Source organism: Octopus bimaculoides, chromosome 3, assembly GCF_046866305.1.
Source record: "Octopus bimaculoides isolate indiv1 chromosome 3, ASM4686630v1, whole genome shotgun sequence".
Lineage (NCBI taxonomy): Eukaryota > Metazoa > Mollusca > Cephalopoda > Octopoda > Octopodidae > Octopus > Octopus bimaculoides.
Genome location: NC_142930.1, coordinates 84,509,076 through 84,653,254, shown reverse-complemented (window position 1 = coordinate 84,653,254; position 144,179 = coordinate 84,509,076). Strand labels below are relative to the sequence as shown.

The 144,179-nt window shown below is 34.9% G+C and overlaps 1 protein-coding gene across 1 annotated transcript; it reads left to right on the top strand.

The window, feature by feature from the left end:
• Positions 1-67,533: 67,533 nt before the first annotated feature.
• Positions 67,534-120,179, top strand: LOC106873000 (diacylglycerol lipase-beta). The gene is made up of 12 exons (XM_014920201.3): positions 67,534-67,721; positions 71,170-71,417; positions 81,475-81,658; positions 82,206-82,296; positions 85,896-86,281; positions 88,788-88,926; positions 92,199-92,282; positions 101,499-101,654; positions 102,214-102,341; positions 103,924-104,065; positions 107,650-107,873; positions 118,532-120,179. Exons 1-12 carry the CDS (start codon positions 67,627-67,629, stop codon positions 118,692-118,694), a joined length of 2,040 nt encoding a protein of 679 aa, XP_014775687.1. The 5' UTR covers positions 67,534-67,626; the 3' UTR covers positions 118,695-120,179.
• The last annotated feature ends 24,000 nt before the right edge of the window (positions 120,180-144,179 follow it).

The following is a 144,179-nucleotide window of genomic DNA, read 5'->3' as shown; positions in this document are numbered from 1 at the left end:
CCTCTTATTACAGGTAACTTAGCAGAGAGAAAATCACTTACAGCAACAAATTGACTCTTACTGCATAGGAAGTCAAAGAACCATTCTCTGAGTTTTCTTGTGAAACCAAGACCCCTTAACTTATAATAGATGATTCCATGATCAATCTTGTCAAACGCCTTAGCAAAATCAAGGTATATGCAGTCAGTATCCTTTCCTCTCGAGATTATTGAGAATAGTGTTATGGTGCTGTAATAGTAGTGACAGGCAACTTCATCCAGTCCAAAAACCATGCTGTGTGTCATCTTAGAGGTTGTTTTCCTGAAGATGTGTAATTATTCTTTTTTGGACAATGCATTCTATAACTTTAGATGAGTAAGATGTGAGAGAAACAGGTCCATAGTTTTTAGCCTCAGCCCTGCTACCTCCATTGCGTATAAATCTTACTATTGTATCTTTCAGTAGATCTGGAAATAAGCCTGCATCAAGTGCCTTTTGAAATTAAATCTGTAATGGTTTTGCGAGATTGTTTTGCACGTTTTTAACAGTATGGCTGGGAGACCATCTGGTCCAGATGCTGAATTTAAATCTAAGTCATTAATAGCTGTAAGTATATCATCTTCCATAATATCATTAATGTCTCTGCAGTTGGGTTCTGGGAATCAAAGAATTCATTTGGCTTATTTTATTAAGTACAGGTTGAGAAAATGCACTGTTATGCTGTTAACTCAAGAGTACGCATATTTGTGATCAATCATTGGTGTATGACCCAGCTGATTTTTGTTTAGCAAAGTGATGAAAAACTTAGGATTAGATTTTATATTTTCCACTGCTCAGTGTTCCTTTAGCGAAATTTCTTTTGTTCTTTTTTTTTTTGTTCTTTATCTCATCTGTTAAGAGAGTTTGGTGTTTTAGCTATTTTATTAGTTTAGGTCTGTTATGCATTAGTATCCATCTATATCGTGGAATCAAATTCTTGTAGAAATAGGTGTGTTTATATGGGATATGCTTTTGACAGATCCTGATTATGTGATGTTGAATGTGAATGCCATAAGCAAGTTGCTGGCTGAGTTATGGAGGTTAGGTTGCCTTACTTGAAGTAATGTGCATAGTCACTTATCTCATTATAGTACACATTATGATTAAACAATTAAAGAATTGGATAACAATAAGGACAACTCAGAAATATGCAATTTGATTGATATGAGTTGTTTTGTTGGACTCCAGTGGTTAAAGAAAAGTTTGGTATGAGAGTTATTATCTGAAGGTGGTTTTCTTTCCTTGTTACTGGAATAATACAATGCTTCTCAAACTATCTGATATGGTGTATCGGCAGTTTTTTTTTTTTTTTCCAATGTGCCAGGGACCAGTAATATTTCTTAGTAATATTAATTTATACTGGAAACGATATACATAATGAATATAATAAAAGTTGACAATTTTTTTTTATCTTATATTTATTTTGTAAACAAATAATACAATATTGCATAAGCATTTTATAATGTTTCTTTCTTTTCTGGAAACTGAGTACTGCAGCTGATGGCTTGCAGACTGGCTGGCACCAGTCCACAGACCACCACTTAGAGTAGCACTGGATTAATGGACATGCTATTGTGAGTATTCATACCTCAGAGTGAATACTTGGGTAAAGAGAAAGATTAAGGAGAAATTGTAAAACAATAATAGGATATGAGAACACTCTGTGTGAGGGAGATATATAAAACACCATCCGGTTAGATCAGCTTCATACACATTAGTTACTGAAATAATTACCACAATGGTGACTAAGTGCATATGATGGTGGGAGGAGTTTAAAAAATGTTTGTTGAATGTTTTGTAGAATAGAAGGCAAAAGTAATGATTGTGACACTGGTAATTATGTTAATGATTACGAGGGAATAAGAGAGAAGGGAAAATGTATAAAAAGCGGATGTACAATCTTAGAGAGAAAATGCTATAATCAAATTAATAAAAAGTTTCATGAGTGTATTCTGTTGAAAAACATGATGGAAATGGTTTGTTTGTTTTTCAGTTTATTTATTTATTCATACACTCTGAGCTCAAATTCCACCAAGACTAACTTCGCCTTTCATTTTTCAGGTTTGATAAAATAAATCATGTACTGGAAATGATGTAACCCACTTCCCCCTCCCCTCAAAAACTGGTGGCCCTGTGCCCAAATTTGAAATCATCATCATCATCAGCAGCAGCAGCAGCAGTAGTAGTAGTAGTAGTAGTACTACTACTACTACTACTACTACTACTATTACTACTACTACTACTACTACTACTACTACTACTACTACTACTACTACTACTACTACTACTACTATAAAGGCAGTAAGCTGGCAGAATCATTAGCACCCCAGGTTAAATGCTTAGTGGTATTTCACAGTATTACGTTCTAAGTTCAAATTCCGTTGAGGTTGACTTTGTCTTTCATCCTTTCAGGGTTGATAAATTAAGTACCAGTGAAAACCTGGAGTCGATACAGTTGACTTACCCCACCCACAAAATTAGTAGAAAGGGTTATTATTATTATTATTATTATTATTATTATTATTATTATTATTATTATTATTATCATTATTACTATGTTGTTTTTTTTTCTTCTTTCTTCAAATTTTCTTCCATTTCTCGCCGAGTGTTTTCCGTACACCTAGGGCAGAGAAACTCATTGTATGAATTCGCAGTTTACACACGCAAATTCACAGGTAAAACATGTATATAAGAATAAAAAATTTTTAAAAAATTTCTTTTAATTCATGAATGGATGTTGTTTTCACAGCAATAATGCTCTTCTCAGTACATGAATCGTTCCAGTTAGCACGATTTTTTGCACTTCCTGTAGAGATGGTAAGCCTGGTATCATTTTCAAATAGGTTTCAGTACCTTTTTTTATCATTCCTAGAGATCCTACAATCACTGGTATGGTAGTCGCCTTGAGGTGCCACATTTTTTCAATTTCTATTAGCAAGTCTTTATATTTACTGATCTTGTCAAATTCTTTCATCGCTATATTATGATCAGAGGGAATACTCATGTCAATTAATTAATAAACACGTCTTCTTTGTCTGATCTTTTATAATAATATCCGGTTTATTAGCTTTTATAGTTTTGTCGGTATGTACGGGGAAGTCCCAGAGAATTGACACATTTTCTCCCTCAGTTACAGCTTCAGGATGGTGTTTATACCATTTGTCAGCGGTCTTGATTTTATAATGCCGACATATTGTCCAGTGTAAATACTGGCCGACTCTGTCATGTCTTGCTTTATATTCTACAGGTGCTAAGACTCTATACCCTGAGATTAGGTGGTCTATAGTTTCAATCGCATTGTTACAAAATCGGCATTTTGGGTCAGCTCCATTTTTTATCACATTGGCTTGGTAGTTCTGGGTTAATAAGCTTTGGTCTTGAGCAGCCAATATGAAACCTTCACACTCTGCTTTTAGCCCTGAACTTCGTAACCACTGATGCGTGCGTTTCTGGTCGATTATTATCATCATTATTATTTTGTTTGAAAATAGAGGAAATTGCAGCATAACAAAGTTGAAAAATTTGAAGATCATTTTTTCCTCTGAGAAAAATATTTACAGAGTAAAAGGAAATGATGAGATCAGATGCTTATGGCGAGTAGTAGAATATGTCTGGCAGGCAAGGAATGCTGAGATAATAATCATTCTTGGCACAATTAATAATAGAGATATTACTTATTTCTTATTTTTTCAATAAAAACGAAAATGAAAAACAATTTTCCCATTTTGATAGAATGCTAGTCTATTGCTGGTTAAACTTCCCAGGTAGTTTCATACCGATTTCTCAGTTCAATAAACTGAAACAACATGAGATAAATGTTTCATCCAAGAAAACAACACAATTCATTCCTTAGAAAATGAGACCACCACTCATTCTATGATATAAATTTACTGGTTTAAAATAATCTGAAAATTAAAACCATCAAAATTTTATGTTACTTTATGTTCCAAATACCAGTATAATAATGACAAAATTATTTTCCTAAATTTATTCATTTGAGCCTTAAAAGATCACCTCAAAAGTAAGGCTCATCTTAAACACTGAGTATAAAATCTGAACTGTAATATGCTCTGGTTCAGAATGTCACCAATATGTTATAATCTACACATAGTCTGACTAAAAGGGAAAATGTGCAGTGTACTTCATCAACATACATTAGAACATGCTTCACTTAAAAATACTTGGCAATGTCACAAAGACATTGTACTCTGCCTCACGTACTTCTCAGTCACTACATACTAATGCAGTGGTTCCCAAAGTGGGCAATGTTGCCCCCCTGGAGGCAGCGGAAAGTTCCAAGGGGTGTTGAAGAAAAGTGGGACAATAATGGGGGTGTGATTCATGTAAAAAGTGGGGCAGTAATGGGGTAGTAATTCATGTAAAAACAACAAGATAGGTTAAGTTTTATTTGTGAAATACAGTTGTTTTGAATTTGCTTCAGAAAGAGGTCTATGTTTATGATAGTTAGTTGGGGTGGGGGTGCTAGAAATGTGATCTGAGTGTCAAGGGAGCGGCACCCGAAAATATTTGGGAACCACTGATCTAATGTAGCCAGTCAGTTTATACATCAGCATATATACAGTATGTCATGTTTTCAGGAATTTCAATTTATGTTTCTCAAGTACTAGTGTGTACTTAGAACTCCATGAGGAAGACTGCACTTAAATATGAGAGAACACATACACAGACCACCAAATGGCACACAAGCTTGGTATTAATATTACTCAATAGGTTATTAATAAACAACACAGTAAAACCAAGTGGTTTATGTTACATAAAAGTGAGCTCAAAAGCTTAGCAATTACACTAGCTTAGCAGCTGAATTTAAAAAAACACCATACCAGTCAAGGAATATGTTCATAATTCTTTTATAATGAGTACAAACGAACTGATATGCAGTCACTTTTATGAAGACATTGACAAATTGTCTATAAAGATAGGCATCAATATGTTCAAGAAAATAGAACTAGTAAGATAGGGCATTCACACAATAGTTGTTGACTTTGAACATTTTTAGCCTTGTTTTCCTTGAGGTATCTAATTCTTTTTGATGTAAAAAAGGAGACTTTTAATATATTCTTCAAACTTGGGATACTAATAACAATATTTCTACCTAATTTTGGAACATGGCCAACATTTTGAATGGAGGAGTCAAGTCAGTTACATCAACCCCAATACTTAACTGGTACTTTATTCTATTGACCCCGAAAGGATGAAAAGCAAAGTTGACATCAGCAGGATTTGAACACAGAATGGTGCATTAGATTTTTCAAAACTTGCTGATGCACTGACCTCCTCATCACTGCTAACTTTAGAAGGTGTATACCGATTGCATTAGTGCAACACAATGTTGAAAAATGTTCCTTATTTTACAACTACTTGTAGAGGCTTCATCTTAAATATTTGTGTAATGATTGCCAATACCAACTATTTTCATACCTATTACATACTTGGAATATTAGGAGCCCTTGACACTTAACTAAATCCCTTAATTTCTTCCTGAATGATTTGATTTTTATTCAACTGTTGTCAATCCACTGTTGGATGAAAGCCTCAGCATGACATTGCTCACTTATCTATACTGGTTGTAGGTCTACTAGTCCATGCTGGCCAATTGCAGGTTGAATCATACAATCCTGTGGTCAAATGATTAGCTCTGGCCATCAGCACTCAAGCATGTAAGCATGTGTGTATGTGTGTGTGTGCATGCATGCATACATAAATCATAACGTTTTCATCTTGGTTCATTTCTAAATAGGCAAGTAAATTGTCATGTATATATCTACTCTCAATCATTGTAAGAAAGAGAAATATTGATTTCTTTTCTTGAGACCTAAAATCAATTTTAGTAGAAGAAAGGAATTATCATCGTCACTGTCATCGTTATCATCATCTTCATCACAACCACCATCATTATTTTATGTTCATTTTATCATTCTGGCATGGATTGGATAGGTTTCACAGTATCTCAACACTTGTTCCTATCCTACATCATTTAGCACACAGCAACAGAGAAAAACAAACCAGTGAGAGAGCTTTTATGCAGTCACTTGACTTGCTAGAAACAGAAGTCAAATTTTCCTCAATGCTAGATAAGCAAAACACAGTACCAGTCATACATTGGTTGGAAAGTAGTGGGTGGGTTAAACACAAGCATCAACACACATATACACTGGCAACTTTTTTCCATCTTGTAAGGGTAAAAATAGCCAATCCTTCTCTGCTGTTCTTACAGCTTTACTGCATTAGAGATTTAATTTCTTGTCTGCAATATAAACATATATCATCATCATCATCATCATCATCATCATCATGTACATATACCCCCATATATATACATGTAAGTATGCTTATATATATATAATACACACACACACACATACATATAAGTATACTTGTATGTCCATTCCTCAATTTCAGCCATCTTATCCCACTTCTTCTATAAAATTCCTCCCCTCCTCTATTCTTTCTAGTCCTTCGTCTCTTCTTTTCTTTCCTTTCCTTCACCTTAGTCCTTCCCATTCAAATCATCACTTCTCTTCCCTTTTCCTCTTTATCTCTCTTTCACTTGCTTCTTTTCTCTGCCTTCCCTCCACCTCCCCATGCCTGTACCATTCCTTCAGTGTTCTGCTTTGTTATAACCAGAAATGGCTCCAACTGAAAGTAGCATTAATTTTTTTAGGTCATTCAACTTTTCTCAACTGATCAATAGATCAATTGATAAGAACCTATTAGTATGAACCTATAATGATCATTAGAAACAGCTGTAAGCCAAATTTACTTTAATAAAGGAAAAATATGTAATGACCATTATTCATACCTTGTGTTGAGAGAGCGAGAGAGATAATATATCCATGAAAGTACTATTCAAACTCTCTAGTATAATCGAAGTTACAGCTAACCACATTGATTGGTAAGGAGTAACCTGAGACTATTTGAGGTAAACAATCCCAATGTATTTCATCTGATGGGTATATTGCTTCATTGGATTATAAACATTTTACTGAGTGTATATCCAAAACAATTCAAATATATAAAGAGAATAATACATCTACACAATTTTTATGACAGTCAATTATAGAGCATATTTAATTTAAATCTGTAGGGAAGAGGGTATACACCATCCTGTGTATCCCAATTCCGTACATTAAATTCTTCAAGGAAGAAAACGGAATGCGGACTCTGAACTAAAACAGCATAACAAATATTTATTACAGTAGAATTCTGCTCACACTAGGAGGGAATTCGGTAGCATGTCACCTTTGGTTAGATGAGACGCCGTCAATGAAGTTGCGTGGTTAAAGTCATTTCCTCCTCTCTGGTTAACTATGTGAATTCCTTGTAGAGTTGACGGAGAGCTGCTGTTGAGACGTCTAGCTTCCACAAAGTTCAGCAAGCAAAAGAGGCAGAGAGACGTGGGAACGCTTGGATGTTGGATGACCACGCATGTGCATGAGGAACTTCATGCATTCCTTACAGAAGACTAGTCCCTGCGCATGCATGGATAAACTCTCCAAAATGGCGACTTTATTCAAGGTTCAATTCAAACTATAATAGTGGCAACACCTTGAAAAAAGCTGCGTAGACTTTTAACCAGATGAACAAACTTGATGCAAATGTAAATCACATTATGAGATATCCATGCAGCAGAAATAGGTCGGGATGGAGATTTAAATTAAATATGCTGTATAATTGAGTGTAATAAAAACTGTGTAGATGTATTATTCTCCTTATCTATCTGAATTGTCATTTATATATGCATATAAAAAGTTGAAAACGCACTGGGATTCATTTAGATTTTTTATTTTTTTATTTTTGAAAATTTAACTGCCTTCACAGATTTCTCTGATTTTCAAAAATTCAAGATAGAAAGACATTGAGCTTTGCCACAATTGTTTTGTTTTTATTGAGAGGACATGGCTCAAATTAATATCTGTTTTAGATACGTTTTATTGGTCAAAGATGATCACATGATTAGGTTTAGAAATTTCTCTTTTTTCTCTGTTACATCCGTCCTTTAATATCATGTAACAATCTATTATCATAAAAGCAAAATTCTGTCTGTCTGAGACCCCTGTATCTCAGTCTACATTTGCTCTACATAGACATATTATACCTTTTTGGAATCAGAATGCTCCCAGGATTAAAATCTGCCATTCATTTGGTTCTTGAACGTCCAGCATTGGGATCTGATTTAAAATCATTTGGGTTGCTACTTCTAGCTGGTAAAGCTTGGCTGATTTGTGCTATCTTGGTTGGCATTTGTCAGACAATGTCAGAGATCAAGGGGGGAGATAAATGACATTTGCTTTGTTAGTTTTACATCGAAATAAGAAATTTGGGATAAATTGGCCAGCAGTTTGAATTCAAACTGGTACTGGAACAGTAGAATAATTGCATTACAGAATTAATTCTCATCCATCCTTTGCCTCCGATCAAACATCACCATGGCATATAGTCATTATAGACGTATTATAGTCATGCTATTTAGCTCTCTTTAGTTTTGGGTAGGCCCAATCAGCCCTCTGCTGGAGTTAGCTTAAAAGTCCACATGGAGTGTGGTTTTTAAGCTAGTATACATATAAAAGACTTCCAATGTGATTAAGACAAGCCCAGTATCAAATACTGATAGGTTTGTTTGAAGTACCCAGGATCTGGACAGTTTGCTTCTCCTTGGGGGTCAAAGGTTTTGGGCTACCACAGCAAGGCTCTCAGTGACTGGTGTGTTAAGGTTGTCAGTATCAAGACTAAAGTGCACCTTTCTATCCTTTATCAGTTGGTGTTGGTTAGCCCCAGGTCAGGTCCTACTTCCCTTCTATCCTATATCAGTTGATGTTGTTTAGACCCAAAGTATTCCTGCCATGACAATCTGTCCTTTTTTAGACATCTAGAATTACATCATCCAATGTGCCTTTTTAAATTGGCTGCTCTTTCTAATAGTTCGTGAGACTACATAGAAGCTCCCTCGTTTGCATCAAGCTTTGGCAGGTTGTATATCATCCCCATTTTATTATTTGATACCCTTTTACTATTCTTAAAATAATGAAAGATAAAGTAATCTCTGCATGTATTTGATATCATTACATGGAGGAATCTCCAAGTCCGATTCATTTCCAGTTTCACTAATACTTCAATTTCCCATATTAATCTATATCCAAGATAAAAGTTTACATCTTCTTGTCTGCCTTAATTCTGTTTTTAGTTTGAAATTCCTGACTGCATAGTAACAGATAAATTGAACTAAGGAGAAATTGCCCTACTTTTAAGGTCACATCTTGCTTCTGATATTTGAATTAATGACGAATGTAATATTTGAATTAATGATGAATGTAACAAACATAAATCTGTATGGATACACATTCTTTTATTCTTTTACTTGTTCTAGTCATTTGACTGCGGACATGCTGGAGCACCACCTTTAGTCGAGCAAACCGACCCCAGGACTTACTCTTTGTAAGCCTGGGGATGTAAGCACACCAGCATCAGTTGTCAAGCGATGTTGGGGGGAGGGGAACAAACACACGCACACATATATATATATATGTGTGTGTGTGTTTCTTTCAGTTTCCGTCTACTAAATCCACTCGAGGCTTTGGTCGGCCCGAGGCTATAGTAGGAGACACCTGCCCAAGGTGCCACACAGTGGGACTGAACCTGGAACCATGTGGTTGGTAAGTAAGCTACTTTATTCCATAAATATTTGCCATAAAGGCATTACAAAGAGGGGACGAACAAGGACAGACAAACATAAAAGGGGTGAAGTAGCTGTATCGATTAAATATTTAAATATACAATAATAATTTGGTTATATTTACAATGTTCGATTAAAGCATTGATCATTACAGATGCAATTTGTAATGGCTTTCCTGAAGGATAGGCATCCGACCACCAGGGTAGACCTCTTGCCTTTTCTTTCCCTTGTTTTTGGCTTCCGCTTACCTGGTGCCAAACACCACACAGCCACTCATACACATTTTTTTAAATCCACACATACACACGTTTTAAATCTGCTGAGTCTATGTTATATAGGCCATAAATAGACGAGTTATATAATTTTTTTTCAAGCTCAGGTAGATGTTTAATGGTCTGAAATAACTCCGATAATCAAAAGGCCACACACCAATTATAGCTAGGTACTACTAAAGCAGCGCGGACCCGAACGCGCAGTCGCGCGTCCGCGCTGGCTAGTCTTGAGTGGTCGATCCTAACCCTAACCCTATCCCTAACCCTAACCCTGTCCCTAACCCTAACCCTAACCCTATCCTGCGTGTGCAAATGAATACGTGTTTAGGGTTAGGGTTAGGGTTAGGATCGACCACTCACGACTAGCTAGCGCGGACGCGCGACTGCGCGATCGGGTCCGCGCTGCTTTAGTAGTACCTTATAGCTAGTTGCTACTTAGTCATAATAGCTTAGACAATTTACACAGAAATAGGACTTCAGTGGATTATTTTTCAACATTCAAATTTTACTCGTCTCTCCTCTGTGATGTGTATAGGTTTAGTCATGTGTGTGTTTGCGTATGCGTGTACTTGCTCTATTAACATTTAGCCATTGAAAACCGAACAAACAAAAGTACCCCCTACCAGCCTCGTGTTATCTTCCTCACGTGTTTACTGCTTTTATCGACAGCTAAACCAAGAGCTAACTTGTCATTTAAACTTCAGGATTAAATAGCTTACAAACGGCTGTTGTCTGTAACATTGGATGTTGTGCTTGGTTTAATTTCTTTCCTTTTTTTTATTTGTTATTTCTATGACACATTTATCTAAAGGATGAATATGCACACAAACTACTTCAGTTTCATTGTCGCGCTTAATTTTCATAATTCCCAGTAGATAGTTGTCCGAAAATTAAATTGATAACAAAGCTACCAATTTAATAAAAAAAAAAACATCTATGTATGTTTGTGTGTATTGGGTCGCGAGAAACAAAATAGGTTGCAACAAAAAAGTTTGAAAAACGCTATCTTAGACGACTTACGCACACACATACAATGTACACATCTGTTTATTCATGCATACATACATATATATATTTAGTCTCATGCTACATGCTATAAGTTAAGTGAGACTATATATATATATGTACATGTGTATGTAAGCATGTATAAACACTTTTTTGTTGGCACTTCGTCGGTTACGACGATGAGGGTTCCAGTTGATCCGATCAACGGAACAGTCTGCTCGTGAAATTAAAGTGCAAGTGGCTGAGCACTCCACAGACACGTGTACCCTTAACGTAGTTCCCGGAGGAGATTCAGCGTGACACAGTGTGACAAGGCTGGCCCTTTGAAATACAGGTACAACAGAAATAGGAAAATAGAGTGAGAGAAAGTTGTGGTGAAAGAGTACAGCAGGGTTCGCCACCATCCCCTGCCGGAGCCTCGTGGAGCTTTAGGTGTTTTCGCTCAATAAACACTCACAACGCCCGGTCTGGGAATCGAAACCGCGAGTCCGCTGCCCATTGCGCCTCCACATGTATAAACAGATGCGTGTATATATGTGTGTGTGTGTGTGTGTGTGTGTGTGCGTGCGTGAGTCGTCTCGGACAGCATTTTTCAGACTTTTTTGTCGCGACCCAACGAAGGGTCGAGACCCACAGTTTGAAAAACGCTGGACTCTTAGACCATAAGTCAAGGAAAGATATACTTGTATATCTGTCAGTGGAGTGAGTATATTATCCCCAAAATATAGTATTAAATCTCCATCACGGCTGATGGTTTGCGTAAAGAATACAATGGAGTGTTTGGTAACAATCCGATTATATAATACCTCCAACAATAGAGAGCAGTCGCCATATTCCCTTTCATATCGGCTAACTCTGATGAGCGTAAAGTTATATAATCGGATTATTACCTAACACTCCAATGTATTTCTTACGCGAAACCGATTGGTAAGATCAGCCGTGATGGATATTTAATAGTATACTTTTACGTGTGTGTGTGTGTATGTGCGTGTGCATACACAAATGTATATATATGCGTGGCTGTGTGGTAAGAAGATTTTCATTGTGATTGCTACATATTTCAATGTTTCTTTCACACACACACACACATACATATATATATATATATATATATACATACATACATACATACATATAGGCGCAGGCATAGCTATGTGGTAAGTTTGCTTCCCAATCACATGGTTCCACATTTAGTCCCACTGAGTGGATTTGGTAGGCAGAAACTGAAAGAAGTCCGTCGTGTATGTATGTATGTATGTATATATATATCATCATCATCATCATGTGCTGCTTCCTAGGGCTAAATAGCAGTAGTATTATTCCCTTCATGGGACTGTCACATTAAGTTGACAGTATACAACTACTTTATCGTATCACTACTGCATAAATCTCTGAGAGATTTAGAAATGTATTATTTATATATATATATATATATGCCAGTACCGCCTGACTGGCCTTCGTGCCAGTGGCACGTAAAAGCACCCACTACACTCTCGGAGTGGTTGGTGTTAGGAAGGGCATCCAGCTGTAGAAACTCTGCCTGATCAGATTGGAGCCTGGTGCAGCCATCTGGTTCACCAGTCCTCAGTCAAATCGTCCAACCCATGCTAGCATGGAAAGCGGACGCTAAACGATGATGATGATGATATATATACATATATATATAGTAGAGTAATAAAAAAGTTCTTGGTACAGTATAATATATTTTAAAACATGAGTAGAGATGGCTTTTGGGAGGGGTAATTTTTATTTTAACGATAATGTTTACAGTCACTCCAATGAACTTTGCGCCTTTCAATAGCTGTTTTCAAACTGAAATTCCATGGTTTAGGAGGTTGCATATATAGCAGATGGAACCATGTTGTTTGTAAAAACATTTATGTATCTTGGAATTTGCACGAACCTTCTCCAAAACCACTATGTATTTTACGGAATGTTAAACTTAATGAAAAAGATCTTTTGTTATATAAACAACATTCTAAACCACAGAATTTCAGTTTGGAAACAGCTATTGAAAGGCTCAAAGCTCATTGGAGTGATCGTAAACATTATCATTAAAATAAAAATTATCCCCCACCAAAAGCCATCTCTACTCATTTTTTCATGTGTGTGTGTGTGTGGAAACATACACATAGGTGTCAACAGCTTGGCATCCGGTGTTAGTTTATTTACGTCCCTGTGCCTTAGCGGTTTGGCAAAAAGAGTTCAATAGAATAAGTACCAAGCTTTAAAAAATAAGTACTGGGGTCGATTTCTTTGGCTGAACTCCTCAAAGCAGTGTCCCAGCATAGCCACAATCTGATGACTGAAACAAGTAAAAGATAAAAGATATATATACACATACATATTCATGCATACATGCACAATTCATGTAATAAATAAGTAAATTAATGATAGATATGAAATAAACAATCAAAAGCCAACAAGGCTGAAAGAGATATATGTAGAAAGTGGGTGTCAGATAAATTTAATTCAATATAATTTATGCACGTTTATCTATCTATCTGTCTGTCTGTGTGTCTGCTTGTCTGTCTGTCTGCCTGCCTGTCTGTCTGTCTGTTTGTGTGTGTGTGCGATTGTGCACACATGCATCAAGCACATACATATATGTTACTTAATATGTTTTATAGTTAATTCCTAACATTTAAAGCAGGGAGTATTATAATTAAAAATAGCTAAAGATAATTATGTGGAGAAGGAAAAACTATTAGTCTGTAACTAAAATTATTTTTATTACTTCAGCACGTACTGATATATTTTGGCTTATGACTAAACTAATGAATAAATTTATCAGTGAAATATAGACTTTGATGCAATTGCCAAGATAGGGATTGAAGAATCATGAAATAATTGTACAAACTGTACACTGGTTGCATAAAAAAGCCTAACTTGTTTAGAGAATTAAGTTATTTATATAAGTTTACTTATCTATTAGTCTGAGAAAGAATGATCACCACCTATTGACTCTTTAGATGCTCCAAAACTAAGAGACGAAGATGGAACTGCTTGAAACGTTGCACAGAGAAAGAAGGACTTTTAGTTGTCTAAGATAATTCAAACTCAACAAAGACAATGTCTGAAATTTCATACACTGCCATCGGCAAGTAGTCATCATCATCAACATCGTTTTAATGTCCACTTTTGCATCTTTGTATGGACTGGACAAAGTTTATTGAGGCCAATTTTCTTCAGCTGTATGTGCTTTCTGTCACCAACCTTCAACTGTTTGCAAGTAAAGCAATACTTACACATGGCCAGACATGTTTTTGCTGAATATTGGAAATGAATGACACTGTATGACAACAACACTCATTTACAACTATCATACAATATCAAGACAAGTACATACACACACACGCACACACACACACACACACACACACGCGCGCGCATGCACAATAGGCTTCTCTTAGTTTCTGTCTACCACATTTATTCACAAGGCTTTGGTCAGTCCTTTATGCAAATTATTGAAAAAGCTGTGCACTAGCTTACAAGACAGCAAACTTGAAGGTTGCTCCTTACTGTGGAATCAATTATCAATAGATATTTTCAAGCTAAAGACAACTAGTCATAAGCAATCAAATTGATAGGATCATTAAAACATCAGATAGAATGCTTCAAAGTATTTGTTCCAACTCTGCACTCTAAGTTCAAACATCCAATAGATTGCAGATTCTTGTGCATGTTACCTGTTACCTGCCTCTGCGAAGCCATTTTGCATATAATGTGAGGTGAGATGAAACTTATTTCAACACCCACAGAACTAAACAGTTCAGAAACATTTTCCTACCAGTACTATTACATGAGTTTATTGCAACATTTAAGTAAGGAGAATAGAATTTAATCTTTTAGCTTTCAGATTACTCTATCTGTAACATATTTCTAAATGTTTCTGAGAATAAAGGAATCTCAAATTCAGATTCAGCATGAAAAATTACATCAATATACCAAATTTGAAAAGTATCACTTAATTTCTAAATTTCCGAATTTGTGACAACAACCGCAAAGATCTGAAAGATGAATTATAGGGATACAAACTCTATTTAGAAGAGGTGGTACAAAAGTGCTACTAGTATTTGATGGGAGTGCTAATATTTGTCAGTCTGAAAACCACTGAATTAGATCATTGAAATATAAGTATCTTAGTTATGAATATACTGTGAAATTTGAACCGTCAACAATCTATTTAGCAGACCAACATCCTAATGAACCAGACAGTTGCAGTTATTTATACAGTAATGAGGTATGTTCAGTAAAGTGAAAGAAGGAAATGTGAGTTAGTTGGGGGAAAAACATTAGGTAAGCAAAGTGAAGTTGATAAAATGGGTGGATAAATGGTGTGATCTGATGAAGTTGATGACTAATAAGAAGCATTAGTTGATGTCTGCGAAAGATATGACTGTAGTAATATGACTATGAAATGATCATGAATGACTTGAATAAAAATTGTCTCATAGATTTTTATTATGTCCAGAGCATTATTAATTGATGAGACTTAGGATCAAAGTCATTTCAGCTATAACTATTCAGTTTTCTGCCAGATATAGTGCATTATTCAATACATCCTTTCTTTTTTAAGACAGTGGAGTGTAATTTAAGAGATATTTGGTTGCTATTTCTAGCAGATCAAGTGAACATAGAGATGTTCCCTTGTTGGATATTGCTGTGGTTTAAACTTAGGTCAGCCCTAATCAAGCAAATTTATTATCAAAGACATTTCAGCCATGACCATACTATCTGTAACCATGAATCCATAATAGAATGTATTTTTTTCTAAGACAGTAGGATGTATGAGTGAAATTTGCCTACTATTTCTAGTAGTTTGAGAAATGCATAGAGATTCTTTTGTTGGCTCATCATGTTATATTTGGTGGCAGTGAAGAGAGAGAGGATCAGTTTTTAGAAAATATAAAGGAGCACTCCGCTGGTTACAATGACGAGCATCCCGGCTGATACAATCAACGGAACAGCTTACTCGTGAAATTAACATGCAAGTAGCTGAGCACTCCACAGACAAGTGTACCCTTAATGTAGTTCTCAGGGAGATTCAGCATGACACAGAGTGTGACAAGGCTGGCCCTTTGAAATAGAGTTACTACTCATTTTTGCTAGCTGAGTGGACTGGAGCAACATGAAATAAAGTAACTTGCTCAAAGACACAACGCATCACTGGGAATTGACCTCATGACCATACGATCATGAGCCGAATGCCCTAACCACTAAGCCACATGCCTTCACAGAGAAGAAGATATAAAATATGGTTGATTTGATCCATAGAAAATATTATTAACCTTTCAGCTAGACTGCAGATCAGATGGAAAAAATTATCCGTAGCTCAGCTAGTTTATATCAGTATGATTACAAATTCTCCTGATAGGACATCAAGCTGGATCTACTGATGAACCCCCAGCTCAGGAGTTTTGAGGAGTATGGAGTTACCCCTCAATTACCACTACTCCCAGTTCCACTCTGGCCCTGGATTTTAGTATTGTCAAGCCCCCTACCCCCAATTATGGGTCAAATAGAGTAAAATGGGTTTCTGACTCAGACTTGGAAGAGGAGGGATGATCCTTAGACATGTCACACAGACTCACTAGTGTGTGGACATGTGCTGATGTCATGGAAACCAATCCCTCTGCTTAATAGTTAAGCAACCTTATCCTGTGTCTCAAGGAAAAGGTAGGGAGTGCAGAAAACAAGCAGAATAAAACTGACTGCATAGTAAGAAGTTTTCTTCCTAGCCCTGGGCTAACCAAAAGCCTTGTAAGTGGAATTAGTAGACAGAAAATGAAGGAAAAGGAGCCTGTCATGTACATATATATATGTATGTGTATATATATATATATATCATGTGAGAGAGTTAGGGGTTGAGGATTCAACCCACTAAGGGATAGTATCTATCCAATATACTGCTGGGAGGGTACCCAATTATTGCTACACTAGTGTTATACCAAGTGCAATAAATGGGAATTGATATATATATATATATATATATATATGACCTCATGAGTATGTATGCATATTATAATAATATATTGCTATGTGGAGGAAAAAGGACAAGCTTATTGTTGAAGCATTTCAAAATCCATCAGGACGACATTAGAGAGATGGAGAAGGAGAGAGATAGAGAAAGCAAGAGAGAGAGGGACGGAGGAACATAAAGCTATCTAGACAGTGAATTATGAACCAGCAAGCTGGAAGATATAGTTCTCTAGGTAGTGAATTAAAGAAAAAGAGAAAACGGTATATTTTTTTTTCAGAGATGACCACACTAGTCTGCAAAAGATATCTTAAGCATGTATGCGTCTTATAATAATACATTGCTATGTTAGAAAAAAAGAAAGAATTAATCTAGCAGAGAAAAAGGGCAAGCTTACTGTTGAAAAGTTTCAAAGGATACTACTAGAAGTCTCATGCTAGATCTCTACACAGTTGGTAACCATTGGGTGATGGCCATTCCAGTATAGAACTTGTGAGTGACTGTGCTGTCTATGTCTGCCAGTGGTGACAAAGCAAGTCTACTGAGACACAGTGTTACTTTCCCCAACATGGGGGAGGAGTGAGAAAAGGTGCCCCAAACATTGCTTACTCGCCTTAAACTTGGCAGCGCACTGCAGCTGTCTGGTTATTCAGTAACACAGTCAAAACATGAAGAAATCTAAGAATATTAACCTTGGTTCTTGGAATGTGTGCACTCTCCAAGACAGTCACTCAGTATCAGAACAAAAAACAGTACTGGTTGCTCTTGAACTAAAGAAATACAACATTGTAGGATCATCACAGTTAGAAGAAAGTAATGGTGAATACATATTTTTCTGGTGTGGAAGAAATGAGAATGAACCACACCACTCTAGTATTGGTTTTGCCATCAAGACAGTAATATCTAGATAGATCCCTTCTTTCTCTACCCAAAGGTATTTCTGGTTGCATCATGACACTAACATTGGAACTTGATCACAACACTTGTACTAAGCTTATCAGTTACTATGCCCCAACCATGGCCATCACTGACCAGGAAAAGGATGAATTTTACAACCAACTCCATGATGTCATCTCCAGTTGTCACCATAGGGACAAACTTTTCCTTATGGGTGACTTTAATGCTCGCGTTGGTACTATCAGGCATGGGAGGGTGTACTTGGTTGCTATGGTGTAGGTTGAATGAACTCCAGCAATCTGCGTGTGCTCTCCATCTACTGGGAATTCAGTCCAAGCATCACAAATACCTTTTACAACAGCAAAATTGTTGCAAGACGACCTAGATGCATCCTAGATCTAAGGATAGGCATCTCATAGACTATGTTATCACTAAGAAACAAGATATTAGGGACTTTAACATTACATGTTCCTTTCATAACACCTGCTATCTCTCTGACCATTCTCTTCTCTGAAGTAAGGCTACATTCCATCTGAAACACACAAGACTACAAAAGTCATCAGTGCTTAAGCACATTGATGTTCTACCTTTGAAAACTTCTGAAAAGCAGGCTGAGCTCTCTATCAAGTTGGGCACTGCACTCAACACTGTCGATATCAATGATGGCATAGAATCATCTTGGAAGGCTCTGCGTGATGCAACGCACTCTGCGTGATGCAACACACTCTGCATCTGTAGAGGTTCTTGGACTTCCTGTTCACGAACATCAAGATTGGTTCAGCGATAACAACACAGATGTCCAACAGTTGATAGATAAAATAAACAGCCCTCACAAAACATGGATAAATGATAAGAGCTCATCCAGAAAAGAGAATGCCTATAAGAAATGCAGAGGCCAGGTCCAACGTGCTCCGAGACAGATGAAGGAGGCTTGGTTGTCTTCCAAGGCTACTGAACTCCAAGAAGCTGCAGACAGAAAGGATTCTAAAGCCTTTTATGATGGCCTCAAGAAAGTGTATCATCCTCAAAAGCACAGTGTTACTCCTATTTTTTCATCCAATAGAGAGACCCTGTTAACTGACAAATCTGACATCCTGAAATGAGGGAAAGATCACTTCGAAGCTGTGTTGAACTCCACCTCAGACACTAATGATGATGTCATAATATCAGCACTCTGAAATACCGGAACTGTTTCTGGAGTCAACCTTCCTGGAACAGATCTCTTCTGGTAAAGCACTTGGTAGGGATGCTGTCCCTCCTGAAATCTACAAGCATGGTGGATAGAAGCTTTTTAAGAAAATGCATGACTTCTTCATAAATATTTGGATGGTAGGCCATGTACCACAGGACTTCAAGGATACCTCAATTCAACATCTTTATAAGAATAAAGGAAACAGAAGTGTCTGTGATAATCATTGTGGGATATTACTGGTAAAATTCTTGCTTGACTCATTCTTGACAGGATCATCTAGCACATTGTAAATGATATCTATCCAGAATCACAGTGCGGATTTTGCTCTGGTCGTGGCACTATCAACATGATCTTTTCCCTTCAATGGGTCATGGAGAAGGTACATGAGAAAAATCAAGAGTTGTTCATGGTATTCTTTGACCTTACTAAGGCTTTCGACACTGTTAACCAGCAAACACTATGGAAAGTTCTGAAAAAGCTTGATATACCTGACAAGATATTGAATGTTATCATCTCCTTTCATGAGGGAATGAAGGCTGCTGTTGTGTCTGATGGGGAATCTTCAGCTTCCTTTGACATTACAAATGCCACAAAGCAAGGTTGTATTATGGCATCTGTTTTGTTTACACTCTTCTTTTCAGTGATGCTGAGGTTTCTTTTGGTGACATACAAAGTGGTATCAAATTCCAGTTTCAAACAAGTGGTGGACTATTCAATCATCAATGTTTCAAAACCAGAACACTGCTACACACCAGTATCATTCATGATCTACTTTTTGCAGATGATGCTGCACTAATAGTGATCTCCTTAAAAGAGGCTTAGGAACTTCAAGACCAGTTTTCAGCTGCATGTAAAGCCTTTAGCTTGACCATCTGTAACCTCTCAGAAATGGAGATAGCTCAGAACACCTTTGATTGTTGTGTCAAAATGGTAATAGAAGCTTTGTTGCAAGCAGCATTAACAGGCTTTGGGGTGCAAGGCAAAGGAGAAAAGTGGCTGTAAATATACCACTTGTGCTGATCTTTAATCTTCATACTTGCAGCATCTGTGGCCTTCTTTGCAAATCATTGGTGGGACTTAAATGTCACATTTGACATGACATAAGCATTATGACTGACAAAGAAAGAGTACATTGTCAGAGCCTCATACATTGAAACCGATGGGAAAGTCCATCATATATATATATATCGTCTCCTTCATTGGACACTAAGCTCGGCTTGTGAAAACCTGTTGGGGCAACAAACACAGACACACAAACACACACACACACACACACACATATATACATATATACGATGGGCTTCTTTCAGTTTCCGCCTACCAAATCCACTCACACGGCTTTGGTTGGCCTGAAGCTCTAGTAGAAGACACTTGACCAAGGTGCCATGCAGTGGGACTGAAGCCAGAACCATGTGGTTGGTAAGCAAGCTACTTACCACACAGCCACTCCTACCCCTATAAATTCTAAATTCTAAATACATAAACAACATTATAATGTGCTAATAAATAAATGAATCTGAACAGCACACTTTGAATATATATACATTCCTGGTAACTATTAAGAACATTCTGTCTGGAATCAGTATTGGAAAATGTTTTGCATAAGAAGTCAATGTAATGATATTTTTAAGTGCATAATTTAAACACATGATTTTTATGTTTGTACTTGAACTAATCACCTGTCATGGCTCATATTATCTTTACTTTATCACAAGATGATTTTGTTATTCATGAGATTACTGTCAATCCTAAAAATAAACTTGTATGTGTATATATCTATAAATATATAAATATACACACACGCACACTGAATCAGAACTCAATCTATATGAGTGTGTGTGTGCGTGTGCAAAGTTCAAGCATGGCTGTGTGATTAAGAAACTTACTTCTCAACCATATGGTCTTGGGTTCAATCCCACAGCACAACACCATGGGCATGTGTCTTCTACAATAACTCTGTGCTGACCAAAATCTTGTGAATGGATTCAGTAGAGTCAGCTGAAAGAACCTCATCGCGTGTGTGTGTGGATGTGTGTGTGTGTGTGTGTGTGTGTGTGTGCAAGTGTGTGTGCAAGTGTGTGACCTCAGATTGCTGAGCTTCACAGAGGAGATAACAAAAGACCAAAAGAATGGGGCAATTTGTTGTACTTGAGAAGAGCTGTCCATCCCTGCAAAAAAGTGAGGGCCTAAAAGCATACCACTTATGTCTGTGCCCCCACTCACAATCTGTATCATGTCAAGGCTCCCCCACATCTCATCTTCTTGACATCCATCCCTCCTTTACCTTTCTAACTACAGTACTACTTCCTCTGTTGCTGGGATTATATAAGAGCAAAACTGCACATATTTCATCCCTATTTTGTATTTATGCTACCAGTTATCTCCCTCCTTTGAACCACTTCCTTTGTCAACCATTCTGTATCCTCAACATAACCACTCTATTTTCAACTAAACACTCTCTCATATCTGCTACTGATGATACCCACTCCCTTTGATTATCACTCACTATATTCTCAGCATGGTACTTCAGACCTCTATCTCTTTTCACTGCATTATCTTCTCCATGGTAATACTTGACATCATCTTCCTATTTCTCATCTATCAACAGTTCTGTTATAATGTTGCTCTCCAATTTCCTGCCACAGCTTCATGTACTGCCACCTCTTATCTTCACCTGCCTAGCCCACTCCTGTTTTCCTTTACCTTCCTTCTCAAGCTAGGATTCACCATTAACCTCACCTCCATCTATGTTCATCATCACTGCATTCACCTCTGTCCTCATCGCTAGCCATCTGCCACTCTCCTTTCATACTCTCATGAATCTACAAATCTAACCATTCTCAGTTGTTTGTCCTTATTCTCACTTCATCCACCTTCTTTGCACTTGTAGGTATGCCCTGAAAGTTCATCTCCACCATCCTCTCTCTCTTTCCAGTTGAGATAGCCATATGTCTGCTCTATAGAAAGACACCTGTTATCCATCTCTTATATTTTAGTTTCTCAACATCTGTCTAAAAGCTACCTCCCTCAGAATTGCACCTCCATTGTTGAGGTGTATTGTTTTGTGAGATACTTAATGACCTCATTTGTGTTGGTGACATGAAAAAGCCTCCAGTGCACTCTATAATGTATTTGACATTAGGAAAGGTATTATCCAACCCATGCCAGCCTATAACATGGATGTTAAACGACGACGATGATGATGATGATATAAATAATTGTCACACAACTTATGTATGTGTGTGTGTGTGTGTGTGTGTGTGTATAAACCAAATGACAGAGATGGAAAATGGAATACACAGGAAACTTTATTGCTCACAATGATCATTTTGACACATCCTGCATTGGTGGGAAGCTGTACAACTAGTTGTGGTGCATCCGTCAGTGCAGAAGCGTCTTGTCAGATGACATAATAAGAGGCATCTCGTTAAATGAATTCTATTTTGCTCGGATTTAATACAGTATGTTATTAGTGACCGTGGGTTTAAGCTGTTGGGCAGGAATGGTGAGGGATGGATTCCATTCCAAAGTTATTGATACAGACAGGGAGTAATTAAGAAAAATAAGAAGAATAAGGAGAATAAGAAGAAAAATAAGAAGAATAAGAAGAAGAATAAGGAGAATAAGAAGAAAAATAAGAAGAATAAGGAGAATAAAGTATACAATAAAGTAAGATATATGGTGTGTCAGTACCCAGATATATTTTTCCTTTCTATCATTTGATTTATACATAACATACACTGAGGAATTCCTAAGGTAGATCCAGTGACAATTGTGCAATTACTGTGGATAACTCAGGTAGCCATAGGCAGTGAACATATTGTTATATTTCAGGATTTTTTTTTTTTCTTTTGCCAAATAAACACATGTGCTATATATTCGTCCTTTGCTTGTTTATTACTGTTTTTATTTTAACTCGTGATCTCTTCAGCAACACTTTCTGTCTCTGTGAGTGCTCCTGCTCCGCTTAGTCCATTAGAATGGACTAAGATTTCTGGACAATGGACAGGAGTTAAAATAAGAACAGTAATAAATGAGTGAAGAACGAATATATAGTGCATGTATTTATTTTGAAAAAAAAAAAAAATGACCATCCCAAAATATAACAATATCTGTTTCAACACACGGTTTCACATCAGGAATCTTGCAACACAAATTCATAAACATATATATACATATATAAAATTAATATAAACAGCCATGTGCAATGTGATACCATAAAGGAAAAATTCAATCATCACTAAGTGTGACTTAGGGTTCCACATTGCTAGAAATAAGAGTTAAAATACTCTTAATGCTGTGAGAGGAGTACAGAAAGTATACACACATGCTAACTGAGGCAAGAAACTACTTCATGACTGACTCGAGGATCCCCAGACTGGATCTAGTTTTGCCTATGACTGTAGACATCATCAGCGAGGACTGCTTGAATGATGCGTGATTGACTAATTCCCTCTGCCAGCATCTATGTATTTACCATAAAAATTTATGAATGATTTAGTGAAATGCTAATGCATATACTAAAAATTAATATAAACAGCCAGGCACAATGTGATACCATAAAGGAAAAATTCAGTCATCACTAAGTGTGACTAAGGGTGCCAGAGCACCTACATTGCTAGAAATATGAGTTAAAATACTCTTAATACTGTATGCATATAGCTAATCACTATACATTTAGATACTATTTATATTAGATATAACTAATTAACACACTTGAAATATTTGATTATTAAAATTGTTGATTCAATCTACTGTAGTCACCTTATCAACACACAGGTAATTAACTTTAGAGCCATTGTTATTGCTTACTATAAGAATAATTCATAGCATCTAATAAGTATCAATGTCAGTAAGTATTAGCTTCAGTCTGATCATTGACATCAGCCACAACACCAGTTTGACTGGTGAGGTTTCTATCTTTTGTCACTAAAATCCTCTCTATGGTCATCATCATCATTGTTGTCATCCTTGTTGTCATCAGCAGCACCAGCACCAGTAGCATTCTCTATTCCACAGTTATATTGATATTATTGCCTTCCTATTCCATTTGCTTTTCTTCCTCTCCTACTGCTGATAATTATTGCTATGAATGGATGAATTAACAACTTATTTTTTCATCTCACTGCATGGATAGATAGTTTGCCTTATATATTTGACAGCCGCTTTTTCTTCTATTCCTCTCATTCAAAACCTGCTTAGAAAAAGCTTTAACAAATATATAAATTGTCCTTCACCACCACCACTAACACACCATTTTTTTTGTTCCAATTTTTGTGATAATATTTTGCCATATTTACTTCACATTTTGCTTTCCTTGATCGTTTTTGTTATGGCAAAAATCTAGTCAGCTTCAGTGTAAAAGATCAATATCTTAAATTCAGCCATTCAAATGCTTTATTTTAATGTTTTTTATAGCCTCTAGCATAAATTGAGTCTAGAATATAATGTCCCAACTAGATAAGCCATAGACAAAAAATGTAATGTATCTGGCCTAAATTTTCGTAATCTCTCAACAAGATTGCACATCTGTTATTTATTGCTAAAAACAATAGTACAATGATAATTTATTAATAAACCTAAAGAAAAATCTAGACTGCATAATTGCATGAGCAACACAATGGTTTTATGATAAAACAGTAAATGCTGATAGTATAAATTAACAAGATAATCTTATGACCATATTAGATAAAATCAAATCTAGATAGAGGACAAGGGTATATCACATTAATTCTATGAAAGAACAGCAAACATAGACTGTACAATCAATCCCCTAAACAACGGTGTCTAAACAATATAACACAGATGTTTCATTATTGAATGCCAAGTTTAGACAGTGTAAATAGAAAAGCTTGGTAACATATTGTATAACTGACAAAGTATCATACAGTGTTTCTGTTTTAGAACCATGAGTTTAGACTGCATAATTGACAAGGAAACAGTAGGCTATTGAGACACTATTAAGTCTGTAGTTTATAATTCTGAATTTTTAGATTTTGTGAAGATAAACTTCATCATTTGTTTCTCTGTAACCTATAAAATTTGTATTGATTTTATAGGTTATAGAGGATTAGGTAAGGAGTAAGTGAAGTATATGGCATCTTCACAATTTAAACACTTGTGAATCCATTTCTTATTTATTTTGTATTCTGTACTATTCCCTGACAAAGGCACCAACCACTTTTGCTGAAGTTCAGTACTTGATCTGCTTAATCATGGAAAACAGATCTAAAAGGAAATCTGTGGAATTTGGTGGTTTATTCTGGAATAAGTTAAATCAAATATAATCAGCTTAAAACCTAGCTATATAACACAGACATTGTTATGTGGTTAATAATTCACACCCATGTGGTTCTGTATTCAGTCTCACAGAGTGGTATCTTAGGCAAGTATCTTTTAAAACAGACCCAGCTGGGCCAATGCCTTATGAGAAAAATTTGATAACTAAAAGCTGCATGGAACATCAGGAATATATATATAAATACGTGTGTGTGTGTGTAAGAACTGAAAGGAAATGGGAAAAGGAGATTTTATATATCATCATCATCATCATCATTTAACATCCATTTTCCATGCTGGCATGACTTGGGCGGTTTTGACTGGAGTTGGTAATGCCAGGGGCTGCACCAGGCTCCATTGTCTTTTCTGACAGGGTTTCTATGGCTGGATGCCCTTCCTAATGCCAACCACTCCATAGAGTGTATTGGGTGCTTTTTATATGGCACTAACACCAGTGCTTTTACTGTGGCATCAGCACGAATGCTTCTTATGTGGCACCAGCCACCAGTATCAATTCTGCTATGACAGATGGGTTTTCTTGAGTACAGCAATGCACCACATATCTTGATCCTTAGTCACCTCCTTCCCAAGGCTCAGTGTCTTGAGATCAGTCTTCAATACTTTGTCCCATGTCTTCTTGGGTCATCCCTCTTCCATAAGTTCCATCCACTTTCAGTGATCAGCACTTCTGTATTCAACTGTCTACATCATATGTATCACATGATCAAACTAGTGCAGTCTTCTCTCTTGCACACTGCATCTAATTTCTCTTATTCTCAACATTTCCCTTAAAACACTAGCGCTCTGTTGCACATGTACACTGACATTGCACATCCAGCAGATCATAGTAGCTTCATTCCTCTCTAACCTTCATATGTTTTCTGCAATCAAGGCCCATGTCTCGCTACCATGTAGCATTGCTGTTTGTATACAATCTTCCTTTCACTTGTGAGAGACCTTTGATTGCCAACAGAGGTAAAAGCTCTGTGAATTGCCTCATATATTTTTATTCTAGCAATTACACTTTCCATGCATCCTCCCCACAGCTAATTAGGTCCCCTAGCTAGCAGAAATTATCCATTACTTCTAAAGAGCCTCCAGGGCATATATATATTTAATTCGTCCTTAGTCGAAAGACACCTGTTGTTAATGTCCTTTATTTGCATTTGTATTTGTGTACCATTTCTTCATTTTTTTCCGTTCTTGTTTTCATATACATTCGCTGCTTTCTTCCAAGGAATCTAGTGCTCTTAGCTTAGTTTTTCTTTGGGGCTGGCCAGATTGGAGCAATCTCGAGTATAACCAGCCGAAATTGCAAAGATAATCTGGAACTCAACTGAAGAAAGAAAACTCCAAATGACCTGTCCTTGTTTTTTTGTATCGTCTGTCTGGATGTTTTATTGTCCCTTTTTTGTATTATCTAACTGTCTGAATGTTTTGCATTCTCCCATTTTTGGTAGTCCTAACCACTAAGCCATGCACCTACACATATAAATGAATATAGGAATATATGTTAATGATTTTTATCAGGTAGTCAGCATGCTATAAAATATTTATAGGTAATTTATAAATGTATTTTATATATGTATATTTATACATGTATTATACAGTCTGTCAGACGTAGGCCATGATGAATACCACAAGGTATTGAAAATACGTATTCGCCTTTATATATTTAATTCTTTATATTGAACACTCAATATTTCATATATTCAATAAGACATTCAATACTACATTTCATTGTACCATCCATTTTTATATTATATATTATATATTCCATATTCTATATCCTACATTAATTTTACAAGAATATAAGTAAAACATAAAAAACAGACAGAGTTGGAACTCTTTTAAATAAAATAATATATTCCTCTATACACGATCATACAAAACCTTTTTTTTGTATTTATTTTTACTCACATATATATATATATATATACATATGTATATAATTATTAATTTAATGTATGCATAAATATATTTATATGTCTGTATACATTTGAATATATACATATATATTCAAATATATAAGATTTGATTGGTAGAGGATAGCCACATGATTGGCCTTAGAAATTTTTGCACCCACTGTCACCAGTCAGGAATGTTTCTGTGTCCCTGAGCTCAGATTGATTGTCATTACATATGCTAGTTACCAGTTGCTGGGAGCCTGACAAGTGCTACTATTCCAGGTCAGAGTAAACCTGGGAACAATATTGACTAGGATGTAGTTCCACACTACTCGAAACTCTGGAACTTGCAAATCAGAGCCCCACTACCGATGCAATTTAAAGTCAGATGCATATATATATATATATATATATATATATATATATATATATATATATATATATATATATGTATATGCATCTTATATATATATATAGTTATATATATATAGTTATATATATAGTTATATATATATATAGTTATATATGCACACACACACACACACGCACACACATGCATGCATATATACATTCATATACATACTGCTGCTGGTGAAATCAATGCTAGAACATATAAGGCTACAAGTGCTTTTGGAAAATTTTCTCATTATTTTTAAGATGAACATGGTGTTAGTTTGAAAACTAAAATAAGTGTATACAAATCTTGTATTTTGAGCATACTTTTGTATAGGGCAGAAACACTCCCTACTACAAACATATAAAGAAACTCAAAACTTTTCACATGTGATGTCTGCACACTATGTACAAAATAAAATGACAAGATAAGATATCAAATGTCAAAATCTTAGAAAAATGTGATATCTTCAGCATCAAAAGCATCCTGCTAAGAATTCAGTGATTAGAATTCAGTTCAAATGAAAATGATCACATTTTGAAAATTCTTTTGTATGGCCAACAAATAGAAGCATATCATGGTAAAGGAAGACCTATTCTTAAGGATAAGGATAAGTTGAAGCAATCACTAAAATCTCTACAGCTTAATTTGCCATTCTGGGAAAGTTATTGCCTATATCAATATGCATGATATAAAATGTGTCAAAAGAATTATATCCTTCAGTCAACAGACACATTTGTCCAACCCCAAATGTGTATATGTGTGTGTATATATATATATATATATATATATATATATATATATATATATATATATATATATATATATATATATATATATATATATATATATATATATATATATATATATATATATATATATATATATATATATATATATATATATATATACACACACACACACACACACATGCAAGCTGGCAGAATCGTTAGCATGCTGGGCGAAATGCTTAGCAGCTTTTTGTTAACATGTTTGAAGCTTTAACTGGTTTCACAGTTTACACTGATTTTCAAAAAGTCCAATCGAAAGACATGGCTTTGTCACAGCTGTCTTGCTTCTGACTAGTGTTTGCCCTGTTTTAATTAGTATATGTTTTGATCAAGAATTGATTGGTAGAGGATAGCCACATGACTGGTCTTAGAAATTTTTGCACCCACTGTCACTGGCCAGGAGTGTTTCTGTGTCCCTGTGCTCAGATTGATTTTCATTACATATGCTAGTTGCCAAGTGCTACTATTCCAGGTCAGAGTAAACCTGGGAACAATACTGACTAGGATGTGGTTCCACACTTCTTGAAACTCTGGAACTTACAAATCAGAGCTGGAGGGTATATCAGCTGAAACGTGTTAATAACAAACATGATGAGGACAAATATCCGTCTAATGTAAATAATGCAAATAACGTACATAATTCCTCATCTCTTAAATATAGAACTATATGGTTGGTTTTATTTGGTGTTGCTGATATGAAGGCAGACAGTGGAGTTGGTAGTGTCACTTCAAGCCTGTTGTTATGGAGTCAGGTTTCTAGGTGATTTAAGTATTACTACAGAAGTTAAGTTTTACAAGAAGTGTCAAGAGAATTGTAGGAGGATGTGAATATGATGTCATTTGCATACCAGGCTGTGTATATGTGTTGCAGAGGTGTGGGAAGAATGTGTAGGTACCGATTGAAAATCGTAGGTGAGAGGATGGATTTCTGTGGAAATTGCAGGTTCTGGAAGTACTGTCCCAGTACACTTCATAGGCTTGGCAACCTGACAGATAGTTTGCTAGTTTTGTGGGGGGGGGGGTTAATTTTTCCTTTTTTCTTAAGTATTTTTGATAGTAGAAAATGGGAATGAAAGTGTTGCTAATGTCAGTGGTAGTTATTACAATAGTTACAATACAATGTAGGAGGAATTTTGTTGAAATATTCATGTATATTTGGTGTTAGTTTAATGAATAATGTTTTTGTGATTTAAATCCATGTTGTGACATGATGTGGGGGATGTGTGGATTAGTTATTTCAAAAATTAGCCTTTCTAGAATGTTTGAAGATGTTATAGGTATGATGTTTATTAATCCTCTCACAACTGAAATCAGATATATCTGTTCAAAATTTTATTAATTTTAACTGCAGAAAGTGGTTTTATATACCAATCTATCATGTCATGTTTTTAAATTATTTTTTTGTTAAAATATGTCAAATTTACTGAGACAACATGTGTTGCAGAATATAGCATTTCTATCATTTGGTAGATATTTAACATCATTACTGACCAGTGTTAGTGACATATAAAGAGTACCTGAGTTGGTGAAATGTAAAAAGCACCTGTGCCAGTGACACGTAAGAGGCACTCAGTACACTCTGTGGAGTGGTTAGCATTAGGAAGCACATCCATTAGAAGAAACCAAGCTAAGACAAATTGGAGCCCAGTGCAGTTCTCCAGCTTACTAGCCCCAGTCAAACTCCCTTACCCATGCTAGTATGGAAAATGGATGTTAAATTATGATGACTGGAATAACCATGGAATTTAATTTTGCAGTTTAAGGGTTAAGATTTTTGTTGTGCTTTAGAATTGTTATAACTTTGTCTAGCTTCTGATTTTGGTAATTAACAATGTTGATATGAATAGGCGTAGGAGTGGCTGTGTGGTAAGTAACTTGCTTACCAACCACATGGTTCCAGGTTCAGTCCCACTGCGTGGCATCTTGGGCAAGTGTCTTCTACTATAGCCTCAGGCTGTCCAAAGCCTTGTGAGTGGATTTGGGAGACGGAAACTGAAAGAAGCCTGTTGTATATATGTATATATATATGTATATATATATATATATATATATATGTATGGTGTCTGTGTTTGTCTCCCCAACATCGCTTGACAACTGATGCTCGTGTTTACCTCCCCGTAACTTAGCGGTTCGGCAAAAGAAACTGATAGAATAAGTACTAGGCTTCCAAAGAATAAATCCTGGGGGCGATTTGCTCGACTAAAGGTGGTGCTCCAGCATGGCCACAGTCAAAAGACTGAAACAAGTAAAAGAGTAAAAAAGTTGTAGATATTGGTGGGTACCAAGACTGTTTCAGGTCCAAGGTTCTTTTATGATTCATGGTTTTATGCATATTTGTGATTTTGTTTGGTCTTGTTGCTCCTGAATTTTTAGAATTCCCTCTTGCTTTTGGGATGTTTAATGGAAGGAAGGAGTAAAGTTGAGATCTATATAGAAAGGGATTATTTTACATTTTGTATCTGTCTTTTTGGGTGAATTTTAAAGGCTAATTTTCGAAAACTGCCTGATAAGAGTATTTGATATTGCTGAGTTTGTTATTATGACATATAAGTGTGGCTGTTGATGATGATGCTACTTGTATGTAGTGTTTTATTGTTGGTTTTCTAGTTTGCCTTTGCGGTTGTCTCTGGTTTTTATGAGCCTAGCTATTTCTGATGTATCAGTTTCATGACCGTTACCAACATCGCCTTCCTGGCACTTGTGCCAGTGGCACATGAAAAGACATTCGAGCGAGTTCGTTGCCAGTACCGCTGGACTGGCTCCTATGCAGGTGGCACGTAAAATACACCATTTCGAGCGTGGCTGTTGCCAGTACCTCCTGACTGGCCTTTGTGCCGGTGACACGTAAAAGTACCCACTACACTCTCTGAGTGGTTGACGTTAGGAAGGGCATCCAGCTGTAGAAACTCTGCCAAATCAGATTGGAGCCTGGTGTAGCCATCTGGTTTTCACCAGTCCTCAGTCAAATCGTCCAACCCATGCTAGCATGGAAAGCGGACGTTAAATGATGATGATGATGATGGTGGTACTTTGAAGGATGTGTTATTTTTTTTTTTTGTTTTTGCTTTTTTAGAGACGCCTATAATTATTTTGTTGAATATATGTACTACAGTGCTTACATTGGTGATTGTGATGTTTGTAGATATTTTGAAAACCTTGATTGTTCTAGGAAATCGTTCCTATAATGCTTTTTTGAAGTTAATAAAAAGTGTTTTTGTTTTCTTCAATGATGTACGAGTGTGTTGTGGGGAAATTGTCTGCCAAGATAGCTAGGTATCTGAAGCAGAGGTGGGAGGATTGGACGTTTGGAGAAGAGATGCTGAGCGAATGAGTGCGCGTTCACTCACAGTAATACATCAACATAATTGATCTTGTTTCCTTTTAATAGACAACCAGCCAAACGTGTATTACTGAACAACGGTTTGTTTTGCACTCAAAACAAAGCGATAACGTGGTCTGATTTGCTCTGGTAGTAGTATTATGGCAAAAGGATCTAGGTCAAACAGAAATAATATAATTTATTGTATCTTTTTGTGAAACAGCGAATACATTTTTACACACTCATACATACACATCTGTGTGTGTGTGTATGCATGTGTGTACGTGCGGTGTATGTATATATAGATATATATATAATGTATATGTATATATATATATATATATATATATATATATACAATGTACACATATATGTGTGTGTGTGTATATATATATATAAAATATATAGTTTTAGGGAAAATAAATATATATATATATATATATATATATATATATATATATATATACACATCTATACGGGGCGTGCGCACATACACACACACACATAATCTTTTCTTGTTTCAGTCATTAGACTGCAGCATGACCGCAGTACTTTTAGTGGCAGAGTTTCGGATTAGGATGCCCACTTAAGTTGGATTTTCCCCGTTTTGACGAGGATTTTGCGGATTCTTTTTCGAAATAATGGGGAAAAGATTTTTATGAAATAAAAATTTTTGAAAATCTATGATTTTTTTTCAACCCACCTCTCATGCACGCCCCTCTGTGCCGATTTTGGTCAATTTTTTGCACTACGCACTTAAAAAACGATGAGAGAAGCCTTTTCTGTAAAAAAAAGAAAAAAAATTGAAACAGTCGAAAAGGTGTGTGATTTAAGGGAGATTTAGCTGTTGTTTCTAGCACATCTCACGATCACCTTGTACCTTCCTCGTTCGACCCAGGTTCAATTTCCAGCATGGGAGTTAGCATTATTGTTTTTATAGACACAGGCATGCTTGTGTGGTACTGCGCGGCATCTAGGGCAAGTGTCTTCTATAGTTTCGTGGGTGGACCAAAGACTTGAGTGGATTTGGTAGGCGGAAACTTAAAGAAGCTCGTCGTATATATATATGTTCTTGTCTGTGTTTGTCCCTCGCCCATGCTTGATAACCGATGTTGGTGTGTTTACGTCCTCGTAACTTAGCGGTTCGGCAAAAGAGACTGGTAGAATAAGTACTAGACTTACAAAGAATAAGTCCTGGGGTCGATTTGTTCGACTAAAGGCGGTGCTCCAGCATGGTCGCAGTCAAATGACTGAAACAAATAAAAGAAATAAAGTAAAAATGTTTTATATACACGCAGTCAGACGAGGAAGATGTCGGTTAGAATGGCTTTCAAAATAGTCTTCGGTCAAAGCTAGCCTGATATATTTTCCTTCATTTCCTTTTCTATTGAATATTTTTTTGTTTATTTACATCTTACTTTCTTTTGATTAAACAATAACTAAATAAAATCCACCCAAATAACATTGGTATGAAATAACAGGTTTGGCGCTATGACTCATAGGGAAGTAGAAGCAAAACGTTTTTGTAATGCAAAATCGTCGGTTGGGTGTTACTAACTGAGCTTTTATTTACTTCTACATTGAAACACGTCTCATAAATTCCGACGTCTCCTTTCACATATCTCTGAGATATTTAGCAGTCGCTTTTTCTACTATACATTTTCTTCTTTTCTACCTGTAGAATCACGTTTTTTTTTTCTTTTTCTTTAAAAAAAATTCCTCTGTTGTCTTCTGGTATAATGAACATTTAATATGAATGATCTCAGAAGACAAACGGACAAATAATTTTTCATTGATCACGAAAGGAAAAAACCCAAATGTAAAATTTGCCTTTGATCTAATACATCCTTTTCTACTAGAGGAACACGGCCTGAAATTTTGCGGGGAGGGGTCTAGTCGGCCCTAGTACTTCTTTTATCGATCCCGAAAGGCAATGTCGACCTCAATAGAATTTGAACTTGGAACGTAAAGACGAAGCTCGCCGCTTTTGATCTACTAAATTAACAAAGGGGGATGTTATAACTACATACTTACAAATCAATTAAATTAATCTCTTCCTGTAGGCTTATTAAAAATAAATAACTGCTTTTTACTTGCAGACATAAAAATCAAATTTAGAAAAAGAAAAAAAAGTGTAATTAATTGATAAAATTAATTACCCGTTATTTTTATATTTCATTATTGTCATTAGTAAAGTGTAGTTATAAATTTCAGAAATATTAAATTATTACGAAATGAATTAAGCACAGTTTTTTAGGGACCTTTTTTTTCTATTTCCATTCTATAACGAAATAGATATGTTCTTAGGTTTAATGTTAACAATTTTAAGTCTATATTATCATTCAAGCATTAACATATTTTAGAAATAGTAAAAATGAAATAGATATATTCCATATAAATTACACTTAATCTTTCTCGACATAATTGTATTCTATAAATAAAAGAAATTAATTTGAGTTGGAATATTTAATTGGGATGAAACAATATACAGTTTAAAAAATTGTTTTCTGCATAAATCAGAAATAGTGCCTATGTCAGAAATGAGAACAGTTTCGTTCACGTGTTTAATGCCTTTATCATTCGTTCATCATCACATCACATTCCCACTCTTCCTTTTTAACTCTGAAGCTTTATAACTACAGCCATATTGAATTGTGTTGTGGCAAGTGGAAACTGAAAAATACAGGAAATAAAAAAATAAAAAATTCTAAATTTTATTATTTTAGTGTGATTCTAATGTAAACCACTGGTAACTACAATAAATTCATACATATTAAATACTAGTATTGACATTCTTTGCAAAGACAACCGACTGAGATGGTGTTGGGGGTAGTGATGGACTAATAGCAACCTGCCAAGGCGGTTTTGTCTTCGTATGATGTTTATAATCGAAATCACTTACACACCCATGCATAAATACTAAGACTATGCATTTTGCATACCATATATTTAATTACCTACTCACATATTGATACAAATAATATTCAACATATGTACTATTATTTACAACTACATTGGTTCATTTTGTTTTAAAAAATCTAAAAATGAACTGTAATCGAATAATAACTGCCAAAAATAATGTTACTTAAGAACTGGGTGTAACAGACTTTCACATGTAAATGTCACAATAAAATATAGGCATTATGTAATTTAGTTGAAAAACGAATTTAAAAAAGAAAAACTATAACACATAAATTTTCAATTTATCTTCTGCTTTGCCTCGTTACACTTCAGAAAATGGCTAAGAACATTTGAAAGCAGTTGCTATGTTAAATGAGGTCCATTCGGCAACTATTTAATTTCCCTCCCAATTACGATTATTATACACACGCACAAGCACGATTTCTTATAAACCAGTGTTTCCCGAAGTAGGTTTTCCACGAACCTCAGGGTTTTTGCGAGATGACTTTTAAATAAAATTTGATACAAATTCACTTTATTAACGAATAGTATTCACCATTTTAAGTTACAATATATCTGTTAATCCCTTCATATATAATATATACATATATATATATATATATATATATATATATATATATATATATACGCACACATATATGTACGGTAACTGATGAAGTTTATATTCAACAAGTAAAATGCTCTGTCCCTGTAAATGCATGAAAGATTATTTTTATTTACTTCTTTCTCCCTTTTGTTAAATCAAATGTATTTATACAACCAGTTAGAGATTCAACAAGCAGGTTCCAAATAAAATATAAACACCGTTGTAACATGGTATGATACCTAAATAGATTATTATTTTACTACTTGATTCAGCAAGAAGAATTAGATGTTGATGCCTTTTTATTTTTTCACAAAAAGCCTAGTCGATGAAGTTGAATTAACCTCATTGGGAACCGAAATGGTGGTTTTAGTTATATGTGAGCATTGCTGTCTACAAACGAATTACATATTTTATCAAGTTTAGTTCAACACAATCATTACTAGATTACCCTATGGTAGACCTCACTTGTATGTTACCTTTAATTAATATTCATATTTCTCCTTTTGCTTATCTATAACAAAATGTTTAAATGATCTTCAGAAAAATTCTGAAGGTATTTTAGATGGAAGAATGGAAGCTATCTTAATCGATTCTTGCTTTGGTAGTCACACCATTTATTATAATTATATTCAGCAGTGTATTGCAGATGTAAGCTTATCCAGTCCAGTTTCAAATCCTAATGGATGCTATTAACGTTAAATAAAAATAAAATAAAAACGTTCTTAACAGTGTAAATTTCATCCCTATTTCTCAATAAAACTGATGACCTAAGTGCAAGAAATATACTTTTTAATAATACTGCGTTTTAACCTCCATTTATTCTCATTAGTACGCATTAAAAGAGATCACTATCTGAAGCTGTTGATTATTTTGTAACTTTCTTTTGTAAATTAAGTTATCATTACGTGATAAAATTCTAACTTAAACTTCTTTGGGCTTCTTTTAATTGTTGAAATTACACTTTAGTCGAACAGCCATAAAGAAATCTTATTTTTAAAGTTTTTTTTTTAATATCCGCCTGAATTTTTCAATTTATAACACGATATAAAGTAGACACAGTTGGTTATTTTTCATATTTACTTTCATATTGAACATAAATTTAATCCCTGTCTTTAATATAAACAACTATCTTATTGCGCCATAATATTTTCTCTTCACAAAACATTTTCTTTCTGCTGTTGATACAACGATATCATTTTATTAAACACACCCTCGATTTCAGTCTTCCACAATGGACTGGTGGACACTCACGCATCTATACATTAATCATGCATAAATGAATATAAAGAAGTATTCCTCTTAAAATACTCGCTAAAAAGATTTGTTTTCAGAAATCTCGCAGGATAGTCAACCTGATAGTTTGCAAAATCAATTTTCTTCTATTATGTTATTAATTCAATTGGGATTGGTATGAACATCCTAGTTTAACTGAATAACTTGTGCAATAATTAAAAATTTGTCTGGTCAATTTTCTGATTAGAGAATTAGACTATATAGAGTGTACGACACACACACATATATACGTATGTGTATACACACACTAATACGCAAGCTCCTATGTGTGTGAACATGTCTAAGTACATAAATATTGTCTTACTGGATTAGTATAGAATTAAAATATTAACACTACATGTTGCCTTTAAAAGTGAAACAGCGAGTCTTCAATAATAAGTTCAATAACTAAATATTGATGACTAAAATAGCTATATCTTTTCTCTTAATAATTATGGCGGACGAGGCTGTTCTCTTCTCGATTCATGCTAACAGTCAATTTTATTAAAAATAACTGACTTACGTGGCCATTTAATCTACAGAATTAAACTTCTAATAAATATCTCTACCGTAATTATGTCATTGTCTAACTAAAACTCAGCTAACGTTCATGAGAAAGTCATGATTTTCGCTATAACGTCACATTTATTGATTGTATATAAGTCGCCTGATGGCGAAAAATGTTTTATTGAATACCTTGAAACAAAAGAAAAAAAAACCCCAAAACTTGAATTTCCATTTGTACCTGACAATCTACACATAAAAAAATGGACAAAATATTAGTTTTGTAAATTTTCAGAACGATAAGGTTTTTGGTAGCCCACAATATACTCTATATACATGCACAATTATATTTATAATATATACACTCACTCATACTAACATTTTTATTCATCCGTTTATACATACATATGCACAAACGTATGCCCTCATGTATATGTATACACATACACATCTTTTATCTTTTGTTTCAGACATTAGACTGCAGCCATGCTGGAGCACCGCATCGAAGAATTTTAGTCGAACGAATCGACCTCAGTACTTTATATATATTTACGGCTCTGGTTCTGAAGAACTGCAGAAGTAATTCGAAAACTAAAATGAAATCGGTGCTACCAGCCTATTAGTGTGCGACCTCCCTGGGCCTGTTACATTATTATGCAAACTACTTTAGATATATTACACTGCAGATTGAAAAGAAAACTGCCATATAATTGATTAGACTCATAATTTTCATTATAACAAAAGAAAAACTGTACAATATGATTTATTAATAACATTCTTTATTATGATAAAACAAAACCGTGCAACATGAGTAATAGCATCACATCCTTTAATGGCATACTATTCGTATTAGCATTTAGAAATTCTACAAATACAGCATCTTTTTCTTTTTTCCTTTAGAACCTTCCAGCAAATGTGGTCAATGTGCAGAACCTGGCCCCTATTTAACATTCTCCTACATCTGTAGATCAGTGAATTTTGCTTCCTTGATTTGGAGTTATTGGTAAACCTACACAAGTGTGCCTAGAAAATTTCATTTAAAAATGTCTATTTTAAAAAAAGTTACGAAGAAATAAAATCGGGTGGCACACAGGGCATACCCATACATGTATGCTCCCCCACCGACTTCGTTTCCTTGTAACTTTAAGAAAAAAATAGATATTTTTAATGAAATTTTTCCATCATTCTCATTCTCCGTACCAACCTATCTTCGTGCACGATGGAAAACGATAGCCTGCCCCTCGCACCTCTTCACAGCTATATATCACAGCAGGGGTTTTCAAACTGTGGTCCGCAAGGACAAGACAGGGGGTCCGAGGACAGCAAATACTTTTTATGGGCAATTTGATTTTATATATGTTTTTTAATCGAAATCTTTTAATTGACAATAAACCTATTTTGTTAAATACTGTTAAATAAATGTAAAAATATGTTATTTTAAGCAAATATTTATGTATAAATTTCTTAAGCGTTTATAAGGGGGTCCCTAAGGTAAAGCCTGAAATATAAAGGTGTCCGCAAGTCAAAAAGTTTGAAAACCCCTGACTTACAGTATTGAAAAAAAAATTTACTATTGTGCTCAAGGGTATTTCCATTACAATTACAAAAAAATAGCGTTTTTTTTCGTGTCCGCCAAATTAGCAATAGTTCTAAAATTTTGCACAAACTCAGATCGCAATGTAATTTATTGTTCATCTCCGGTTAATGCAATTTCCTATCCGGATAGAACGTGAAGTGAGGCACTCTTTGCGGGGGCATCGAAGTCTAGGCATGTTATTTCCTCCCCCAGTCACGTTTCCTTCTGTTCTTGCACATCGACTTGCAAGACCACATCGATGGCAAGGGTCTGCTTCTTGTGACTCCGACCAGAAGAGATTGGTGAAGATGACATTTCCGTAGAAATCTCTCAACAGCATTGTACAGGGCAAACTCATTTCAGAGAAATATTCTCGGCTTGATCTTTAGAAGGATACTAATGTGGTATTCGTTGGTCACCTTGTCTTAAGGTCAGGTCAAATAGGATTTTCATTGATGACAACCTGAAATAGAAAATTCTGAAAATGGAAAAACAAGCAGTCTGATACATTGCGCATGCGTATATCTTGATGCACGAAAGAAAGTTTCTTGAAATTTTTTCTGAATTGTTAATTTAGAATTTTGTGAATTAGAAAAAAAAATTTCAAATGAGTTTACCCTGTACAAATTAACAATAGCATCCCAAACATGACCATCCAATCCTTTAAAATATTCTAAACCTTGACCATCTTGGATTTCTCTAAAAGTGTCCCAGCAGTGTTCATCTAGTTTTTTAACGCTTTCCATCCAACATTCCTAACGTGAGCAACCTATCTGTTTTAAAATTCCCAACTGTGACCATCCCATCTTTTTAAAAACGTTCTAGCTGTGACCATGGAGTCTTTTAAAAATGTATATTCCAGTTATGACTATCAACTTTTAAAAAAAATCTTCAATCCTAAGTTGTAGTGTCTGATATTTTACTTGGATTTTTCCAATGCGATAGACTTTGAGAAGGTACAAAATAATTGATGATTCCTTAAAAAAAAATTGCGTAGTCACTCTTGGAGCATGGCTTTTAAAATGTTTCTGATGGTTAAAAGTTAAAACGTTTTGAAAAACTGGACGATCGCAGTTGATGTTTTAAAAATATTGAATGAATATAGTAAAATGCCTTAAATCTAGATGGACACGGCTGAAAGGTTTTAAAAAATGGGTGGTTACTGGTGAAATGCTTTTATAAAAGGACACCCATTCGCCAGAAAATTCAAAGCATACATTAGCAAGGATCTATGAATTGCTATTTATAATATGTGACACTCCAAATTCTTTCCTGTTAACGCATACCTCTTTAAGTTAGTTTGGTCCATAAATTCCAAAGGAAAGGACAAAGCCAATAACAATAAAAGTAAATAAAATAGCAATACATATAGGTGCAGGCATGGCTGTGTGGTAAATAAGCTTGCTTTCCAATCACATGGCTCTGGGTTCAGTTCCACTGCGTGATATCTTGGGCAAGTCTCTTCTACTATAGCCTCAGACCGACCGAAGCCTTGTGAGTGGAAGCCCGTCTCTCTCTCTGTATATATATATATATATATATATATATATATGTTGTCCAACCCACTATCCGGCACCGTCCAATTCTCTAACGGTTTTTTTCAAATGAATCAAGTCATAACCTTATCCAACTATTGTTTTCATAATCGGTCATAATGTCTTACGTTTAAGATGATTCCCATGCATTCCCTGAAGAGAAGGTTACAATTTTAATATCAAAGATCCCTATGGATCACACAGGTTGTAATCCTTTGAAACATATGTAGGAATAAAGTATGCAATTATAACATGCGTTTTCTCCATTCCTTAAATTTATATATATATATATATATATATATATATATCTGACAATTATTCGGTTGCCATAAGCATTTTTGTTTGTCTTAATAATTGACGAGATGCAGGAGCAGATTTCCGCTACGACACCCGAAACTCGGAGTTTTATTATGGCAACCGAATAATTGTCACATATTACAGATAAATTCCTCTATTTACATAATATCGAGGTCTCATTCATTCTTTTGTTGTCATACTATTACTATATATATATATATATATATATATATATAAACAATATATGAGTATATGCACACATATGTACATGTATGTATATACGTTCATCCACATGTACATATAGATACATAACTGGGTACATGACGTGGCAAAACAACAAGGACAAAATGGTAAACAAGGTGCAACAAACAAGCAGGCCACATAGAAACATCCCCTTCATCAGCTGCCACCATTAAAACTCCGATTAAAAAGGGTTATTAAAAAGGTAGAGAAACTCAATACTAATATTAGAGTAAAATTTATTGTAAATTTCGAATTGATTGGGACTTCAAATTTCGCTTATCGGATATTCAACCGAGTTGTGTAGGTCAATAGAAAATTAGAAGTCCCAGTCAGTTCCGAGTTTATATAAGAATATAATGAAAATGAAAATATATATATATATATATATTCATTTTATCTAGTTTCAGCTCATGAGCTGTGGCCATGCTGGGGCACCGCCATTTGATGTTGCTACACAATTTTACTTCACGAATTTTACTTCAGGAATTGACATTTGGTGCATGAGAGAGTTTGATGCAGCTGCTTTCATCTGCACCTCCTGCCGTGAAGTTGGTTCATCTGGGACACCTGACAGGAAGAGGTCCAGCCTCATCTTGAAGGCACCTACATCCACCGCATGCAGGTCTCTCAGGTTCTTCGGGAAAATATTGAAGAGCTGTGGACCTCTGAAGCCCAGGCTATTGCAGTATCTTGTCTTACATCTTGATGGCAAATTTGGAGTCCTTGGCGCTATGCAATGGCGTCCAGTTCTTTTATTTGTGTAACTTTCGATGCCAAAATTTGGGACAATTCCTTCGAGGATCTTCCAGATGTATATTATGGCATATCTTTCGGATCTATTTCAAAACGGGGGCACCAGTATTTTCTTAACGAAACACTTTGAAACTTGGGACACTGGTAGAATGTGTCATATAAAACATCTTTTACTCTTAGTCTTCTTAACAAAAAAAAAAAAAGGAATTCGCAAGTTATTCCATGTTAAAATTGTCGTATTTCTGTAATTTCAACCAATCACTGACGTCTATTCAGCTCAATAGAGTTACTGCTGGGCGGTCATAAAAAATGTTATTCCCTGTGACATATTTCATCCGGTTTAATCGTAATTTATACGCATATATTGTTTATATAATAAATTACGCTGTGCGTATCTATGTGTGTAACAATTTTAGAGTTCGGATTCTAGAGTTAGGGTTAGTTTTAGGGTTAACAGTCTAGTTAGGGTTAGGGTTAGGGTTAGGGGATTAAATCCCAACATATACACCGTTACAGCGCTAACTGTTTTCAACTGAATAGACGTCAGTGATTAGTAGAAATTATCGAAATAAGACAATTTTTTTACATGAAATAAATTCGAATACAAACATTTTTTTCTATTCTATAACACAAAATAGATAAGTATACGAAGTTTGAAAGTCTTTCGGTACCAAAAACACTACATAAAACATAAATGAAAACTGGTGCCCCCGTTTTGAAATAGATCCTATCTTTCTCGTCTACGCTCTAAGGAATAGAGTCTTCATCTCTTGAGTCTTTCCCAATAGCTTATATGCTGCATAGAGGCTATCTTCTTCGTGTAGCTTCGTTGGATTGCCTCAAGTTCTGAGATTAATTTGACACTGGTTGGTGACCATATAATATATATATATATATATATATATATATATATATATATATATATATATATATATATATATATATATATATATATATATATTAGTAGTAGTAGTATTTTGCAAGCTTAAAACTCATAAGCGATCATTGTGCAATGGTTAAAGAAAATAGTCTAATACTGGAGCATACACGACCTCGACGGAAAAAAAAGCAGGTTTTTCCGTATGCGTGGGACTCGAACCTAGATGTCTTTGTTTTCGTGACAAGTGTGCTAACCATTTAAACCATCGCCGAAAAAGCACCTCCCTCCAGACACATATAAACTCACTCTAAGTATTTTCTCTCAACTCTGTGTGTGTGTTTGTGTTCATGCATATACGTATATTAAAAAGGGTTATTAAAAAGCTAGGGAAACTCAATACTAATATTAGAGTAAAATTTGTAAATTCACTGGGACTTCAAATTTCGCTTATCGCATATTCAACCGAGTTGTGTAGGTCAATAGAAAATTCGAAGTCCCAGTCAGTTCCGAGTTTATATAAGAATATATTGCAGTAAATAGCTACATATATTTTAAAGAATAGAAAAGTTTTTCAACGAAAGTCTGTAATTAAATTTGTCATAGTTACGACTAATTTTTCCCGGAAAAATGTACGTAATTGTAGTTCAAGTTTCTCGAATGTTCGTACCAATCCGTTTTATTTACGACATAAAAAAGATTGAATGTCACAAAAACATTCAGCTTATCATTGCTATTAAACTACATTATTTTTTAACAAGTTACCTATTTCATGAATATGTTTTTAAATTGAGGAATATGTATTTATCAGTGGCGTAGCTATTAGGGGAACAACAGGAGCGACAGCTCTCTACGAGCACATTTTTTTCAAAATTGGCGCCTTCTCAACAATTTTTTCTTAACTGTTTAATTACCTATATCAGTAGTTGTAAGTTTCATAGATAATGATATTGTTATTGAAACATGAAATTAATGAATGTAGAATAAATTACGTATATTGTAACTAATGAAACATCGCGTAATATGAAAGAAATGAGTTACAAACTTTGGTCAGGGCGCTTTCTTTGTGTTCGCGCCCACTAACTTTAGAACTTGGCTACGCCTCTGATACTTATACATAAATATGTTACATTAAATGTGTGTGTGTCTCAAATAATAAGCCTCTACGTATCGCTCGACTACCTAGAAGTTGCAGCTAAAGTGTCTCAAATAATATCTTGTCATTTCAGAAAAGGTAATCACGGGTTCTCTGCATATAGATTGTAAAAAAAAAAAAAAAAAAAAGTTATGACTCGATTGTTTTTGATCTACTCGATGAGAACTGACTGACCTAAGTTTGCGTGAGTGCCTTTTAAGATTATAGTTGCTCAATGACAAAGACTGAAAGTTAGTGAGGAAAAAGTAATAAAAGTAATGACGCAATTACATTCAAGTTTAGATATATATATATGTATATAAAGAATTAAATTTATATTCATTATGAAAGTAAATATGAAGAAAGAAATATGTCTATATTTTTATTCTATTTCATATATAGCTATATTATAAAGTGATAGTTTTCGCAAATTAAAAAAAAAAAGAAAGAAAGAAAAAGGAAGCTATTTAATAAGATTTCTTTGTAAGTTAGAAGAAGCATTGCAGAAATTTAGCATTTTAGAATTGTACACAAATAATAACTCCAGACAGTGCAGCAAATATTCTCAGCATCCATGGAAAAAAAACATTTGGCGCCCTCATTTAAATCATAGGAATGATATATCAATGCTAATTTTGCACCCCTTTACACCTGCGTCTGGGTAACTTTTACCCATCGGTTCTCTTGTTTCTGACTCTGAATACAGTCATAATTTTTTTTTGTTTTGTTGGGAGTGATTATAGGAGCACGGTTCTAATAATTAGCTGAAGCAAAAAATCTGGAAATAAAACCATTTCTTACACAAAACCATAAATTTACAAGGAAGAAGAAATAAAGATAACGCTGTTTCTTAAGCAAGGCATTTTACTTCATTGTGTTTTAGCTCACACATCTGAAAGTGGAGTAAGAATTGAAAAACTGGGTCGCAAATATTTGGTCATCCCATAATTAATGCGTTTTTTTTATACTTTTATTTTTCGAAATTAAGACCATAAAAGTTCTTTTTTAATCTAAAATATACTCTCCTTCATTTTCTACAATGCTCTTCCATCTATCTGGTAGATTTGCAAGGCCCCTCTTCCAAAATTCACTTGTCTGTGATGAAAAATACTCTTCCAGTACCGTTCTAACCTTGTCTACAAAGTTCATATCTTTTCCGTCCAAATGATTTTCAAGACTGCAGAATAAATGATAATCAGATGGGGCAATGTCTGGCGAATATGGTGGGCGGGGCATATTAGATAGATAGATAGATAAGTAATGAAACATGGCTGGGCAATTTCCTTATTTTTCTGTTTACTAAGAGAAAAACAAGATGTATTTTATTTATTTTTTGTTTCACTTTCCAAAGTGTAGGTGCATTGACACTTTCATTACAGATTTAATCACAACAATGACTAATGCTTGATATACAAATTAGTTTCACCTACAAATTAATTTCAGCTAAGTACAAGATATTGACTAATTTAAATACTATTTGCTATAAAGTTGTATTCATAAGCAGAACTGTGAAGAGTGCTTGTTCTCTGAAGTGCGTCTATGAAATATGCTAGAATAATCTATATTATTGTTCTGTATCAAGGAAGTAGAATAAAAAATAAAAAATAAATATAGGCACTTAAATAAGAAAATAGTAAAGACCAAAACATACTCCATGGCCAAGATACTTGTCAGCAACTAATTTCTGGAACAAAAAAAATCTATCAGGTCTTAAATGAAAGATTTAATAAAAAAATGTTGACCCTGATTGATGTTATGATAAAATAATAAAATAAAGTGAATATAAAGATGTATACGTATTTTAAAATTCTAAAGTGACCATACTACACTGAAATCACTGTAGTTTCACAAAATTATCTCAGATTAATGGATCAGGAAGCAATTCCAATTAAGGAATACCTTAAATGTTAACACATATTCAAGAGAAGTCTCAAAAGTAGATTTGAAATGGGCCTAATGCAAGGGAGGTAATTTCACGTTAACCTAAACTTTCCCTCTCGTATGTACACACCGAAACCATAACGCAATGCATGCAAACATATCACCATACATGCAGAAAGCCCAGGACCTATTTCTCAAGTAAAATCTCTTCGTTTAAGTCGTATTTGCTAAATATTTGAGCCCCAGTGCATACGAGCCAAAGAAGGGACTTCGCTCTGATCGTCAACTAGCTATATAAGCGGCCAAATCTTCTTAAAATGTTATTCTATAGTCTTAAAAAGATAACATTGGGAAATGTAATCTAACACATCTTTAAAGAGACCATTTGGTATCAGCTATAATGTCTTCAGTTATATATCTGCTCGATTTCGACTGACCTGGAACTGAGCAAATTCTAAATACGCTAAAATAATTTTAAGGCAGTTTGATTTACCTCCCTTTCTTTCGCTGTCACTTTTGAAAATCCCTTTTGATAGAGAATTTGTATGTTCTGAATTTTATGTCCAATTTATTGGAACAGTATCAATATATACCTTTGAATATATATTAATAAAACCACTTGATTAACCATTTGATATTTAAATAAAAATAGCTGAAAGAGAAAGGCCGAAAAGGAGAGCGAAAGAAGGAGAGAGAATAAAATGACATGAAAATCTAGACAACCTTAAATTCTGAACAAATGTTTGTTTTCAGCCGCCTCCTCAGTTCACGTTGAATTGAATGGAAGACAAAACTATTTTCTTTATGCACACTTTTCTCTGGAAGTGATTTTCAAGAGGAGATTGGTTGTAGAGGAAAAGATCTGACTAATTTTTCCAACCTTGTTCACTATCTCACCATTTTTTGTCATAGCAAATAATGATGGTAAGATCAATTTTTGCTGGTAGGACTCATGTAATATCTGTTTTTGATAGGTAGCATACTTAAACCACAGCCGAGTTAACACCACCACCTAGACCTTGAGTGTTTTAGCGGAGTCTGCTCAGCTGCAAGCATTCAGAGAATGTTCCTAGTCTGAAAGTAGAAGCATGTGGCTTGGTGGTTAGGGTGTTGGACTCATAATTGTAAGATTGTGGTTTCGATTCCTGACACATTGTGTTCTTGAGCAAAACACTTAATTTCACATTACTCCAGTTCACTCAGCTGGCAAAAATGAGTAATCCTATGGTGGACCAGCATCCCATCAAGGGGGTTAATATATACATCATGGACACTGGGAAACTGTCCCTATGAGTGTGTACAACTCAGGAAGGATCTCTTATCCCTAGTCTGAATAACTCAAATATGTGCAACCAATGTTCCCTGATTTTTTTGCTCTCCCCCCTAATCAGACTTGGAGTCCTTGTTAGTTTCACAGATGCTGCTTTTCCTTTCTGAATGAGACAAAAAACAAAACAAAGCAAAACAAAGACATCGTTCTTACAGGGTACATCTGCCTAAATAATTTATTCAAATTTTGGCACAAACTTAGCAATTGGGGAGTGGGTAATCAATTACATTGACCCCAGTACTTGAGTGGTACTTATAGACCCTGAAAAGATGAATGGCAAAGTTGATCTCACTGGTATTTGAACTCAGAATATAAAGAGATAGGAGTGCTGCTAAACATTTTCCCCATGTGCTAATGATTCTGTTAGCTTACTACCTTACCTTGTCACTACTACTACTACTACTTTCTACTATGGGAACAAGGCCTGAAATTTTGTGGATGGGTGACTAGTACATCAACCTCGGTAATCAACTGGTATTTACTTTATCAAACCTGAAAAGATGAAAGGCAAAATTGACCTCAACAACATTTGAACCCAGAATGTGAAAATTGATGAAATGCTGCTAAGCATTTTGTTCAGCATGCTATCAATTCTGCTAGCTCACTACTTTTTTAACAATGATAATAATAATCCTTTCTACAATAGACACAAGGTCTGAAATTTTGTGGGAGGAGAATAGTCAAATACATTGACCCCAGTGATGGATCAGTACTTAATCTATCAACCCTCGAAGGGATGAAGAACAAAATTGACCTTTGTAGAATTTGAACCAAAAAAAAAAAAAAAAAATCCTTTCTACTTAAAGGCACAAGGCCTGAAATTTTGGGGGAAGGGGCTAGTTGATTACATCAACCCCAGTGTTTCACTGGTACTTAATTTATCAACCCCAAAAGGATGAAAGGCAAAGTTGACCTCAGCAGAATTTGAACACAGGATGTAAAGACAGACTAAATACCACAAAGCATTTCACCCAGTGTGCTAATGATTTGACCAGCTTGATGCCTAATAATAATGATGATGATGACGATGACGACAATAATAATAATAAATGCCCTGATGCAGTGTTATGCAGTGGCTCTCATAGCTTTTGATCTTAACTAATTGAAAGTGTTATCATGTACATATTTTGTCTTGGTATAAAAGATGAGCTACAACAAATATTCTGCTCAATACCACAGATTTGCTTGTCAATTGTTTGACCTTAACCAGTTGAGCATGTCCCTTGGTGGCTGACAATATGTGCATCTCTGATTACGAGCAGAAGTAGTGGGGGAGCATCATAGCCATGTGATGAGAGGAATTCTGTGGAGTTTGAATAATTCACCTCTGGAAATATGGGAGTTTCATTCAACATCCTTAAACAAACCTTGTTCAGGGAGCTTTTGGGGAGGATGAGCTACTTGACCTGAAAAGCATTCTAACTGGGCTCCACCTGCAAGGTCATGTGCTGTTTATCTTGTGCTTGATATGTCATGTACATATGGTTGTGATGCATGTGCCTGGTGTACCCTTATTAGATGAGTAGTCATGATGGGTATATTGGGTTTCGTATATGTGTACCCCAGTTTCACTTTGATTGCATACTCTGCTCTCTCACTGAATAATAAAAATAATAATAATAATAATAATAATAATAATAATAATAATAATAATAATAATAATAATAATAATAACAATGACACTTTCTAAATTTGAGGTGAAAAGATAAGTTGACATCAATACTAGTGTTTGACTGGTATATTATTTTATTGATCTTGAAGGGATGAAAGGCAATGTTGACTTGAGTGGAATTTGAATTCAGAACATAAAGAGCTGCATGAAATATTGATAAGCATTTTACCCAATGTTTGCCTTAAGGTCTGCAAAAATCATTTAGGACAATACAAATGTAGACCAAGACACTTATATTTGATTACCCTATCGTTGCTTAACAATACTTTAAAATAAAATAAAAATAAATAAAACAAGATTTCTAAAAAAAATTTCTTACAACTAAAATCTCTGGCTAATCCACACCGTCTTTGATGATGAATAGAACTGATATATCAAATATGTAGAATGGTAGATGATCCCCAATTGTTAGTTTTGTAGTTATACTTTGTATTTGCAACATTTTTTTTTCCTGCAATCTACTATCTGTTCACTATTGGCAGACCACCAAACAACAGAGACTGTCTGGCACCAAGGCTGGCTTTTCTGAGATGGAAAGTATTTGACAAGTACTTTACAGTTCATTCAGTGAAAGCAGACTAATTGTCACTTCCTTTCCATTAACCTTTGCCCCATTTCATAGAGGAAGCCTCTATGTAATTACTTAAACTGCAAGAAATAGCAATTATATCTCACTCAAATCATAGCTCCACCACTTTAGAAAAAGCAAGGTTTTGTGTAATGTTTTGGTCTTTGGACATGGCCTGGGTCTTCATCAGTTACAACAATGAGTGTTCCAGTTGATACAATCAACTGAATAGCTTGCTGGTGAAATTAATGTGAAGTGGCTGAGCAATCCACAGTTACATGAATCCTTAATGTTGTTCTCAGGGAGATTCAGCATGATACAGAGTATGATGAGGCAGGCCCTTGAAATACAGGTACTACTAATTTTTGACAGCTGAGTGGACATTAAATAAAGTGTCTTCCCCAAAGACACAATGCACCACTGGGAATTGAACTCACAACCTTACCATCATGTACTGAATATTCTAACCACTAAGCCATATGCGTTCACTGCTTTGGACATGGAACTCAGGGTGACATGATCCTGGGTTTCCTGCACATACAAAAAAGAGAAGATGCTCCCTGCCAGAATGCCTTTGGTCATAAATCTGCTAGATCAGTGCTAACTTGAGGCTAAACAACAACAACATCAACATCTATCTCAAAGACAGAACACATTGGTGCAACACTGTAGCCAACCATAGTTCCTTTTTCTGTTGCACTTTCTATAACTGATTATTGTACTTCCAACTTTTTCTTCACATTTGAGAAAATAATCAGAAAATTCAAAATTTTAACAGTGCTCAAGTTATCTCTAAGATTACCTTCAAAAAGGAATCACTATCTATATTAGATATCTTACTAATATTTACCTGTTAAAGTCTGTGCATACTTACTTAAAAATCTTGACCTGATTTACAAGAATATCAACATCTTGATTCTTTCTTCTTTCATTGACATTTTTCTAATGAACACTTAGAAACTCTATCAAACTTTATTCACTGACACTTAACACAAGCTATGGGAAAATATGCATAGAATAGCCTTATACAATGAACTCTTCTCTGGTTGTAAGGGTATCTCAGACTTGGATTTGTAAGAAAGGATAAAAATTTCTTTTTTAATGGACTATGATCATTATTTTATATCCTTGGGATGATATTTACAATGTACACTATTTTGATACCCCTCTGGTTGGCAGACTACAGGAACTGTGTAATGTATTTCACTACATAAACATCATTATGTATAATAATTGCAAAAATCATTAAAATACTTATTCTGAGCCTATGTATAAGAATGTGTGTGACTATAGTTTTCATGCTTATATGTAACCTCCAGCCAGCTATTCAGCCAGAGGGCATTGAACTAAGTAAGAAGTTAGAATGTTTATTTAGGCCAAGGGTAATGTATTTTAAGAAAAAATAAATAAAGGTAAAAAGATATGACTTTTTATATGTATAATCTTTAATTTAATAGCATTCAATAGCTTAAATACCAAGCCCATCAGTGAAAATATAAAATGCATGTTTACAAACCACACCCTGGTATATCAAAAGCAAAGGAAACAGTTAAGCTACTCTTTCATAAAAATGTGGCTCTTGTGCATATCTTCTAAGTGTTTATGGCCAACTGAAATATTTATGCCAATTAGTCTTTGCTTTAATCATATAATATATCTTTTATTAGTTGATACAAGATCATCATCATCGTTTAAAGTCCGCTTTCCATGCTAGCATGTGTTGGACGATTTGACTGAGGACTGGTGATCCAGATAGCTACACCAGGCTCCAATCTGATTTGGCAGAGTTTCCACAGCTGGATGCCCTTCCTAATGCCAACCACTCCGAGAGTGTAGTGGGTGCTTTTACGTGCCACTGGCATGAAGGTCAGTCAGGCGGTACTGGCAACAGCCATGCTCGAAATGGTGTATTTTACATGCCACCTGCACAGGAGCCAGTCCAGCGACACTGGCAACGATCTCACTCAAATGACTTTTCACATGCCACCGGCATAAGTGCCAGGAACGTGAAGCTGTGGCACAAGTGCCAGGAAGGCGATGCTGGTAACGATCATGCTCGAACGGTGGTGCCATCACAATTTTGCTTTCGCTTGCCCCAACAGGTCTTTGCAAGCAGAGTTTAGTGTCCAATGGAGGAGACGTTGGCATGGGGGTCAGTCGTCGAATTTAGTTCGATTTCGATTTTACTTGCCTCAACAGGTCTTTGCAAGCGGAGTTTAGTGTCCAATGGAGGAAAGGTACGCATAAGTGGACTGACTACATCCCTGGCAGAGGACTTGGATTTTGGTCTCACTTGGCTTGCCGGGTCTTCTCACGCACAGCATATTTCCAAAGGTTTTGGTAATGACTTTTCTTTGCATTACAGGTGTAATTTAAGTTGATTAGGCTTATTTGATTTGGTTTCTTAGCCTGCTTTTAACTATGTGTAGTTAATAGTTGTACAGTTTTGAAAACAAATGCATATCAATTTGTTAATATGTTTATTTGTTTTTGCAAGAGAAATCTTGAATCTTAAATTCATTTCCTATTTAGGAAAGGTCTCTTGCAGTAGAATATTTTCTAGCACATTTCAACAATGCATTCATAGAGAAGATCACAGAGAGTATCAATAGTCATTTGTTGTTTTGTGATTCTGATTATGGGATGTATCAAAGCCAATGGAAAAGTCATCAAAGGACAGTGATATTGATTGCTGAAATATACACTTCATATGCTACATGTAATGAAAACATCAATAAAAATATTGGTTGAGAGATTCTGCATCACTAGAAACAGATACCTTGGGTTACATAGGTATGTGAAGGTGTGTGGCTTAATGGTTAGGGCATTCAGCTCATGATTGTAAGGTCGAGAGTTTAATTCCTGGTGACACATTGTGTCCTTGAGCAAGACACTTTATTTCATGTTGCTTTAGTCCACTCAGCTGGCAAAAATGAGTAGTACCTCTATTTCAAAGGGCCAGCCTTGTCACACTCTGTGTCACACTGAATCCCCCTGAGAACTACGTTAAGGGTACATGTGTCTGTGGAGTGCTCAGCCACTTGCATGTTAATTTCACAAGCAAGCTGTTCCGTTGATCATATCAGCTGGGACCATCATCGTCGTTACCAACAGAGTGCTCCTACATAGGTATAAACACTGACCCTATTGCTGAAAAAAGATTTTGAAAAATATGTGAAACCCTTAACATTGAAAAAAATTTTTTTACTTGTTCTTATCCATTTCAAAGGATGTCAATTATGAGTCTCTGACTTTAATAAAAGAATGAATATTATTCAAAAAATTTGCACATTATTAAAGACATTGGTTTGGGATAAAAAACCACAAGTTACTTTTGATTGCTAAACAGGCCTTGACTTTGATATTTTCAAAACTGGTACTTTTGAAAATTATGGACCCATAATAATAATAATAATAATAATAAAAGTACAGAAGTACAAAGGGTAAGGCCACTTTCTTTATACTGACTGTTGTGACTCTAGTCTTAATCTGTCTTTGTAGTTATACAAATGAAATATTTGCCTTGTTAGAACAAGTGGAGAAAAAAAAATGTTCTAGAATTTTCTAAGCTGAAATCAAATGATGAAAGAAAAAGCAAACAATGTTGTAATTTGTTGGCCATGGAAAACATAATATAATAATGTTCTTATTTTATAAAATACCCATGATAAATAACGATGAAATGAATCTCCAGATAAGTGAAATATTAATAAATAAATAAAAAATATATAAATAACCTGATTATGCCACTGACTCCTTGTAAAACATACTTCTAATAAACAAAGCTAAGCTGCAGCTAACAATAGTGGAATGTTTGAGAAAATCAGTCAAATAGTATACAATTCTCTCATTTCACATGTTAGATTTAACAATGCTGAATGCTTATGACTTTCATATTTATTGAAGGCAGGGGTAGGAGGTAGTTTTTTTAAAATTAAAATTTCAAAAGAAAAAACAATTTAATAGAGGTCATTCAAATAACTTGTTGAAAAATATGGCCCCTTCGATTAATGTTAGGTGTAGTAGGTTTAGTGCTGTAAATTTTATACAAAAGCTATTATCCTGATGATATACTGCCAATAGGAATTGAAAACAAGGGACATCACAGATATTTTGTATATACAAACAATAGTATAGATATCAAGAGAAGTTCATATGTAACAAATTGATGTACAGAATGTAAGCTTTGTCTATATTTGGGGGATTGTTTTAGAGTTTATCATACTTGAATAACATTTTAGTGAATCAGACTTTATGTAAGTATTGGTCTTATATGAACGCTTCATTAGAAACTATGATACAAAACTCAATATTAGGTGCAGATGTGGGTGTGTGGTAAGAAGCTTGCTTTCCAACCACATGGTTTTGGGTTAATCCCACTCTGTGGCACAGTCGGCAAGTGTCTTTTACTATAGCCTTGGGCTGACCAAAGCCTTGGTAGATGGAAACTGAAAGAAGTCCATCGTATATCGTCATCATCCTCGTTATTTAATGTCTGCCTTCCATCTAGCATGAATACCTACCTACCTATATTTATTTTATCTTTTTTTTTCATTTTTGTTTGTGATATGAAAATGTCACATGAAAATGCAAACATAATTAAAAAAAGAGTTCATTATCACTATTTTGTGTTCACTAAATTACAGAATATATTGAAGATGTAATTGAAACTACAATTGTTAGAGAATGGGATCTGAGTGAAATAACTCTTGTTTTAATGTTTTAAGAAATCAGTTGTTTACAACAGAATTAAGTTAACTACTTGACAGCTATGAGTCTTAAAGAATGAAAAGCAAGGTAGGAAACCGACTTTTAAATTACAAATAAATGGTTATTTATTCCAGTGAGTCTATTCTGAGTAGTTTTGAGTTAAAGGGAAGTAATTTCTTGTTTTTTTTTTTAACTAAATTTCTTTTGACAAGTCCCAAAGCCAAAGTAATAGGCAAAAGATTAACTAGTATTAAAATGTTATGATCAATATTTAAACAACAACAACAACAACAACAGTTTCATAATGAAGAGCTGGGAACAGTGGTAATTATAAATAGGTGAACTCAAGAATAACAAAATCACAGAGCATCCAGGACTACACTATTCACTGTGTTATTTTTCACTAAGATATTAACGTGTGATTTGAACACAAATTATCTGCTGTTTTTCTTACGTTAAATGACCTTCGTTGGTTTGAGAGTGGAACAAGGTAGATGATGGGAACTAGAATAAAGACTAGACCAAAAACCAAGGTTATAAGCATGGAGTTGAGTGTGTGGTGGAAACTGACCAGCAGATTGTTTTTAATATTTTATACTAGATTTTGTCTTATTTGTGATTGACTGTGCTTATTGGAGCACAAAATGTTAAAAACATGACTAATCAATTAGAATCAATTTTTGAATCTACTCTTGCTGGACCGTAGGTGGATGTCAGTGGCTATGGATGGGCATCTTAAAATTCAGTGCTTGCTGAATTGTTGCATCAGTAATAATTTAATAGAGAACAGGATTTGAGGTAATGTGCCAGTGAATAAGGCAGTCAACTTCCCAAGACATTATGCATGATTTTCTGCATCTATAGGACATGGTAGTGGGAGTGACTCTGCTCTCCACTGTCAGGACTGCACTATCAAGGGACACATATCAGTGGGCAACAGTGCAACAAGACATATTGTTTTCCTAAAACTGGACACCTAGCTCAAGTAGTTTCAACAAAGTGAACTCTCATGAATGTACATACATCCAGGAGAGGGTGTAAACCAGGCAATAGGTAGCTGCTACAACACTTTACATATTCTGGTGGCAATAAAGCTCTGTGTTCTGATTGACTGTATTCTGGACGCACTGTTTCTAATAATAAATAAATAAAATAATCTCATGCACATGGTTCTGGTTTCAATCTCACTGTTTCGTACATTGGGCAAGTGTCTTCTACTATCATTGTGAGTAGATGTGGTAGACGGAAACTGAAAGAAACCCATAGTGTGTGTGTGTGTGTGTGTGTGTATGTGTGTGTGTGTGTGTGTGTAGGTATCTATATGTATATATCTTTGTGCTTGTGTTTGTCTCCCACCACCGTTTGACAATTTGACAACTGGTATTGGTTTGTTTATGTCCCCATAAATCAGTGTTCAGTAAATAGAGACTAACAGAATAAATACCAGGTTTAAAAAAATAAGTACTGTGCCCCAGTATGACTGTAATCCAATGATTCAAACAAACTATGTGTGTGTGTATATCTCTTTCTCTGTCTATGTATGTACATATGTATGTATGTGTGTGTATGGGTCTGTTGTCCATAAGTCAGAAAACCCCCCCACTAATTTTGAGAAGTTATTCGTATGTCCAAATTTGACCAAATGCGTTTTTTTCAATATTTATTTTTGCTTGCAATAGTCAGTACTTTTGGTCAAACTATCGTATCTTCAGATGTCAAGATATCAAAAACTGATATAGTGTAGTACAATGGTTTTGCCATTGCAACGATTTATATAATAAAACGGTACAATAGTACATCTTTGGTTATGGCAGAAACAATGGTTTTGTGTCTACTATTGCACTTGGCAATATAGATGACTCATCAAACCTATTGACTGGAAGCACTTAGTCTCTTTACTGATGGAGGTAAATATACAATCTTTGTCAGTTCAGTAAGGAAAAAACAAACGATAAAAACCGCTACTGAGAGAGAAAGAAGAGTTGCTTCCCCTTGTATGATTCCAACTGTAGCTAAATTAAATTAGTTGTGCCTACTTTAGATTATTTCTGTTTTCTAGTCTACAGATTGAGAAGACCATGTTTCTGAAACGATTTTTCGCAATGGCAAAAACTTCACTTTTTGAACACAAGAAGGCACCTGTAAGATGCAAATGTTTAAAGGATAATTGTTCTTTTGGCTAAGCAAAGTTTGCATTGTCTGTTTCCATTGAAGTACCCAGTTGTTCCAGTAGCATATATAGTTGGTTAATGATATAATATTGTGTTCCCCAGGATTGTAAAAGGAGATCTGTAGTTATTTTACCTGACCTCAAGTGGGTTCTCTGTTGCTCCAACATATTTCCATGTGTGCATCCTTTCATTGCTGGAAATGTGGTCTTCCCCATTTGCAGACTAAAGAATGAAAATAACATGCAGACACAGCTGACTTCAGCCACAGCTGGAATCATATAAAGGGAGGCAATTCTTTCTCGCTTAGAAAGATTTTTTTTCTTTTTAACTATCAAACTGACCAAAACTGTATATTTACTTCCATCAGTAAATAGGCTATGTACTTCTGGCCAGCAGGTCTTATGAGTCATCTATATTGCCCAAAGTGGAACAGTAGACACAAAGCCAATGGTGACTTTCTGACTAATTATATGCCATAACCAAGGATGTACTACTTGATTACATAAAAATATTTGTATATAGTTTATACAGTTTTATAAATTTAGTCCCATAACAGCCAGTTGGTTTCATGCTAAAAAATTCTTCTTCCAATGGAAGTTTAATTTAATACTTGTCAGACATAGCTGACTGGAGAAGTTCAGCATGGGTCCTTTAATACTGGAGGTCTGGAATGTTCTATTTGGTGAATGAGTCATAGACCTCCAGCACAAAATATCCCAGACCATACTTTATGCTAAAAACTATTTTCTCTTTATAAGAAACTTTGTAGAATCTTAAATTTAGCTCAGTTTATTTGTCTTGAATTATGCTGTGCTGATGATTCCAAAGGAAGATGAAATAGTGCTATACATGGCTACCAAAGACTAGGAACTTTAAGAACTTCATATTATGTAGAAAGAAAAAGAAAAAAATTAAATGTGCATAAATTCCTCAACTTAGTTTAATCTTGAAGCGATTTTCTCTCCTATAAAGCACACCCCATGCTATTTCTGTTGATATTTAATGATTAATATGTTTAATTTTAGTAAGGTGACAACCTGGCAGAATCATAAGCAAAAGGCTTACTGGCATTTTGTCCATCATTATATTCTGAGTTCAAATTCCACTGAGGTCAACTTTGCCTTTCATCCTTTTGGGATTGATAAAATAGGTGCCAGTTGAACATTGGGTTGATGTAATCAACTTAAACCCGCTCCCAAAACTGCTGGTCTTGCACCAAAATTTGAAACCAATATTTAATAATTGATATAGTTTTAGTAAGGTGGTGAGCTGGCAAAACTTTTAGTACACTGGGTAAAATGCTTAGTGGCATTTTGTCTGTCTTTACATTCTGAGTTCAAATTCCACCAAGGTCAACTTTGTCTTCCATCCTTTTGAGATTAATATAGTAAGTACCAATTGAGCACTGGGGTCATGTAATTGACTTACCCACTCTCCAAAATTGCAGGCTTTGTGCCAAAATTTGAAATCAATATGTATAGTTTTAGTTTGGGTAGGTACTGTGAACCTTGTATAACCAGAGGGTACATCCCTGGAAATAATGTATCCATTATAAGTTCAAAGAAGGCTATTCTCTCTGCTAAGTTTGCTGTTCACTTCTAATTTGTAGGAGGTATTTATCTATGCAATCTGTTGATATGATGAATATTTCTCCATATTTCTATTCAGTGCATTTTATAATTCTATGTAAAATTTTCTTAACAGAAAACAGAGTCTTAAATTATATAGTATTTTAAGTTATTTCATTGTGTATTCTAAGTTATTTCTTATTTTCTTTGAGAACAGTTGGACTAAACTTAGAACATTGCCTTTTGAAGCCTCTAGCTCTAAAGGCCTCAGTCTTTATGAACACCTGTTCATGTTTCATATTTGTTTTTTGTTTACTATCATCACCTTTTATATATTTGTATATGTGCTTTTGTATGTAGACTAATCAATTAATCAATCAAGTTTTAAAGAATTGGATAAAAAAAATTAATATCCTGGGACTCAAAGAAAAAGTTTTTCAAATCGCACCCTGCATATTCAGATTTTTTTATCTGCTATCCAAGGTTAACTGGACTGACTTGTCCTGAAGAGAAATATGGAGAAGTGTGTGTGTGTGTGTGTGTTTGTGTGTGTAAGTATGTGTGTGTGGTTAATTTTTGGAGACTTCATTAGTGGGAGTAAAAAAGAAAAAAGAATGAGCTGATGGAAGAAAGAAGGACAAGAAGAAAGAAAGAGAAAAGAGAGAAAGAAAGAGAAAAGAAAGAGAGAAAGAAAGAAAGAAAAAGACCAAACTATACAATCTGTGTGTGTATTTGTCTTTGTTCCTGCTCCCACCATTTGACAACTGGTATTGGTTTGTTTATGTCTATGTAACTTAGCAGTTTAGTAAAAAGAGACTGATAGAATAAGTACCCCAACTGGGGTTGATGTATTTGAGTAAGCCCTTTATAGCACTGCCCCAGCATGGCCACAGTCTAATGGCTGAAACAAATAAAAAGTTAAAGCTAAAAGATATTAATCTAACCTGGAGGTAAACACTCAGTGGCATTGGTATTTCATCTTGTATGAAAAAGTATTTGCATGTGAGACAAGATACCAATAGGTGTATTTCTGAACAGATACCTGACAGGCATTAGTTATCATCTAAATATGGTTATAGTCTATGGAGTCATCATTCTAATCAAAGATTGAGTAAAAAGAAAAAAAACAAAAACAAAAACACAACAAAAAACAAACAAACAAACAAACAAAACAACAAAACTCTGACTCACTCTATAGTAAAAGTTGAGTTTTAAAATTCTCAGACATGTATGCATTTACACGAATTAAATTCTACAATAATTTTCATCTTGACATTGTTATACTTAGGGATGGTCATATTTTGCTAATGAAACTTGCGCACTATATATTTGGTCTTCATTTCAGCTTTTATTATTATTATTTTAGTTTAATTTGTCAAAGCTCTTTCATCACACATCCTGTGACCTCTTCAACGACTCTTTATTCCACGTCTCCTCTTGTTCTGCATGTTTAATTGGCAAAATATGACCATCTCATGTATAACAATATCTGTTTCAGTACACAATTTCACATCAAGAATCTTGAAAAACAAATGGATAGACATTTCAGCTTGACTTTCAGTTGGCTCTCAGGTTATCTATGAACACTCACAATCTCTTTTAAAAATTATGCTTAATAAATCATAATTAAAAAGAAATGCCTAAAATTTTTGCTAACTTTATAAATAATTCTTTCTACTATTGGTAAATGTCTGAAATTTTGGGGAGGGGAAAATCAATTACATCAACTCCAGTGCTCAACTGGTCCTTGTTTTATCAACCTTGAAAGTATGAAAGTTAAAGCTGGCCTTGGTGGAATTTGAACTTAAAATATAAAGAACAGGAAGAAATGCCACTAAGCACTTTGTTTAGCACAGTAATGATTCTCTCAAATCACTGCCTTAATAATCTTATCAATACTGATATCAAATTTTCGCACAGGGCCAGTAGTTTTTGAGGAGAGGGAGTAGTTAATAACATTGACCCCAGTGTTCAACAGGTACTTATTTTTATTGACCATGAAAGGATGAAAAGCAAAGTTGACCTTGGTGGAATTTGAACTCAGAATGTAAAGACACACAAAATGCTGCTAAACATTTTGTCCAGCATGCTAATGATTCTGCCAACTTCCTGCTTTAAAAACCTTATAAATAATAAAATCATCAATACAAAATTGCAAATCCTAATCTGGGGAAAATTTTCCACCTGGATAAAATTCTAAGTTTCCAAGAGGCAAAGTATTCTTCAGTTGAAAAATTCTTCGTTATAATTTATATTCTTTTATTTGATTGATCAAGGCAGAACTTGAAGCTGAAAGAGATGCCACTAAACATTTTTGTCTGGTGTGCAAGTGATTCTAACAGTTTGCTGCCTTTAACATCAAATTAATGATTGAAAGCTGTTAATGTTATTTGATGCATTGCATTGCATGCAAAACTTTTTACTTATCATGTATGTGTGTGTGTGTGTGTGTGAACTGAAAAAAGTGAATAAATACAGAAAAAAGAAAAACACTGCTATAGTATAATAAATATAGCAATTCCCTTTGAAACATATATATATATATATATACACACAGGGAACAGTGAATAAACTGTCATCTAAATTAAGCAAAAATGAAAATAATACTGATATCTCATTTTAACAGATATATTTACCAATATTACATAAAAATATCTTGAAATACTAAAGAGTAAATTTATTCAATAAAATCGCCATTGGTTTCAACTATGGCCTCTAGATGACTTTGGAATCTCCTGCAACTCTTCTGGATGGTCTTGTTTAAGTTGGTGAATGTTGCCATAATCCTTGCCTTCAGTTCATCTTTGGTGTTACAAGGAGTTTTATTGGTCTCTCGCTCAAGTGGGTTGTAGTCTGGGGAGTTAGGTGGCCAGATGTTAGGAATGATGTAGTCACAGAAAGTGTCTGACAGCCATGACTGGGTTCTGCTGCTTGTGTAGCATGGTGCAGAGTCCTGTTGCCAGACATAGGGTCTTTCAGCAGTCACCCTCTTGACCCAGGGCAGCACTACTACCTCCAGGCACTTGATGTAAGACTCCGTGTTGAGCCTGAGGCCATGTGGGAAGATGGATGGAGGTATAACATCACCATCACTAGTGATCACTCCAAACACCATGATGTTAACTGGATGTTTGATTTTTATCACTTCTGGTGTGATTGCCAAGCAGTACAGCATGTTATTTCCAAATTTCTGGCAGAGTGAATTGCATCATGATGTTGTTTTTCTCACAGACGGTATCCAACTGACCCTTCTATACTGTGTAGTCAACAAAATCAAAAACAAACAATGTGCATACATGAAATGTAAAATGGCAACAATTTACCCATCGCACCCTGTATATATATATATATATATATATATATATATATATATATATATATATATATATATATATATTTTCTAACAAAACTGTCCGATGAATGGGAACGTGAAACTCAGAGTAACAGTCTTTTGTTATATTTCTGCTGCTTTTAAATAAAGTATATATATATATATATATATATATATATATATATATATGTGCATCTATATATGCATATATCTATGAGTGTGTGCATGGTTGTATTTGTCACCACTGCTGCTTGATAACTGGGGTTGATTTGCTTGACTGAACCCTTCAAGGAGGTACCCCAGCATGGCCAAAGTCCAATAACTGGAATAACAAGTAAAAGATGATATATATATATATATATATATATCTATACATATATATATATATATATATATATATATATATATATATATATATATATATATATATAAGTATCTTGAGAGAAAAGCTGAACATTAGAAGCATCAGTTGTGGTGTGCAAGAGAGACGATTGCGCTGGTATGGACATGTGGTGAGAATGGATGAGGATAGCTGCGTGAAAAAGTGCCACACCCTAACAGTTGAGGGAACCCATGGAAGAGGTAGGCCCAGGAAGACCTGGGCTGAGGTGGTGAGGCAAGACCTTCGTACATTGGGCCTCACCGAGGCGATGACTACTGACCGAGACCTTTGGAAATGTGCTGTGCGTGAGAAGACCCGGCAAGCCAAGTAAGATCGTTGCCAGTGCCCCTGGACTGGCTCTTGTGCGGGTGGCACATAAGATGCACCATTTTGAGCGTGGCCGTTGCCAGTACCGCCTGACTGGCTTCCGTAGGATTTTCGAGCGAGATCGTTGCCAGTGCCCCTGGACTGGCTTGTGCGGGTGGCACATAAAAGACACCATTTCGAGCGTGGCCATTGTCAGTATCGCCTGACTGGCCTTCGTGCAGGTGACACGTAAAAGCACCTACTACACTCTCTGAGTGGTTGGCGTTAGGAAGGGCATCCAGCTGTAGAAACTCTGCCAAATTTAGATTGGAGCCTGGTGTTGCCATCCGGTTTCACCAGTCCTCAGTCAAGTCGTCCAACCCATGCTAGCATGGAAAGCGGACGTTAAACGATGATGATGATGATGATATGCACACACACACACATATATCATCATCATCATTTAACATCCGTTTTCCATGATGGCATGGGTTAGTCAGTTTGACCGGAGCTGGTAAGCTGGAGAGCTGCACCAGGCTGTACTTGGCTGTTTTGGCATAGTTTCTACAGCTGGATGCCCTTTCTAGTACCAACTACTTTACAGAGTATACTGGGTGCCTTTTAAGTGTCACTAGCACTGGCCATGACTACAATTTCACTTAGCTTGATGTATTTTCTCAAGCACAGCAAATCGTTAGAAGTTTTGGTCACTTGTCATCGCCTCCACGAGACTCAACAACCAAAGACCTTGTCCCATGTCTATAAATAAGAAATCAAAATAAGAAAATTCGAAATTATTCTGCCCATGGCAGAAACTGAGTGCTTGTGTATCAAAAATGAAGTATAATTTTATTTGGGAAAGCATTTACATTTATATATATATATACATATAAAAAGCTTTACCACTGCAAAAACAAAAATAGTTAGTGCAAATTAAGGGATACAACTTCATTCTTATAGAAGATCCCTAACAAAAGATGAGATACAAAAAGAAACAAATACACAATACAAAACCAAGAAGAAAACATTTAGAAATAAGTTGTGTGAAATAGAGTTTATTTTAACGAGATACCTCTTGAAATCATCTGAGGAGACATCTACACTGAGGGATACACTTAAATCAGTTGTACAGTATCCCACCTGCGAGAGATGGGTTGAAATTATTGTAGCGATCAATGAATATTCTTGTATCTTTCATCTAGACTGTCTCTCTCATTAGTTAGTTATGCATGTTTATATATATATATATGTATATATATGTATATATATATATATATATATATGTATATATATATATATATATATATATATATATATATATATATATATATATATATATATATATATATATATATATATATGTATATATATATATATATATATATATATATGTATATATATATATATATATATATATATATATATATATATATATATATATATATATATAAAAACAAATAGTAAATGAGTATATGCATATATACGTACAGGTATGTGCATACCGACATCCACCTGTATGTATAGGTGCATATCTGGGTACAGGACATTGCGAACAAACGTAGACGAGAAAACACACAAGCCACATAGAGAACATTCTACTTCATCAGCTACCCATGTTTTAACACCGGCGTTTCGACGAGCTTGGGCAGGACGCATCGTTAAAACGGCTCATCCCATGGACCGCAGATTAAATTTGTATACACAAATTAAATCTAGCCATGGAGGAATGTAGTGGCGGACAAAAAACAAGACAGGAAAACAAACAGAAAAGGCTTTACGGCCAGACGAGAAAATTATGTGTGTATGAACGCTGTGAAGCACGAACTTGAAAGGGACGAAGTGGTTCATGTGCTTGCTCGGTGATACTTGAACAATTGTTAAGATCTCTTCACATGAAACATTTGGTCGCTTTGTTAACCCATAAATAAAATATATATTATATATATATATATATATATATATATATATATATATATATATATATATATATATTATATATATATATATATATATATATATATATATATATATACTGTTGTGTCTGGGGAGAGTCATTCTCTTTTAGTGCCTTATAATTTAAAATTTCCACTCATTTACTTTTTTCATTACAAAGTTTCAGCTCAGAGCTGCGGCCATGCTGTTTTTCTAAAATATTTGTTGCGTCTTGCAACCTTTTCAATAGTTGTTGACTCTGTCCATTATCTAAGCTGTTTTCTTTTTGTTTGTTTGTGCGCATGTGTGTGGATCAGTGTGTGTGTACATACACATGTATGTATGTATGTATGCATGCATGCAATTGTGTGTATGCATGCATGTATGTGTGTGTGTGCATGTATGTATATATATATATGTTTGTATTCTGCATATTCATGTGTTTGTGTGTTTTTATGTGTGTGTGTGTACCTCTGTCTCCTTGTGTGTGCATGTCTGAGTGTGTCTGTGTGCGTGTGTACATGGGTTTTTGTGACTATGTACTGTGTACATAGTAACAAAAAACCCACACACACCTAGACACACTCAGACATGCACACACAAGGAGACAGAGGTACACACACACAGACATGCAAAGACACACATAGAAACACACAAACATACACACATATATACATATGCACACACACACACACTTACATGCATGAATACATACATATGTACACACATATATATGCGTGTATGCGCACACACACTGACCCACCCACATGCACACAAACGAACAAAATGAATGCAGCTTGGATAACGGAGTCAACAACTATTGAAAAAGTTGCAAGACGCAAAAAAATTTTAGAAAAATAAATAAGTAAATGAGTGGAAATTTTACTGGTGAGTGTGTTAAATTATAAGACATGAAAAGAGAATGACTCTCCCCAGACACAACAGAATTCAACACACAAACTCATATAAAGAATCTTGCTAATCAAATCCAAAAACGATATATATATATAAATTTAGTCAGTCAGTAAGGAATCTTCGATAAGATAAGTGATGCCGTTCATTTTATTAATACTGTTAAACGTTCAGATTCATTTATTAGTTAATAACACTATCTTTTTATATGTTTTCCTATTCTTAATCTACAGAAAGTGTTTCTTCATTAGAGGAATTAGGCCTTTAACTTGAATGATTATTATTATTAAACCTAGACATTTTATGTATTGTACTAATAATAGCTTTCCTACACATACAGATATTTCTACTTTATCCCTATTTTATTTTATTTATATTATTTAAATAGTAGGATACTTTTTTTGAATTTATAAGGCCTGAAGAGTGACTTCATTCTTAGTGGAATTTATCTTGATCGATTTATTGTAGATTGCACAGATTTTTTCTACTATTATGTGGCCACGAAACGTGCATAGTCTATAATTCACTTTCTTTTTCATAAACTTACTAAACTGAATTAAATTTTTAATCTAATATTTTATAGATTTTTAAAGTAGTATTTTGTAAAGTACATTTTTCTTGATTGTTTGGATTGCATCTTGGTGGTTCTTCTCTAAATTATTAATATATAAATATATATATATATATATATATATATATATATATATATATATATATATATGTGTGTGTGTGTATATATGTATATATATATATATATATATATATATATATATACTAGCAGAAATACCTGGCATTGTCTGTGTCACATGGAATTAAGGAATTAGACTTTTATTTTATATTTTCTTTAATGAACTGGAATACCTATGATTGGAATTTCATCAAAATTGGAGATTAAGAATTTCAATGGGGGTTCTTTCCCTCTTTACACACCCTAACAAAAATTCTAATCATGACATATTTATCCTATACTACTCATCTTTATGACCAGATTCGTAAATCCAAATCTTATAAAACCCATTCAAAGGTTTTTGCTCCTGAAAAATGGAGCACATGGAGCTCTAAAATATGGGAGTTAAGGCCCCTATTAGGGATGTCTTAAAGTCAACCAGAGAAGTTGAATTGTTGGGAATCTTTTTTAACTTGTGTCTTATATCTATTGTTCAAATTTCTTTGAAATCGGAAATATATGAATGTTCAGTGGGTTTGTAAAAGAGAGCAAAGCTAGATGAAACCAAAAGACGAATGATCACAATAAGCAGTCAGCTACCCTACCCTAGTTGTTGACGTGAGAGCTAAGGGGAAATAGAAGTGTCACCTCTGGAGTTTGCCAATGATCACTATGCCAATAGGTAACTGAACAGAATAAATTTGCAATCTATAAATCTCTTTGAATGACCGGTTACTGATCTGGAAAGGCCTTGAAATCAATGTTACCATCTGGGGACTATCTCTGACCTAGAGATAATAAAAAGACTCAAAGGAGGTCTGCAACTAAATAACTTTACTCAAAATAAAACCTTGCAACTGAATCAGTGGAGGCAAAGATGCCTCTCCTTTACTTGACAATTTATGCACCACATTGCAGAAATCACAATCTAAGTATATCTCATTGAATTACAAATAACACTCATCTTGTATCCTTGGGTGACTCTACAGCTTCCAAGACTACAATTGTATTCGTCTTGGCTTAGGAAAAATGACTAAATTGTGGGAGTTAAGCCTCCATTAAGGAGTCTTACTAACTTCCTAAGAAGTTGAAATTTTAGGAATATTACTTCATTTGTGTCTAATATCTATGGTTAAAATTTCATCAACAGCAAAATTATATGAATTTTCATGGGGGTTACGGCCTCGTTTATGCCCCCTCACTTTCAAACATATACTGCAATACATCCACCCTTGTGCATAAAATACAATTTCCAAATTTCATAAAGATCCATTCAATACTTTTGACCTTGTTTTGGACCATAAAAAATCACTAAAATTTGGGAGTTAAGACCCCCCCATTAGGGGATCTTAGAACCCTCATGAGAAGTGGAAACTTTGGGAATACTTCTTGATTTGTGTCAATTACCTATGGTTGAAATTTCCTCAACATCGGAAATTTATGAATTTTCAAGGGGGGTTCTGCCTCCTGTAAGCCCCATCAAATTCAAACCAAACATACTGCATTATATATCTTAAAATAGCAGTCGCGTACTGGGATCGATTTAATCGATTAACCCCATCCTGCCAAGTTTCCGGTTTTGTGCCTAGGTTAGAAACGAGGGAATTTCTTGAGAAAGATATTAAACAAGAAAGGATTTAAAGTTTTTAAGGAATTATATATATAACGGCAAGACATCCTTTTGTACCCCCAAAATCTCACTTTAAAATTTTCTTTTCTACACAAACCCCCGTTTTCGTCGGGAAATGGGGTGGGGAACAGGAGGAAGTGTTTCCTATATAACCCCAACGAGTCTAGTTCGCCACTAGTGATCTTCCAGGTTATAGACATTTTAGTTAACTTACGCCGTCCATTCCTTTGAAATAAGTAAGGGTATTATGCGATCTTTTATTCATTTCCTCTCAGGTCTTGTGTCTGTCTCATAAATGGGAGAAACCTTTATATGGTTGCTAGTACTGGTAGAAATAGCAGCAAAATCTCTCAAATCATATTCTACTGTATAAAGAATATATTGGATAATGTACCCAAAGCCAAAGAAGGAACCACTTCGTGGTCGTTCGACTTGCTACAAGTAGCGGACAGATTCCCATTCAAACCACGTTACCTTCACAAATATTAGATAACGTAGCTTGAGATAAGCTTTGTTCGAGAAGATGGGATGATCAAAGACAGACCGTATTCGATCACAAAATCTGTCGAATGAGAGATGACCTGAAGCTAAAAAACTACAAGGTGGTACAATTTAGCTATCAAATCACGATTGAAGTTGAACAAAAACAGATAGAAGTGTTGCACGTTTCGTAATTTTGTTTCTTACAAAGCTAACTTGAGAATGAAAGCTATTAAAATAATAGTAACCCTTAAGTATTTATCTTATCAGTTTTATGAATACATATGATTAATTTTTTTCATATGACTGAGTATGTGTGTGTGTGTGTGTGTACACGTATATGTATATGTGTGTATATATTATACAAATATGTATGTATGTATATATATATATATATATATATATATATACGCACACACATACATATATATATATATATATATATATATATATATATATATATATATATATATATATATATATATATAAAAGGTATTGCTTGTGTGTATACGCGCGTTTGAGAATACGAAACTAATAAAGGAATTCCCACACTTCAGACTCGGGGAATTGTCGTCTGTGCGGAAAGAATTCCTGTAATGCTTGAAATATGGGACTAATTTGACGTGTTGTTGGGGTCAACAATGCCTGGTATAGTGTTGTTTAATCGTCGATGGCATATCAGTGGAGATGATTTAGTATTTCCAGGGCTGTTGGAAATTTTTACTCGGCTCGCATGGTAAATTTCTTTTATCTTTTCCTTAAAATACAATTTGTACATTAATATGCGTATCTATCTATCTATTCTATCTATCTGTCTTAATATGTAGGTATGTATGTAGTTATGTATGTAGTGTTTTGTTTATAATTACATAGGAATATGAAAACATTATACATAACCAATTTCTATCAGACGTCATCAAACTCGAAAAACAGGACACGTACAGGTATTTCAGAAGAATACCTGTCTTTTTATTCCTTCATCCAAAAAAGGGGGAATGAAAAATGGGGCTGTGAAAATTCTTTAAAATCTCTTTCTCTCTCAATATTTTTGAATCAAAAACTATAAATCCTATCCCAAATCAGATGTATTTTATTTGTCTATTTTTAAAATGAAAAATGCGTTCTTATTAAAAAAAGGGAACGTTTTAATTATTTAAACAGTATCCGAGTAGTGTCTTCCAGTAGAATAATATAATTATCTTAAAAAAGAATAAATTAAGGTTGTTTCTAATGAGTATGTGTGAACACGGAAGCTACTTATATCATTTACTTTCGATATATATATATATATGTATATATGTGTGTGTGTGTGTGTGTGAGATAGAGAGAGAGAGAGAGAGAGAGAGAGAGAGAGAGATGGTAGCACTATTTCAGTTTGTCCCACTGAAAATACTTTTTGAAATGTTTTAAAATTACGTGAAATAACCTATAAAGTATACAAGTAGAAAAGTAACAAAACTGAAACACTTAAAAATGTCATTTTAAATTGAGTTGATAATAGCAAGAAATGACGAAATGCTTTTAACAGTTTTTTAGTTTTGTTTCCTTGTTTTCCTAATTCAAACCCTGCTTTGCTGAGTTAGTTTTTACTTTCCTCTTGAGTCAATGAAATAGTATTAGTACTGCACAGCAGTAAACTCAGCTAGCTGTTTTCTGATCACCATGGGAGCTTTTTATTGATTGTTCTATCTTCTAGAAATAACAGCAAAATCTCCTTCATATGAGTATCTGAACAGGGGAAGGTAGGACACATTAGATAATGTGATCATTGGTACACTATGCTTTGGGGAAAAAGGAGATGTTGGTTACATCTGGAATGCCTTTGACTCAGTTGCTTGACCTGTTTAAAATAGCAGACTAAAATCCTTGAACTCTTGCCCTTAAATAGAGAAAGTTACATGAGATAATGTGGTCCATGTTATATAGAAAGGAAGGATGATCATGACTTGAGCTTTCATCATTGGTCTGCTCACTCAGGGAGAACTTAGAACCAAAAAAAAAAAAAAAAGTAAAGAAAAGTCTACCTTTTGGTTTGTGCCTAGTCAAATAAATAGGGCAATATTTTCTTTTGATTTAATGCAAGAGTTTTCCCCCTACCATAATGAGAGGGTGTATAGTTAAGTGAATTGATTCTTGTATATATTACAGAAATTTATATTATTCATCCTGGGCTAAAAGGTTAACTTAACAACAGTGGAATTTGAACCCAGAAACTTGAAAGATCGCCACATTCTTGCCTTGATATTATAGTAATGCATTTCCAAAAGCCTAAAAAGTAATAATTTTGTAGAATAGGTTGAATGATGGTCTGAATATCTTAAAGTATTTAATTACTTTACTTTCACAATTTGAATTCAGATCCTGCATCAGTCAACTTAGCTTTCATTATTCTAGGATTGCTGTGTTTCCTTTATCCTCTAAAACATTCCAGCTATGACAATCCCATTTTTTAGGTGTCTAGGATTAAATTATGTAAAGTGTACTCGTTTTTTTCAAAATGACATGATTTCATTCAAGGGAGTCTTGACTGGTGTTTCTAGCAGGTTAACTACATAAAGTCTTGGTCATTGGCTCATTCTTCCAGGGTTGATAAATTAATAAGTACTGGTCATATATGTAGTAGACTGATTCAAGCAAGTATATTCCATTCCATGCCACTAATATCCTTAATAGCGCACCAATATAACAGAGAAAAACAGTATGCGAGGAAAACAGACCGAATTAAAACATTTAACAACACAAATAAAAATATTATGCATATATATATTATGCATATACGCCAGGCTTCTTTCAGTTTCCGTCTACCAAATCCACTCACAAGGCTTTGGTTGGCCCGAGGTTATAGTAGAAGACACTTGCCCAAGGTGCCACGCAGTGGGACTGAACCTGGAACCATGTGGTTGGTAAGCAAGCTACTTACCACACAGCCACTCCTGCACCTATATTTTATTTCAAATGTATTTAGAAATTTTATTGTTTTTTATTTCTATTTCCTCTCATGGTTAATTATTTCAGTTGGTTCTAGATAATGCATTTCTAACTTATTTATTCTAGCTAACATCCTAGTTCAGCTATGATATTTATTTAAAAAAAAATTTTATAAAGATAAAATTGTAGTGGTTGTTTTATGTATATATGTAGTTGTGCAACAGGATATAAACAGTAGTTTCTAGTATTTGCTTTTCCTTGTTAATCTTTTTTTTTTTACTGAGAATTAAAGCTTATTGCTGAAAAAACAACAATGGATATTGAAAATATTTATTCTTACGCTTAAATTTAAAATAAAAGAAAATAATATTTAGACTGTGATTTTGATGGAATTCTTATTTGGAAATAGAGATACATGTAATTGGCTTAATTTAAAATATTTAGGTTCGAGCTTCACTTACAATTCTGTACTTTAATGACAAGAAAGTTGCAGCAATAGAATTTGTAGTATTGGTTCCTAAACTACATCTGTAATGTGATGACTATTAGTAAAATCAAATATCTCTTATTAAAAGAAGTTGTGTACAGGCACTATGTGAAGGCAATTGTATTTAATATCAAGTACTAGGCACAGAAAAATGTAAATTGCTTCCAAAAATACTGTTTTCATTTCAAATTTATTCCCTTCTTTGCTGAGATTTGGAATAAAAATAAACTATATCATGAATATGGCATTATTTCATAAAGAAAAAAACTTTTGTAAAAATACTATTCAAGTTTTTAAGATTTAAAAATTTGGTTTCAGCATCTCTTACTTTTTGGTATCTCTGGTTCATACTGATGGTGATAACATTATTGTTCTCTACTTAGACTGTCAAATCCAGTTGATGAAATAATGATTCCAGAATCAGTGTCTGCTTTAGTTACGAATACCACTTGAAGATGATTGGAGATAATACTGTATAAAGATTACCAACAATATTTCCATAATTAGTAAAAATAGTCCTAAAAACTGACGTCACTACAAACCCATCTCAGACTAAAAGAATAGAGACTGTTGAAGTGTATCTAATTGTTCAGCCTACCTGTTTTGTTATACACAATAAACTTTTGTTATTAGCCAGTTTCAGGTAGCAGTTGGTCACAGGAAAGAGCTCATAGCAAATTATGACTGATTTTATTGTACCTTTTTGATAATTTGTGTATTTCTGTGAAAAGTACAACTGATCACTTTTATTTTTACTTTTGTTATTCAGGTTAATTGCTATAATTGTGGTTTTTAATCACCACAAAGAAGCTTTCAGTTGCAATGATGGCCATTTGTTATGGACTTATTACATTGGAGTTATCACTCTTCTTTCAATCAGCATTGTTCTGACAATTGGCATAATCAGTATAAGCATGAAAGGGAACATTACCAACACATTTCCTCGAAGAAAGCTACCATATTTTCTCTACTTAAAAGTTCTCCTTGGAATGCCTGAACTTATCTGGAATGTACTTGGTAAATATTTAATTTGCTTTATAGGATTACTTGAATAAATTGTATGTATATAAATACATATCATCATCATCATTGTTTTTAATGTCCACCTAAAAGTGAGGCCCAGTGTCTGATGATCCTTTCTCACCACTGGGACGAAGTTGTGAGAAAGGATCTTCAGATACTGAGCCTCACTGAGGAGATCACAAGGGATCAAGACCTCTGGTGATTTGTTGTAATTGAGATGACATGTCAAGCAATTAAAATTGTAGCCGTCCATACATACAGGCATGTCCTTTTTGGCCATGCCCCTCACTCCCTCTCCCAACTGAGAGGTCTTTGTCTTGCAGGTGCTGGTACCACATGAAGTGCATTTGTGTCAGTGTTACATAAAATGCACTTGTGCTTACTGACACTCTATTGGTTATGACGATGAGTGCTCTAGTTGATCTGATCAACAGAACAACTTGCTCGTGAAATTAACATGCAAGTGGCTGAGCACTCCTCACACACAAATACCCTTCATTTAGTTCTTAAGGGGATTCAACGTGACACAGAATGTGACAAAGTTGGCCCTTTGAACTACAGGTACAACTCATTTTTGCCAGCTGAGTGAATTGGAGCAACATGAAATAAAGTGTCAATGAATCGACCCTAGTATTTATCTAAGCTTGGTACTTATGCTATTGGTCTCTTTTGCCAAACTTCTAAGTTATGGGGATATAAACACACCAACACCAGTTGTCAAGCAGTGGTAGAAGACAAGCACAAAGACACATACAAAGATATATATATATAATAATGATATCATCGTCATTGTGAAGATAAGGATGATTACACACACACACACACACACACACACACACACACACACACACACACACACACACACATGATAATTTCCATCTACCAGATCCACTCACAAAGTTTTGTTCAGCCTGTGGCTATAGGAGACACTTGCCCAAGGTGCTGTGCAGTGGGACTGAACCTGGAGCCACGTGGTTGGGAAGCAAGCTTCTTATCAGAGAGCCAATCCTGCACCTATGCATACACATATATATATGCTGGACTTTTGGTTTCTGTCTACCAAATCCACTCACAAAGTTTTGGTTGGCTTGGGACTATAGCAAAAAGTACTTGCCCACAATACTTACCATGCAGTGAAACTGATCCTGAAGCCACATAATTAAGAAGTGAACTTATTAACAATGTGGCAACCATTCTTGTACCTATCGGTCATGTCTGTGCTTGTTGGTCTTGCCTGGGCTTGTTGCATATGCTTGGGATTGTTGGCTATGCTTGCACTTTGCACTGTATGTGTGTGTGTGTGTGTTTACTTTCTTCTACTGTACTTGTAGCTTAATGTCAGCTCTGATCAAGCAGACCTATGAAAAAGAGCATTCTAGCTGTGATCATCCTGTTTTTGTTTTTCTTTCAGCCACAGTATATTGAGGATTATTTTATACAATGCACCTTTCCATTTTTTAATGCAATATGGTATGATTTAAAGTGGGTTTGGTTGCTGTTGCTGGCAGATTGAGCAACCACATAGACACTCTCTTGATTTGTTTGTGTTTTATGAGTTAGTCAGAAGATAGGCAGTCCCCATAATCTTTGCAGATGACATTCAAATAGAATGTTTGTAGGAAAAATATGGATTTCAGGAAACTCTAGTTGATTGCAGCTGTGAGGAAGAAGGACAGGACAAAATGTTTAGTGAAGGGCCCGCAAGGTGTGAGTGATGGAGGAGGGAAAAGAGACAAGTAATTCTAGATGGGGAAACACAGCTAACATGTTCAGAATTGTAGAGGCACTGCAATCACTGAGCCAGTGGTTGCAGTATGTTGATAAGTGAATCCTTGCCAATTAGCCAAATGACATTCTTTGATATCTGGTTTAGGATGTATGTGTATGTTTGTGTCCTTTTAAAAAAGGATTGAAGAAAGGGGTTGAGTTTAGTGAATTTAGTGAAATTGAATTTCAGAGCTAGCTTTAAAATATATTGTTTAAAGATGATGGATGATTTGGCATTAGGACTGGTTGGAACAATCAGAGGATTTTTTGTACATGGCAGCTGCAAATGTAGTGCTAATAGAGACATCTTGGTTGACAAGTAATGTGTATTCTGTCAACTTGGAGACACTCTTGGCAAATGATCAGAGATTATTGCTTCCATTTGATTGGCAAGGAAGCTTGAAGGCATTCTTTATTTTTTTGATGAGGCATTGTGGTAGTGAGTAATTAGCCTCCCTCACCCCGTCGTCATCATTGTTGTCATCGTTGTCATCATCATCATTTTGCACTCACTTTTTCTGATGGCAAGAATTGGATGGTTCATCATGTCCAAGTTAATCTTTATTCAGAGTTACTGGCTTCTGATGGTAAAAAAGGATGACTGATGTCAATGATGATTGACTTGTGGGAAAGGGAGTGATGGTTAGCTGCACAGAAAGGTTTGTATCAGCTATGAAGAGATCTGGTACAATCCATTATTATACAGGCATCATGTTGTGAGAAAGAGATAGTGGTAGGGAAGAATGATCTAATGCCATCCCTTGCTATACAGGTGGTGTGGTATAGTGTCCTGGAGAGAGAGTAGGTGATAAGGAGATAAGAGGGTATTAAATAACAAGCAGATGAAGACTTAAGAGCATATTATGTGAGAGACTGAAATGTAAATATATTTTAGATATATATGAAATGTAAATATATTATAGATCACAGCCTTCATCACTATCACCATTTTAACATTTGTTTCGCCATGCTTGCATGTGAGGGCAAGTCTCCTCCAGTACTATGAGTTGCAAGTCCTTGCAGTCATTTGTCATGTCCTTTGTATCTTTTACTTGTTTCAGTCATTTGACTGTGGCCATGCTGGGGCACCACCTTGAGGGGTTTCAGTCAAACAGATCGACCCCCAGGCCTTTTTTTTAAAGCTTGGTACTTATTCTATCGGTCACTTTTGCTGAACTGCTAATTTATGGGGATGTAAACACACCAATACTGATTATCAAGTAGTGATGGAAGACAAACACAAGCACAAAGTAATACATTACACATTCTTTTATTTGTTTCAGTCATTTGGCTGTGGCCATACTGGAGCACCGCCTTTAGCCGAACAAACTGACCCCAATCCTGGGGTCGATTGTATACATGTAGGCATACTCCTAGCTGAGAAATGGGTCGATAAGGTCATAGAGGTAGTTAGAGTATGGGATAGAGTACTTAAGCTTAGGCTAGTCTTGCAGAATAGTATAGCTACAATTATATCTGCCTGCACCCTACAAGTGGGCCTACCAAATGAACAGAAGGACCACTTTTATGATATTCTTCTGCAGGCTATCTCCAAGACGAGTGACAATGATCTCATCTTTGCGGTTGGGGATTTCAATGGGCATGTTGGACGGAGAGGGAACAAGGCTACTGGAGTTCTGTGCTGTGAATAAATGTAGAAGAATATATGTATATATTTGATTTTGAGTGTGGTTATTAATTATGTTCCTCTAGTTTCCGCTTGCATTGCCTCCATTCAGAGTATATATATATATATATATATATATATATATATATATATGACAGGCATCTTTCAGTTTCTGTTTACCTAATCCGCTCACAGACCTTTGGTTGGCATGGGGTTATAGTAGAAGACACTTGCCCAAGGTGTCATGCAATGGGACTCAACCCAGATGCATGTGGTTGGGAACCAAGCTTCTTACCACACAGCCATGCCTGCACCTATCTTAACATCTTGATATTAGCCTTCACAACTTCATCCCATACTGTCTTAGGTGTCTGTCTTTCACAGGGTTCTATCCGCTTTGAGTATTCATAAGTTCTTTATATAGCTGACATACTCTATATGTATCACATGCCCACCCCAGTGCTGTCCTTTGTATAGTTTTCTCTCAGGTTATATATATTCTGTCATTCATATATACTAGTATTACAGGTTCAGTGAAGTTTGCTAACTTCATTTTATTCTTGTCTTTCAAAATATTTTGCATTCAAGATTCATATTTCACTACCATGCAACATCATACTTGATATACAATTACAAACAATCTGCTTTTCACAGAGATAGAATTCCTTTGTTGTCAGCAGAAGTAGCAGCTCCTTGAACTTTCAAGACCTTGTTTTTACTCTTCTACTCTCACTATTCTGAATATCTACCTCTACTGCTAATTAGATCATATCAGTAAGAAAAGCTAGCAACTACTTTTAGAGAGTCTCCAGAACAGTTGAAAGAATTTATTTCACATGTATTCTTACTACTGACTATGCCTGTGCTTCTGCCACATAAGAAACCTACTGTCAGCTGGAATTTCTACCCACTCCTTTTCTGCCTGTTAAATATATGGCCATTTCCCTTATGGCAGCAGAGTCCTGTCTTCTTTTCTACTTAAGTCTTTGATAAGTTTGCTTTTGAAGCTTCTTGATTCTAAGTGTCTAAGTCAAGAATTTCTTTCCTGAATAGTCTTAAGATACTACCATAAGAACCAGGTTATCATCATACAGGAGCATCCACAGGTAGCTAACCTTAAGTTCCTCAGTTATAGTCAGTAAGATTATGATAATCAGGAGAGCCTGAGAGCTGAACCCTAATGGACCCTACCTGTATGGTAAATTCATCACTGAACTCTTTACTAACTTCTTTACTAACCATCTTGCTGGTGGTGCCTTTGTAAATGGCTTGTGTGACCCTCTTAAATCATTCATTTATTCTTAGCATACTTGGCAACCACTCGATTACAGAGCATGCTAGGCCTTCTCCAGATCAACAAAAGCTAGGTACAAAGGCTTATGCCAAGTTAAGTACTTCTGCAGTTGTCTCACTAGGATGATGATAATGCTAATATCTCTTGCAGCAATCATCTAGGCCAATTCTCTTCCAAATCAATTGTGCAATAACTCTTTCCATAACTTTCATAACTTGGTCAACAATTTAGTACCTCTACAATTACCTATCTTAAGTGCTTCTTTGCTCTTATAGTAGTTAACAATCCTATTGCCCCAGTTATTAGACATGACACCTTCCTGTACTATTGGGCATTGTACTACTGATTGAGTATGTGAGTGACTAGCCCATACCAAATATTTAAAGCATCTCTTTTACTTTTCCTGACAGACCAGCTGCCTTCCTTGCTTTTATTTCTTTAATTGTTCTTATTATTATACTGCTTGTTATCTTGTTATCAAATTGAGTGGTTGGTCTCTTTGTTAGGTATATTTGGGAAAAAAATCCTTTTTCTCCTATCAATTTTTCTCATCCAATAATTTCTTGTAATACTGATTTCATGCCCCTTACATTTTGGTGTTGTCAAAATCAAGTGCCATTATACTTCTTTATACACTTCCTCCTAATGATATCTCAGTTTTATCTTGTGCACTACCTTCCATCCTGGAATACTTCACACCTCTGATCTTCATGCTACAGAAAATTAATAAACTTCTTATTTTCAGCTTCTTGCATTACTTGATAGTAAAAATCTTTCAGGTAGTAGTGGTAGGGGATTTCCTTTAGGTTTTTGTAAGCAGTGTTCTTAGTTCTTGTGTAAGTAAACCACTCAGAGATTCTGGGCTTTTGGTTGTGAGTAAAATGGGAATGGTCACTTGATTAGCTGTCTCAGATGATCGGTCAGGAGTACATTACATTTAAGCAGTCATCATAGAACTGATGGAATTCCAACCAGTTAACTGATCTGGAATGGCAGTGTTACATTGATTTGGCAGTGACTGGATGATCCAATGAATACATAAATAGTAAGTTATTGCTAGGTAAAGGTTTGTTTGGGACAGGAGGAACAGATCAAATATTTTGTGCATCAGTCAGGAATACAGCTATGTGAGGATACTACTTAATTGAATAGGCATTTGACGGTGGCAAACGTGTGTGCGTTTGTGTGAATAACTGCACATGTGTACAAGTAAGGATGTCATTGCTTGTGTGGACATGCATATTTTGATCTAGGTGTGTGTACATGTATCTTTTTATACTTACATATGCACTTATTACAAGCTAAAGTTTTGGAATATTTGACATATTTTAGCATATGGATCAGAAAGTCAGAGGAAGTTTCTCTTCTCATTAATATGGATGTCAAGGAATTATGAAATCTAAATATTATGTTTTACCATGCAGTTAGAATGTAGATAAATGATAATAATTTAAGCAGCAGAACTATTAACTTCATCCACAACTTATTTGTTGCACTTCACTACATGTAAAAGTTGTTCACTAAATTACTCAAATGCAGAACTTGAACATCATAACATAAAGCTCCAACTTTTGTCTTGTAGGAATAAATTTTACTGAAATGGCAATGTAATTTATTATAAGTTGAACAAATTACTAAATTGCCACTGATATTTCAAGTCTAAAAGCTTACACATGTGAATAAGGGTGACTATTTTAAGCTGTGAATTAGTATTCTAGTGGAACAAGTGTTGGACAAAATAGCTGTATCAAGTTTAAAATTGTTCTAGGATGATGTGATATTAGAGAAGAAACTACTAACAGAAATTCAAACAGATGTTTAACTAATTGCTATTCAAATATTTGTGTTTATTTCTAGACTAACTATTACTGCTTGTTAGTGATTATTTTTTCAGACCAATTGGTATGGCTAGATGATGTTAATGCATTTTGTATTTAATTTAAAAACCTTAATGACAAATAGTTTGAGAAAACCTATGAATGAATAAATATTAGGTTGTTCTAAAAATAACGGCCGATTTCAAAAACATAATTATATTTTAGAAAAATTAACAATAGAAATGTTTTGATTAGTCAAAGTATGAGCCATGAACATCTCTGCATCTCTTCCATCAAGCAACAAGATTATTTATGCCTTGTCGATAAAAACTTATTGGCTTTGATGCTAAGAAATCCTTGTAAGCTGATTCTACCTCTGGTTTGAACCTGAAAGTTTTATCACTTAAAAACGTGTTTAAATGCTTTAAAAAATGGTAGTCAGTGGGTGAAAAATCAGGAAAATATGGAGGATGTTGTAAAGTCTTGTATTCCAAGTATGTGAGTTTCTGCAGCATCATTCTTGCAACATATGGCTTTGCATTATCGTGGAGCAGAATTGGGCCACGGCGATTCACCAAAGCAGGTCTCATTTTTTGCAAGTGAGCATGCATTTCAGCGAGTTGATTGCAATAAACCTCTGCTGTAATGCTCTGATCGGCTTCCAGAAAGCTGTAATGGACAACACTAATTGCAGACCACCTGTGTGGGCGACACATGAAATCTTTCGAGCAGGATCGTTGCCAGTGCCCCTGGACTGGCTCATGTGCGGGCGACACATGAAATCTTTCGAGCAGGATCGTTGCTGGTGCCCTTGGATTGGCTCATATGTGGGCGATACATGAAATCTTCCGAGCGGGATCGTTGCCGGTGCCCCTGGGCTGGCTCTTGTGCGGGTGACACATGAGGTTTTTCGAGCGAGATCGTTGCCGGTGCCCCTGGACTGGCTCTTGTGCGGGTGACACATGAAATTTCTTCGAGTGAGATTGTTGCCGGTGCCCCTGAACTGGCTCTTGTGTGGGGTTGTTGTAGGATTTTTGAGCGAGATCGTTGCCGGTGCCCCTGGGCTGGCTCTTGTGCGGGTGACACATGAGGTTTTTCGAGCGAGATCGTTGCCGGTGCCCCTGGACTGGCTCTTGTGCGGGTGACACATGAAATTTCTTCGAGTGAGATTGTTGCCGGTGCCCCTGAACTGGCTCTTGTGTGGGGTTGTTGTAGGATTTTCGAGCGAGATCGTTGCCGGTGCCCCTGGGCTGGCTCTTGTGCGGGTGACACATGAGGTTTCTCGAGCGAGATGAGCGTGGCCGTTGCCAGTACCGCCTGACTGGCCTTCGTGCGGGTGACACGTAAAAGCACCCACTACACTCTCTGAGTGGTTGGCGTTAGGAAAGGCATCCAGCTGTAGAAACTCTGCCAAATCAGATTGGAGCCTGGTGTAGCCATCTGGTTTCACCAGTCCTCAGTCAAATCGTCCAACCCATGCTAGCATGGAAAGCGGACGTTAAACGACGACGACGACAGTCACCATAATCTTTTGCTGATGCAACTTTGGCTTTGGGAAATGTTTGGGGGACTCATCACGATCAAGCCATTGACCTGATTGTTTATGGTTGTCATAAAGAATCCACTTTTTGTCACAAGTGCATTTTCGGCCAAGAAAAGTATCATTGGTGTTTTGCAGAAAGAGCATCGAGCACACATCAAACTTTTTGATTTTCATTGAGCTCATGCAGTACCCATTTATCAAGCTTTTTCACCTTGCCAATCTTCTGCTGATTGTTTGAGACCATTGCAATATCAACACCAAGTGCCTGAGACATTTCTCTGACACTTTGACGTGGGTTTTGTTCAACAATTGCTTTCAATTGTTCATTGTCAAGACTTCATGACTGTCCTCTACTTTCTTCATGTTCAAGGCTCTCATCACCACTACGGAATTTCTGAAACTACTTTCGTACTGTGTGATCACTTGTGGACCCCTCTCCCCATGCTCTGTTGATATTGGCAGCAGTTTGGGAGGCATTGTGCCCAAGCTTGAATTCATTCAAGAAAAGTAAGCGAAGGTACTTTTTTGTCATGTTCATAATTAAGGGCGCCTACGCTTCAAGAATGTTTTCTGTCTGAAATAAGTAGAAAATTATTAAAGAGCATACATCAATTATTAAGTATGTTGAAATTCACCTAAAATATAATTAAAATACTATGATAAAATTGCATTTCAAAACACAACACTTAGAGTGGCCATTATTTTCGGAACAACCTAATAATTCCAGAGCAGTACAGTTTTGATGAGGAAGGATTAGGTTAAGTGTTGAGTACGAAATCTTTATGGGCTGAAGCAGAGAGCAATGTCAGGATGAAACTAGATTGCCATATCATGGATTTGGGTAGAGAAAACAGAGCAGAATCTACAGTAGCTAGAAGATAAGGATAATAGGACTTGATGGCTGGTCAGTCTTTGTGGATTGAGATAGAATCCACTTATCAGGTATGACTACATTTAGATTTAGTCCAGTGTTTAGGAAAGGTATGGCATATAAGACCAAGATATAGCAATAGTACTTAATTTTTAGAGAAATTAAAAAAAACCCTATTGGGGTTTATTAAGTGCTTCAGGAATGATAAAATAAAGTATTTACAAATTTCTTATATCAGTGTAAGACAGCTGACAAAATCCTTTTAGTGTCAGACAAAATGCTTATGGTATTTGTTCCAGCTCTTTATAATCTGAGTTCAGATCTTGGTAGGGTCAACTTTTTAGAGTCAATAAAATAAACTACTGGTCAAGATATATTCAAGTAACATTCCTATACCCAAATTTGTAGCCTAGTGGTTATATTAGAAATTATTATTTTGTTTATATTTTCTGTTATTGAAGACTGTAGATTGGCAGAATCATTAGTGTTGGTCATAATACCTTGCAGTATTTGTTTTGGCTCTTTATGTTTTGAGATCAACTTTGCCTTTTATCTTTCTGGTGATGTTTAAAAAAATACACCAGTCAAGTTTTGGAGTTGTTATATCAACTGTTCCCTTCCTCCAAAATTTCTGGCCTTGCTTGAAGTTATCAATTAGCAAAATAATAATTATTTTGTTAACAGTATGTACAGGTATATTCATTAATTTTTATTATGGTACATTTTCTAGCTAATTGTAAAAATATATATAACTAGAAGTGAATGTTGTGGTTAACCTCAACTTTGTTAGGGTCAAGTAGACCTAAGATCAAAAACATTCTGGCTGGGACACTTCTCATAGAGTATGATTTAAAGATTTTGCTGCTATTTTCAGCAGGTCTAGTGATCACTTAAAAATTCCCTCAATGGTTCAACATTCATCAACTACAAAATGCTTCTATATTTTATGACTAAAAGTTAAGGTGGAACTGTTGAAGGAAATCAAATGGTATTGGTCTGTATCTTTCTCACCGACACTTTTGTGAATATGTAGCTACTAATTGTTTGAAATGATATACACTATGTGAATTTTAGTTCTTTATTTCTATTTATATGAGAATGCTTTTCAAAAATGTGTTTCTTGTTTTCACAGGTACATTTTGGGCATTTGGGAAATCAACTGGTTGCAATTATATGTTGGTTTTGACTGTAAAGGGTGCAGTGATCTGTGGCTGGTGTATATGTATTGTCATTAGTTTTGGCATTGTTCTTTTGTTTGACCCTATTGGATATGGCCATACTCGAAGATACCCTTCATCAAAAGTCTGGGAAGGAAGGTAAGCTTATAATTTATATAATTTTTATAACTCTTGTTTATGAAACCTTGTGTTCATTATTAAAAAAAAAAATCATTTATATGGCCATATTTTTAATATTTCTAGTTGAGAGATCTTCATGTTTTTATTCTTAATCCCATATCTATCTATATAATGGAGAAGTTAAAATGACTTATAGAGATAAAGTTTTGAGCTACAAGTTCATATCTTTGAATTTAAATCTATTGTTAAAGTTTTGTTATATATGTAGGGTATTAAGTCTTGACTTAGTTGATATGACACCTTATCTGAAAATATTAACTGTAATAGACTGGTATCCAGGAGAATTTCGTTTATCTCACCTGCTTAATGCTTATTTTCCATGAAACAATTTTAGTTTGGGATAGAGAACTTTTTTTGTTTAAGTTAATGTTATTAATCCTCTGCCCATCAGTCAGTTGTTTTGCTTTATTTTTACAAACAAAATCAACTTGAATAAATAATTTACTTGATATTCTAAACTTAAATAAATCAGTCATTATAATGTATTTCTTTTACTTTGTTTTAGATGCAATGTTATTTGCTGTTGTTTTCGAAACAATCCAGAGAGCAAACGCGCATTAAACGATGTTGCAAAATTGTTTGCTACAATATTTCAGGTAAATATTTCTATTTTAACAACAAAAAACAAATTAACAAAGCAAGTGTTTAATAATTTTTTGTTAGGAAGATTATTGTTATGGGATTGTAGTATAACTGTGAATCCAGCATCATTTTTAGGTTATGTTTCCATTTCTTATTGCAATTTCTTTTTACTTAATTTATTTTCAAGCAGTTTTATTGGTTTTACTATTTATCTTTTTTTAAAGTTATTAGAGTAATAACGTGGAAGAAATGGTAATGTCAAACTAACTACTTTGTTTAGTTACATCTCTTTACATTGTGGATTCAAATCTCCAAGTAGTTGATCCTACTTTTCAACCTTTATGAGTCAATAAAATAAATACCAGTCAGGCACTGGAGTTGATTAAATGAATTACACTCCTCTTCAAAATGTATGAATTTGTACCAAAGTTAGAAATCATCATCATTTCATCCTCTTCCCATGCTAGCATGGGTTGGATGGATTGTCATGGTCTTTTTTTTTTATTAGATTGGTGCCCCAGCATGACTGAAGTCCAATAACTGAAACAAATGAAAGAATAAAAGAATATGTGCCATTTGGTTTAGTTTCTAAGGCTGGATGGCCTTCCTATTGCCAACTACTTTACAGAGTGTATTGGGTAAGTTTTCTCTTGGCACCAGCATTAGAGGTTAAATAAAGGGACTTCAGAACACCATATATCTCTGCTCATTTACCAACCAAACCCTGGGCACATTTCTGTGGTAGCAGCAATAGAGAGATTGTATCACTCACCTGTCATTCTTGAGGGAGCATGATTTGTCAGCTTTCCATTGTGGTACCAGTACATGAGGTGTGGTATCTTGCACATCAGACGATGTAGAGAGTATTCAGTGTACTAAGGTATGTAGACAAAGAAGAGAAAACAGTTGGGAACAGCAGTAGCGGGGTGGTAAGAAATGGTAGAGTACTGGATGACATGGATAGAATAATTTGTCTACACTTTCTTGTCTAACACATGTACCAGAAATCATATTAGTTAAACAGTAAAATTCTTCATAGAAATAAGAAGGGAAAGTAGCAACCCACAAATCAATAGTTGGTTTTAGAGCTTTAGGTCTCTCCATGGATGTATAAAGAGTATTTATTTTACTTAAATGTTCTTTCAAATCTCTCAACATTCATTTATATTTAGTGAATGTCTTTTCTTAGTATCAGGAGATCTTGATTATTGTATAAAGAAGAAAAAAAAATAAAAGGAAAAAGCATATGTTGGATTGATAGAAGGTAAAAATAGTAGATGGAATAATTAGTTGATGAAGTAAAAAAATTAGGGATATAAATTATATACAAGAACTAAATATCACTATAGGGCCATATTTTGGATGGCATAAGTTATATCTATTATTCAAGTTAATTGATATGTAACAAAGCATTTAAATCACTATGAAAATGTTAAAATTTTCTATGATAGAGATTATACATTAAATATTGATTGCATTTCAAAAGCATGCCCATGTCAGAGATCATATAGATTAAAGTTATTTACTATTTCATTAACATCAAAATGCTTCAGAAGTAAAATGAAATCAAAATAGAAACAGCAAATGGATGAAATACTCAATTGTTGTTCATATGCTATTATGTACTTTAGTTCATGTATATCATACATACATACATACATATATAATCAAGGTGGCTATTTGCAATTTAAAACTGAAAGGCAACAAATATAGTCATCATTAAAGTGACGAAGGGTGCTTGTAAGCACCAGCATTGCTAGAAATAAGAGTCGAAACAGCTCTTAGCCATGTGAAAGCACTTTTCTAATGACTGACAAGGGAAACAGGCTCCCTCCCTACAACAAACAAGATGGAGTCATATCAGTGCTGATTTCAGATTTAATTAATCTTCATCAGTGACCCATTACTCTGTTGTTGAGGGTTAAAGAACCTAACTCACCTTTTCAGCCTTATAGAGAACACCATAGGTAACATTGACTGATTTCGAAAATGGTGAGCTGAGAATTATAAATTATTAAAGTGGCTATTCGCAATTTACAACCGAAAGGCAACAAGTATAGTCGCCATTATATATATGCTGCTATGAGAATATATACTTAAAATTTTGTTCAATAACTTACTATAATAGGTGATAATGCGAAGATGCTCCAGTTGTGACCATCCAGTTAGTATATTACACATATATGGTTTAATATGCTAAAATTGTTTAAATAAAATTGAATATACAATTTATTTGATAAACATTTCCTTTTACTTTATTAAATTATTTAAAAATTATTTTAAATCATATATATATATATATTGCATATCTATAAAAAATTGTTTTGAAATAAAAATTGCTATATCCAAAATGTTTGATGCTGAGAACATAAAAATCCAAAGACCATTTAAAAAAAAATTCATAATCAAAACATTAGAGGAGTTTTAAAATATTCTGCTCATATCGGACCGTAACGTCTATTATCACCTTTGGAAATGTGCTGTGCGTGAGAAGACCCGGCAAGCCAAGTAAGATCGTTGCCAGTGCCCCTGGACTGGTTCTTGTGCGGGAGGCACATGAGATGCACCATTTTGAGCGTGGCCGTTGCCAGTACCGCCTGACTGGCTCCCGTAGGATTTTAGAGCGAGATCGTTGCCAGTGCCCCTGGACTGGCTTGTGCGGGTGGCACATAAAAGACACCATTTCGAGCGTGGCCGTTTTCGTGCGGGTGACACGTAAAAGCACCCACTACACTCTCTGAGTGGTTGGCGTTAGGAAGGGCATCCATCCAGCTGTAGAAACTCTGCCAAATTAGACTGGAGCCTGGTGTTGCCATCCGGTTTCACCAGTCCTCAGTCAAATCGTCCAACCCATGCTAGCATGGAAACCGGACGTTAAACGATGATGATGATGATGATGATGATGATCACATAGCAAAATTAAGTATAGACTTATGTAAGTTCACCATCATTATGAAAATTAAATTAATTTTTTAGGAAATATAAAAATCATAGTTGTGTGACTTCTACAATAATGTCTTCATGGCAGGTGCACTTTTATGATCTACACTAGAAAAGTTCAAAGGTCACTTTCAAAGTTACATTTTGTTTTGTTTAGGATTTGTGAACTATTTCAGTGTATTTTATATGATAATTTTTATAAATCTGACAAAACTATTTTTCCCATACATCATAATACATCATAATACAGCTTAGCTATCTCCACAAATTTGTCCAGACATTGTATCTTATGAGTAGGGTCTATAAATCCTCACTTCCTACATGGTCATGTCTTTCTAAATTGAATACCATGGAAGGTGGGACATGCTGTTCTATAGATTTTGCTGTTATACAAAGAATATTTGTGTAAAAAGAATAGCATCATTCTAGAACAAAAGTTGTATGTTTTGGGAAATAAAAGACTTAAAATTTTTTTTACATATGCTTAGAAAATGGCAAGAAATGTGTTTTGGCTCAGAAAGTGGAAAGAAATTTCTCGCAGACAGATTTGTTCTTATTTAAGTGGTAATTTCTGGGAACATTAATTTAATAACAAATTACTTCAGTGAGTCTAATAATATGTTTTACCATGTGTCTAAGAAGGCATTGAAGTTCTTTTTTGTATGTATTTCAGGACCTTGATTTAGTGCCCACTGACATTGCTGCTGGTCTTCTTCTACTCCAAAGGAGACAGACTCAACGAAAACATTTAGTTGTCAGCAGACCAAGCCAACCATCCAAAAGTCGAAAGTCTAGAGAGGCTGTAAACAGGGAAACAGGTCGAATTCTTGTTTCTGGTGAAGGCAGTGAAAGTAGTGAATCTAGCCCAACACATGCAAGTTCTATAAATGATGGTGGCTGTCCTGAGTCTATGTCATCTTCAACTGTATTGCCTAAAGGATGGATGCATTTAGGTGCAATTAAGTATTATATGAAATTTGCCATGGCTATGTATGGCTGGCCACTTTATCTGTTTATAAACACTTGTACTGGTGGCTTGCGATTATGTCCCTTCTACAGGTAAGAAATTATTTAAGAGTTTTTGTTTTCAATAACTTCATTAGTTTTGTGAAAGCAAGTCAATACTTTAAAATTTTTCTTAACATTATTGAGGAGATCACATGACTTAAAGATACATTTCATTAAATAAAATACACAACAAAAGCAACATTTAGAACCATTATTTTTATTATGCTTTGTGGAATTTGATCTGGCTATTTATGTTTTGAGTCCAAATCCACCAAGTCGGTTTTGCCTTTCATCTCTCAAGGGTTCACAATATTGACTAATACTCTCTCCACAACATCATTGGCCTTGTATCTAAATTAAGAAATAATTATTAAGGGCAGTGAGCTGGCAGAATCATTAATGTCAGAAAAAATTGTTGCTTTGTGGTATTTTTTCCTGCTCTTTCAGTTCACAGTTCAAATTTTTCCAAGGTAAACTTTGCCTTTCATCCCTCCAGTGTTGATAAAATAAAGTACCAGTCAAATACTATAGCCTTGGGCCTACCAGTGCCAGTGAATTTAGTTGATGGAAACTGTAGGAAAACTTTCATATTTATGTGTATATATTCATATAAGTGTGTGCATGCATGTGCACATGAATATGTATGAATGTTGAAATTCCATGGTTTCACTAGTCACCACTTGATGTTTATATTCCTTGTTGACATTATGAATGGTCATTCTATGCTTTCGAAAATGTGACATAAAACAAAAATTTGTTACTTGAAAAATCCAACCTCAATTGATCCTAGTCCAACTCATGCTAGCATGGAAAAATGGATGTAAACAAGTGAATGATAACAACTATTCTTTTTTTACACAAGGTCATTGTTGTTTTGTTAATAAGCGAAACAAAAATGACTAAGTTACCCTTATGCTTTATTTATTTAGTATATATATTTTTTCTTACATTTATTACAATTGTTGCTAAAGGTGGTACGTATTAACCTCTGTGAGGTTAAAATCAAAATTACATTTGTCATTGTCTATTTGGTTCAGTTATGAAAAGTACAATTTTTTTAGCATTATTTTTGTTACAACCCTTCTATAGCGGAAGACACTTACTCAACGTGTCACAGTGTAGGACTAAACTCAAAACCATGTGGTTGGGAAGCAACCGTCTTCACCACACAGCCACATCTGTACTTATATGTGTGTGTGTGTATATATATATATATATATATATATATATATATATATATATATATATATATATTTCCGTGCTAGCCTGGATTAAGCAAATATTTTATTGAGACATTGTTTTACAGCTGGATGTTTTTCCTGATTCTAGAACTTGTCTCTTTTTTTAAAGAAAGGGATCTCTTATCCCATATGGATTCAATGGTACAAAGAATGCCGTTGAAAGAGTGGGTAGTTTACTGATAGTCAACAGAACACCATATAAATGTTATAACTTTCAAATTTAGGAGCAGCAGTTGTAAACAAATATGAAGGCATTATTTACATTATTTACATTTGACGGATATTTGTCCTCATCTTGTTTGTTTGGCGTAGTGGTTAAGAGCGCAGGCTACTAGCCCCAAGGTTCCGAGTTCGATTCACGGCAGCGACCTGATTAATAATAGTAATAATAATAATAATATAATAATAGTAACATCGTTAGAAATGAGAACCCAGGTTCGAAAATTCCCCAAGACACCTGACGAAGGCTGGAGGGTATATCAGCCGAAACGTTGTGTTGACAACAAACAAGATGAGGACAAATATCCGTCAAATGTAAATAATGTAAATAATGTAAATAATTCCTCATCTCTTAAATATAGAACTGTAAATATGAAGACATATACATGCACATACACATCTATTAATCAATCCACTCATCCATCCATTGTGTCAGTCAATCTGTCAATTGGACTTTGTTTTTAGTTTCTGTCTACCGTATTCACTCACAAGGCATTGATTGGCCTGGGGTTATTGTGTGACTAAATCTGAAACCATGTGATTGCAAAGTGAACTTCTCAACAAAGCACCAAACTTCTTAGTAATACAACAAAGTTCTTACCCCCCCCCCCCCAAACCCCCAAAACAAAACCAAAAAACCCCTACTTGTTTTTGTTTTTAAGGCAGGATTGTATTTAACGGTCAGATACTTCTGTTAATGCCAACCGTTACCTGTTTTTCAGGTAAGGTCCCTATCGCAAGTGATGTCATAATTGAACTTAGCTCTCAGATCCTCTTAGGAGAAATCTAGCTGTGCTCTGTTGTGCCCACTTCTTCAAGGATACTTTAAGTTTGTATGTCACCAAATTGTTGCCCCTGAAGACTATCCTTCATTGGATTGAACAGATAGAAGTTAGAGGTCATCAGATCTGGGCTGTCCAGTGGATCGGGTGCCACTGCTCAATCCAGTGATTGCAGATTGCTTGATTTGTTGCCAAGTAATTATGTCAGTTTGATGTCTTTATTATTCTTATTGATAACACTTATTAATTTTGAAATATAAAAAAAGAAAAGGATAGTTTTTATTTTTACATTTAATTTTATTTTTTGTATTGCAGATGTTGTGCCCACTGTAGTAAAGCAGCTGAAGAAGAGCATGTAACTGGAGACAATTGTTGTTTATGTAATTTAGCTGCAGTGAAAAAGTTCATTGAATTCACTGATGCTGAAATCATTCATGTTTCTTTCCGTGATGAGGTAAATAAGGATGAGCTTAATATTTCCTGAATGATTTAACATCTCTTGAACATTCTACCTCTGAATCTTTATTAAAACAGTATTCTTTTCTACTCTAAGCACAAGGCCTGAAATTTTTGGGGAGGGGGCTAGTCGATTAGATCAACCCCAGTATGCAACTGGTACTTAATTCATCAACCCTGAAAGCATGAAAGGCAAAGTTGACCTCAGCGGAATTTGAACTCAGAATACAAAGACAGACGAAATACCACTAAGCATTTCGCCCAGCATGCTAACGCTTCTGCCAGCTCACCACCTTTTTATTAAAACAATATTACCACTTAGAAAGTGGTGAGCTGGCAGAATTGTTAGCATGCTGAACAAAATGCTTAGTGGTATTTTGTCTGTCTTTACATTCTGTGTTCAAATTCTGTCAAGTTCAACTTTGCCTTTCATCCTATCAGGGTTGATAAAATAAGTACCAGTTGAGCACTGGGGTCAATGTAGTTGACTACCCCATCCCCTGAACTTGCTGGCCTTGTGCTAAAATTTGAAACCAATATTATTACTTAGTGCTCTGTTCTATAGTTTACAATGTAATTTCTTTGGCATTTTTCTATAACTACTGCTTTTCTTAAATTTCAGTGATCTCTTTTTCAGAAAGGTAGTAGAAAGAGATTTTTCAATTTGACATCCTTTATTGAAATGATAGAGAAATTGACACATGTCTCTTCTATTTTTTAGCCTGCTGATTAGTTGCTATATTAGAAAATTTAAATAAAACTAAAGACATTGGTTTACCTATCACCCATGAATTCAGACATGTCTGAATTCTATAGCATGGAGTTTGTAAGATTTACAATAACTAGTTAGAGTTCTAAAAGTTTAAAATTTTTAACTAGTTCAGAGACATAGAGCTTACAATTGTGAGCTATTACTTGGAATTTACAATCATTACTTCATCCTCCAAAAAGTGCAATTTTTAATTAGTAATTCATAGTAAATAAGCCAGTTAGAGTACAATGTTATTATAGGCAGAAAATTTCAGGTTAACCAATTCAACATTGAAAAATTAACCACCAGGAGATGTGCAAACTGAACATCAGAGAATATTGAAGTGTTAGGTGGCTATAAGGAACAATTTTCATCATTCTGCATTCAAGCATGGTACTACACTAGACATTTCAGGTTATAGTGTGTGAAAAATATTTATCTGGATTATATTTTCATCTTTTATGATTATGAAAAAAGAAAATATGATTAGGAAAGCAGGAAATCATTTGAAGACAACAGGCTCACTATGTAAATGAATGGCATGGTTCTTCTTATGATTAATGTAATACATTTTCATTTGGTTGTATCTATAAGAAAAACTGACTATGGTCATACAGTAATGTATGACAACTTCATGATTGTCTCTTTCAATGTGTGACATTGTGATACTGTATGGCAAATTTTGGAATGTATATACTCATATTTCTTTGATGAGGGTGGAGATGCAGTTATAGGGAATTCTGATTGCTATGCATTCATGTTGTAAAATTTCCTTTTTCTTGAATTAAATATGGCATTAGAGTAAGAGCTTCCATGTGCATGTTTCAAAATGTTTGCAGATAATGTCATTTCCTGGTGTAGTGCCATGTCAAGCCTTGCCAGATTGCTTGACATTTATGTTTGTCAAATAGCTGTGCACACTGGGTGACCTGAAAGTTGTTATTTATCAGAAAATTGTGGCAGTACCTCAAGACATGCAGTGATGTATAATGTATACTGGATAAACTTAAAGTTGATGGTTGTTAGGGAACTATAGCAGTACTTCAAGATATGACATGATGTGACATGATGTGCCAGTGGTACGTGAAAAGACATTCGAGCAAGATCGTTGCCAGAGCCAATGGGCTGGCCCCTATGCAGATGACATGTAAAATATACCATTTCGAGCATGGCCGTTGATCGTTACCAATGTCGCCTCCTTGGCACTTGTGCCAGTGGCATGTGAAAAGACATTTGAGCAAGATCGTTGCCAGTGCCGATGGGCTGGCTCCTGTGCCGGTGGCATGTAAAACACACCATTTCGAGCGTGGCCATCGCCAGTTCTGCCTGACTGGCCCTCATGCCGGTGGCATGTAAAACACCCACTACACTCTCGGAGTGGTTGGCGTTAGGAAGGGCATCCAGCTGTAGAAACTCTGCCAAATCAGATTGGAGCCTGGTGTCGCCTCCTGGTCCACCAGTCCTCATTCAAATCGTCCAACCCATGCTAGCATGGAAAGCGGACGTTAAACGATGATGATGATGATGTGCAATGTACAACTTCAAGTATGTATATGAAACAGCAGGAAGTGTTATTTTCAAGACTTAATGAATGCTTACTTATGTATTAGTTATATGTTTATAAATGGCAACCATCATTTTCCATTATTCTGTACACTTAGATGATAAAAGTTGCTAATATCCTATATTTGTCAACATTGTATTCATTTAAAACTTTATGATTTTAAATGAAGACAATGTTTGACTAATATAAGATGGACTTCACGTGTGTGTGTGTGTGTGTGTGTGTGTGTGTGTGTGTGTGTGTGTGTGTGTGTGTGTGTGTGTGTGTGTGTGTGTGCATGTACCCCTCACCTCCCAGCAACTATCTGCTCCTATCTCCTCTCTGTTTTCCTCTTCTCCTTTTCTTCATTCCTAACAACCTCATACGATTCCCACTCCCAAATATTTGACCTCGTCCCTTCTTTCTCTTATTTCTCGACTGTATTATTTCTTCAAACATTTGTTTTTTCTATTCTGTTCTTCTGGCCTTACCACTCATTTCAACTCACATCTGTGGTGATTTAATTTGGGAATCCCAAATGACAATATAACCTTCATGTAATTAAGATATTCTGATGAATAACTTATCTGAGTACCCACTGTTAAGTAATTATTACATCAGAGGATTAGCTAGCTAAGAAATATATGTAGCCTGGATTTTACCTGTTCCACTCTCTCAATTTGAATTTTTGTTCACATTCAGAGCAACTCTAGTTGCAAACTGTGAGCTATACAGAAACTTTCAGCATATCAAATTTCCTTGTAACTTTGATATGAGAAAAAGCGTGTAACCCTCAATACTAATAAATTGTTATTTTTCTTGACTATACGCTGTCCACTTTTTGTTTTCTTCCACGGACTGCTTGAAGCTTACAAGCTTCACACACTTGGATTCCTGGATCTTACATTTATCTATTGATATATATATATATATATATATCTTCACACATAATATTTATTACTTTTGCTATTTTCAGATATTTCAACCTCCATTTTTTGTCTCAGTTGACCGTAAAAATGCTGCTGTGGTGATTGCTGTTAGAGGTACCTTGTCATTTCAGGTAAATATTAATTTATCTTTAATCTGGAATATACTAAATAACTTGACTTCCAGTTAATGTCAATAATTCATTAATGTCTTCTTTTCTCTGCATTCATTATGTGTTCACAATACAATGCTTTTCTTAAATGTGTAAGAACACCTTTTCTTTTAAATCTATTGACAATAGTTTCATAAATTGGTTTTTGTATCTCTATTTATTATTAGGTAATATAGGGACATGTGCTGTAACAGTGTGTCACTGCATCTACCATATGTTGGAGATCCCCTACTCATGGTGGATGATACCTTTGTATCAATTAGGTGACAACCTTCCAACCCATGGGTCTGCATGGGTAGTTTTTGCTGGTGAGGTTTTTATGAGATCGGAGTGCAAATCCTACTTCAGCCTCTTTTAGTTTTCTTTTAAGACATGCATATGAAACACTGGGTCTCTCCTTTGGCATACTGGTCCTCACACAGCATGCTGTGTGGAAATTGGAATGCCAAAGGAATTGTTGAAAATTCAATTTAATTGAATGAATCAAAGGTGCTGTGTGGTGGGACTGAACTTGAAACCACATGGTTGAGAAGCAAACTTCTTCACCACATGCAGCTAATCTTGTAAAGAGACCCTAGTTTTTAGGTTACAGAAATCTCCATAGAATTTCATTCTAAATTTTCCCAGTGTTCATGGTTAAAAGAAAATTGCTTGTTATCAGAAATTTATTGAACAATTCTCTGTCTTAAGTACTATCATAATAGTCTGATATTGTCTTGTAAATTATTGACACTCTGAAAAGGAAAATTACTTTTTGTAATTATCTTATAATATTTTGTTTCTGTAATATAGCTCCTTGTTGAATACTGAGTTTATAAAGAAATGACATTCAGATAACCAATATAGTTTATGAATGGGTATAATGATCATTAATATGGTTAACTGTTGTGAAATATAATTAATTACATTTTCTAATTATTGATGTAATCCTTCTAGAAGAATAATATTCAGTTTTTTTTTGTCAGATCTTGGGTTTATTTTTGTTAAGACATATCAAATATAATATTCTGAAAGTAACCTATATTTTGATTTCATTTTGCTCTTCACTGATGCTGAAATAGTTTAGCCTGAAGGACAACAAAACTTCTGAGATTCTTGACGAGTATCTTTTTCCTCATTGATGGGGAGTATAATAATTTTGAAATGTTTTTCGAAGGTACAGCTGTTACCTCCAAACTAGGATATTGCTTCTCATCTGAAATTTCTTATGTATCTGTGCACTATACCTCCTCCCCACCACCAAATCACCACATCTCTGAACAGTCCTTCCTTTTTCCATCCTTTAAACTTTTGTCTTTTGTTGAATATTTTTTTCCTATCTCTTCAACAAAACTTTTCGCTCTTCTGAACTTGTTGAATTTAAGCCTATTGAATACATCTACCACATGATGTTTCCTATCCCATCAACCAGTACCATATAAATGAACTTCTACTTAGTTGCTTGGTCTACTAGAGTCTCCTTCAAACCATTCCACATTGTTTGAAAAATAAGTAAGAATTTATCAGATGATACAACTTAAGAAAAAAAATATTGTTACTACTGGAATACTGGTTGAATGATACAGATCACACTTAGCTCATCATCATCATCGTCATCATTTAACATCAGCTTTTCAGGCTGGCATGGATTAGATAGTTCAACAAGAACTGATGAGCTAGAAGACTGTGCCAAGCTCCAATGCCTGCTTTTGCATGGTTTCTACAGCTAGTTACCTTCCCTAATGTCAACCACTTTACAGAGTGTACTAGGTGCTTTTTTCCTGACACTAGCACTAGTAAAGTCACCTAGTAATTTGGAAGACAAAACCCTTCAACTGAGTAGGAGTATAGTATGTCATAATTTGCTTGATCAAGTTTGACCTGGATCTAAACAACCGGAAATAATACTACATTAAGCAGTTTGTCCAATCTTTCTTTCCTAGATCTATATTACTTGAGCTTCCTTCATGATCATATTTTATTTTCAGTAACTAACTTTTAAGACTCTAAACTAAACATTGACTACATTAATCTGATCTATTCAGCGGCCTAATAGTTAGGATGTTGGGATCATGATTGTCAGTGGACGATGAATGCAGAAGATTTGTAAAGACATGAATGAAATGTGTCAGTGTGTAATGTTAGTATGCATGAAATGGCAGAGTACAAATGAACTAAGAGACAAGGGATATAAGAGGAATCAGTTGAAGTGTATTAGAGAGGAGTATGTGCTGTTATGTGTATGAAAGATGATTGCTGTGTAAAGAAATACAGGGCACTCAAAGTAGATAGAGTCTGTGGAAGAGGGACTAAGGAAGGCATGGGATGAAATGGTGAAGACTGATCTCAGGATTTTGAATCTCACACAGGAGATGATAAAAGGATTGTAATGATTAGTGACATTCAGTGCTGCAAAAGATCATTATAAATGGAATTATGGCAAAATTGAATGCTAAAAATGGTGGTAGCAATGGTGGCAGGGTATACATATCTGTGTTTGGGCATTTCACCCAATATGTCTCTGCTAAGTTTGAATCTACTGCCACCCATGCATTCTTGTCATCTTCTCACCACACACTCACTCTTTGTTAGCTGTTTATTCTAACGATGGCAATGGATTTCTCCTATTTGTTTGACCATACTGCCCATATGGTTAAGTATGGCATTGTATCTGTCTGACCTTTTCATTTCTGACAATTATCCTCTTTCCCTTTCACTGTATTTTTCCACCTATGTCATGAGGAATGGTTTTGAACCTATTCTTGTTCAGCTCACTGCCATCCTTAACATTCTACCACTCTTATTCATCATAGGCCTATATACCTGGATTGTACTGGATCTTATTGTATCTCATATACTCTGCTATCGCCTTTTGTGCATTACCAGTCATCACTTCCTTCCTCTGGGTCCTCTTTTACCATTACCCACATCTGTTACTATCCCACACTGTCTCTCCTCCTCTACCATCCTCCCATTTCAGTCACTCTCTTTCTACTATCATACTCTTGCTCTCTTCTTCCACTCATCCTGTTTCGTCTGTCTTTGCAGTCTGCTATTCATCCTCTTGTTTATGTTGTCTTGAGTGAGTGGACAGACTGTAGAGTAGTGAGGAATCTTTAGTCTTATAGGATATAAGGCAAACTCACTGGTGTTGTCAAAGCCTATAAGAGTGGAGTGTATTGTTTGTAAAATATAACATGTCTTGACTGGCACAACAATGCAGAGTGGACTATAATAACTGTTATAATTTAATTATCCATAGTCTGGTATAATAATAATATTTTGGAATACAAAAATTCCTTCTTCAGATATCACTAGGAATTGATCGAGTCACTGCTATAATCGGTTTTCCAACGGTTACTGAAATTTTTTTTCTAGAAGCATCTCTGCAGTGATCTCACAAAGCTCCTTTTGGAATTCTTCATGAGAAGTGCGCGAGGGTGGTCATGTCTCAAGCTTGTGTGTTGACAAATCTGCAGCACTGCTTCTAAGTTATGTATTATATGTGCAGTTTAAAACACAGTAACCGTTGGAAAACTGATTATAGCAGTGACTCGATCAATTCCTAGCAATATCTGAAGAAGGAATTTTTGTATTCTGAAATATTTTTATATCAGACTATGGATAATTAAATTATAACAGTCATTATAGTCCACTCTGCATTGTTGTGCCATTCAAAACATGTTATATTTTACCTATAAGAGTGGTTTTGAATCAGTACATTCAATCTGGGACCTGTAACTGTCTGTTCCTCATAAAGAAAAAAAAGAAGACTCTCATTCCCTTTGAATTTTGAGAGGACCCCCACCTCATGGGGCCCAAAAGCAGTCTTGTTCCACTTTACTAAATTTCTATTAAAGGCCCTGAGTGTTGTTGCCATGGTAAAATGTCAGTGTATTATATAAAGTGACTAGCAAATGAGTGGCAATAATATTGTTAAGTAGAGACTTTAGTCTTGATGATGACATAACATCTTCTTTAGTACTAGTATCATGATAGAATGCATACTGTATACTTTGTGAAGGGGTTGATGTTAGGAAGGGCATCAAGCTGGTGAAACCAAGCTGAAAATAGAAAGTGATTGTAAAATGATGATGATACGTTTTGTGTGAAAGAATAATTGTTATTCTTGCGAAATTGTACTTATTGATTAATTAATCAAATTAACCAATACTATTAGATTGAGTAAAAAGTAAGCAATGCTTTGAATCATGAGGAATTTGTACCGGATTTTTGCAGACTTTTGAATTTTTTAAAAACATTTTAAAACTGACATAGACTTGCCCAAATGCATCAGTACATTAACATTGATATTTTTTCACTGTTGTTACAATCATCTGAAATGGAATTGTCAAAGTGCGATATTTGAGCTATTCAACTTCAAAAAAAGATGTAAAGTAGCTGAAACTGCTTATGATATCAATGAAACATTTGGTGAGGAAATGACCAGTGAGTGGTCAGCTCGAACATGGTTTAAACGATTTCACAGTGGAGACCTGAGCCTTGAAGATCATGAGCGTAGTGGATGCCCATCTGTCATCGATGATGGTCAATTAAAGACCATCATTGAGAAAGATTCACTTAAAGCCACCCGAGAACTGGCAGAACTTCAAGTTAGCCAGAAAACTGCCTGCAACTGTTTGTATGCAATCAGAAAATCGAAAAATCTTGACAAATGGGTACCACACGATTTGAACGAAAATCAGAAAATGTGCAGATATGAAATTTGCTTGTCGTTTCTTCTCCATAACCAGACTGATCCATCTCTTGGCCATATTGTAACTTGTGATGAAAAGTGGATTCTGTACAATAATAAAAAATGTTCTTTGCAGTGGCTGGATCAAAATGAAGCACCAAAAACCTTCCCTAAACCAGAGTTCTTCAAAAAGAAGGTTATGGTGATTGTTTGGTGTTGTACTGCTGGACTCATCCACTATAACTTCTTAAAACATGGAAAAACCATTACTGCAGAAACATATTACCATGAAATTGCCAAAATGGACAAAAACTGCTACTCCTCCATTCCAGACTGGTCTCCTGAACAGGGTCTGTCATTCTTCATGACAATGCTTGACCACACGTTTCACTAATGACACTCCAGAAGTTGAGGGAACTTGGCTACGAAGTTCTTCCCCACTCAGCTTATTCCCCAGACCTTTCTCCTACCGACTACCACTTTTTCAAACACCTTGATGGTTTCCTGCAAGAGAAGGGGTTCAAAAATCAAACCAATGCTGAAAGTGTGTTCAAAGAGTTCACCAACTCCAGATTTTTATGTTACTGGAATAAACAAACTTGTAACTCATTGGCAAAAATGTGTTGATTGTAATGGTACTTACTTTGATGAATAAAATTTCCACATTGTTGAAATATATTGTGATGAATTTCATGTTTCAAAACGTTTACTTTTTACTCAGCCTGATAGATGTCTTTAATAAAATCAGTTATTTTTACATGTATATATGTGTGCACATGCATGCATGTATAACTAATTTCCAATATTTTTTAAAAAGCAAAAATCATTCAATGTTTGTTTATAAGCTTTTTGTTCAAAATGTTTCATTTGAATGCAATGTTATGGTGAAGAAGAAACTAGTCATATATTAGATGATAAAATGTTTTGATAAATGATTGAGAACAGATAGATGAGTAAAATGGTAATTTAACTGTTCAATGAAGATTTAATGTTAGCATGTCTCTTGACATTTTAGACAACATTGCTCTTCAAAACTTTGTCATGTTAATTGTTCTGAAAACTAAATGTCACATCAACAAACATTTTAAAAGTTATTTCCTACACTTATGTTAATTCACTTGACATTTTACAATATGTATTGTATATTATTTTGTTGATTTCTTCTAACTATTGTTACTATGTCATCAAAATATTAACACTACATTTAAATATTTATTTGGATAATAGCTTTGAAAATCTGAGTCAAAGTTCAATAATTTTTGAAATTGTGAACTCCATTGTAGATAATTCAATATTGAAATTAATTTTTTTTCATGTATGTCAGTGATCTAAATTCATGATGATGATGAAAGCTTTTTAAGTTCAGTTTTTCCTCATTTGCATCAGTTAGAAAGGTTTTTCAAAATGATCACTGTTCAGTTGCTATTGTTCTTAACTGTTCTTTCTGTTAACCCATTTGTTACTATATTCCTATTGAAACAGACTGCCTTTGTTTCAATTATTTTTGATAATAACGAAGAATTTGCTAAAATAACTTTGTCATTATTATGCTGATGTTTGGAACATGAATTAACATGAGATTTTGCTGGAAGGTTTTAATTTCGATCACTTTAAAACATGAAGTTTGTATTATAGAATCATAGATGGCTTCAAGTGGGTTGGTATCAAAAGGGTTCACTCCAGTTTCCATATTTCACTTCTCCAGCTTACTTTTATGTTTTTTTATGTTGCTTGTTTTATGTGCTGTTTCACTTTTGAGATATTCATTGCACTCTAGACATATTCATCACAATCAGCCTTTATACTCATCATTTTAGATCAATAATAAGACACTCTCAGTTGCCTTGAGTGTAATATTGCATCAGTTCTTTTGAATTTTTTTTAAAGAAATGAAAACACTGAAGGGAGTTATATTAAATTGGGCTATCAAATCTACTAGTATTTCATTTAATATTTTGGCAATACATTCAATTCTGTGTCTCATTTCATCTAGCTATATCAAATAATATTATATACAATAAATAAGTAGTGATCATTTTGGATTTTGAGGGAAAAAATATGCAATAGTGTATATGTATGAATTTTTATACATAGTGAAATTTAGAGAGCATGGTGATTTAACTTACTGAAACTAGCAATGAGACTCCCATCTAGGTCTATATGTTCATTCTAAATTATAGCCTTGCTAGTGCTCAAGAGTAAGATTAAAATTACTTCCCTAAATGTCTGAGATGAGTTTTGTTAATCGGATTATAATTTTTCAGATTACTAAGCCTTGATTTTAGAGATAAATTTCTAAAAAATATTTACATCATATCTACACTCCTTTTTGATCAATTTGTTTTCTGATCTTCATCAGGTGTTTTACTCTTTTAAGTGAGCAAAGTACCAGACTGAATTTAAACAGGAACCTTTATTTCTAAACTACATACATCAGTGACCTAGTGGATAAGTATATCATTTTTGATGTAGAAAAACAGGTTCTTCAGTCAGAGTTAGTTTGTCACTATGTACACATGCAAGAATAAGATCACCAAACTGATCAGAACATTGTGTAGATCATCATCGTTTAATGTTTGCGTTCCATGCTGGCATAGGTTGGGCAGTTTGACATGGAGCTGGCCAGACTCCAATTGTCTGTTGTTGCATGGTTTCTATGGCTGGATGCCCTTCCTAATTCCAACCACTTTACAGAGTGTGCTGGGTGCTTTTTACGTGCCACCAGCACAGGTGCATTTACACAGCACTAGCATGGGTGCATTTATGCAGCACCGGCATAGGTGTGGTTATGCAGCACCAGTACAGGTACTTTTTATGTGGCACAAGCTCCTGAAAGGACAAGCCTGTATGCGTGGAAGATAGCAATTTTACTTAGTTTGATGCATCTTATCAAGTAGAGCAAATTGTCACATCTCCCGATCTTTTGTCATTTCCTCAGTGAGGTCCAGGGTTTGAAGATCCTCCATGCCTTCCTGGGTCTACCCCTTCTACAGGTACCTTGCACAATTAGAGCTCAGTACTTCTTTATGCAGCTGTTCTCATCCATATGCATCACAAGACTAAACCAGAACAGTCCTCTCTCTTGCACACAACATCTGATACCTCTTATACCCAGTTTTCCTCTTAAATCATTTACACTCTGTTGTGTATGCATAGGCATTACCCATCCAGTAGAGCATGCTAGCTTAATTTCTTTCAAGCCTATGCAAGTCCTCTGTAGTCAAAGCCTATGTTTCACTGGTATGTAACATAGCATCATGCAATTTGCTTTTCATTCTGAGGGAGAGGCCCTTAGTTACCAACAAAGGTAGAAACTCTCTGAACTTCACCCAGCCTGTTCTTATTCGAGAAACTACACTTTCAGAACTTCATCCACCACTATTAACTTGATCTCTTAGGTAACAGAAGCTATCTACCACTTCTAACGACCCCCTTGAGCATTTAAGGGAGTCTATTGCCGGCACATTTTTAGTGTTTATTGTCCCTGCACATTTGCTGAGTTTAATATTCCAAAAAAGTATAATCTAAATACTTTCTTACATGTATTTTGAATCTCTTTGTTTCCTTCAGAGGATATTCATAAATTCATCAGCCATCAGGCAAGTAATTGATTTGATGATAATTTCCCAAAACAGAACTGACCAATGATAAATGTTCAAACAGAAGTTAGATTTGTTATTGATGATGCTGTGTAATTCCAAGTTGTTTTTATTTGAGCAAACCTATGGTACATAAACAGTTGGTTGAACAATTGTGTAGTTCACTGATAAATAGCTTTGGATATATCATCCCTCCATAATAAGGTAAAGTTTGAGGGAGATTTGGCTAATGACTGCTTATAAACTTTCTTGTTGGCTCAGATGAGATTGGTGTGAAATATGGAACTGGAGATATATTATATTCTAACCATTTTTTATTTAAGAATGAGCATTAGAAAAGGGATATAATTCAGGAGGTTGACTATGTAGTTAATGAAATTTAACTAAATGTCATGGTAGTTATTATTAAGAACTAATTAAGACCGAGCCTCTGAGTTACTGAATAAAATAACCAAAAATAAGGAAAGAATGACAGAAGGTCCTATCAACCCATGTAACATATAAAAGTGACAATAATTTAAATCCAGTATTGATAATTCTTTCAATCCATTTAATATATAAAAGTGACAATAATTTAAATCCAGTATTGATAATTCTATCAATCCATTTAACATATAAAAGTGACAATAATTTAAATCTAGTATCAGTACAGACTTAAGAGAACAAACTTAAAATTATGATATGAAATATTTAATCCCTTTTTTGTCTGAAATGAGGTTACAATTGGTAACAACTGAATGTCTTCTCTTATTCTTGTAATTTTATGTTGATCTCTTTTTAATTTGTCGTTTAGTTATGTCACAATATTCACTACATGACACTCTATTCATTTGAATTCATTTTGGAAATAGTCCATATTCACTTGCATGTTACATTTATTGAATGTTGTTGTCTCCTCTCTAGGATGCACTTACTGATTTAACAGCAAATACTGAAAAGATGTTTGAGACAGGAGATCCTGAGTTTTCCTGTCACAAAGGTATCTTGCAAGCAGCACGTTACATTCGTGATGAACTTGAATTTCATTCTCTCATAGAAAGAGGCTTTCAGAAAACAGGTGTAAGTTTCTTCTCATTATGTTTTTTTTTTTTTACCTGCAAATATATATGTTTGTGCTTAGTTTGGTATTTTACTGATCAGGGATTATGGGCCATGTATATTGTCTTATCACTTTCATTTCTGCTAGTAGCACACAATCTATTGTTTTATCACATATTTGCATATATGTATGGCATATCCTTTGTATAGACATATATACAGAAATACATTTACTTTCCCTTTTTTTTTTACAAGAAGAAGAGAAAATATTGCATTAAGTCAAGGATTAAAGTCTAAAGAAGAAAAATTCATATTTTTCTTAAAAGTTTATTTACTACAGCCTTTCCGCCATCTTCAGATGTGTTTCTGAATGTTGCCGATGTTAATGTAACTTTGTGAGTAATCTCCCTTAACTTAATAAGGAATTTCTACTTCCACTAATATTTGGTTCATTGGAGCAATATTTTAACTGCTTCATAGTTTGAGATAGAAGATAAAACTATGATAAATGTTCAATGTCATATAGATACATTAGAATATAACTAATATTAATTTGTGATTTATTTGCTATTTGTTTCAGAACCAGAAGATTGTTGTCACTGGACATAGCTTAGGAGCTGGTACAGCTGCCATTCTTGCTATTCTCTTGAAAGAAAAATATAACGATGTCTACTGCTTTGCTTATGCTCCACCTGGTGGCCTTTTGTGGTTTGTATTGAAATATTCTTTACATTCCTTATTATTTTTTTTCCTACACATTTCTTTTTTTTTTGTAAAGTATTTAAAATAATTTTCATGAAGACACTTATTGAAATGAAGACAAGTGAGGATCTGTTTTGATATTAGAAAATATTCTCAGCTAATGATATGGGGTAACTGAGTTAATGTAATTAATATGCAGTTTGAAATGTTAAGGGTTAATTGTCAGGAACCAAATATGGTGAGTTTTAGAAAGTGCAGTTAGTGGAAGGCAGATATTGGATAACCTATTAAGTATGATGGAGGAGGTATTGAAAGGACAAGACACTGTGGGAATTATGAGAAGGGAAAGTATGTCTGTCAAGTATGTCTATCAAATAAGGTAGATATACTTTTCTAGATGTGAACAGTATTCTTGTATAGGAGGTATTTCTAATATGTAAGTAAGGTTCACAGCTTTCAAGGCTGAAGCATTTTCTATTTTAGAAAAGCCACAGGGATGCTCATGCCTTCACTAGTCATATGTTCAAATGTTCAGAATAATGTTAGATATGGCTAGGTGGGCTGTTCAAAGTTCACAATTGTATTACATGAGTATGATGTCTATTGGCATTATGGTGATTCTCTTTCATTTTGGCCAAATTATTGGAAGTGTTTTTATATTGTTACAAAATATTGTGATATTTTATATTGTTTTCATATTATTACAAAATATTGTATTATTACAAAATATTCTTGTCTTAGTTGGTGACTAAGTTGCTCAAGTAAGCCATTGAAATAAATGAAGAACAATTAATGCATGTGAGGAAATGTATTTAAAATATATTGTGGATTCCATTCCAAAACCGAATGAATATTTTTCTCCATTTTAAGAGAGTATTTAAAGGAGATTAGATTGCTATTTCTGGAAAGGTTAGCAATAGCATAGCTATAACAGGCTGAAAAGTCTATATTTAATTGTAGAATATGCCAGGGTTCCGTTTACATAAGTTGTATATATTTATTTCGTTAGCCCATCCATTTATCAGCAGAATATTTATGATAGTTTAGTAGAAAGTGGGTTATACATCTTTAGATTGTATACCTGACTTTCTACTAAAAAATTAAAGAAATTGACGGAACGCTGAACTCCAGACTAAACAACTTAAACAACATTTATTTACTTGGTAAAACATACATATCTTTAGTTATACATCTTTAGAGGTGAGAATAACGAGCCGTCGAGTATAAGACCGAAAGATGTAGGGACAGCTTTTAAACACACGTCCATGCTCAATCGCTGGCCAGCGAGAAAGAGAATGAATTGAGCGGGAAACGCTTGCTTGTTTAATTTTACGCATGCGTAAGACTACGCATGCGCAGGCGTTACTACAATAGCTACTCTATTGCTTGACCTATGAGTTATTCCCCATAGTCAAATATTTACCCTTATTCACTAATTAATCTGTCAGCCTTACTATTAATTAGTTTAATAATTTACGGTTTATCTTAAGATATAATTTTCCTTGGTATTGCTGAATTAATTAGTCTGTTCTCTGAAAGGAGCATCAGTGTATTTGTTTTAATTCCAATATCTCATTTTATTCTTCAGTTGTGCAGCCAGTGACTACAGCCAAGAATTTACCTGCTCTGTTGTTCTAGGTGATGATCTTATTCCTAGATTGGGATTATGTAATATTGAAAAACTGAAGACTGATGTGGTGGCAGCTGTCAATGCATGTGATTTACCAAAGGTAACAAGGAGATACTCTTTTTCTTTAACTAATGATCTCTTGATAATCATTAAAGCAATAACAGAGAATTGGACAGTTTATGAATAACATTGTAGAATGTAGATATTTTAGAAATTAAAAAAAAACATTATTCTGAAATATTCTTTTCTTTATAAAGAATAAAAAGTTTAGAATGGTACAACAATGCACTATTGAACAAAAAATGGACTATATACTTGTTGTAATTTGGTTATCTATAGTCCAGCTAAGAAGATCAGAAGAAGGAATTGTAATTCCGAAATATCATCGGACTATAGATAATCAAATTACAACAGGTATATAGTCCATTTTTTGTTCTATAGTGCATTGTTGCACCATTCTAAACTTTTTATTCTTTACAAACAATACACAATGCTTCAAGCAAACTACAATACCCTCCCATTCTTTTCTTTAATTTATTCCTGTTGAGGGTGACTTTGTCTTTTCTTCGTCTAGAGTTGATAAAATAAGTACCAGTTAAGAAGTGAGATATATTTAATCAACTACTTCCACCATCACTAATTCTTTTGTCTCAATGTAAGAAATGAGTATTATCACCTTCATCCACTTTGTTCTAATATTGGCCTCTTTAAGGAACAAAATCCTCCCTTCACCTATAACAACAATTTTCATCTTGACTATGAGGTCTGCTACTTTCACTGGTGATGATGATATGGTAATGAATTGTGCTGTTTTGTGTAGTACCTTTCCAAAGTTTTGAGTTCAAATTCTGCTTTTCATCCTTCTCAGGTAAATTCCATGATCAAGTATTGGGATTGATTTTATATTCCTGTAAAGTATCCTAGAGCAGAATGGAATTATAATAAATGTATAGTGTAGTTAACCTTTATCAATGCATGTGTTGCAAATGTTGAAAGATGGGGTGCAAGTGAGCTGAGAGAGCAGCTGTATTGAAGGTATTATCTAACAATATGTTCTGGAGACACAGCTGTGCTAGTAAAAGACATCTGAGTGAATGGATGTTAAGTTCTGGGTGAAATAAGTGCCATGTGCTTTCCTGATTTTCATTCTATGGCAGAGGAAGCTCTAGAAAGATGTGGGAACAATGGTGAAGTCACTTCTCTTGGACAAGATGACAGTAGATTGATAAATAATAACAGTATGTTGTTGGACTGTCCAGTCCATAATAGCATGGGAAAATAGATATTGAAACAATATGATGTATGTTGAAGAATTAAGAATACTGTTGACTTCTTTTTCTTAATAGAATACTTGGTCATCACTTGATGTAAAACTGTCTGTAATTTAGGCACAACACCAGCTGTTTTGAGGCGAGAGAGTTAGTTGAAACTATCAATACCAGCACTTGACTGGTACTTTATTTTATTAACCTAGGAAGGATGGAAAGCTAAATTAGCCATGGTAGGATTTGAACTTGGAAGATAAAAGGCTGGAACAAATACTGCAAAGCATATTTCCTAACCCTCTAATAATTCTCCCATCTCTGTTGTGTTAATATTCTTTACAACCTTATGAAGGCAATATGATTGAGGTATCAGCATTACTATTTACTGTGATTCTGGCAGCAGTTACAAAAATTTGTAACATTGCACCTTTTTATATGTGTCAATAAACTTAATCTTATACTTCTTTCCTGGTGTACTTTTACATTGTGTACTTTCAACTATCATCTTAATATTTCTTCATCTGACAATACAGTACAATACCAGTACAGTTATCTCTCTTGTATTCATTAATTGAAAGCATTTGCACCATTAATTTTTGGATTCAGACGTCATATAGCCTGCTCTATTAACATAGAGTGTAATTTTGTTATCAGCAAGGACAGCATTTTCCTAAAAGTCTTGTATTTCATGATAAACTCTAACCATAATACTCTCATCACTACTGCCTCCAAGAGTTTTGTCACTTCAGTAACAAAACTCATCTACGATTTCTGCAAAACATCCAAATAGTCAGTGTTTGTTTTTATATTGTCTACATATTGTTTAGGTTATTGACGTAATTACTTACCATTTGAGATGATCCAACAAAAGAGACTTTATGCTGTCACATGTCCTGTTAATAGTAGACTATTACTTTTATTGTCTTAGAAAATGACAAAGCAAGTAGTATGGTTCTGGGTTCCCTGCATATAGGGAAAAAAATGTGGTTGTCATGGCTGGAACATCTTTGATCATAAGTTTTTTTTGATCAGGGATGGCCTAACAGCAAACAGCAACTTCATTGAGGATTTAAAAGTTGTTTCACATACTAAACTTGTTTTTTTTTTTTATTAAAGTTCTTTGTGTTTCCTATACAATAGCTATGTCTGAAATAGATGTGAAATAGTAACATCTGAAATCATTTTAAGATTTTGGGTTACATTTCTTCATTTCAATGTATTAATGGTAGTGGTTGTTCAGTAACTCTAGCTCAATGTTCTTTTCTAAGATGGTAAGGTATGAGTTAAGGGATATCTGGCTGCTATTTTTAGCAGGACAAGCAACTACATAAAGGCTTTCTTGCTGGTTAATGGTTTTATTAATAACCTAAACAGTATGTGGACAATGAAAGGAAAGTAACCAATAGGTCTAGCTCTCTGGACACACTGATATAGAATGTTTGACATGTCAGTTTAGATTAAGCTTCATCTAATAGATGTTATAGTCATGGTCATCAATCTTAATAGTGTCTTTGCCGTTGTTGAGGCTTAGAACATATGGTTCCCATTTTTAATGACAGTAACAAGTTTGACAAAAAATGTAAATTTAGAACTGATTATAATGATATCCTGTGACTTGTAAGGGTAAAGACCCTCTCCAGTCATGAATGACCATGGGATTGCACTTAGAAAGTTACCCTCTGAGGCATTAGTTCAGGCAAGGTTGTTTACAGAAGACCAGCAGTCGCCCATGCATATCAGCTTCCTCTCTCCATGGTACCAATGTTATCCAAAGGAAAGGCAAAGGCTGATACAGCTTGGCACCAGTAACGTCGCAACTCATTTCTACAACTGAGTAAAGTGGAGCAACATGAAATAAAGTATCTTGCTCAATAACAACAGACAGCCTGGTCCAGGAATCAAACTCACTATCTCATGATTGTGATCCTAATGCTCTAACTACTGAGCAACATGCCTTCAGGGCAAGCATTATTCTGTGATTGGGCACCACACAATATTTTGGTGTCCATTTTGGATGAAAATAAAATAAAATGGAAGTAAAACAAAATTGGCTAAATTTAATATAGCCAGCTCTTTTTGTTCATTTTGTTCCATGAAATGCATGGTGTTATAACATTTGTGGCAGCCATTTGTAATCGTATAAGGATGATCAAAACTGTCAAAAGTTAGCATACATCAGTAATTTGAGTATTTAGTGGCAGTGAGAAATTTAAATGCATTTTTAATAGTTTTTAGAAATTATTTTCTTTAGTAATTGCTTAATTATATTCATTGCATAACACTGAGAATAATGTAAAATAAAGTGTGCATTTTCTCATTCTGCTACAGTTTCCAGTATAATTCTGTAATAATTTTATTAAGCTACTGTTAAAACATTATAGTAACACCTAATATTTACATTTATCTTATTATTTTTCAGTATAAAATCTTCCTGAGTGGTTTCTGGAAAGTATTATGTGGCTTGAATATGAACCATCGTGAACAGGATTTCAATGTTGAGGAACCACAACATAATTTGGTAGATGCCAGTTCTAGCAGTTCATCTGGTCATTATGGTAGTATTGGAGATTCTGTCACACCAGAGAAACAACTTTATCCACCAGGACTTATTTTGCATATTGTTGAAGAGCAAAGTTCTACTGGGTAAGAAGATATTTTTGATTTCTTAATATTTATACACAGGCATGGCTGTGTGGTTAATATATGTCACCGGCATCATTGAGGTAAAGAAAAAATTTTCAATGACACCGCAAATAGCAATTAGTTTAATCATGTCATCTGTATTAATTAATGCAATTATATCATGTAAACACAGTGCTGTAATATCTGAGATGAGAACCAGAATCATAGTAGTTTGCATTGACAGGAATTTCTTAGTTTTTAAGCCTTCTCAAAGAATCATTCAACTACGGTAGTAGTTGAATAATATTCTTAAGGCCACAATTTACTCACACACAGCATCTTTCAGAGCTTTGTTGCAAATTCAGTTCTTAACCAAATTGAAAACTGTTAATGTTAAGTAATGCCTCCAGTCAAGTTTAGATCTAAATAACTTTTTTTTATTTTAAAAGCAAAATATATTTATCTTAGCTTAAATGATAGAAGAAAGCATGAAGAATTTCATAGTTTTGGTCCCATGCAACAAAAATTTGTACCAAAAAAGTTGTAAGGTAAAATATCATGAAAAAAATATAAGTAAGGCAAAAAATTGGATTTAAGTATAATTAACTTTTTATTTTAAAGACAAACTTTATTTTAATTAAGCATAAATGATAGACAATTTTCAATAAGGTAAAATCTTAAATTATCAATTAACATATTATTAATTAGCTTAATAGCATAGCCTGGAAAAAACATGGATTACATGGAAAAATGCAAGCAAGAGAAATAATATTCTTAAGATTATAAACATAGAAAAGTACAGGACAAGTTATTACACTTGGGAAAAGTTCAGGACAACATATTACATCTGGTAAAGTACAGAACAAGAAAATTTTTACTTTGTGTGGTAAGTAGCTTGCCTACCAGCCACATGGTTCCAAGTTCAGTCCCACTGTATAGTACCTTGGGCAAGTGTCTTCTACTATAGCCTCAGGCTGACCAAAGTCTTGTGAGTGGATTTGGCAGATGGAGACTGAAAGAAGCCCAACGTATATTTATATATATATATATAGATGTGTATGTTTGTGTGTTTGTCTCCCCTACCAGACAACTGATGTTGGTGTGTTTATGTCCCTGTAACTTAGTGGTTCAGCAAAAGAGAACGATAGAATAAGTACTAAGCTTACAAAGAATAAGTCCTGGGGTCAATTCATTCGACTAAAGGCAGTGCTCCAGCATGACCGCAGTCAAATGACTGAAACAAATAAAAAAAAACTTCATAATTGAAGAAGGTACCATCATTTTGTTAAAGTATTGACACATGAGAATACTTAAAACATGAGAGCTAGAAGTAGGCAAATTCATTATGTAAAAAATAGGCATTGGGTCAAGACTAAAAATATGAAGACTTGGCAATAACTTAGGCAACAACTCAAGCAAATATTATTGTGAATTTGTTGTTATAGGTAAATTTTACTGTAAAATATAACTCATTTTTGTATTATTCTGTTTATTGTACTAACTAATTATGTACTACTATTATATTTTATAACCTATTTTCAAATTTCTAATTATTAATTAATAATTAAAAAAAATAAATTTTTTAAAGTGCAAAAAATATTTTAAGTTATTTTCTATTTTTGCTAGAAGTAACAAATAATAACAAATAGAAGTAATAACTTGGAATAAAATTTTTAGTTTTAATAAAAGCTAATATTTTCTAAATCTAAATATTCTATTTGAAATGTTATCCTTAGCTGCAATATTTTAAGTAAAAATTTTCTTGTTCTGTACTTTACCAGATGTAATAACTTGTCCTGTACTTTTCCAGGTTTATAGTCTTAAGAATATTATTTCTCTTGCTTGCATTTTTCCATATAATATAGATAAATGTATAAACATATGTATGTTTATATGTACATATTTATCTATTTTACACACACACACACCTACGCATATATATATATATATATATATATATATATATATATATATATATATACACACACATACATACATATATATATACATATATATATATATAGGTATATATTTGTAGATATATAGATAAATGTATTAACATATGTATATTTATATGTACATATTTATTTATTTTATACACACACACACACACACACACACACACACACACACACACACATATATATACATATATATATATATATATATATATACATATATATATATATATATATATATATACACACACATATATATATATATATATATATATATATATATATATATATAATTTAGATGAGATGCAGTTTGGGTTCGTGCCAGGTAAAAGCACTACTGATGCCATATTTCTAGTAAGACAGCTGCAGGAGAAATATCTAGCCAAGGATAAACCTCTGTACCTGGCCTTCGTTGACATGGAGAAAGCCTTTGACAGGGTCCTCCGATCCCTTATCTGGTGGTCAATGAGGAAACTTGGGATAGAAGAATGGTTAGTGAGAGCTGTGCGAGCCATGTACAGAGATGCTGTCAGTAAGGTGAAGGTTGGAAATGAGTACAGTAATGAATTCCGGGTAGAGGTAGGGGTCCACCAAGGTTCCGTCCTCAGCCCCCTCCTATTTATCATAGTCCTCCAGGCGATCACAGAGGAATTCAAGACAGGTTGCCCCTGGGAGCTCCTCTATGCTGATGACCTTGCACTAATTGCGCAGTCACTATCAGAACTAGAGGAGAAGTTTAAGGTGTGGAAGCAAGGACTAGAATCGAAGGGCCTTAGAGTCAACCTAGCAAAAACCAAAATCCTAATAAGTAGGAAGGTAGATAAAACACAAACCCCTTCAGGTAGATGGCCCTGCTCAGTATGCAGTAAAGGAGTAGGTAGTAACTCTATAAGATGTACCCGGTGCAAGCTATGGACACATAAGAGGTGCAGCAATATCAAAGGCAGATTAACTACAAAGTTAGTTTTTGTATGTGGCAGATCTTCAGGTGCAATAAACACTGTAAACAAACAGGAAACAACTTCTATCTCATTCCAGGGAGAAAAACTAGAGGTAGTTGATAGCTTCCGCTATCTGGGTGACCAAGTTAGTAGTGGGGGTGGGTGCGCTGAAAGTGTAACTGCTAGAATAAGAATAGCCTGGGCCAAGTTTAGAGAGCTCTTACCTCTGCTGGCGACAAAGGGACTCTCACTCAGGGTAAAAGGCAGACTGCATGACGCATGTGTATGAACAGCCATGCTGCATGGCAGTGAAACATGGGCTGTGACTGCTGAGGACATGCGTAAGCTCGCAAGGAATGAAGCCAGTATGCTCCGCTGGATGTGTAATGTAAATGTGCATACCCGTCAGAGTGTAAGTATCTTGAGAGAAAAGCTGAACATAAGAAGCGTCAGTAGTGGTGTGCAAGAGAGACGATTGCGCTGGTTTGGACATGTGGTGAGAATGAATGAGGATAGCTGCGTGAAAAAGTGCCACTCCCTAACAGTTGAGGGAACCCGTGGAAGAGGTAGGCCCAGGAAGACCTGGGCTGAGGTGGTGAAGCAAGACTTTCAAACATTGGGCCTCATCGAGGCGATGACTACTGACCGAGACCTTTGGAAATGTGCTGTGCGTGAGAAGACCTGGCAAGCCAAGTGAGATCGTTGCCAGGGCCCCTGGACTGGCTCTTGTGCGGGTGGCACATAAGATGTACCATCCTGAGCGTGACCGTTGCCAGTACCGCCTGACTGGCCTTGTGGGGTTTTCGAGCGAGATCGTTGCCAGTGCCCCTGGACTGGCTCTTGTGCGGGTGGCACATAAAAGACACCATTTCGAGCGTGGCCGTTTTCGTGCGGGTGACACGTAAAAGCACCCACTACACTCTCTGAGTGGTTGGCGTTAGGAAGGGCATCCAGCTGTAGAAACTCTGCCAAATTAGATTGGAGCCTGGTGTAGCCATCCGGTTGCACCAGTCCTCAGTCAAATCGTCCAACCCATGCTAGCATGGAAAGCGGACGTTAAACGATGATGATGATGATGATGATGATATATATATATATATATATATAAGGTGTTTAGGCTAAATTTGCATAAAAGGAATAGAAAACAGAATATCCCATCCCAAAATAAATGTGCATGCATGCGTTTATATATGTGTATGTATATGTTTTTATGTGCATGTATACCTTAATATATGTATGTATATATATGTATATATATATATATATATATATAGAAGCATCAGTTGTGGCGTGCAAGAGAGACGATTGCGCTGGTATGGACATGTGGTGAGAATGGAGGAGGATAGCTGCGTGAAAAAGTGCCACACCCTAACAGTTGAGGGAACCCGTGGAAGAGGTAGGCCCAGGAAGACCTGGGCTGAGGTGGTGAGGCAAGACCTTCGTACATTGGGCCTCACCGAGGCGATGACTACGGACCGAGACCTTTGGAAATGGGCTGTGCGTGAGAAGACCCGGCAAGCCAAGTAAGATCGTTGCCAGTGCCCCTGGACTGGTTCTTGTGCGGGTGGCACATGAGATGCACCATTTTGAGCGTGGCCGTTGCCAGTACCGCCTGACTGGCTCCTGTAGGATTTTCGAGCGAGATCGTTGCCAGTGCCCCTGGACTGGCTTGTGCGGGTGGCACATAAAAGACACCATTTCGAGCGTGGCCGTTTTCGTGCGGGTGACACGTAAAAGCACCCACTACACTCTCTGAGTGGTTGGCGTTAGGAAGGGCATCCAGCTGTAGAAACTCTGCCAAATCAGACTGGAGCCTGGTGTTGCCATCCGGTTTCACCAGTCCTCAGTCAAATCGTCCAACCCATGCTAGCATGGAAAGCGGACGTTAAACGATGATGATGATGATGATGATGTGTGTCTGTGTATAAGTATCTATGTATATATGTGTGTGTATATCATCATCATATAAAAGTGTATATGTATGTTTATATGTGTATGCATACACATGTATGTGAATGTGTGTGTGTGTATGTGTATATGTATGTGATAAATGAGTGAAAACAGGAAAAAAGCGCAAGGCGAATAAATTTTCACTAAAGTGTTAGTTTTTTCCTCTTGGAAAGGGGAAGAAAAAAAAGCATCAGAAAAGAGAAAGTAAGAATGTTGGTAGGAAGGAGGGAAGAAGAAGGAATAAAAAAAAGAAAGACAGGTAAAAATGTATAGGGGACAGGTGGGATTGAGTTTATATGGGGAGGAAGAGTCTGGGTGTTGTGTGCATGCATAAAAGTATCTGTGTAAGGAGATAAGGATGGGTGGAGGTGTATGAACACTGTGGGGTGCAGCTGGTTCACTGGAGGTGAGTGGTGTTGAGTGGAATGTGAATGTAGTAAAGGTGAGAGGAAAGCATAGCAGAAAAAGGTGTGTGTAGGGAGACCCAACAGGGAAGAAAATGGTGCAGGAGATGAGAAAAAATAGGTATAAGTGCAGAGAAAAAGCTATATTGTCTAAAAAAATTAGTGGGGAATTAAGATGGTTAGGTATAAAATCTGAAAAATAAAATTCTTGAATGTGAAAGAGGATGTGAAAAGGTAGAGAGAATAGGAACAGTATGGTTAAAAAATATATGGTGCACATGCAAAGATTATTGCAAAGGGGAGAGATGACTGTAAAAAGGATAAAAAAAGCCAGGTGTGTGTTTGTGTTTACATATATGTATGTGTGTGTGTGTGTGTGTGCATGCACATCTGCATGTATGTGTACATATATATGTATGTGTATATATATATATATATGTATATATATATATGTATATATATATATGTATGTATCTATATGTATCTGTGTGTACATATATATATATATAGATATAGATGTGTGTATATATGTACACACATACATATATCTATACATATATGTATAGATATGTATATATATCTACACTCATATATATATATATATATATATATATATATATATATGAGGTTTCAACTGGAATGCAGTTGCTTTTTCAACAGGGATGCATTACATGCGAGCGTACACCTATTTAGCTCCATATTGATTAATTTTCCCGAAATTTGTGAATTTGTGTTAGTTTTGATGTTTACTGATGGTTTTTTTTCAATAGCAGTGCTTAACACTTAGGAAGTTCCAGTTGGTTTTATATTTTCATCTGTCCAATATAGGAGAACAGAATTTTGATAATATAATATAAAAACAATGGAGAGTGTGAACACAGAAAAAAATCAATTTATTTACATAATAGTCAGTCGCATGTCGCCTACGCATGTTTCAATTCCTACCTTCACTTATATTTTACAATTAAATTCATAATACAATTTAATTATAAATTGTGAGTAAAGGTAGGAATTGAAACGTGTGTAGGTGACATGAAATTGACTATTATGTAAATAAATTGATTTTTTTCTGTGTTCACACTCTCCATTTTCCTTATATTATGGATATGTGTACACTCACACACACACACACGTCTATCGGTCTCTTTTGCTGAACCACTAGGTTATGGAGACATAAACACACCAACATCAGCTGTTAAGCAATGGTGGGGGAACAAACACAGACACACAAACATATACATATATATATATATATATATATATATATATATGACGGGCTTCTTTCAGTTTCTGCCTACCAAATCCACTCACAAAGCTTTGGTTGGCCTGAGGCTAAAGTATAACACTTGCCTAACTTTTCTCTCAACACAGTTGTGCTTTGTTGGTCATGCACACTGGTGTTGCAAATCTGACAGTGCATACTACCTTCATTTCTCTTCAGCTTTCGCATGTCCTCTGCAGTCAGAGCCCATGTCTCACTACCATGTAATATAGCCATTCTCACACAAGCATTATACAATCTACCTTTCACTCTGTGAGAGAGAGTCATTTTGCTGCCAACAGAGGTAGTAGTTCTCTGAACTTCCTCCACCCTATTCTTATTCTAGAAACAATATTTTCAGAGCATCCACCACTGTTACTAATTTGGTCACCTAAACAGCAGAAACTATTTACTACCTCAAGAGAGCCTCCTGGGCATTTGAGAGAGTTTAAGTCCCTTGTGCTCTTAGTAGTTACTGTTCCTGCGCATCTGCTGCACATGAAAGCAACCTTATCTGATAACCTTCCCACGATTCTACTGCATCTCTTATACTTCCATAGCTTACATTTGGTGCAGCAAATGGAATTACATCCCACTCCTTTCCTACATATTGAACAGGGCCATTTGCCGGCCGGAGTGAGAGTCTTATCTCCTTTCTCACTAACAATGACTTTAGTCTTAGCTAAGCTAACTTTAAGGCCTTTTGATTCCAGGTTTTGCTTCCAAACCTGGAACTTCTCCAATTCTACTTCAGATTCTGCAATAAGAGCAAGATCATTAGCATATAGTAGTTCCCATGGGCACCCACTTTTGAATTCATCTGTTATGGCCTTGAGAACTATGATGAATAAGAGCGGACTAAGAACTGATCTCTGGTAACTTGTACATTAAATTCATCACTGTATTCAAAGCTAATTCTCACCTTATAGACAGCATTGCTGTACATGGTTTGAACTTATCTAACAAGCCACTCCTTTACTCCTAGCTTCCTTAGAGACCACCAAATAAGAGAGTGGGGAACCCTGTCAAAAGCCTTCTCCAGATTGATGAAGGCTAAGTACAATGGCTTACTTTTGGACAAAGACTTTTCTTGCAATTGTCTCACTATGATAGCATCTGTGGTACTTCTCCCAGGAACAAAACAAATTGCATCTCATCTAGTTTAATTTAATCTCTAATTAGTTGAGATATAACTCTCTTGGTAATTTTCATGACCTGATCCAGCAGTTTGATACCTCTGTATTTGTTTCTATCTAAGGCATCACCTTTACTCTTATAACAGCTGACTATAATACTGCTACACCAGTCTTTGGGGATGACACTTTCTTGAATAACCCGATAAACCATGTGAGTGGCTAGGCTGTATCCCACACCACCTGATATTTTCAGTGTTACCTGATGGTCCAGGGGCTTTCCCAGTCTTCATTTTCTCAATTGCCTTTTCTATTATACTGCTATCTGTTCTGATGGCTGGTCCCTCAATTGGTTCAGTATTTGAAAAACTCTGCTTCTCCCAATCATTCTCCACATTTAACAACTTTTCATAATGGTATCTCCATGATCTTTCTTCTCTGAGTCACTAAGTGCAAGCATACCATTATCCATAAGCACACATTTCTCACCGGCCACATCTCTATTCTCTCTGATACACTGCTTTGCAATCTTGAATTCCTCATATTTCTGATCCTCATGCTGCAAAAAATTGGCAAACTTCTTACCTTTTGCTATGTAAATCTGTTGCCTAGCCTTCCTTCTGGCTCCCTGAAGTTTTGCTTCCAGTTTTCCCAGTCCTTTCAGGCCTGTCTCTTCACTTTTATAGCACTGTCTACCTCCTTGTTCCACCACCGAGTCACCCTTGGCCTGGCTGGGACTTTGCACCAACCACAGATTTGGTCAGTGGCACCCAGTAAATTCTCCCACTGGAACTTCCAGTTGTCCTCTAAGCTATATGTCCCTTCCTCATTCTCCTCTCTATCATCAGAGGCTTCCAGTAGAATGTCTCTAAATTTTTGTTGGTTTGCTGGGTCTTTAAGCTTCCATAATCTCCTTTTCCAACATGTTTTATGTCTGAGTCTCTCTAGTCCTAATTCTGAAGTCACTAACTGGTATCTGTCTGTCTGTCTGTCTGTCTGTCCACGCGCGCGCGCACACACACACACACACACACACACACACACACACACACACAAAATATGCATCATCATCATTGTCATCATTTAACATCCTTTGTCCATGCTGGCATGGGTTGGATGGTTTGACCAGGGCTGGCAAGCTGGAAGGCTGCACCAGACTCCAGTCTGATTTGACATGGTTTCTATGGCCAGATGCCCTTCCTAATGCTAACCACTCTGAGACTGTAATGGGTGCTTTTACATGCCACTGGCATGGGTGCTATTTGCATGACACCGGTATCTGCCATGACTGCGATTTTGCACATATATATGAATATATATGTGTGTGTGTGTGTGTGTGTGTGTGTGTGTGTGAAGGGTAAAAGATATCTTGGAAATGTGGTCTCTGCAGTGTTGGTTGTAGCTCTGACAACTTATTTAAGAACATCATGATTTTGAATAAGAATTGATAGAGGATAGAGTTAATGCTTAAGTCTTGCTACTGACAGTTGTTGCGGTGCAGGTAGCACAGTAATACACCCTCAGTCTATGCTGTAGGTGATTAGAATAGCATGAAGCTGTAAATAACTGTGCAAAAGAAAAAGAAAAATTATAATGGTTAGAATGTTGATATTGTAAGCTACAATGCAAGCAATTATTGGATTGGCCAGTAACTCCGAATAAGAACTGGAATACACTGGGAAATACAAGTAACACCCATAGGACCAGTAACATGATAAAATGTATTCAGTGTATGCTGTTGTACCTTGTGCTATACCAATGTTGCTAGAATGAGTTGTTGGTTGGTTTGTGGAAGGCTGTGTATAATAATTGAACAACAACATGCAAACATTTAAACATGATTTATTATTCTTGCACAAGTCATATGGAGTTGGCCATGTGTTACAAATATGCATTTACAGTCAGCAAGATGAAAGAAATATATTGCAATATGCACAGTAGCTGGATATCAAACATTGCAAGGAATATAAATTCATGCACTGCTTCATATCTGCCATTATAACTCATCATCATCGTTTACTGTCTGCTTTCTATGCTAGCATGGGTTGGATGGTTCGACTGGGGTCTGGAAAGCCAGGAGGCTGCACCAGACTCCAGTCTGATATGGCAGTGTTTCTACAGCTGGATGCCCTTCCTAATGCCAACCACTCCGTGAGTGTAGTGGGTGCTTTTTATGTGCCACCGGCACAGGGGCCAGAGGAGGCTGGCAATGGCCATGATCAGTTGGTGCTTTTTACATGCCACCTGCATGGAAGCCAGTCAAGGCAGTGCTGGCATCGGCTACATTCGGATGGTGCTTTTTACGTGGAGACAGTTGTTCTGGCCTGATGTCTACAACATTCAGCAGACTGGTACTCAAAATCAACTCCATTTATAATATTTGTGAAGAAATGTTCTGGGACCTTCCAGAATAATCTTTCGTGTGATGTCTGGTTCCTGACTGGACAATAACTTCACTGCACACATGATCAAACTGCTGCTATGTCATGACTTGAAATCTGCAATGTGGCAACATGAGTTTGAATCTTGCTACACTGTGATGTGATTGGTGATAGGAAGGTCACTCAGCTGCAAAAACCATGCAAAAAAAAAAGAATGTGCCATACAGAGATTGGTGATTTCCTCTATTGTTTCTGTGTCAAATGATAGAAGATTAAATACTGTGAGACTCATTAATGGGTTGATTTATAATTCATGAGCTTCTTCATGCCTTGAATTTTATAATTTGTGTTTTAAGTACAGGATTTGTAATTGCATGCTACTTTTGGAAAATGCTGTAGTCTGTATCTTATTTCATTACCTATATTGTTTGATATTTATAGTTATTGTCTCCTATAAAATTATTTTTTAATTATGATATAACAAATATTAAAGTATAAGGAACCATTTGAAAGGTTTATTCTAAACCATGAAGCAGGTTTAGAGGAGGATTTGAAATGTTTTTCCATTTTGTTATATTTGATATTGAAATATTCTACTAATTTCATATATCTGTGCATATTTAACCTTTTTTTTATCTATCTAATTGACAGTTTCTTCAGTAAACCAACATACCACATAGAATGGACAAGACCAAACGAGTATACTGAAATACGTGTCAGTTCAAAGATGTTATTAGATCATTTACCCAACTCATTAGATGATGCTCTTGAAAGACTTAATGTGCCTTATGAAGAGTTTGCTGCTCAAGTATGATATCAACCTTTAATTTTCTCATCAAGCTCATTACATTAAATATTTCTCATCTCCCACCAACAAATATTCAAATGTTTCAGTCAGTGATTGTATTCAGACATTCATTATTTTGCTGCCTACTTATGGTTGATGAATTAACTCTAATTTATAATTGCTGCTGTTTTATACCTGATTATTCTTTTGGTTCTTTACTCAATTGGTTTTGGAGACTTTCTAAATATTTTTCAGTACAACAGAGTGTATTTTTCTGTTATAATTTCATTAAATTATATTGGATATTGTGGTATGGGTGGCAGTAAACTCTCAGTGTATGAAGTGTGTGACCTGATTTTCAAACTTCTTTTACTTAAAATTTTAATGCTTTTGAAAGAGGCATAAATGTCACTACTCTGTTTCTTTTTCCTCTAAAGTCTGAAGCTTTATGCTTAAGAGGTTGTTATTTGGAAAAAAAAAAGAAAGAGAAACAAAATTGTATATTGTAAATGTTCCAAATTAATGAAGCATGACATAAAAGGTACAGCAATATTTGACAGAACAGTTTTTGTTGTCAAGAAGTTTACCTGATAAAAATCGACAAATTTGCTTTTTATAGTTAGACATGAATATTTTTTCATTTTTATTTTTCTGAATTCCTTTATTGTAACTGTATTTTCATTTTCTCTGAACTTCCAATGATAATCCCACTTTTTTTTTTCTTTGTAATATAATCATTGAAACACTGTGATAAAACCGGAATGTCATTCCCTGCCAACAACATACATTTTGGAGCTATGGGGGTGCATGGGTGGGAATTCTTTGATTCAAAGAAACTTATATATGTCTTCTGTCAATATATTTTACCTAGTATAAAATTTAAAGCATTAGCTAGAATAAATTGTTATTGGAGTTATCAAAATACTTTAAGACAGTGTAAAAGTATCAGGATATTCTGATGTAAACAAATTATATTTAGAACATGTATTATTTTAAGTAAGATTGAAACTATAAAAAAGTATAAAATGTCTTAGTATTGGTCTTTAGTAATAAAAAAAATTATGCAAGACTAGTAATTAATTTAAGATCTTTATCTGCACAAATGTATTTGCACATATTAAGAAATATCTTTAAAATGTCTCTTTAATCATTTTCTGTACAGGTCAATAATTATTCATTGAAAGTGTTTAGGTTCACTAATTTTTGTTTTCTTTTTTTATTCTCCAAAACAAGAGACAATTTTCAAAATTAGATTGAAACCAAAATGCAAAACTAGTATTGATGGCCATTAAAAAAAAAAAAATCAAGTAGTGAAATATTTTTGCATTATTCAATTAGTGGCAACTGCAACAAACTGTTTGCCATTAACTGTAGCAATATTTTGTTCACATGTATATTTATATTTAATTTATTTTTCTATATTTTTGAACACTCTTGTTAAATGCTTTTAATTTAAGTTAGCTTTAAATGTATTTAATTCCCAAAATAAATTGTTACTATTGTTTGATTTTATTTTTACCTTCTAATTTATTCCAAATTGAAAACACCCACCTACTTATTTTGGTAGTTAATGCAAATTACTTATTTGTATACTATATTATTTGCTGTATGTGATCACATAGATATAGAAGAGAATATTGTTCAAATTTTCATTTTATTTATGTGTCATGCTAGTTTAGAAGTTTCATTGGAGAAAAAAAAATTAATTTATGAACTTAACAATTTGCTGGAGCCTGATTGATTTCTGAAGAATACATGAACTTTACACAATATTTCAGTTAATAGTATTTAGCTATTAAGTTACCAGAGGTAAAAATCAAGAGTATTTTGTTATTCTTCTCTGTAGTGCAATCAGTACTGATAATATTTATTCTGTTAACTTATTAACTTTGCATTATATATATATATATATATATATATATATATATATATATATATATGGAAAATAATAGCAAAAGTGTAGAAATAAAAACTAAAGCTAATTATAAACTCATGAAACCTGATACTAAATATACTAAGAAAGGCAAAAATAAAATATCCAGTAAAACAAAATTCAACAGCATTGATAAGAATATATTTGAAAATTCTTATAATAAACATAATCATCATCATCATCATCATCATCGTTTAACGTCCGCTTTCCATGCTAGCATGGGTTGGACGATTTGACTGAGGACTGGTGAAACCGGATGGCAACACCAGGCTCCAGTCTGATTTGGCAGAGTTTCTACAGCTGGATGCCCTTCCTAACGCCAACCACTCAGAGAGTGTAGTGGGTGCTTTTACGTGTCACCCGCACGAAAACGGCCACGCTCGAAATGGTGTCTTTTATGTGCCACCCGCACAAGCCAGTCCAGGGGCACTGGCAACGATCTCGCTCGAAAATCCTACAGGAGCCAGTCAGGCGGTACTGGCAACGGCCACGCTCAAAATGGTGCATCTCATGTGCCACCCACACAAGAACCAGTCCAGGGGCACTGGCAACGATCTTACTTGGCTTGCCGGGTCTTCTCACGCACAGCCCATTTCCAAAGGTCTCGGTCCGTAGTCATCGCCTCGGTAAGGCCCAATGTACGAAGGTCTTGCCTCACCACCTCAGCCCAGGTCTTCCTGGGCCTACCTCTTCCACGGGTTCCCTCAACTGTTAGGGTGTGGCACTTTTTCACGCAGCTATCCTCCTCCATTCTCACCACATGTCCATACCAGCGCAATCGTCTCTCTTGCACGCCACAACTGATGCTTCTAATGTTCAGCTTTTCTCTCAAGATACTTACACTCTGACGGGTATTCACATTGACATTACACATCCAACGGAGCATACTGGCTTCATTCCTTGCGAGCTTACGTATGTCCTCAGCAGTTACAGCCCATGTTTCACTGCCATGTAGCATGGTTGTTCGTACGCATGCGTCATACAGTCTGCCTTTTACTCTGAGTGAGAGTCCCTTTGTCGCCAGCAGGGGTAAGAGCTCTCTAAACTTTGCCCAGGCTATTCTTATTCTAGCAGCTACACTTTCAGCGCACCCACCCCACTACTAACTTGGTCGCCCAGATAGCGGAAGCTATCGACTACCTCTAGTTTTTCACCCTGGAATAATATAAATAATAAAGGAAGACATCCTCCTTGCATAAATTCTGAAAAACATAATATGGATTATGAGTGTCTTAATAAAAAAACTTTGTGGTTCATCATCCCCTTTGCAAGTCAAATTAAAAATAACACAATCAAATCTATTTACTGATCAGTACAGGAACATTTAAATAAAGATAATAAGTATAGTGAAATTATTAATTCTAAATCTATAAAAGTTGGTCATTCCCTATCAAAAAATCTTTTTGCATTTTATATCCTCAGTTAATAATAGAAAATTGGATACTTTTTATAACAGCCGTAACTTAAATAAAAATGATGTTAGGGTAAATTACACTAATAGAAGACATATAACCAATATTAACTTTCTTCCTAACCCCAATAATAGAAATAATAAAAAATGAAAATAATTCTATTAATAATAATGTTAATATGAATTGAGATTGTAGGATTAAAGAAAATTGTAAACTTAATAATAACTGTAAACAGGACAACCAGGTATATAGTTAAATCTGAAAGGAAGGCATACCATTACATAGGCTCAACTGAAACTAGATTTAAACGAAGAATCACAAACCATGTAAGTTGTTTTAGAAATAGACATAAAATTAACAATACTAGTCTCAACAAATTTATATGGATGTTAAAGGATAATGGAAACAATTATACAATTAAATGGGTGGTTGTAAGCCATGCTGTGGCTTACCATATTTAAGATAGGAAATGTTGTTTATGTACCAAAGAGATTTTTCAAATAATAAAATCTAAACATAAATTCTCAAAAAGAGAATATTTTAGCTTGTTGCTACTACTCAAAATGTGTTTTTAGAAAATTTAATTAATTAGTGGATTTATATTAAACTGGAAATTGTAAGTATAGACATGTTACCACTACTTGTAAGATGTATTTAGAAAATTAATTAATTTAGTAAATTAATAATTAATTGAACTGAAAATTATAAGTATAAATAGGATATAAAATAAGTATTAAATAAAGCATATAACATCTAAACACAAATTAACTAACTTTGAGAGGATGAATATTTTAATTTGTTGTGATTAACCTAAGCACAATTTTAGATTATTAAATAGATAATAAATATAACCAAGCGTTAACCTATTCTAATTTGTTGTGATTAACCTAAATATAATCTAGAAAATTAAATAAATTTATTAAATAACTAATGAATTAAACCTAACATTAAAAATACAAACATAATATAATAACTATGGCTTAATTTAAAAATCAAACATAAATTAAAATGATTAGATATAACATTATATAATGATTGAATTTCATTTTAATAATAATATCAAATAATGTCTGAGATAATATAACTACTTTTAATCTAAGCAGGAATATTAACCATGCATGGGTAAAAGGCATAAATATAAATAATATATACTACATTACATTATATAATATTTAAATATATGCTTAATAATAATAATAATAATAATAATAATAATAATAATAATGAACATTGATATTTACTAATTAACCAAATTATACTTAAAAATTTAAGTATAATTAGTATAATTTAATATAACTGTACTTACAAACCAAACATAAGTTAAATATAACATAATATAATCATAAATAACATACACTATGTTATGTTATATTATATAATACTTAAAAATCAGTTTACTAATAATATTGAGTATTGATCTCTATTTATAACATTATACATTTTAATTTAGATATAAATATTATAAATCTATCAATGAAATCAATTTTGATAACATAATACACAAAATAAATCCATGTACTAATCATAAATGTATAGAGTAGGCCTAAATATGAATATTAAGTGCCCCATCCCAACATACATCTAAATGTTTAAATATATAATTCTATAATATAACTAGCAATAAATATAATTATTAATATAATTACTTTAATAAATAATCACTTAATTAATATATAATTACTTTCAACAATATGCATATTTACTAATAACTAATGAAATAACTTTAGAATGAAATATATATATATATATATATATATATATATATATATATATATATATATATATATATATATATATATATATATTTATATATATATATATATATATATATATATATATATATATATATATATATATTTATATATATATATATATATATATATATATATATATATATATTTATATATATATATATATATTTATATATATATATATATATTTATATATATATATATATATTTATATATATATATATATATTTATATATATATATATATATTTATATATATATATATATATTTATATATATTTATATATATATATATATATTTATATATATATATATATATTTATATATATATATATATATTTATATATATATATATATATTTATATATATATATATATATTTATATATATATATATATATTTATATAATATATATATATATATATAAATATATAATATATTTATATATATATATATATTTATATATATATATATATATATTTATATATATATATATATATTTATATATATATATATATTTATATATATATATATATATATATATTTATATATATATATATATATATATTTATATATATATATATATTTATATATATATATATATATATTTATATATATATATATATATATTTATATATATATATATATATATTTATATATATATATATATTTATATATATTTAAAAGAAGCAGTCTGTTGGTTATGATGCCTGCTGATATGATCAATGGCACAGCTTGCTCGTAAAATTAACATGCAAGTGACTGAGCACTCCACAGATATGTGTACCCCTAACGTAGTTTTCAGGAAGATTCAGTGTGATACAAAGTGTGACAAGGCTGCCCCTCTGAATTACAGGTACTATTCATTTTTGCCACCTGAGTGGACTGGAGCAACGTGAAATAGAGTGTCTTGCTGAAGGACACAACATGTCGCCAGGAATTGAACTCACAACCTTATGATCGTGAGCCAAATGCCCTAACCTCTAAGCCATGCACCTTCACACACACACACACATGCACATGCACACACATATATATTAATACATAAATTGATAATATATACACATACACAAGCATACTGTCATCAATTACATTTTTGTCTAGTGGCATTTTTACCCTTAAAATACACTTCATGTTAGAATTTATGAAAGTATATACAAAATATGCATCCCTCTTGTCCTTAATTATTTGCCAATAAATTCTTTCTTTGCTATTAGTTATTCAAAAAAGAGCATGAATTGACAATTTTTAGAATGTTGGGCAAAATGCCTTGTGGTATTTGCTTTGTTTCTTTACATTCTGAGTTCATATCTTACCAACATCAAGAATTATTAATTATTTAATATTTATAACTTTTTAATATTTGTAATTATTTACTCTTTTGGGACGTCTTCTTGGTAATGTTGTCATTAATATTTTTTTTGTTATCCTTGATAATTATTTCACAAAATTTATTAAAATTCTGTTCTTTCTAAATATTCTTTTTTCTGATACAAACTAACCCATGGAAATATTGTCGAGTTAAAAAAAGAATAAAAAAGAAAGTAACAACAAAAACAATCCTTACTTCCTTTCCTTTTGGTTTATGTTGAGTCAGTATAATCTTCTTAATGAACACGTATTTTTATAAATTCATGTAATAAAAACTGTACTGCATAAAGGCAGCAGCCTACGATCAAAAGCTCACTTACTTAGATTGTGAAAAAAACTAACAAATGACGTTAAACATTTAAAGGAAATTCAAAGAATAAAGAATTTTGTCTTCATTGTAATGTTATCATTGCTATATAAGCAAGCAGATATCATACTCTCTTTTGTAAATAGCAGTCTTGAAAGTGTAAAATGTATGCGAATTGTGACTTTTAATATGCAACTGATGAGCCAGATAGATATTACATTGTGGAAATATTTTTTATTTAAGTCATTCTATAAAAACTACTGTTGTATTAATTTTTAAATGCGATGTCATTGCATAAAAAAAAGGTGCTTTTTAGTATCACTTTTATTTATCTTGGCTCAATGTGCTCACAATCATGAAAGAAAAAGCTGATATAAATCTATATGTTAATGGTATATTAAGTTTATTATTGCTACTCAGGCATCTTGAATTTTGAATGCAAATTAAAATTATGGCTCATTATATTGCTCTGCATGTGATGGCCTAGATATCCAAATGTTATTGCATCAAAGTGCTGATGGTATACAACTGACAAACCCTTCAGACAAGAATAAAGTAAGACAACTTTAAGCAATTTTCTTAGAATTGAAGATTAATGATGAGATGTAGCATGTTTCTAAGATATTTCATATTGATTTTGTGAAAGATATATCTTTCAACTTCAAGAAAATGTGAAATAATAGATTTGAGAGCAAACAAGGCTATCAACAACAGCATGTAAATACTTGGTTACAAATAAACTTTTCAATAGTAAAAAATCAAAGCCTAGTTTTTCTAGACAAAGAGTTTTTAAAATAACATTTACCTGCTGTAGTCTATAGCTTTGTTTTTCTTCAGGATTCATCATTCGAGAGATGAAATACATATATGTGTGAGTGTGTACACACACACACACATACATAGTTTCTGTGCATATGTATATGTATATATGTATACATACATACTGAATACACTGTCTTGTAGATCTCAATATACCAAACCATCAAGCATGGAAAACATTGATTATAAATGTCTATCCATGCCAGAGACTTTTTTAACAATTTTTGTTAGATGTAAATGAAAAATAAACTATGAAATTATGTTACTGAATAAACTTAAGAAGACTTGCCACTATACAATTAATCAGGATATAATAGTGAATAGTCATTTGATATATAAGAAATAGCTGTAGTTATTTGTGTAACATTGATATATACAACTCAAGAAATGTTTGAATTACAGAAATGTCAGCCATGTAAGAATTTTGATTAACTGATTCATTTAACAGAATAGTGAAATCTTACTCAATAAACTTTAAAAACAAAATCACATTAAATAAAACAAAATCTCAACATACATCCTGAAATGAGAAAATTATCTTGCCTGGGGCAACTTTACTTTTTATATTTTCCTTATCATTAAAATAAGTGTCAGTAAATTACTGAGGTAAGGTGGTGAGCTGGCAGAAACATTAGCACACCGGGTGAAATGCTTAGCAGTATTTCCTCTCTCTTTATGTTCTGAGTTCAAATTCCACCAAGGTTGACTTTGCCTTTCATCCTTTCGGGGTTGATAAATTAAGTACCAGTTGCATACTGGGACGATCTAATCGATTGCCACCCCCTCCCCCAAAATTTCGGGCCTTGTGCCTAGAGTAGAAAAGAATCGTAAGCAAGCTGGACAAAATGTTTAGCGGTATTTTGTCCATTTTTACATTCTGAGTTCAAATTCCACCGAAGTTGACTTTGCCTGTCATCCTTTTATGGTTGATTAAATTAGTACCAATTGAGCAATGTAAGTACCGATTGAGGTCAATGTAATTGACTTACCCCTCTCCTTGATATCAATAGCATTGAGCCGAAAATTAGAAAGAATAATATATTGAAGTTGAGTTAATTAACTATACCTCCTACAAAAATAGGCCAGGTAGGAAATCAATATTATTAATGAAACATTTATACTTTTGAGCAATTTCAAGTATCCCACCTCACTAAAAAAACACAACCAAAAATCCCAAAAAGAAGGAATCAAAGATGTTTTACTACAATACTTAAATACCATTTAGATATTAGAAAATGTATTTTTTTAGCCTTACTAAATTAAGATCTATGACCAAATATTGAAAACATATTTTATGAAAAATTTTACTTTCTTGCTTTAAATATTTAATGCTTCATGAAAATCACTCTTCCAATGATATTTGTACAGACAGACATAAAAAGACCCCATATTTATTGTTATATTGCTGGCCTCATTTCCTTAACACTTTATTGGAAATTTCCTTCATTGTTCATTGTTCTTCATATATGTAAACCATGCTTGAATAAATTCTGCACATTATTGAAATCTTCTATGATATGTATATACTTAATAAAATTGAATTGTTCAAATAAAGACAAAGGGAAATCTTCCATTGTAAGACCCTTATGATTGCTATGAAATCTGAAATTGTACACTAATAAGAATATTTGATCATTTCTGTGGTAAAAAAAAATAAAAAACAATTTTTTTTTTCATGTGTTTGTAATAAGGTGTAGTGATTAATGCTTTTAGTGTTGTGCAATATCTGCACAATATCTCCGTTTGTATGTATTTACATACATGTGTATGTATGTGTATATGCATATCTGTATAATCATAGGCATGACATTATAGTTAAGTTTACTTCCTAACCATGTGGTTTCTTGTTCAGTCCACTGAAATTTGGGCCATATTTCTTCATCTATGCCATGGACTGATTAAATCCTGGTTACTGAATTTTGTAGACTAAAACTGAAAGAAGCCTATAGTGTGTGTTTGTGCATGTGAATATATATATGTGCATGTGTGTATGTCATTTTTGTGTCTCCTTGTCTTGACAATGTATAAGAATTGCAAACGAGTGCCACTGTCATGCTAGCAGTGTTTTCTGTGACTCAAGCAGACTTGGAAAGTGGATGTCAAAATGATTGTGTGTATATGAAACAAAAGATGGTAGGCAGTTTTAACAGGAGATCAATGTAAGCTGGAAACTTTGCTGTTTTCTCCAAATTTCTTAGGTTGAAGAGCAAACTATTGTTTCACTACTTGTGAGTGACAAAAAGAATAGGTTTCCAGCAGTCTGGCTTTATGGAAGCTGCATACTTGGCAGTCAGTAAAGAATGAAAGAGATTCAAAGTTTTGGAAAAGTGTGTGTATATATGTATGTGTAATATCTACTAGTCTGTATGTATATATTTTACAATGTAAAGTGAAAAAATTAAATATATATCATTGTTATTACAAGATCAAAGACCAAAAAAAAAAAAGTTTCAATCAAGCTTTTCTTTTTGTTTGATAAATCATAATTTGGAAAATAATAAATTTCAACTGTATAAAATTATATTCATGTTTATATGTTGTTTTTAATGTTGTTTTTATTTTTGTCACAATGTTCTTTTTGCTCTAAAAACTAATATTCAATCTTGACATGGCAGCGAGCTGGCAGAAACGTTAGCACGCCAGGCAAAATGCTTAGCGCTATTTCGTTTGCCGTTACGTTCTGAGTTCAAATTCCGCCGGGGTCGACTTAGCATTTCATCCTTTTGGGGTCGATAAATTAAGTACCAGCTGGGTACTGGGGTCGATCTAATCGACTGGCCTTGCTCCCCTCAAATTTCGGGCCTTGTGCTTAGATTAGAAAAGAAAAAAGAATAGTCAATCTTAACAACTGAGAGGCAGATTTAAGAAAAAATATGGTTAAAGGGCGACAACTTTGTTTTTTTGTTTTTCAAAACACGCTGATGTGTATTGTCAGGCGTTTTCTTACGCGGGTATATGAAGATTTTGGTAAGCCTGTATTTGTTGCGTAAGAAGCTCTGCGATTGGAAGTAGATGTCGGAGATTTAGAGATCGATAAATATTATGAAATATTGTTAATTCTTAACATAATCTACAGCTAGAGCGATTGAGTTTAGCTGAATGAAATCATTAAAGTATTGCACGTAGGAAACACAAGACACTAGTTTCTTTTATCTTACCTTTTACTTATGTCAGTCATTGGATTGCGGCCAGGCTGGAGCACCGCCTTGAAGGACTTTTAGCTGAACAAATCGTGGTAAATTTTCAGAGTAACACCCGCACGATTTTCAGTAAGAAAAGAAAAAAAAGAACAAAAAAAAAACTCGGATTTTTTGCATGGAATCAAGTACCCTGACCTCCTAATATGCTGCAAATCCCTTATTTTGGTTCGGAAAGTGTGTGTGTGGGGGACCCCGTTCCAGATTCATTGAAAATACTAATATGTTCCAAAACCCTTTTTGGGGGTCCGAAAAACGGAAGGTACCAAACGGAGTGGAGTGAGGTGGAAGCCTCAGAAATTTCACTCACCCCAGCCTCATTGACCTTTTCAGGGTTAGGGTTTTAGGATTAGGGTTAGGATTCCGGGACGGGGGTCTCCTCCTTCACCCACCTCTTTCCGAACCAAAATAAGGGGTTTGCAGCATATTAGGAGGTCAGGGTTTTTTTTTTCTTAGTGAAAATCGTGCGGGTGTTACTCTGAAAATTTACCCAAATCGTCCTCAGTACTTATGTTTTGTTTTAAAGTCTGGTACTTATTCTATCGGTCTCTTTTGCGGAATCGCTAAGTTACGGTTCCTAAATAAACTAGCACCGGTTGTCAAGCGGTGTGGGGAGACTATCACACATACACACACACACACACACACACGCAAGTAGCGCTCTGGCGGATTTACTGTAATGTTTATATGCGTCCACTACTGATTGCATATTCTTGACTTTGTGCGAACTCCATCTGCTAACATTATCATGTAATTCCGTACCTCCAGAAACAGCTGTCGGACCTGTAATACCATACCGTCTCGTCTCTCGTTAGAGCATCATAAAAAGTTCTATATAGTATTTCTTCCGGCTCTTTACGTTCTGAATTAAAATCTCACCGAGGTCAACTTTGCTTTTCATGCCTTCGGGGTTGATAAAATAAAGTACTTGGGCGCGAGCTAACAGAATCGTTAGAGCGGGCATGAGCAAGCTTTTTCGACAAGCGGGCCGCATGAGACTTGGTTCATCATCAGGCGGTCCGTACTACTAAAAAAAATTCAGGCGTGACATTAAGAAAGTCGCATGCTGAAATGGGGAAGGAAGTAGAAAATGCTTCATCACGGATATGGCAGTCGAATGTGAGAGTAAAGATGAAAGCTGGGAGTAAAAGAGAGTCTCAGAACGTAGTAAAACAAAGTAATTAATCATCATAATTAGTTTATCGAGATGGCTGCATGAATGATGAGGGAAAAAGTGTGCTGTAGTATGGGCCCAAAAACCTGCGCATTTCCTGGTAGCATCAGCGCTGCATGACATCTCTGGAAGGAATGATACTTTCAGAGAGTGCCGAAATCGTTGTGATCTCTGCATGACAGCGGATGAAGGGAGTGTCTCGCAGTACAAGCTTTATAATAATAATGATAATAAATTCCTGAGGGAAGTGCGGCAACTGTTGTTGCAAAGGTGAAATTAATGGCAAGGAACAGAGCGCATGAATAATTGGCTGATAGGTGGGAGCAGAAACCTCTGCATGGAAAATATGTGGCCCCCAAAACAAGCTGATGTTAACCAGAAGCACACACATCAGTGGCTACGGAGCTCAGGGCTAAAGGCAGAGAACGAAGACTTTATCTTAGCTACTCAAGATCAAAGCTCACTGACCTAGCCAATGTGATGAAAAATGGTGTAGATCCAAAATGTCGATTCTACAATGATGAAATTCAAACAGTTGACCACTTAATCTCTAAATGTAAAGTTTTAGCACCCTTGGTATATGAATCAAGACATCATAGCTGGTCAATATCTGCACTGGTTAATAAGTTGGCATTATAAAATCAAAACTGTTGACAAATTGTATAACCACCCTGAGGCTGTAACTGAGGGAGAAAATGTAATGATCCTTTAGGACTTTCCTATACATATAGACCGAACCATCAAAGCTAATAAACCAGATATTGTCGTGAAAGACTATAACAATAAAGTTTATTGATCGACATGAATATTTCTTGTGATCATAAAGAATTTGATAATCTCAGAAAATATAAAGAATTTCTCATTGAAATCGAAAAAATGTGGCATCTCAAGGCGGTTACAATACCAGTGAGTATAGGTGCACAACGAATGATAAATAAAGGAACTGAAAATTATTTGAGGATGATCCCTGGCTTACCATCCATGCAAGAAGTGCATAAGATTGTTTTAAATGATACATTAGACGCATTGAGAAGAGCATTGTCGCTGCGAGAACGATTACCAGCCAGGTAATTTTTAAAAACTACTACTTTTAATTTTGGCACAAAGCGTGACATCTTGCGGGAGGTGGTGGAGGTGGCGTATCTATTACATCGACCCTAGTACTCAACTAGTATCTATTCTATCGACCCTGAATGTATGAAAGGCACTGCCGACCTGGGCGAAATTTGATCTCGGGGCGTAAAGTCAGAAAATACGCCGTTAAGCATTTTGTCCGGGGTGCTAAAGATATCTTGCCCGCTCGCTGCTTTATTTGAAACTAATGTTAAGAGTAAAAAAGGCCGTGCATTGGCAGAATTGCTACCATGTCGGAAAAAAAATGCTTAGCGGCATTTCTCCCGACTTGACATTCTGAGTTGAAATGCCGCTGGGGTCGATTTTGCCTTTCATCCTTTCAAGGTCGATAACATAAGTACCAGTTGAAACTGGGGTCGATGTAATCGACTTAAATCCGGCCCTGAAATTTCTGGCCTTGTACCAGAGTTTACTCACTTTTTACTCTTTTACTTGTTTCAGTCATTTGACTGTGGCCATGCTGGAGCACCGCCTATAGTCGAGCAAATCGACCCCAGGACTTATTTTTTATAAGCCTAGTACTTATTCTATCGGTCTCTTTAGCTGAACCTCTAAGTTACGAGGACGTAAACACACTAGCATCGGTTGTCAAGCGATGTTGGGGGGACAAACACTGACACACAAACATACACACACACATATATACACATATACGACGGGCTTCTTTGAATTTCCGTCTACCAAATCCACTCACAAGGCTTTGGTTGGCCCGAGCCTATAGTAGAAGACACTTGCCCAAGGTGACACGCAGTGGACTGAACCCGGAACCATGTGGTTCACCAGCAAGCTACTTACCACACAGCCACTCCTACGCCTATTTTTTTTTTTTTCGAAACCAATATTAAGAATAAAAAATTGTTGGTAGAATTAAGGAAGGGAGGTAATCCGTTGTCTCTTGCGTTTCCTCCGCTCTCTCTCACTCTCCATCTGTACTTTCAATTTTTCAAGATCTTCTACGTTCTGCGGTAAGTGGTTAAAGTATATTGTTAGATATAAATAGGACGCAAATCTCATTCTGGAATAAGATTTTTTTGTGCGTAAAGTACACCAACAGTTTTCTTGCAGGCGGAGACAGATAGTGAAGTGCAATCGCCACATGACGTAAATTTCAGATAGCAGCAGCCAGAAAATAAATTTAAACTTGAAGAAGACACGAAAGAGAGGAAAGGAGAGAAAACAAACAAACAAACGAACAAACAAACAAGTAAACATACACACCCATCCACATATATATACCACATGCACGCACGCATGTATGCATGCACACACACACGCACGCACGCACACACACACGCATACACTCACGCACGTACGCACGCACACGCGCACACACACACGTGCACACACATATACAGAGGCATCCCACGCATCACGAAATCTACGTAACGCGGAATTCATGCGATGCGAAATCTACTTTCCCATTGATTTCCTTGTTAGATGAAAACGTATCTTTGTACAGCTCAGTGTTGAAACTGAGTACATTTTGAGCAACTCTTAAATTGCTTTCATGACTTAGCTTTATTATAAGAAAAAACTTGTTGACTTTGTTCTACAACTGTCAACTCTTCAACCACATTTTTTTGCAGTTAACTGAAATGGAGCGGGGGAAGCATTTGTATACTCTTCTTGACCCGCATCAACACTTCATTAGACAAACTTTCTTTATAGGACTCTAAAAGCCCCTACAACTTCCTCAAACCCTACATCGTTTGCCAGTGCTGCAATAGCTTACTAAGCTTGATGTAGACTTTTTGTTTGTGGAATTCTGTAGAGTTATGCATAAAGTCTGGTCATATGTTTTACCAAACGCTAGTCATATCTAAGAGTTTCACACCATCTCATGACTTGTTTATGTTATGCACTGCAGTTATGCACTGCAGTTATGCACTGCATCCGCGATTTGAACTTTTCCCGGAAGTCTCTAACTGCAGGTTTATCTACCTATCAATTGCTTTTATAAATTGTTTCAAAGTTCTCAGTTAATGTGGCTTAAATTATCTATCACATCTTGATCTACTGGCTGGAACAAAGATGTTGAGTTCAATGACATATTAATACATGGCCTACATACACTTTAGAAAGTCCATTAAAGTTGAATGGCTAGAATGGTGCATAATCTAACAAGAAAAATGCTTTGCTGGGAATATTACAGCTAGCACTGTACCTATCTTGAGCAGGGCATAAAAAGTCTTACAGTTCTATATTTAAGAGATGAGGAATTATTTACATTATTTACATTATTTACATTTGACGTAGTGGTTAAGAGCGCGGGCTACTAACCCCAAGGTTCCGAGTTCGATTCACGGCAGCGACCTGATTAATAATAGTAATAATAATAATAATATAATAATAATAGTAACATCGTTAGGAATGAGAACCCAGGTTCGAAATTTCCCCAAGACACCTGACGAAGGCTGGAGGGTATATCAGCCGAAACGTTGTGTTAACAACAAACAAGATGAGGAGAAATATCCGTCAAATGTAAATAATGTAAATAATAAAAAGTCTTTGTAAACCAACTTTGGAAAAGACTCACGAGTCATCCAACTCTTTTTTGTTAAATACCAAATCACAAGTAGATAAAAATTAGCATAGTCTTTGAAAACCCTACGATTTTGGGTGATACTCTATTAGGGGGTTTTAATTCCATATCACCAGTAGCATTTACTCTTATATGAACATCAGAAAAGTTCTGGAAGCTTTAAAAAGTCTCGTAGGTATATGCTTCCAGAAAAGCGAAGTTTCATCAATATCATAGACATGTTTTGGCATGTAACCTCCTTCAGCAATTATTTTTCAGCTTTTTAGAATAATTTGTTGCAGCTTCTGTATCAGTACTTGTAGTTTTATTGACCATTTTTATGTTGAGCAAATTTAGGTGACTCTTAGGTCTTTCAAACCAGCGTTTACTTGCAAGAAAATCTTTTGCTTCAGAAGTCGTGTCTTCCGCCTTGTGCAAATTGTCACACAAACTTTTAGTATTCATTAGAATGACTATCATATCCATTGGTAAATTACATCCCATTTTGTCGGCGAGCCACGCACTCAGGAGCCGTCCCATTTTAAGCAGCACTTCAGATCTATGGAAAAAAAAAAACAAAAGCAGGAAAAAACTAAAACAAAACAAAAACAACAGCCACAACAACAACAACAACAACGACAACCTTAAAACATCCGGACACTTAACTGAATAGCTATTTGAGCACTTGACCTAATTCGATATTCATTACCATGTATTACTCCTATAGTAAACATTGCAAGTTACATACTTTTACGATATTGCTGGATTTTCTTCTACATTAAACCTTGTAGATTAAGTTTTACAAAAGCTTGATCATCATTCAATGCGATCTCTTTATGACTTCTGAGAATAAAAATAAAAATGTGATAAAATGAAGAGCAAAGGATGTAACAGTTGATTTTAATCTTTTGCATTTGTTTATATTAATACTCTTCGATATTTTCATTTTATATCTCCATATCATCGCTTGCACTTTGATATATTTATTTTATTTTAGCATTCGGCATTAAAATAACCATTTCACACTATCTTATCATTTCATGTAGTTTTACCAACCCAAACTATATTATTACCTTATACAATGATATACATTATCATGCCATATTAAGCTTATGTCATTTTGTTATTATTAAACGTATTTGTATAGCTACATTGTTATAACATTTATATTATAACATCCATTCACACTTAAATTGAATCACCATCTTGTCTAATAAGTTATTACTACATCTGTATTGTACTATTATTTATCTGTTGTTGTTGGCACTCTGTCGCTTACGACGACGAGGGTTCCAGTTGATCCGATCAACGGAACAACCTACTCGTGAAATTAACGTGCAAGTGGCTGAGCACTCCACAGACACGTGTACCCTTAACGTAGTTCTCGGGGATATTCAGCGTGACACAGTGTGACAAAGCTGACCCTTTGAATTACAGGCACAGCAGAAACAGGAAGTAAGAGTGAGAGAAAGTTGTGGTGAAAGAGTACAGCAGGGTTCGCCACCATCCTGCCGGAGCCTCGTGGAGCTTTTAGGTGTTTTCGCTCAATAAACACTCACAACGCCCGGTCTGGGAATCGAAACTGCGATCCTACGACCGCGAGTTCGCTGCCCTAACCATTGGGCCATTGCGCCTCCACACTATTATCTATATAGTAACCTTATTTTACACAATCATTTACATAATAGACATTTTCATATTTAATCTATCTTGGATAAACTTGGCACAATTTCTGAAACATTATGACTACAATCCAATATCTTACTTCATGTTTAAGAGGAGTTGCCTCCCTCGTCTCAGTTATGAACTGTTAAGCTAGGACTAAAACTCTATCAGAGTTATTGAGATCTCTCTACTAACTGAAAGTTCTCCATTGGACAAGTATATATATATCTATATATCTATATATATATATATATATATATATATATATATATATATATATATATATATATATATATAGTGCGCGCGCGCGCGCGTTTGTGCGCGCGCGCATGCGCGTGTTTGTGTATGTGTATATATAAAGCAATACTATTTAATTTGTTACGTGTGCTATCCCTGGTTTTGCTACCTTGGTCTTCAGGCCCTGTGTATGTTAAAAGAATGAGAAATTTTTTGAAAAGGCATTTTTCAATTTTTCACTTTCATGAAGATGAATTAGTGAATGTGAATTATTTTTCCTGGACTGTGGCAATGAACTCATTGGGAACAAGCCTTGTAAATTATTTGATGTTGAGGGGAAACGAAAATATTAACAGTTTTTAAGGGAGATTAACCTCTACAATAGAAGAGGAATAATAGGAGTAGGGAAGGAGAAGATAGATGAACGACAGAAGAGCAAATGTATGCATAAAAATATAAGTAAAGCAGGTAAATGGTAGACGGACGAATGTTAGGAGAGCACGGAGTAAAGAGCAAAGAAAACTTTAGCTGAATCAGTATCAGGTGTCTGCGCATATATATAGTCTACTCCTTATGCATAGTTTGACAACCTCTTGTACTTACACCTTAGATCCATCATGGCGTCTGATGTGGCTTTTTAAACCAGACAATGTATTGAAAAGATACCCACGAAGATTGTATATCTGATTTGGCCAGCCAAGAGCTGCAGTTAAGTTCTGATCTTTGTGGATCTTAAAATGCCTTTTGAGGCCTACGTTAGATTTGCAGACCTTATGAAATACATGGCATTGAAAGGTGTGCAAAGATATATAGGCAGAGTAGTTGGTGGAGGTTCATTTTTCATGGGTCCGCAAATAAGATTTGAGACCAGCAAAAAACAAAAAACAAAAACAGAAAACAACAAAACGGCATGGTCTGTCACAGACTGCACACAAAAACGTCGCTGTAATTCACCTTCTCGAGGCTTTCTGAATCTTATGCCGTGGAAAATGAAGTAAAGCAAGGAGAGACCTTGATGCATCCACCCTCTTTGCAATATACGTTGCTGTTGTTCTGTCACACGCTTTTCAAAACTCCGAGAAGGGTAATTTACATAAAAAATCGAACAAGGAATGTTTTTAATCTGATCAGACTGAGATTCAAAACAAAATTTTTTACTTCAATTGCGATCTAGTCAGTCATTCTGAAACAGGTCTGCAGTCTCTTGTACCTGCATTTGACTCGGCTTGTGATGATTTTAGTTTGACTATCAACTCGACCCCCCCCCCCCCGCAAAAAAAAAAAACAGTTGTAATGTATCATCCTTCACGTGGTGCTGTTTGGAAGCTCCCTCTAAAATTTTCGTTAAGGGTACGTTACTTGAGGTTGTTGACTCTTTCATCTACCTCAGAAGTTCTGTACAAAATGATGGAAATCTGGATACAGAAATACATCTGTGAATTCAGAGGGCAACCCAAGCATTTGGTGGTTTGCAGTCACGCATTTAGCACCAACGACACACGCACACACACACACACACACACACACGTATCGATGCAAATTTGCTTCGACGAAATGTCAAGGGTCCTAAAAACTTTGCTTGAACCGGGGTCTTCTTAAATCCCAAAAGTGAGATGTTTAGTCGATGCCTTCATGAGAAAAAAAATTCATGTTAGAGATATGGTATTCCCCGCTTGCTGACTATGGGAACGGAGACCGTGTATAAACTGGTTCTTTTCGGGTTCAACCGGTCAAAGGGAGATAATTCTACTTTGAAAAATTTCGTTTGACTTTTTTTTACCTACAACCCCAGCTAACCAAGACTGTATTCCTACTTCCATCAGTAGAGAGGTTATGTGCCCCTCCAGCTAGCATGTTTGCCGAGTTACCGATATTACTAAGAGCATAATAGGAGCGAAACTAATAGTAACTCTTCACAGCCATAATCAACGACTACTGGCTGTCTGGTTCTGGGTTCAGTCCCACTGCTTGGTATCATGGGCAAGGGTCTTCTACTATAGCCTCGGACTGACCAAAGCTTTGTGAGTGGATTTGGCAGACGGAAACTGAATAAAAGCTTGCCGTGTGTGTGTGTATATATATATATATATATATATATATATATATATATATATATATATATATATATATATATACACATGTGTGTGTGTGTGTGTGTGTGTATACACACACACACACACACACACACACATGGCTTAGTGGTTAAGGTGCTGCACTCACGATTGCGAGATCGTGGGTTCAATTCCCAGACAGGGCGTTGCGTTCTATTCTCACGTTGTTCTGCGATCATTTCGACATCTGACATGTGGCACCCGTTGCACCTGTACAGGTAATGTCGATTTGATGGAGGGACTGAACTTACGTGTACACAAACATTTGATCACAATCGACAAATCATCTGTGTGGTTGTTCGGTAAGAAATTATCGAACCCTCATACGTCGTCTAACGACGGGAGAGTTCTTCATATATATATATATATATATATATATATATATATATATATATATATATATATATATATATTGTAAATCCCAAAAATAACAACAAAACTACAAAGGATTCCGCGGTACACGTGTTTCAAGCTTTATATGTGTATAATATAATATGTGTATAATATAATATGTGTATAATTTACAATGTAAAGCTATCCTCAGCCGCAAAATTATTTCTCTCCCAGGAAATTATACCACCTCGGCGTTGAAGTAGGAAGAAAGGTGTGATGTAAGAGGTGAAGATCCTTTCGGTATTCTGTATAGTACTATACCTCGTATAATTCTCCACCCAGACATAATCTCTCCGGTCCTCCGAAAACCTTCCATACCTTGCCACGATTCAGTATTTATATGAGCGTATCTTTGTGTCTGTGTTTGTCCCCCCACCATCGCTTGACAGCCGATGTAGGTATATTTACATCCCCGTAATTAGCGGTTCGGCAAAATAGACCGATAGAATAAGTACTAGGCTTACAAAGAATAAATCCTGGGATCGATTTCTTTGATCAAAACCCTTTAAGGCAGTGCCCCAGCATGGGTGCAGCGCAGTCAAAAGACTGAAACATGTAATAGAATAAAAGAACACACACACACACACACACACACACGTAAACACTTTCACAGTTATAGTGCAGACACATGCGTACACACACACACACACACACACATGATGGCTGCCATTTCGTTAAATGAATGTGACTATCACTAACTATTAAAAAATGTCACCAACGATTGTCATTATCAAAGACAAAAGAGGCCCGAGACAAGCCAGAGCAAAACACATCTCAGTAAGTTTCACAGTTTTTATAACCTTCCCAAAGAGACATACTCTCAAAAAAGTTAAGGGATGTATCTCTCCCAGTAGTCTAACAGCAATCGAGAACTAAACTGAAATTTCTATAATTCTTGGTGAGGGTTCTGGTTTAGCCACCTACAACTCGACTATGCAACCAACAAGTTGCGCAGGGTTATATGTTACTAATAGCGTGCACAGCGCGACCAGATACAATAGCACACACACACACATGCACGCCCACCAGCTTGTACGCGCGCATACTCACATACGCGCACACACACACACACACACACACACACACACACACACACACACACACACACACACATTTAGGTTTCGATGATTATTTTTGTTGACAGTATTCTGTTACTTAAAGCTTTATATCCTTTGGACAGACTGTGGCCATTAGTATTGTTTATCACAGTAGAATCTTCTAGGTATTGTGTTCTTTTACGCTTTTAACAATACACACATGCAAACACACACTAACTATCTACATATACACCTCTAACTACGCTCACACGCGCACTCTTACACACTCATATTTATACATACATATACATATGGGCGTATATTTATATATGTGTGGCTACGGCCATTTTGGAACACCTCTGTGAATTTATATCCTTTCCACAGCCAACTACAGAAGAGGGCTCTGGAAAGGGTACCAATTCACGTAGGTGCTCCAGCACGGCCACAGTCGCATGGCTGAAACGTATAAAAGAATAAAATACACGCGCGCGCACACACACACGTTGCCACATCATGTACCCAGTTATGTATCTATATGTACATGTGGATGAAGGTATGTACATATATGCATATACTCATATATTGTTTGTATCACGACAGAACGCACGCGTTAACCTTTATACAGTAAGTTTTAACGATTTTTCTAACGCGACTCTCTCTATCTCTATATCTATCTCCCCCTCTCATTCTTCCTTCTACTGTTCTTCGCCTCTACCTGTCACTACTATCTCTTTCTCTCTCTATCTCTTGTTACTCGTCCTTCGCCTCTCACCGTTACTACTACTACTATCTCTCTCTCTCTCTACCTCTCGTTGCTCACTTTTATTCTACTTCCTCCCCTTCTTTTCCTTCTGCTACTCTTTCTCTTCACACAGCCTTGGTCACGTGTGTCCGGCTGCTATTTCTTTTCGTTCTTGGACTCCCCAAGCTCGCACGTACTTCCTTGCCCCTCCTGTTCGTGCTTCACAGCGTTCAATACATACACACTTCACGTCTGGCTGTACAGCCTTTTTGCTTGTTTGTTTATTCACCGTTTCGTTTTCCTGTTTTGTTTTCCGTCCGCCACTACCATCCACGAAAATAATTTAATTTGTGTTTGTGGGAAGAACCATTTCAGCGTACTGCCTTAATTCTTCGAAACGCCGGTGTTTTAATGGTGGCAGCTGATGAAGGAGATGTTTCTATGTGGCTTGCTTGTTTGTTGTACCTTGTTTATCATTTTGTCCATGTTCTTTTGCCACGTCATGTACCCAGTTATGTATCTATATGTACATGTGGATGAAGGTATGTACATACATGTACATATATATGCATATACTCATATATTGTTTATATATATATATATATATATATATATATATATATATATATATATATATATATATATATATAATTTATATAAGGGCATTACTATACAATAACGCCTCACGCTAAGAGGGACTCCAGAAGTCAAACTACTATAATAAGCATATACATATATATGTATCAATACACACACATACAGCCATATATTTCTTTTTATCTTTTATTTTTACTTGTTTCGGTCATTTGACTGCTGCCATGCTGGGACACCGCCTTGAAGGGTTTTAGTTGATCAAATGGGTCCCAGGACCCTTTTTAAAACCTAGTACCTTTCCTATTGGTCTTTTTTTTTGCTGAACCGCTATGTTATGGGGACGTAAACACACCAACATCAATTGTCCAGCGGCAGTGTGATACAAACACAAACGCAAAGACACACGACGGGCTTCTTTTAGTTTCCGTATATATATATATATATGTCTGAATGTATATATCCATACATACACATATACATGTAAGAACAAAAGAAACAAAAAAATCGAAGTCTTTTTTCCATCCATTTTGTAAAATAAAAGAAATCTGGATCCAGAATGAAACTACTACCGAAGTCTTATAGTCTTTACCTCTTCGGTTATTTGCTGTAAAACCTGGTATTCCCGGTTAAAATCGCTCCTCATAAAATGACTTTTACTCGTATTTCTCAAACTGAAAATTAAAGTTCGAATTTTTTTATACGGTTCAATATTTAGCGAAATGTTAATTTGTAGCTGTTTCTTTTTTTAGCTTTATATCTGCAATGGAAGTCAAACGAATCAATGTTTAAATATTATAATATTATTAACATTTAAATTATGGGTTTTGTTCACCCAAGATAAGATTTCTCTCTCTCTCTCTCTCTCTCTCTCTCTTTCCTCCCTCCTCTCTCTCTCTTTTCCCTCCTCTCTCTGTTTCAGTCTCTCTCTGTTTCAGTCTCTCTCTGTTTCAGTCTCTCTCTGTTTCAGTCTCTCTCTCTTTCTCAGCCAAACACTCACATTCTCTCCCTCTTTCGGCTTTTCACTTTCTGATTCTCTTCCCTCTCTCTCGGTCTCTCCGGCTCTTCTATGTCTGAAAATGTCAAACTTAATGATAAGCTTGAAAAAAATAAGAGATAAAAACAAAGAAACAAAGCACGTTATTATTGAAAAACAAATATTATTAACATTTAAATCGTTTTTTTTTTTTTTACCATAGATAAGATTTCACTTTCCCAACGTCTCTCTTTTTCTCTCTCTTTCTGTAAACACGTTAAATATAAAGGTACACTTGACAAACATTTTTATTGTTAAAAAGGATTTCAACATTTTTCTCGTTCGATTTGGATGATGCTTTCATAGTTTTATTAGCAGTTTTTACCATTCGTTAATTCTTGATGAACAAGTTAGGCCAATTGCTACATATAAAAAATAGTATGGCCATTCTCTTTGGCGTTTTACAGTGTATCAATGGAATGTACTATAAGGCTCCCCAAATTTTCCAGTCTCGGACAGTTTATATATCTTGTAAAAGGCATCATAGATACAAGTTTTGTGTCGAAGGAATTTCGGCACAAAATTTCAAATACTCAAACAACGTATAATAAAAAGAACCGCAGAAATTTTACAGTTTATATATCTTAATTCTATTTTGATGTATAAATATATAGGCCTTCTTCGTAACATCGTTTCATTATATTAACGATTTCGATTAGGTTTCCGATCTCGTTCCATAGCTAAGATTTCTATACTGTCATCATCATCATCCGGTCGGGCGTCTTGTTCGGGCCAATAATTCATATTGGTCTTTCGATAACTGAATGTCTCATCTGCGCACACCACGACTACAGATGATAGCAGCTATTTGTTAACTGAACAGGTTGATCTTGACCGTCGACTGTCTCTTGTTTGTTCATTCGCTCAGCGGCTAGCGATATTCGCTATTGACTCAATAAGTTAATCTGCTGAAATAGTTCACATCCACCATGCTGCATCTCATGATTTCATTGTAACCCAGGCTCGAGCGGTCACCGGGTGCTAGGATTTGCCAAGAGGCCACCCGTGATTTATTCTTGTAGCGTGGTTATGAACGAAAGCTTGTAAGTATACACATAATTCATTGCTACATCAACAGCGAAGGTATTCATGCGATACAAGAAGAGTACATCTTTTATGAAATGGCATATATTACAGGTGCAGGAGATCTTCATCAGAAATTTCCATTTAGGCTGATTTCTTGTTGCCGTGTTGTCGCGGTATGTTTCTTCATCTATCGTGCCGGGATGAATATGTAGCTGTGAAAAAACAGCTATGTCACGAGAACGACATCTACCGAGGAACGGGTCACTCTGTCCTTTTCACGCTAAAACAAGCTGTTTTTCTAGGCGCTGTTCACAAAACATGTTGCCAGACTATCACGTGAACAAAAAGCGCTGACTGGACTGAAATGGGGCTTGCACACATGATCAACTCGCGATTTCCATGAGGCCAAATGTGGGGTCGAATTCAATTGTTATGTTCCCATAGTCACGACTGACGTCTATTTGCTAATTAAGCCATATCTGGGATCCTGTACTTTAGAATATACTTATAGATTTTTAGTTAATGCTGCATGTTACGACTAATGAACTATAGAACATATCTATGTTACACTATATGTTACAACGAATGTAAAGGCGCAGGCGTGGCTGAGTGGTTAAGAAGTTTGCCTTCCAGCCATGTGATGTTAGGTTCTTGGGCAAGTGTCTTCAACTGTAAACCCGGGCCAACCAAAGCTTTGTGAGTAGATTTAGTTGACGGAAACTGTAAGAACAGTGCCAACAGCCGACAACTGATGAAGGGTCGTTCTTTATGTTACTTGTCTTGTTTTCTATTTTTTTCTCTCGTTTTTCGCAGACCCAAGTTTGCCGTCGTATTTCATGTTATTTTCGTATTTCGTAATTCATGTTGTTTTCGTATTTCATGTTGTTTACGTTTTGTGACGTCCTGTACCCATATATGCATATATATATATATATTCATATATTGGTATGTACATATATGTATGTGTGTATGCATGTATATATTTTGTTTATATTATTATATGATTGAATGCCACGCATCCATTTCCAAGTATATATATATATATATATATATATAT

What these genes read in the sequence shown, in the direction of transcription:
- LOC106873000 (XM_014920201.3), top strand. Translation starts at nt 67,627, where the DNA reads ATGCCTGGTATAGTGTTGTTTAATCGTCGATGGCATATCAGTGGAGAT. An exon ending in TGTTTGCTACAATATTTCAG is followed by an intron (nt 82,297 to 85,895) that starts GTAAATATTTCT and finishes TATGTATTTCAG; the next exon opens with GACCTTGATTTAGTGCCCAC. An exon ending in ATGCATGTGATTTACCAAAG is followed by an intron (nt 104,066 to 107,649) that starts GTAACAAGGAGA and finishes ATTATTTTTCAG; the next exon opens with TATAAAATCTTCCTGAGTGG.